Source organism: Artibeus jamaicensis, unplaced genomic scaffold, assembly GCF_021234435.1.
Source record: "Artibeus jamaicensis isolate MK-2021 breed Jamaican fruit bat unplaced genomic scaffold, CSHL_Jam_final contig_233, whole genome shotgun sequence".
NCBI lineage: Eukaryota > Metazoa > Chordata > Mammalia > Chiroptera > Phyllostomidae > Artibeus > Artibeus jamaicensis.
In genome coordinates this window covers 43328332-43472510 of record NW_026521486.1, presented here as the reverse complement: position 1 = coordinate 43472510, position 144179 = coordinate 43328332, and the positions used below count along the sequence as shown (strand labels likewise).

Genomic DNA, 144179 nt, shown 5'->3' with positions numbered 1-144179 from the left:
CGTTTATATATGGTCATTCAAATAAAAACAGGCTTTCTCCAACATGTTTTTAAAACCAGAGAAAGAATAAAATACTGTATTGGGGGTGGTAAATTTACACTATTTCAGCACTTGGCAAAACATCAGGTTTGGTCTCAATGTTTTTGTGAACATCGACAGTTAACCACTAACACCTCTGAGTGATCCAGAGCCGAGTACCAGAAAGTAAACACAGCAATGGGATTTCAATTCTTTTGAATCAACAATATGTGAAATGGGTCATAGCTGTACCGAGCCAGGAATAAAGTGTTAAATATACACTGGAGCGGTGTCAGACTGGAGAGTATTCCTATTACTTCAGTAGGCCCTGCTCCAGAGTCACTCGCTAATTAAGAAACAGTACCTTCGGGCACACAATCATAGGCAGCACTTTGGCAAAATGAAATCAATATTTCAAAGAGGGAAAGTGCAGTGTATTTAAAATGCAGAATAACTATGGTCTAACCAGGTTTCTGGAGACAGTGCTGTGACTGAACATTGGTAATGCTCATTGTCTGAGGACAATTAAAACTAGGTTTTAAAAATTCTTTTGAAGTTAGTCAACTTAAAAGAAGCACAATATTTCATTTTAAAAAGGAGAAAAGCCCTGACCAGTGTGGCTCAGTTGCTTGGGCATCATCCCAGGAAATGTAAGGTCACTAGTTCAATTCCCAGTCAGGGCACATGCAGGTTCATCTCCAGTCAGGTCAGGGTGTATGTGAGAGGCAACCAATTAATGCTTCTCTCTCACATCGATGCTTCTCTCCTCTCTATATAAATAAATAAATAAAATCTTTAAAAAGGGGAAAATTGTAAAATAACTGAAATAATTAAGGTAAGTTATTCCATCTACCCATGGCTTAAAATTCAGAAAGACATTTAATGCTAACATCACACAGGATTGAAGGTTTGAGTAAGAACAATATTTTGAACTCACTAGGCAATATTTTTTTTAATTTGACTTATTTTCAAAGACAGTAACTATGACATTCAAATATTTAGCTATGGAATTCCCATTTTTCACACAGTTTTAGAATCATGTATTATCGAAGCTGTAAGGGAGTCTCTGTATTATCAGAAGACTTTCATTCATAAATTATAGAAACCTAATGTGGCTTAAGCAGTTTCTTATCTGTCTAAAATAGCAAATGTGTACATGACATTAAGAATCTTTTCTCTCTGAACGGCTCAGCTAGGCTGTCCTTTTTGTTGGCACACTCTCCCCAAAGGACCGAAATGGCCCTTTGGCTACTTTAGAATTGTATTTGACTGCCATGGCAACAAAGTAAAAAGCAAAAGGCCCTTTCCCAGTAGTTTCGGTGGTGTGATGTAAAGTTTTAACAACTGCCTTTCCAGAAAAAAATTCCAGTTTGTAGCATTGGCCAACTTCCATGATATAAATATTTCTGCCATGGCCAATGTCAACCTGCCAACTCATCATCACCAAACATGGACTTGAGAAGAGATGTGCAGTAGTTCACTATATAGTGTTTTTACCATGAAGATGCAATACACATGAATAACCTCAAGAGCATGGGTAATGATAAAATATAGTACAATATTTAAAAAGCTATGAGTTTTGAGTACTCACTACGTTTAATATAACTCAATTGTAAGTTCATATAATCTAGTGTTTAACAATGGCTGTGTTTAACACCGGATTTGCAAAATTCCTAGAAATGAACATTGGCCCTTGCAGGCCAGTACAAGCCAGCATACCAGGAGTCCCATCAGAAACACAGAAGGGAAGTTCAGAGGAGCCTGACTTGGGTCAAATGCCCATTTGTAGAGCCATCTGTGAACCCAGGGGAAAGTTGGTGTCCTGACTGACCAAGGCTGGTTGTGTGCCAGGGGATGGATTTATACTACAAGTGTGTAGGCTAGGGAAAGAGTCCACGGTGGTGGGAAAGAGTGGTTCTTTAATAGAGAATGAGCAAAATAGGCTGGGCCAGTCAAACAACAGACGTCCATTTTAATAGATGAAATACTGCACATACAGATAACTAGCATAAGCATAGAATTTATGACACACTTTGAGAGTAAATAAGATACTATGAATTACGCTGAAACTATAAATAAGGAATCTAAGGCCCAGGTAGGAAAACAGGCTGGATGAGAGTCACACACTCCGTGAGTGACCAGAGCCTCAGCCAGCACAACCCGCGGACCCCCACTGCAGCGGTGTTCCTCCCTCCCCAGCCCCCGATGGACCCCCACTGCAGCGGTGTTCCTCCCTCCCCAGCCCCCGACGGACCCCCACTGCAGCGGTGTTCCTCCCTCCCCAGCCCCCGACGGACCCCCGCGGTGTTCCTCCCCCCGGGGACCCCCACTGCAGCGGTGTTCCTCCCTCCCCAGCCCCCGACGGACCCCCACTGCAGGTCCTCCCCCCAGCCCCGGGACCCCCACTGCAGCGGTGTTCCTCCCTCCCCAGCCCCCGACGGACCCCCACTGCAGCGGTGTTCCTCCCTCCCCAGCCCCCGACGGACCCCCACTGCAGCGGTGTTCCTCCCTCCCCAGCCCCGACGGACCCCCACTGCAGCGGTGTTCCTCCCTCCCCAGCCCCGACGGACCCCCACTGCAGCGGTGTTCCTCCCTCCCCAGCCCCCGACGGACCCCCACTGCAGCGGTGTTCCTCCCTCCCCAGCCCCGATGGACCCCCACTGCAGCGGTGTTCCTCCCTCCCCAGCCCCCGACTTTGGGATGGTTGTCAAATAGAAATTCCCAAGAAATGAAGGATCAGAATATACTTAGTAATCAAAACTATCAAATTATGTAGAGTTCTTCATACATTTCAAAGTTCCTTATCCAGTGTTTCAACTCACTACATATTACTGGTGGGAATATAGAATATTGAGAATAACGTAACAAAAGCCTTAAAATCTGATACACCCTTTGCCCCCCAAATTTAACTTCTACAAACTAGAAGTGCTCCTGTTTCCCATATAAAGGATAAATTCAAGCAGCCACGGGCTTTTAAGAATCCTGCAAAAGCTTCACTGAGGTTTGAGAGACTCTTCTAATACGGTTAATAAAAGAGTCAAAGAATCTAATTTTGAAATTCATTTAACCAGAGGAAATGGAAGGAATAAAATTAACTAAAGGATATGAAATAGGGAGAATATTATGGTATATGAATTTCATGAACATCAGTTAAAGTTTATGAATACAATTTTTTAAAACACACACACACATTTCTTTTGCAAGTTAAAATGAATTTTTTAGGTTATCTAGACTCGTCTAATTGAAGATAAAATATTGCTCCAGCAACACACAGAGCAAGCCCCAAAGGTACAAATTCACTTCCCCCAAAAAATGTATTTATTTTGCAGTTAAATAGTAAGTGAAGGAGTAAAAGAAGACACAAGGATGCTTCTGCAGAAATGTCTGCTTCGGGGCCCAAATTTTAAAGTTACATCCATTGCATCAGAAAGAGGGTCATGCTCGACCACCAAAAAAGGGGTTTGGGCTTGGGCCCTGGCTCTGCACCTACTGGCTCTATTACCTTGGGAAAATAACTTTACCTCTCAAAATATCGAGTTTTTATCTTAAAATAGGGACAAAGTTGTAACAACTATCCAGTTGCAAGCACAATGGTTGGTACAAATTGGATGTTCAATAAATATTTGTTAAGTCAGTTCAAGGAGTTTGTGAGATTACTTTGCAAACTGCACAGATAATAGTACTTCCTGCTACTAAAGTAACAGCTGCTGGCTCGATAGCATATATAGCTCATTTTTTGTGTGTTTTTCCCCACAGGCAGGCACACACACAGAAGCAAGCACCATGAAAGCAGGAACTTTTGTGCTTTCTGGTTTTGTTTCTCAATTGTTTTCCTCTTTTGGGGTTTAAAACAAGGACCTCAGGGCAAAGAAATGAAAATGACTACGGAAAGTTTTATGATTCAGGCTATTTCTTCTCCTATCATCTTGATAACCAGACTAATTTATCTATGGCGGAAAAAGCTCTTGGCTCTGAATTACCAATGCCTTAATGTGGTAAATTCCATTTTTTCTTAATAGGAATTCTGTCCCGATCTCAGTAGGATGTGTTCGATCTGCACCTGTGCATGTCTTGGGAAGAGAAAGTGAGGGAAGGTTTATGGTAGACAGACTCATTATATGTTACGGTAAGAAGCTGATCTCCCCTCTCCTTGAGCGTAAGACCCATGAGGGCAGGGAGTTTTCTCCAGCACCTACTGAGGAGCCTGTAACAGACTCTCCTTCAATAAACAGTTGTGAAAAAGTAACACTTTGCAATGAACTTTCCCTCTGATTAGAATTCAGAATCCAAAGCTGTTCCCGAACAGTAGGAAGGCAAGTCTACCAGACAGGCCTGGAGGCCAGAGACAGTTACAATCTTTACGGAGCAGGACAGGGCCAGATGCACACTGAGGGCAAGGGCACGGGCACACTGGTGTGTGACTGAAGGGAGGAAAACACATTTCATGGACTGACCATTCCTTAGAAATAAAAGCCTGAAGACAATGGAGTCACATACATTTAAGCAGGCCGTCGCTCCTAACCTAAGGTGAACACACAGAAAAAATAATGTCAGCCAATAAAAAGGATTTTTGTTTCATATTTTGAAAAGGCAGCTACTAAAACAACATTAACCTCTCTTAAAATAATTTGCTCTTAGTCACCTAGAATAATTACAAGACAGAGAACAAAAGGCTAAAATCAAATTTCCCCACTTTAATGCCTGAAAGCAGCTTCAGTTTTACCTATTTCAGAGGCATTTGCTAGAAAATGAATTCTTTTTTTTTTTTCTCCCTTGGACAAGTTCAGCTGTCTCAAGGCTTTCTCATGTGCTTTCTAACTTTGACAGATAATTAAACTGCACTTGGGAAACGGCACTTCTGAAGTGACAAGGTACCTTTTAAAATACCGTATAGTTACCTACCTGCAAAGCCTCTCTCATCTCAGAAGTTGTGACTTCCTCAGTTTCCCTAATTGTTGACACCTCGAGGAGGTGATTAAAGTTAGTTCTGCTCTGCGCAGCGCTCTTAAAAAACAATGTTCCTTTCAGGCTTCCGAGTGTGAAAACAACATAAAGTTGCATTTCCTTTCAAGCCTGGTGCAACAGACTCCTAGTAAAGGCTCCGTGGAGATTTCCCGTAAAGCGTGGAGCTATGAAAGGCCCAGAGTTTCCTGCCACACGGCAGTGACACGGATGAAAATGAAGACCGAAATGATACACCTTGTTAACGTGTGTGCTGTGATTCTTTATCAACACTGTGGAAATTGGATCGTTCTTTTATCCTTCCGAACTTTCGTGATGTGACTACCCAAATTCCCTTAATACACAGACAGGAATGCACTTGGCAAGCTCTCTAGAGAGCAAAGGGGGGAAAAAAAGTTCAGCTTTGAAATTACTTGACATGATTTAATGTGAGTTTTAGACAGAGAAAATGGAAGCTGTTGGGCCAAACCTCAGGCTGCATTATTGCACTGTAGAATGGGATACCATTGGGGACATCATTTCTAGCCATCACTGGTAGAAGGAAACAAGTTAGCGAAATGTGTAAATAACAAGTACATATGGTGATGACTGCAAGAACAGAGCCAGGGGGATGAGCCAGGATCTCGCTCAACAAACCTCCCCATTGAGGCTCTCTACGGCCAGCTGCATGGTCGAGGCCAAAGCCCCGCTCTCCCAGGTACAAGCTGCTTCCTGATGTTCGACAAAACTCAGACACTGGTCTCGATGAGCTGAGCCAAAAATGTTCTCACCCAATAAAACACAGGACTTTATCTGCAAGATTGTTTCATAAATGTAAAATGTTCTACTAGAAACTACTTTTAACAATTAGACATTCTATGGAAACATACTGCACACTGATGGTATGTGATCTCTGGTGGAGAAAAAAGACTATAATTATTGAAATAGCCCTGTGTTTCGACAGGAGTCATGGCGACAGAAAAAAGCGACAGTGTTGGCTGTGACTGTCGGTGACCGGGACTCTACAAACAAACATACACCTGCGCATGGAACTGCGATCAGCTCGTTCACATTTTAATTTCACGGAGGTTTCACTGTAAAAAGTATAAAACCAAGCAGTTGGCATAAAACCCAACAGTGTTTATTTTCATGGTGTTTTTATTTATTCTTTCTGCAGACTGACTATTCTTTCACAACTAGAGTGACTAGGAACTGACTTCATGGCCTGCCACAAGTCTCTGATGAATCATCAATCAATTGATTCAGTGACCTTATTTTGCAATATACATTTTAATTTTTTAAAGAAGGGAGAGGAAATTCTTCCAAGAAGTTTTTTTTTAAATGAGCCTTACTTAAATGATGTTTAAAATAAAACACAAAAGCACTAAAATAATTCAAAGTCACATCTTCTACTCCACTTTCACTCATGACATTTCAATGACAGGGACAAGGGTAAATGTGACATGAAAAGTAATATGAAAAAACAAAGAAGCAAGAACTTGATAAAATAGGTTATTCCTATATTTGGATGTAGTCAGTTCACCTGATTGATATTCTGACCTGAGGGTTTATACAAATATTCTCTTAGAGACAATTGAAACATACTGGGGGGGCGGGGGGAACCTCTGAAACTGTAAACAGAAATCCTATTTCTAAAAAGTGTGAATTTGGCCATTGATTACAACTGTATGAGTAAGTCACAACCTGCCTAAGCCTCATGTATGACATGGAGTTATCAGACTTCACAATGTTATGTTGAGAACTCAGGAAAATAACGCATGTGAAAATGCTTGGTAAAGTCCAACCAACTGTGCTGGCTGTTAAATTTTCAATGAGAGTCCCATCCAGTTGAGAGAAGCTGAGAGCATAGAGGCTAATGCCCCACTTCCTGCAGCCTAGAGGGTCTGGGGAGACTCCAAGCCTCTGAGGAAAGTTGGAGGTCTCTGTGGGCAGCAGGGCACATGATCCTCGGCACGAGCAAGGGGCAAAAGAAGGGCAGTGTCCTCGAGCTGTCTTACAAAGCAAAACATATCTGGTATTTACCATGTATCATGCACTTTCAAAAGCATTCTGTATATGTTAACCTATATGTACCTGGCCAGAAACGTAAGGTAGAGGCACTGTCAGGATAATTCCCATTTAACAGGACAGACAACTAAGACAAAGAAGAGAAGATGGAAAACACAAAGAGCTTCAAGACCATTAGGCTCCACAGAACCAGAACACAGGCTCAAGCTCTGATGCTCAAGAATCTGGGATCTTAATGCCTCTCGCCCTCACACCAGCACAGAACAAGAAAAGCCCCCAGGAGCCTAATGTCCAAGCAGTGCTGAGAGGACCAAGGAAACCTGGGGTTCGCCTGAATAGCAGCTGCATTTTGAGAAAGAAGAACAAAGTAGGAGGGATCACAATACCCAATACCAAACTGTATTACAAGGCCACTGTAATCAAAACAGCCTGGTACTGGCATTAAAAGAGGCACATAGACCAATGGAACAGAATGGAGAGCCCAGAAATAAACCGAAGTTTCTATTGGCAACTAATATTCAACAAAGGGGGCAGTAACATAAAATGCAGTAAAAATAGCCTCTTCAACAAATGATGTTGGGAAAACTGGACAGCTATGTGCAAAAAAAATTAAACTTGAGCACCAACTTACACCATACACCAAAATAAATTCAAGGTGGATAAAAGACTTAAATATATGCTGTGACACCATTAAAATCCTAGAGGAGAACATTGGCAAGAAAATCTCAGATATTTCATGCAGCAACATTTTTACCGATATGTCCCCTAGAGAAAGGGACATAAAGGAAAGAATAAACAAATGGGATCTCATCAAAATTAAAAGCTTCTGCATGGCTAAAGAAAACCATATTAAGATAAAAAGAGAACCAACTATATGGGAAAGTATATTTGCCAATGATACCTCAGACAAAGGTTTAATCTCCAAAATATACAAAGAACTTACACGACTCCATTCTAAGAAGACAACTAACCCAATTAAAAAATGAGAAAAGGACTTGAACAGACACTTCCCCAAGGAGGACATGCAGAGGATCCAGAGACACATGAAAAGATGCTCAGTATCGCTAGCTATCAGAGAGATGCAAATTAAAACCACAATGAGATACCACTTTATATCAATCAGAATGGCCATCATAAACAAAGCAACAAACAACAAATGTTGAAGAGGTTGTGGGGACAAGGGGACCTTAGTTCACTGTTGGTGGGATTACAGACTGGTAAACCACTATGGAAAACAGTATGGAATTTTGTAAGAAAACTAAAAATGAATATGCCTTTAGACCCAGCAATTCCACTGTTAGGAGTATATCCTAAGAACCCTGAAACACCAATCAGAAAGAACCTATGCACACCAATGTTCATAACAGCACAATTTATAATAGCCAAGAGTTGGAAGCAACCTAGGTGCCCATCAGTAAATGAATGGGTCCAAAAACTATGGTACATTTACACAATGAAATTCTATGCAGCAAAAAGAAATAAGGAGCTACTACCCTTTGCAACAGCATGGATGGAACTGGAAAGCATTATGCTGAGTGAAATAAGCCAGGTGGTAAAAGACAAATACCATATGATCTCACCTTTAACAGGAACCTAAACAACAAAACAAAGAAGCAAGCAAAATATCACCAAAGACAATAAAATACAGAACAGGCTGACAGAGACCAGGGGAGAGGGGAGAGAATTTCAGGGGAAAAGGGGAAGGATTCACAGGAACAAGCATAAAGGACACATGGACAAAAACTAAGGTGGGGGGGAATGGGTGGGAGGTGGGGAGCACTGGGGGGGGTGGGCTGGGATGAGAATGAAAGACAGAAAACTGTACTTGAACAATAATTAAATAAAGTTTTAAAAAATAAATAAAAAGCTACTCAGGAGCAAAAAAATAAACCCGGGGTTCAAACAGAGAGCCCTAGGCTGCCAGGGGTGGAGTCCTGGGGGCCAGAGGCAGTAGTGAGGCCCATGCTCATCAGTAGTGATGAAACAACAGTATCTGGGCAGGTTGCATCCACCTAAGCAGACACATGAGGACAGGGGCTGATACCCAGGGTCAGGGCACGACAAGACGTTTTACCAGGACCGGATACTCATCTGCGGCCAGTCAGCACCATGCTCTGAATGTGATGTGGGAGGAGCCCCTTGAGTAGGGGGAGGAGGAACCAATAATACAAGGCATTTCTTAAAGCAGGAGAGACTGCACTCTCTTGCATGGGCAAAATCAAGTGTTTTCTTCCTTGAAAGAGCCTGGAGCCTGGAGACAGAAATTACTTCATGTGGGAGAAATAAGTTGTATGCTCCTATCTAGCTGCTCAAGCCAGCTCTTTCCTTCACTGTTCCCTCAGCCTGGAGGCTCTTGCCCAGGTTTCTGCAGTCCTTCTCTTGCTCCATTTGGGTGTCCATCCAAATGTCCATTCCAGGGAGACCCTCATTGCTGTCTCCCCTCTTACCCTGCTTTAACACACAAATCACCAACTTTAACCCTTTGCTTATCTTTCCTTCAACCAGCATGTAAACTCCGAGCATGAGGACTCTGTCTCCTTTACTGCTTTAATCTCAAAGCCTAAAACTGTGCCTAGTGCAGAGCAGATGCTCAGTAATAGTTCCTGACTGCCTGAATGCATCAGAATGTGTGTGTGTGTCAACTCTAGTGCACACACATTTAGGATATCAGACCTAGAAGGGAACTTACGGTTCAGTCTTGGGGATCCCAAACATTTTCCCTTTCAATAATTAGAATTCATTCTTCAAAGACTAAAATATAAGTGGGGAAAGTCCTATGAGCGTGGCTAGAACATGGAGTGAGTGGGGAGGCACTTTCTAGGAAGGATTGTGGAGGACTCTTTGGAGACCACTTATCTAGGCCAACTGCTTTACTTCCCAGTTGAGGACACTGAAGACCAGAGAGGTTACATAATTTGCTGATAGTCACTAAGTCCAACAGCTAGTTCTGATAAACTCCAGTTTAAATGGATGGCAGAGTTGCAGATGACCTGTTTTGTACCAGGCAGAGTTAAGTTTCTGATTTCAGAAGCAAGCCCGCTGTTTAGGTGGCATGTGATGGCTGCTTTGCCTGGAGACGCTGGATGGAAGTCATGGGATTTCTCGAATATTACAAATCCAGGCCCTGGGCAAAGAGTTCCATTTCTTATTTTTCTGTTCTAATATCTAACTTTGGCAAGCACAGCTGCTGGCCTAATGTGGGTTTTCCCTACCCTCTTTATACCGTTTCCCTCACCAAACCCCCATTTGCACACCCGGGATCTTAGCCTCCTCTCTTTCTGCAGTTCAGCGATGTTCCGCTCTTCCCCCCACCCCAGTCCTCCCTTCCTCCGCACCAAATTGTGCCGCACATGTTCCACATCTGTCAAAATGCCCTCCAGCTATACACTCCAAAGTACTCACACACACGCAGTTCCTCCTGAGTATGTACATGTGGCTCAGTTGCTCCCTCTCTCTCTCTCTCTCTCTCACACACACACACACACACACACACACACACACACACATAGGTACCTCACTCAGCTCTTGCTTAATAGGTTTTGCCTTCAAGTCTTTAGCAACCCTGGCCTCCCCCACACCGTGTATCTTTCCTTCTCCCCCTCCTCTCCCTTCTCCTCCTCTTCATGCAGGTTCTGCCAGGCCTGACTCATTTGCCACTTTACTCCATTCCATGGTTCCTGCAGATGGCAGGGGGTGTGGCACCATTGGCCACGAGTACCAAGCGATATGTTATTATGGAAAATTCTTCTGTAAATGAAAGTCAGCCATCTGGCAAAATGTGTAACAAGGGGGAAACCAAATTGAGAAGGAAAAATCCATGATACATTTGCTCATTTCAGGTTGCAAAGGAAGATAAAAACAGAAGATGATTGATTACTAAAACCCACCTATTCACCACAGAACAGTCTAGATTAATGAAGAAACACCTGTTTCCCGTCTTCTGTACCTAATAGTTAAGTTGTAGATCTTAAATTAAGTTTTGCCTAGAGAAAAACTTGTGGGAGGCAAAATTTTTAAAGGAGTTACTTGGGGAGAAAATTTGCACCTTTGCCTGGGATGTGAATAACATTTCTTTGTCTTGATCTCCCAAAAGTAAAAACTATCTGGCCCTGGCTGTGTGGCTCCATTGGTTAGAGCACTGTCCCAAGGTGCCAAGATTGTGGGGTCAATCCCCAGTCAAGGCACATACAAGAATCAAGCAATGAATGCACAAATAAGTAGAACAACAAATAGATGTGTCTCTCTTGAATGCTCTTTCTCCCTTTTTCTCTCCATAAAATTGATCAATAAATTAAAATTTTAAAGAAGTAAAGGCAAAAAACTATCCTATAAAAATTTGTGTCTAAGGCCCTTGTTAAGTTTTTAAAAATATTTAATGTAAAAATTTAAAAATCATTGCCCTGGTTGGTGTGGCTCAGTTAGTTGGAGAATCCTCCTTGAAACCGAAAGGTCACAGGTTCTATTTCCCATGGGGGTACATGCCCAGGTGGCAGGTTCAGTGCCCAGTCAGCTCCCAGTCAGGGCATATACAAGAGGCGACCAGCTGATGTTTCTTTCTCCCATAAATGTTTCTTTCTCACATAGATGTTTCTCTCCCTCTCTCTCTCCCTCTTCCTTTATTTTTATTAAAAAATATTAAAAAATTTTAAATTATCTAACATTTCTTCTTTAAGACCATATTTCAAATACTGTGACTTTTAGATATTCTACTCATGTAACCTTAAATCAGAACATAAGGTCAAAGGACAGAGTTAGAATCATAATATATTTCTTCTCATACATCAACTGCAATGAAGATTTTTCCACTTTATTTTCAACTGAGACAGAATTTTGGCACAAAGACGAGAAAGAATGTGCTTTATGAAAAACAGACAATGCTGACTTTTCCATAACTTGGCTCTATCAAGTAGAAAGTTATTTTCTAGTAATGAAAAGACAACACTATTTATGTTTGAATAATAATCATATTTGAATTGGTCACATCACTGTCGTGATACGAATTATCCATGTCGAAAGTGGGAAAGGCAGACAGTAATTATCAAAGCAACTTTCAAGGATTTCTTAGTTCCCCTGGAATGCAAATGAGATGACAATATGCAAATTCCAAAACATCCTAATCAGTCCTTCAAGAGCAAATCATTTCTGGCTCCTACCAATGGCATGCGTCCTAAGAAGAGATCCAACATCCAACATTTAATCTTCCGGGAAAGGACCGGGATCTTTCTGTTGGGCTCACATTCCACAGCTGTGATACTTCAAACTCAGACTCTGCCTTTCAAAACCTTATTTCTTTCTGGATTGTAGCTACATCTTGCACTCTTTGCTGTTTGTTTTCATGAGCTCTGGTCTCCAACGTCTTGCACACACCACAAAGTTCCCCTCAAGAAGAGAATCTACAACTGTGAATGAAACATGGAAGAAAACCTCCCATTGCCCAGCTCGCTGATGAGCGCTTTGTTTACGTGTTTCTCCCACCCGCTCTTTGTCTCTATCGCGCCTTGGAGTAGTGGCAGTGCCAAACGAAATGCTGACTCAGTAAATGCGGATGAGTCAAGATTCTTTTGATTAGAAGCAACAGAGGAAAACCTCACACATGCTCAGGAAAAAAAAAAAAAACCTGGTTGGGGATGGAGCTTTATCATAGAGATGCAGAGGCGACTCACGTAACCTAGGACAGGAAGGTGGGCAGGCTTCAAGAATGGAGACTGGAACAGGAATGGAAAAGAGGTCAAGAATTTCTTCTCCTCTCCTCAAGACCCTTCCACATCCTCCTTTTTAACACAGTGCTATTTTGTACACCCAGTGGATGTAAAATGGACACCCATAGCCCCTAAGTTCAAACGTTAAAGGTTCAGTCTCCGAGAAAGACAGAATCTTCCTCCAAACCCACAGAAAGAGTTCTGGTTGGCCCAGCTGCACACCCTTGACCGAATCAGTGGTGGCCCCAGGAGGGTAGAACGATATTTCCATAGAGTTGCTTGGTCCATTCAGAAGGGGTGGGAGAGTGGTGACGTGCTTGACGCACACAAGATTGTAACTAGCTGGTGTCTGAACCAGGAAAACTAACCAGGAAATGGAGTCAGGGTAATAGGCAAGAGAAATCAATGTTAGCACAGCCACCAGAAACATATATTTGTAACAGACAGGGCTTAAATGAGTGTAAACCACATGGAATCCCAATGTAAGAGAAAGATTAAATGTGTGACCTATGAGAAAACACTCTCATCTCTTCTCAGAAAGCCCCAGGAAAATGATCCCACTGAATTACAGTTTACATAGAGTAATGGCTTCTTAAACTCTCTGATAACTCCCTTTTTAAACATAGTGGGAGAGTTGAGGTCTGCGAGCAAGGAGGAGGAGTGTGGGAGGCAGGGGGACAGTCTGAGAAGCAAACAGCTGAGGTGTAGAAAGCAGCTCCACTCTGCCGTGCCCTGGAGACCCAAGGATGGAGCTTCTCCTTCAGCATCAGAAAGCCTGTGTCATCAGCAGAGTGGGCTCCACCTCAATCTGCTTTTTTGGCTGTAGTCCCTTCAGCCTAAAGCTGAAGGTTAGAAAACCAGGCTCTCAGTAAAGACAGCTCCCACCACGTAATATCTCCCAGACCCAGAATCCAGCACCGTGGGTGTTGTAAGTTCCTGTGTGTCTGTTAGATATCACCTCACCAATGGTGTCTCCTAAGTATAAACGGGATGGTGAGAAAATGGAGTGCCTCTGCAAAGGTGAAAGTCACACAGTGTACAACACAAGGCTAACGCTTCATAGTAATGTTAACTGAGGGACTGTCTCAGGCTTAAACCCAAAGGCAAGAACCCAGTTATGAAAAAGGGTAGGATCTTGTGGGTAGGACTATGGTTTTTAAAGGAATGAATGGCCTTAGAATGCCTCTGGGAATAAATACATGATCTAAAGAGGTACATTTCATGTCTATTAAACATAGTTCTATCCTGAAATGCTTGCATCTAAAATTAGAGCAATTGAACGAGAAGTCAGCCATCAGCAACAGTATTAAGAACTCATCTCTGGGCTCAGATCTCCCACGCAAACTGCAGCCCACTCCCAGGACTCAGAAACATTCATGTGCCACCTTGTTCCCATCTGTCCCAGCAGAGGCTCACTGTCCATGAGAAAGGTGGCAGTGGCCATTTGAGAGGGCAGGAGGAGAGGAACGAGGACTTGGGAGAACAGGACAAGCATGAGCCCATCTTAAAATAAAATAAAATACTGATGTTACTGACTTTTGAATCCAAAGCAAGAATCTACAAATGATATAACTAGTCACCCTGGTAATGAAAAACGGCTTTAAGAGTTTGTAAATTTCCTGTGAAGAAAGATGAACATCATGGACTTGACTTGACTTCTTGCCAAAGAGTTTTTTTACCAAGACCCTAGGACTGTTTATCTCCAAAGGTATTACTGGCTACAAAACCCTGTTAAAACCAGCTACATTTTAGCTTCTGTCATCCTCACCCTTCTAGGGAATACCAACGTCACTGAAAGCCAAATGAGGTCTTTATCTGAGAAACCTCATGCCTTCCATCCATCTGTCACTCGGTCTTTCATTAATTCATCAAATACTTTTCCCCCAGAATCTACTATGTTCTAGGCACTATACTAGGTGCTGGCAATGAGACAATGAATAACATAGACACTCTCAGGGCTTTCAGGGGGTGAAGGAAAAACAGTGATAGAAACAATACACACTATTTCCACCTGGAATCCCTGTGAAACCTGCAGTCTTGCTGATAGTCCCGTCCTGTTTGAGCAGCCTGTGGCCCAACATTGTCCACCACCCTCCACAGTCAAATAGTTGTAGTGTTGGAAAAGATGACATTTTCTGATCATGGAAGTACCAAATATCAGTGTAAAGTATCAAATACCAAGATAAAGTAGCTGAAAGATCTAGTGGGAAAAAAATCAGATTACAATCTTTGGACAGAAGGGCCTGGCTACAGAAACACCAAACAATGATACCAAGTTTCTTCAAGTGAAATGTGTACTATACAACAGGAAGAGTAAGTTATCAGGCACATGCCTAGGAGCCTAAGATGCTGGGACTAGGGTAGGGCCGAGTACAGTCAACACGTACTCCTAAAACCATGAACTGGTTCCTGCCATTCCCTTACTTAAACATCTCCCTTGGATGGTGGTGATCATTTTGTAGTATATAAATGAATCAAACCAACATTGCACACCTTATAATTACACACATTATATGTCAATAATAACTCTGTAAAGCTGGAGAAAAAAGTAGAAATCTCTTTTGGCTCCTTTTAGCTCACATAACAAAATCTAAGTATTCACATATTCACACAATGGTTCGGAATAAGGGGGAGCAGGAGGAGAGGAAACTACAACATGCTACATAACAGTTGTAGACGATGGGAATACAAGGCCACAATTACTGCATTAAAGAATCTCAGTTCAAAGGAGAACACAGATTTAAAAAGCAACCGAAATACATCTCCAGAGCCATATCATATTAGGCACAAGAATGGAAGCACAATGAACAGACAGCTGAATTTCTGCCCAGGATGGAACGGACATAAGAAAAGGCTGTAGACAGAATAGAGGTTCAAGTGAAGATGAAGGATAAAGGAGAATTCTTTAAGACAGGGATGTCAAACTAATTTTCACCAGGGGCCACAGCAGCCTCGTGGTTGCCTTCAAAGGGCCGAATGTAATTTTAGGACCGTATAAATGTAACTACTCCTTAACTAAAGGCAAGGAGTTCGGCGCTGCTGCCAGGTAAAAACAAGGTGCAGGGCTGGATAAAACAAGGTGGAGGGCTGGATTTGGCCCACGGGCCTTGTGTTTGCCACTTGTGTTTTAACAGATAGATAAAGAAGAGGCAATACAGCAAACTTGCCAATAACAAAGGAACTGAAGCATGGTTTTACTCGTTCTTTCCTACAGAATTATACATTTTTTCTAGATGGATCCTTCAGCCAACTCAGTCAAGAAGATTATACTTATATGCACAGCCTATACTAGCAAGTATAACTCTGGGCTTTAAGAAATGAGAATGTTTCTAGGAGCCCTGGCTGGTGTAGCTCAGTGGATTGAGCGCAGACCTGCAAACCAGAGTATCGCAGTTCAATTCCCAGTCAGGGCATATGTCTAGGTTGCAGGCCAGTTTCCAACAGGGAACACACGAGAGGCAACCATACATTGTTTCTGTCCCTCTCTCCTTCCCTTCCCCTCTAAAGATGGATGAATAAATCTTATTTTAAAATTCTTTTTAAAAAGAGTGTTTCTAGGAATGTTTCTATATTTGAACCTTTTACCTGTTTGGAAAAAGTTCTCAAAAATATATGTATTGTACATGAGAGCAGAAGACTTGACATTTACCACTGACAATCACAAGTTTTATATACCTATGCATCTTAAGATCTATCAATGTATTTGTTGTTCAGTTGACTTTTTAATCTAAAAAATTCAAGGGTGCCTTTAGTAAAAAGTGAAAGAAAAGCTAGCAATTATCCATATAATTTTATACATAGAAAGAATTTTATTGCATATGCAAAAGGAGATAATTCAGCAATAACCTGGTAATAAAGGCTATGTGCATAACTGGATGATAAGATTTATTCATTCTCAAGTCTTACAGGTGCTGGGCTTGGTGCTAAATCATTGAAAAGGAGCAGCCCTCCCTCAGAGAGCATCCACTCCAGTGGGAAGGACTGACCATAAGTAGAGATGTCCATTGAAGAGATAAGGAGAGTGGTGACAAGTGCCAGGAGGGAAACCCAGAGTGCCATGACAGACAGCTCCTCTTCCCTGGGGCAGCAGAGACCCAAAGTGAGGATAAAAATTTTTAACTCCAGAGCTGTATGCTTCATTTGGGTTCCTCCATGGATTAAATATAACTGTAGTATAAATGGGGAAAGGATGCATTTTAGAACTGGGCACACAGAATCCAAATTTGGCCACTTCAGGCAAGTTACTTCTTGTGCCTGGACACTTGCTTCCTTTGGTCATAACAGTATCCCCCTAACAAAGCCACTGATGGAACCAGATGAGGATAATACGATAGTATTTTCATGTACATTCAGGTACAACGTTTCTAAGTCATCTATATGACCCATAAACCCTAGAACATCAGTACCATTATTAACCCATTTTACAGATGAGAAAACAGAGCGTGCACAGGTAGAACTGGGGTTTAAATGAGGGCAGTGTGATTGAGGATCCCAAGCTTTTTAAATACTATGTTATGTTGCCCCCAATATTAGTGCCACCAAACAGGGCTCAGTCTTTTACTTTGCCCCTTTACTCTGAACAAAAAGTTTTAGAAAACAGAAATACTTTTACAAATTCATCCTATGAAAATAATAGTTTAGCACAAAGAATTTCACTAAAGAATGCTCATCACTACTAAAGGACATTTATTAAAAGCTTTTTTAATGTTAATGTCCAACAAATATATTATATAGCCACAAAATAATGATTGCAAAACAGTATTACACACCATGGAGAAATATTCATTATATATTAACTGAAAAGCAACTTTCATTTGTCCACTGTGATCCATTTTTTGTAATATATGTATAACCCAGAAAAAAAAAGACCAAAGAATACATTTTCTTTGTGCTTTTCTAACTTTTTCAAAATTTTTATACTGAATATGTTCTTTCAGTATAAGAGAAGCAATAGAAATGGAAGTTATCAAAATACCACTTCTTTTAAAATGGCCTATTTATCCTTGCTTATTCGTATTGTGTTTTTTCTTGTGGAATAGTGCCTCTATTAACAAAGATAAAGCATTAGCTGTACAACGCATCCTCTGAAGTCTAATAACCAGGGCTGGACAAATACAGACTCCACTCAGACATTTGCACTGTCTCCCAGTTTTTTCCCCAAAAGGGCGCCTCCTCCAGGAAGTCCCTCTGACCAAGTTCATTGTTTTCCTCGCCAGGACCTTACCCACCTCTCCTCTCTGAGACAACAGGAGAGCAGGCAGAAAGTGTCCCTCTCTGATAGAGAGGCAGAGCATCTGGTTCCTTGCTGCATAAAATAATGAAACCGCTGATCTCTAGTGAGGAACACAGCTGAAGAACGGGTTACTGGAGTGGCGTTAATTCAATGGCCACCCTGCCGTGGTAAGGAAATCAGGCCTCATTTTATCTGAATTTACCTGGAAATCTCATCAGCATTCTTCTGACTACAACTACAAATGATACCTTTATGGTCACAGAGTGCACTAACTTATAAAACAGATAAACTAGAGGAAGCATTTCTGCATCACACACACACACACACACAAAGATGCTTTGCTTTACAAAAGATTCACCTCAGAGGTTTTTTAATAATGCACCCCATGTGAACAGCTGTTTCTTTCTCTATAGGTCATTAACTATTTGACTGAAAAATGAGTTGAGGCCAAGGTGGGCTCCAGACCCAGGGCCACTAGGAACTAGAGGCCAATTTAAACCTGGAAATGGAGCTTCCCTCCCTGAGTCTGCAAAGGAATTGCTAGCGAGCCCAGAAAAGACAGGCAGATTAGCAAGACAGTAATTTTAGTGCACCTCTGAGACAGCTACATTGGGTTTATATGTATCGAGGGAGAAGGAAAGGAAGTGGAGGAGCTGGGAAAGCGGGAGCCCCAGCAGACCTCAGTGGGGGACCTGTCTCTTAGACCAGGCAAGGTGCCTGGAGCTTTGTTGCTCCTGGCAGCACTGCAGTGGGAGGAACTGTGCATTACAGACCTCTGTCAATGGCGGCTCTGCCCTTGCAGCTTTGGGACAAGGGCTCCTGTTTTGCAGATCCTTAACTTGCCCTAAAACACATCTTCTCTGGAACCCTAACTAAGGAAGATCTTTCCTGAGGATGCTTTAACCTCTGTTGTAATAACAGGCCCTGGGTTTTTAGGAAATCTGTGCTTCCACTAACTGGCTGGACCCACAGAGCATTCAAAACAAAAATAAGATACAGCCAGTTTATCTCTTCTGATTCCCTCAGACAGAACTCCGCTTTCTCCTCAACAAACTACAGGACCTCACAGCCTAAGCAGCCCCCCTGAAAAGGGGGCTGGTTTTAGGTTTAACTGCTCGAGCGTTGCTTTCTGTTTTCTTTAATGAAATATTTAATTTTTCTGGCAATCATTGATCTGGTGTCAGTCCTTCATTCTACAGGCAATGATTTATGGCCAGACTGAACGATGTGCATTGATCCAAGGCTTTTAATACTCCTTTACAACATTTATTTTCTGCTAGTCTAACCACCACAGTCACGGGACCCGCTTCCTGACAACCATAGCATCATTTTCAGTGGCTCATTCAGGAATCAGCCATAACACTCTTCTGATTTTAACTTGTACCTGGACTACTTGGTACCGGCTTCAAACCCAAGGTGCCCACTTTGGCCAACAAAAGATAAGGATCCTTCTTCTACTGATTACAAGGCACCATGTTTACATTCCAGGAGTGGCCTCCAAAAGCAGTTGAACCTGTTGACCAATTACTGCCTAGAAAAACTGCTAAATACACAGTAATTATGTCCAACCAAACTCAGCTCCTTTGTCAGATGCACTGTCACATATGAATAGTTTCATCCTAAAGAGTTCCCCACTCAGTGATACAGGGATCCATTTGGGGGCTGCGTTATCTCAGAATCCAATCAGGTTACCATCCCATTCAAAATTACATGATTCAGGGTTTAAATTAAGATTTCTGTAGGATGTAAATAAATGGGCTTTTGGTAACCTCTTCCTTCAAAATACTCTGCTGTTTTAATGGAACAGAATTGGGACATTCAGCTCAGTATTTCTTTAAATTCTTAAACAATGAAGAGCTCAGAAATGAGAAGATCCTCTGCATTGTCCATAGATTTTACTGAGTTTATTGTCCATTATTTTACTCAAAGGACTTTGTGTAGGAATCCTTTTACCAAAGAGCTTATGATTCACCTCACTTTAAAACAAAACAAACGCCTCCCAGATGGCTTTCTTCTGTGATAAACCTTGGTTCTTGAAGGCTTTGCAAATTGGCATATTTCCTACCTTATTTTTGGCAGCTAAAAAAAAAAATACAGTGACTAGCAAGGAACATTGGGTGCCAGGAGAAAGGTTGAGAGGGAGATTTTTTCCATGATTTTTTTTCTGGGTTTTTTAATTTTTTTTAAGATTTTTTATTTACTTATAGACACAGAGGAAGGGAGGAAGAAAAAGAGGGAGAGAAACATCAACGTGTGGTTTCCTCTTGCACTCCCCCTACTAGGGACCTGGCCTGCAACCCAGGCATGTGCCCTGACTAGGAATCAAACCCATGACTCTTTGGTTTGGAGGGCAGCACTCAATCCACTAAGCCACACAAATCAGGGCTTTTAATTTATTTTTTATTGTGTTCTTTACCATTTATCCTCCTTATTACCCCTGCTCCTCACAAACACCACATTGTTGTCCAAGTCCATGAGTCCTTTTTCCTTGATCCCTCCACTTTCTAACCCACCCCCCCCAGAGCCATGAGACTGTCCTATCTATGAATCTGTTTCTATTTGCTTATTAGTTCAGTTAGTTCATTAGATTCTACATAGGAGTGAAATCATATGGTATTTGTTTTTTTTTTTTCTGACTGGCTTATTTCACTTAGCATAATGTTCACCAGGTCCATCCATGCTGTCCCAAAGGGTAAAATTTTCTTCTTTTTTACAGCCAAGTAGTATTACATTTGTAAATGTACCATAGTTGTTTTATCCATTCATCTACTGAAACACACTTGGGCTACTTCCATATCTTGGCAATTGTAAATAACACTGCAATGAAATTAGGGGTGCTTGTGTTCTTTCAAATTAGTGTTTCTCATTTCTTTGGATGAATTTCCAGAAATGGAATTACTGGGTTATAAGGCAGTTCTACTTTTAATTTTTTGAGGATGTCCATACTGCTTTCCATACTGGCTTCACCAATCTGCATTCCCACCAACGGTGCAAAAGTCTCCCCCTTTATTTCCAACCTCGCCAGCACTTCTTCTTTGTTGATTTATTGATAGCCATTCTGATCAGTGTAAGGTGATATCTCATTGTGGTTTTAATTTACATCTCTCTGATGATTAGTGACATTGAGCATCCTTTCATACTTCTATTGGCCATCTGTATGTCCTCTTTAGAGAAGTGTCTATTCAGGTCCTTTGCCCATTTTCAATTGGATTGCTGGTGTTGGATTTGATAAGTTCTTTATAAATTTTGGGTATTAACCCTTTATCAGATATATCGGCAAATATGTTCTCCCGTTTTAGTATGTTGTCTTTTCACTTTGCTGGTGTTTCTTTTGCTGTGCAAAAACTTTTAGTTTGATGTAGTCCCATTTGTTAATTTTTTTCTTTTGTTTCCCTTGCCTGAGGAGATATATCAGATAAAATATTGCTATAAGAAATGTCTGAGATCTTATTCCTTATATTTTCTTCTAGGATTTTTATGGTTTGGGGTCCAACATTTAAGTCTTTAATTCACTTTGGAAATGCCTAAAAACATACAATCTTCCGAAACTAAATCAGGAGAAAATCAGAGAATCTCAATAGGCATATCACATCTAGTGAAACCGAAGCAGTAATCAAAAAAACTCACCACAAACAAAAGCCCTGGACTGAATGGCTTCACAGGTGAATTTTATGAAACATTCTGAGAAGAACTAACACCCCTACCTACTTCTCAATCTATTTCAAAAAATTCAAGAGGAGGGAAGACTCCCAAGCTTATTTTACAAGGCCAGCAGTATCCTAATTCTAAAACCAGATAAAAACATTACAAAAAAAGAGAAAATTATAGGCCAATATCCCTGATGAACATAGGGGCTAAAATCCTTAACAAAATATTAGCAAACCAAGTACAGCAGTGCATCATAAAGATCATACACCATGATCAAGTGGGATTTATTCTGGGAATGCAAGGTTGGTACAGCATTTACAAATCAGCAAATGAAGGATAAAAGCCACATAAGCATATTAGTGGATGCAGAAAAAGCATTTGATAAAATCCAGCACCCATTTATGATCAAAACTCTCAGCAAAGTGGGAATAGAGGGAACGTACCTAAACATGATAAAGGCCACATATGACAGACACACCTACAGCATCATACTCAAAGGGCAAAACCAAGTGTTCCCTTTAAGATTGGGAATAAGACAGGGATGCCTGCTATCACCTCTCTTATTCGACATAATACTAGCAGGTTTTTCCACAGCAATCAGACAGGAAGAATAAATAAAAGGCATCCAAATTGGAAAGGAGGAAGTAAAACTGTTTTTATTTGCAGATGACATGATACTGTACATAGAGAAGCCTGAAGAGTCCACCAAGAAACAACTAGAACTGATCAATGAATTCTGTAAAGTAGCAGGATACAAAATTAATATCCAGAAATCAGTTGCATTTTTATATACCAATAATGAACTATCAGAAAGGGAAATTAAGAAAACAATCTCATTCAGAATTGCTTCAAACAGAATAAAATACCTAAAAATAAATCTAACCAAGGGTGAAAAAGATCTGTCTGATAATTGGAAAACTATCAGACACTAAAGAAAGACACTGAACAAGATACAAAAGAGGGGAAACACATACCGTGTTCATGGATAGGAAGAATTAATATCATTAAAATGTCCATACTATCCAAAGTAATCTATAGATTCAATGCAATTCCTATCACTATATTAATGACATATTTCACAGAACTAAATAAAATTTTTTAATTTATATGGAGCCACAAAAGGCCCTGAATAGCAACAGCAATCTTGAGAAAGAACAAAGTTGGAGGACTCATGCTACCTAATATGAAACTATATTATAAGGCCATAGTATGCAAAACAACATGGTATTGCCATAAAAACAGACATGTAGATCAATGGAACAGAACAGAGAGACCAGAATATAAACCCATGCCTTTATAGTAAATTAATATTTGACAGAGGAAACAAGCACATACAATACGCTAAAGATAGATTATTCAATAAACGGCATTAGAAAAATTGAACAGATACATGCAGAAAAATGAAACTAGACCACCTTCTTATACCACATGCAAGAGAGGGAGACTTTTTATTGTATGCATTTTGTAACCTTTGAATTTTGAAACTTATGTATGTATTACCTATCCAAAAATGTATAAAATTTAAGTAAGATGGCACAATGGCAACTTAGAACACTGCTCTTTATTCTACTATTATTTCCTTCCTTGTTTGTGGTGAGAATCCCAAGGTTGTTTGGCTTTGTTTATTTTTATAATATCCTCATTTGGCAAAATTAAAAGTTAGCAACTCTACGCCATCCTTCTTTACTCTATACTTTGTACTTTTTTCTTCTAATCTAGATTTAAGGTTTTGACTCTTATTGATTCAGTGCCTTGTATTATCAAGTGCCTCAGATTCTTATTGGAATTAGGCTAGGTATAAACATGTAAATACAAACACATAGCACATATGTATACAAAGTCACGCCAATCCTAGTGCTGAAGATCCCTGAAGAACTGTTCCCAAACCCTGACCTGATGAATGAAGGAGACAGGCCTGGGGTATTCCTACCAACCCCTGTTCATGATGGACCTGGACCAGACTCAGGGTGTCCACAATTCCCAGTCCATTGTCCTCTCTATTAACACTGAAAATACATTTTAAAGCAACACTTTACAAAAGGACTGTTGCACTGGTTCCGAACAAGATGAAGGCATAAATAGAAACACTTTGCTTCCTCGCACAAGCGAAAGGGTAACAACCAATTTAAAAAACAATAAACAGGACTTCCCGCCAAGATAAAAATGTAGGTGGAAACACGGTACCTCCTCACATAACCAAATTTAAAGACAACAAAGAATTAGAAACAAAAACACAACCAAAACAGATAGAAAATTGAACTGTACCTAAGTCCGACAACCATTCATCCAGACCGGTAAGAGGGGCGGAGCTGGCCGGCGGGCAGGAAGAGGCGGCGGTTGGCAGACCGGATGACAGAGGAAACCAGCAAACCCAGTGAGGCGGGAAAGGCGGTTGGCTGACCGCGGACACAATTTCACGTGCAAATAAACCAGGCAAAAAATGGGCAGTGAGACAGAGCCCACAACCAGGACCCCAGTGATGGGAAATAAAGACTAAAAGCACCAATTGAAAACACCTGTGGGGGTTGAGGTGCCGGGAGAGGCTCCCAGCTTCACAGGACAGTTCATTGGAGAGACCCACAGGGTCCTAGAATGTATACAATCCCACCCACCTGGGAACCAGCACCAGAAGGGGCCAACTTGCTTGTGGGAAGCCTCAGAGGGGACCAAAATCCGAGAGAGAGTGGAACAAGTGCCATTGCTTCCTCTCTCACCCCACCCCCACATACAGTGGGTTGTTCCGCCCTGGTGAACACCTAAGGCTCCGCCCCTCATACGTAACAGGTGCGAACAGACCAAAACATTATGGCTCAAGCAGAAAAACAGCTCAAAGCCTCAGAGCCAATACTTCTAAGTGACAAAGGGATAGCCAACCTATCAGATGCACAGTTCAAAATACTGGTGATCAGGATGCTCAGAGAACTGGTTGATTTTAGTCACAAACTAGATGAACATATGAATGCTAAACTAAGTGAAATGAAGAGAAATGTACAGGGAACCAATAGTGATGGGAAGGAAACTGGGACTCAAATCAGTGGAGTGGACCAGAAGGAGGAAAAAAATGACCAAACAGAAAAGAAAGAAGAAACAAGAATTCAAAAAAATGAGGGGAGGCTTAGGAACCTCCAGGACATCTTTAAACATTCCAACATCCGAATTATAGGGGTACCAGAAGGGGAAGAGGAATAGCCACAAGTGGAACACTTATTTGAACAAATAATAAAGGAGAACTTCCCCAATCTGGCAAAGGAAATAGACTTCCAGGAAGTCCAGGAAACTCAGAGAGTCCCAAAGAAGTTGGACCCAAGGAGGAACACACCAAGGCACATCATAATTATATTAGCCAAGATTACAATGAGAGAATTCTAGAAGCAGCAAGGGATAAGAGGACAGTCACCTACAAAGGAGTTCCCATCAGACTGTCAGCTGATTTCTCAAAAGAGACCTTACAGGCGAGAAGGGGCTGGAAAGAAGTATTCCAACTCATGAGAGGCAAGGACCTACATCCAAGATTGCTCTATCCTGTAAAGCTTTCATTTACAATGGAAGGGCAGATAAAATGGTTCTCAGATAAGTTCAAATTCAAGGAGTTCATCATCACCAAGCCCTTATTTTATGAAATGTTAAAGGGACTTACCTAAGAAAAAAAGTTAAAAAATATAAATAGTGAAAGGAGAGCAAACTCACAGTTATTAACAACCACACCCAAAACAAAAGCAAACAGCTAGAACAGAAACAGAACCACAGAGGTGGAGATCACATGGAGGGTTAGCAACAGGGGAGTGGGAGGAGGAGAGAGGGAGAAAAGGTACAGAGAATAAGTAGCATAGATGGTAGGTATAAAATAGACAGGGGGAGGGAGAGAATAGTATGGGAAATGTAAAAGCTAAAGAACTTAAGACACATGGACATGAACTAAAGGGGGAGATGTGAGAGGGAGATGGTGTGCAGGGTGGAGGGGCATGAAGGGGGAAATGGGACAACTGTAATGGCATAATCAATAAAATATATTTTAAAAATAAAATAAAATAAAATAAAAACAACCAGAACTGCCAGAAAATCAAACCGCATGGAACTCCAACAATCAAGGAGTTAAAGAAACATTCATCTAGACCTTAGGAGGGACAGAGATGGGCAGCCAGGTGGAGAGGACCCATGGCAAGGCAGCGGACTGCGGGTGAGGCGGAGCTGGCTGACCAGGAAACTAAAGACTCAAAACCTCTAGATCTAAAATTCTGTGGGGACTGGGAAGGTTGGAGAAACTCCCAGCCTCACAGGAGAATTCACTGGAGAGGCCCACAGGGTCCTAGAGTGTACACAAACCACCCACCAAGAATCAGCACCTGAAAGGGCATGATCAGCTTGTGGGTAGTGGGAGAAATGACAGAATAGGTGGGGCTAGAGCAGAGCCAGCAGGCTGCACTGTTCCCTCTCTGGCCCCTCCCCCACAGACAGCATTGCAGCGCAGCAAAGGGGGCTCCCCTGCCCTGGCGACTACCTAAGGTCCCACCCTCTTACAACTTAGCAGGTGCCCCGAGACAAAGAAATAGGGTCCAAATGAAACCACAGAGAAAAACTCCAGAAAGAGAGCTAAGTGATGAGGAGATAGCTAACCTATCTGATGCAGAATTCAAAACATAGGTAATCAGGATGCTCACAGAACTAACTGACCTCGGTCACAAAATGAAGGAAGAAATAAAGGCTACACAAAGTGAAATAAAGGAAAATACACAGGGAACCAACAGTGAAGGAAAGGAAACTGGGACTCAAATCAACAATTTGGAGCAGCAGGAAGAAATAAACATCCAACCTGAACAGAATGAAGAAACAAGAATTCAAAAAATGAGAAGAGTCTTAAGAACCTCTGAGACAATTTTAAGCACTCCAACATCTGAATCATAGGGGTTCCAGAAGGAGAAAATAAAGAGCAAGAAATTGAAAACTTACTTGAACAAATAATGAAGGAAAACTTCCCCAATGTGGTGAAAAAAACAGACTTTCAAGAAGTCCAGGAAGCTCAGAGAATCCCAAAGAAATTGGACCCAAGGAAGAACACACCAAGGCACATCATCATTTAGTTACCCAAGATTAAAGATAAAGAGAGAATCCTAAGAGAAAAAGAGACAGTTACCTACAAAGGAGTGCCCATTAGACCATCAGTTGATTTCTCAAAAGAAACTTTACAGGCGAGAAGGGGCTGGAAAGCAGTATTTGAAGTCAAGAAAGACAAGGGCCTACATCCAAGATTACTCTATCCAGCAAAGTTGTCATTTAGATTGTAAGGGCAAATAAAGAGCTTCCCAGATAAGGTCAAGTTAAAGGAGTTCATCATTACCAAGTCCTTATTATATGAAATGTCAAAGGGACTTATCTAAGAAATAAAAGAAGATAAAAAACTATGAACAGTAAAATGACAACAAACTCACAACTATCAACAACTGAATCTAAAAAACAAAAACATAAACTAAGCAAACAACTAGAACAGAAACAAAATCACAGAAATGGTGATTAAATGGAGGATTAGTGGTGGGGAGGAGGAGAGTGGGGGAAAGGTACAGGGATTAAGAAGCATAATTTGGTAGGCATAAAATAGAGAGGGGGAGGTTAAGATTAGTAGGAAAGAAAACAGAGAAGCCAAAGAACTAAGATGTACAACCCATGGACATGATCGAGGTGGGGGGTGGAGGGGAATGCTGGAGGGTAGAGGGTGCAGGGCGAAGGAGAGAGAAAAGGGAGAAAAAATTGAGACAACTGTAGCAGCATAATCAATAAAACATACTTTTAAAAAAAGGACTATTATACCCCTTGGAATAACCTAATAACTGCAAAAGGTATCTCTAAGAACTAATATTCAACTTTATAGAAAAATGAAATGAGCCCAGATATATGTATTTTATTCTTTAGCAGTACTTTTTATAGTCAACAACTTGTGTTACTTTGAGGAAAAGGCATTAGTGTAGTCAGTTTCTGCTCTGCTGTTTCCTCCCTCCCCACCATCATAAGCTAAACTATGCACTGCTTAGCACAGCCTCTGGGGGCCTTTAGTTTCCACTCTCCAGCCTCAGCTTTCAGCTCCCTGCTTCCCAGGATACTCCTGGGTCCCTGAGCACGCCACTTCTTCTTGTGTTTTCATGCATCTGCGTATGCTGCCCCATTCGCTGGGGACCTTTGTCTTCCACTGAAACCACACCTCCCCTCCATTACTCTTTGGTAAAGAGTCAATGTCACTTCTGGAAAACATTCACCTAGCCCCACAGATATCACTAGTTGTCCCCTCCTTTGATGTCCCATTAACACTTTCAAAATACCTCTTTCAGCATTTATCTCACTGTTTTAGGAATATGTATGACATTCGTCTCCCTTATAAAATTGTGTGTTCCAGAGCGAGCCAGCTCTTTTTCATAATTCTCTCCCCCTTTTTTACCTGGCATTTTGTTCAGCATATGGTAGGTGATCAATAAGTATTCCCAGAAGGAAAGAAGGAGAGGGGAAAAGAGAGGCCATCATTTGGGATACAGAAAGAAAAAAGCCATCCTGCATGTTCCTCTTTGGATTGTGGTCTAAGTAAAGAATGTTTGCCCCGTGGCTAGTGGCCCAGAAATAGCTGCTTAAAAAGAAACTTCACAGAAAACGGTGCATTCTTGGCCTTGCGTAAGAAAGAGAGCAGACACACACACTCTTTGCTGCCTGGTTCTCTTCTTCACATCTAAGCACATGCCTGAGAGCTCCTGCTTAGTGGATCATTTGCCTCGCCCTGCATTGGGCTCCTATTAGCCTTCAGCACTGAGCGATATGCAGAACCACTGGTGCTATGCTTACATAATGGTTATTCTACACAAAAGCAAGAGAACAGTGAGTGACTTTCCAGCCCATGCATGATGTAGGCCACCGGTGCATTTTACTGCCGGGGCCCCTAGTGGCTTGAACTTTACTTATTGACAGTAGTTTCTCCAACTGGGAAAGAACAAAGGAAAAAAGTCAAGTCTGACAGCTGAGTTCTAATCCCCACTGGGCCATGTGACTGTGAGCCCATTTTTCCCTCTTTCTTCTCATTTCCTCCTCTGTGAAACTAGATGTTCGCACTAATGGCCTCCCACAGCTCTTCTTGATCTAAAAACTATGATGTTGTGTCACAGCATTTTGAGGATGTGGAACTCCACATTTAATCAACCAATATTTAATTGCATTCGGATGATGTACAGGCACAGTACCAAGCACAGAGGTGTATGTGAAAGACATAAAAAAGTCTCAGAAGTGGCCCCTGCCCTCAAATGGCCAGCAATCTAATCAGAGCATTAAAATACAAAAGGTATACCAAATATTATAAGAGCAGATGTACAAAGTGCCAGCTGAGGGGACAGATGATGAAAAATTTTCTGATACATTAGCAAACCTCACTCATAACAGAAGAGGAAGAGAAGAAACCACTGGAACACTGACAATAATGCACCTAGCTTCCCCATCCTTATGACGTTCATAAACCAGGGAATAATCCATCGTTTTCTGCTAGACATTTTAAATCAATTTTGGCATCAAATTTGAAAAGTGAGAAGATTCCTGGCCACTGTGGCTCAGCATCATCCCACGCGCCAGAACCTTTTGGGTTCAATCGCTGGTCAGGGTGCTCATGGGAGGCAACCAACCAATGTTTCTCTCTCACCCTGATGTTTCTCTTTTTTCTCTTTCCCTTCCTCTCTCTCTAAAATCAATAAATATACATTTTTATGTTAATAAATAAAAACTAATTGTATCTATTAATAAAAAGAAAACAATCCTCCAGTATTAACCCTCAAGGCCCCAAGAAAAATGTCAGTAACAGTAACGACAGCTTTCCAAGGGCCAGTCACCCAGCCATTGAGAAGCATGTGCACCACGAAAAACTGGGAGACTTAGATCTGTCTTCAATGACTTTCTCCCGTGGAGCGTGCTTCCCTGACAGATGCATCTACCTCAGTTTGGGGCTGGGGGGATACATTAGTTTTGACATATCCTGCCTTGGTCGTGACAAGAGCTTCTTCATTTTACTTTGGCTGTGTTTTGAGAGTTATCCCTCCTTTCTCTTCCTTTTCCTCCTCATGCTTGTCACCCACATACCTGGCATTTCTCCCACATCTTGCTGGAAGGACTGCCTGCCTCCTCTAACCTATTTAATGAGATAGTATGAGAACCAGAGCAACTCCGATTTCACATTAGACAAGTTTTCGTACCACTTGCAGAGTTGTACTCTGCAGAAGCCTGGGCTGAATCTCGACATGTTGAGGTCACACCACTCACTTGGAAAAAAATGTACTCCTGATTCTTTGACTTCATTTTCGGCTCTTTATCTCTGAGGTAGGTTGTCTTTTGGTTGTTTTTTCCCCCTTTCTCATATGAATTATACTGCTTTGGTGGCTGAAATAGTACTTTTTCGCAAGTGTAGGTTGTAACTCTGAAACGCTATAAAAAGAATTAAGTGTGTTGGTTTGCATGGCTCCCTAATTTCTTCTGTTTGTAAAGCTACTTATACCTCATTATTTCACAATGTAGAAAGCAAAGTGAAATGAGAAATTCCCTGTCAGATAACTAACCCTGAAAATTAAAATATTACCATCCGATTATTGTGTCCGTCTCCCATTTGCCTTTTAACTTAATGGAGTCAGTAAACTAATTTCCTTTATGCATTTTGTCCAGCCACATCGTGAGTGACCTATTATTTTGCTAATGCATTAGGATAGTAATGCAGAGAAGAGCCTGCCTAGTCACATGGTCAGCACTCCCACATAAAAAGGCCGATTTCGAGGCCCCTCAGTGGCTGTCCCTCAGCAGAAAACCACATCCTGGCGGAGGGTGCCTGCCTGGGCCCCAGTTCCCAGGGGGTCAGGAAGGCCGCTCCAAGCTGCTCTCACCCCCTCCCTACCACGTGAGTGCCTGTCTGAATTTTCAGAGTTGGTGAGCAAAATTCAGGTTTTCTTTTTCCTTTCACTGCTCGCAAAAGGACACACAGCCACCATTTCACTATGTCCCCCTCCCATCTGAAACTCTGGAAGAAAATGGACTATAAACCTGGCAATCTCTGCGTGAAAGTTGTTCCTTTTTTCTACATATAGCCCATAACCACACTATTGAGCATGTAATTTTTCTTCATACGCTTGCTTGAGCTTCGTTTTATTTTAATGCCTCACAAATCCTGGGCTCAGGGTGGCAGTTGGGTCATGAGGTGGGAGCATGACTCGGAGTCGTGGAATTATTTAAACTCCGACATCTGGGAACTTCTGCCCTAACTAAAGCATTAGTGGCCGGGGTGTGGGGGGCCGGGAGCTAATTTAGACATTGCAGGTCATAGTGGGAGGTATTTGTGGAACTCCATGTGCTATCTATAGGAGATCTCCAAGCCTAGGGCCAAAAGAATAAGCAACATTCTGAAGCAGGAATTGCTACTTTTTATTAAAAGGAGAGAAAGTGTAGTAAAATCTAAGAGCTAGAGTTTCAGAAGCAGAGGACTGATTTTAGTTTTCCTTCAGTGATGCCGCCACAAGTCCCACAATTCCTCTCAGATGAAAAAGAAGAAAACAAAGCGCCATTTAACCAGGATATTTCCAGAAAGGGTATCAGAAGCCATCATGTCACTCTCTTAAGCTGTCAAAGTGAATACCTTAGTCTTGGGTGTCTGCACGCTGCACCAAAAAAGATGTGAGATAAAGTAGACAGGATTAACGGCAATGAGCAAAAATTCCCTCTTTTTCTCAGACTCACAGGTATGTGAAATCGGTAGTGTCTGGTTTGAAGTATAAATGGGGAAGTCAGAATGAGAGAAGCAAGATAAATAAAGCACCAACCTGTTCCCTAGTGCGGCCCCTCCGTTTTGGCGATGGAATTAACCTGGCTCCCCAGTGCTGGCTGTGTCCTTGGGGCTCCTGAGCACAGCAGCTCCGCTCCTCTAACACGCACACTCTGTTGGACTCCACCCTGCTTTCTCCTGCACTCCCTGGGACTGCACTCCGTGCCTGAACCGCAGCTACTGCGGTTAAACGCCGACAACCTGACGCTCCCTATTCTTGAGAGGATAGACGTTGCCCCTAAACCCTAACTGCTGCCTCGAAACCTTAATCTTTCTTTAGGGGTTTCATAGAACTTTTAGGGTTCCAAGGAACACAGTTTGCTCTACCAGGGGTGACCAACCTTTTGGCATCTCTGGGCCACGCTGGAAGAAGGGTTGTCTTGGGCCACACATTAAATACAAAACAGCAACAAAAACTGATGGGCAAAAAAAAAAAAAAAAGGTTTTAAGTAAAGTTATGATTTTGTGTCGGGTCACATTCACAGCCATCCTGGGCTGCATGTGGCCCACTGGCCACAGGGTGGACACTCCTGCAATAGTCTAAACTTTCCTGGAAGAGCGTAGGTACTGCTCTTTCTGGAAGCACCTTCTTCGGAATTCTTTCACACCACACTTTTCCCCTAACGCCTTTTAAAATATCTCTTTGGTTACTTGTTACTCCATTTTGAAGGTTACTTATTTTTCTCACCCCAAACTGAACTCACCATCTTCCCACGACAAATTTGGCCCTGCTTTTAAGCTCATTCCTGCCTTGGCCTCTGCCAATCCCTCCAGGCTCATCCCAGCCCCCACCCACACTCTGCGCTTGCTGCTCAGGCGCAGCCGGACTGCACTCTGAGATACGCCATATGCGCACTCCCCTCCTTACACATGTGGGTGCACACAAGCACACGCATGTATCTTTGCCCGGGTTAGCTCATCTTTCGTGTGCCTCTTCTCACAGGAAGCCTTCCCTGCCTGACCCCTCCTCCTCTGTCCCCTCCAACTATGTGTCTTGCCCCTGCTGTGCATTACCAGAGCACTCTGGGTGACTCGCTTTCTTGTAATTGTCATGCACACTGTGAAGTGACTGTCACAAAGGGAAGTGAATTAAATTGCTCCTTCTGCAAAATGAATTTTCTGAAAAGTGAATTGAGGGATGATCTCAGAAACAGCCCCAAGAAACACACTGTTGTGTGCCCTTTAAGGATGTTTTTGAGGATGTTGTTCATCATGTTTCTTTATGATGACCTGGGGTGGGGTGCTTCTTTCTGCTCTCTGATTCAGCAAACAGTTGTACTTCTCCAAATAGGATCGCTTTTTATCTTGGACACATTTTCAGATGTGTGAGAATTATGTAACCCTTGCTATATCCTCTGCTAGAAACATGGAAGCTAATTGTGGCTCAGTCTGTACAGGATGAATTTTATGAATTTGTCTAGTTGCTGTTTCACATTTCATACCTACTTTCAAATCATAGTTTCAAGTTAACTTGCTATATGTTCTTGTTGCAGAATTACAAATGGACCTAACCTTTTTTTGGAATATGTTCTAGTATAATCCATCAAGTAAACAAATGAAGTGATAAAAGAGTAGAAAGTCAAACAGTGAAAAGCAGCTTCTAAAGGGATGTACCAGTTAGTATTCTTCCATTTGAAAGTCACTGAAACCCTAAATGGGTTTAAAAGGCAACAAAAAATATTAATTTAACCTGAAATGTTCGGTGGCAGGGTGTTTTTGGATAGTGTTTAATACAGGGACTCAAATAAGATCCAAAAGCCTAGAGACTTTGGTTTACTGTTGAATTTCCAGCAAAGAGATACATAAGTGCTCAATAAATATTAGTTGAAATTATCCTTGTGAGATTTCCAAAAGTTCCTGCAAAATCCCAGGACCTGACCTGGGTCACATGCTAATCCCTGAACCAATCTTCTGATCAAGGGGCTCCAGTGCTCTAATTTCCCAGGACGGGGTCACATGATCCTAATTGCAAAACCAGGAACGGGTCGCCAAGGAAACCGCTGACAGTGGGGGAAGGTGGTTCCCCAAAGGAAATCTGGGGCATTACAAAAGAGAAACAGATGCTGGACTGACAAAACAACAAATAAGCACATCAGTGGAGGATGGAGAAGGCAATGCTTGGTTTGAATTATAAGGGATAAGCAGGAGCTAGCTAACAGGGCAGTTTTTGGTAGGTAACATTCTAGGTGTATTCAAAGCATGCAGGGATAGACTAGCTTGATGCTTTTGAAGAACTGTAAATAACTTTTGTGGTTAGAGCAAACAAGAGTGGGGAGTGGTAGGACAATAAACTAGAGAGAAAAGGAGAATGCAAAAATGAGGCACCTCTTTAAAAAGATTTTATTTATTTATTTTTAGAGCAAAGAAGGGAGGGAGAAGGAGGGAGAGGAACATTGATCAGTTGCCTCTGGTATGGGCCCCTACCTGCAACCTAGGCATGTGTCCTGACCAGGAATCGAACCTGGGGGCTTTCTGCTCAACCAACTGAGCCACACTGGTCAGGGCTATGAGGCAATTTTGAGGTTAATCCAAGGAGGGTGCACTGGATCCAGAAAGCCCTGGAAAGACTGTGTAGGATTTAGAGCAAGGGAACATAACCGTATAGCTAAGCCTAAGCGGGTCATAACAAGGTCAAGACTGATTCACCCTGGAAACACTCAGTGGAGCTGAGTCTGCAGTCTGGGAAAGGAGTCCCAGATGTGGACAAACTAAAGAAATAGGGACAAAGCAAAAACTAGGAGTCAAACGGACTTGGGAATCAAACAGACTGCCGCACCATCAAGTTCTTCTTTAAGTCCCGGTCTTATGGCCCAAACTGTTGTGAATTCATCTTCACAGGAGAGCACACTTCAGTGAGCCAAGGTGCATTCATAGCATGACTTGATTGGATGTTGAATTTATTTGCTAGGGTTGCCTTGACAAAGAGCCACAGACTGAGAGCCTTAAGGACAGAAATGTATCGTCTTCACAGTTCTGGAAGCTGGAAGTCGAAATGAAGGTGTCCGGAGGGTTGGCTCGTTTTGAGGGCTTTAAGGGATAATCTGTTCCATGTCTCTCCCCCTTGGGGAGATGCTTCCTTGCCTTGTAGACACATCACCCTGACCTTTACCTTCATCTTCACATGGTGTTCTTCCTGTGTCTGTGTCTGCTTCCAAACATTCCCTTTTTACAAGGATTCTGGACACGCTGGGTTAGGGCTTACCCTAGTGACCTAATTTTATCCTGATTTCTTCTCGGAGGGCCCTATCTCCAAATAAGGTTAAATTATGAGGTATTAGAGGACAATATTTCAACATCTGAATCTTCGGAGGACACGATTCTTTTTTTTTAAGATATATTTGTTATAAAGGTTTTAAGAGAAAAGCAGATGTTCCCTAAGTGGATTGATTTATTTATAACAGGTATGGTGGTAACACTTTGGTTCATAAAGACAAAGAAAATAATACCATTAATATCAAAGGCCCAGAAGCAACTCTGCAGTCCACCATGAAGATTTTTTTTCAGATTAAATTTTAAAACGGTTCTTTTCTAACTTGCAGGGTTTCACATGGAGGATAGTGTAAAGAGGGATGGTTGTGAGAAGATGTCTGTAAACTGGCATTGCATGAACTTTCCATCCACTGAGTCTTTTCTGAGCACCTAGCACTCAATCTTCCCAACAGTTCCCTGAGGTGGATATTACTATCATTCTTACTTATAAACAAAGACACTAAGCAGCTCCTCAAGGTTAACTACATTATTCTAGGCTACATTGGATAAGCAGTGGGCTGAGATTTGATTCAGACAGCTCTGGTGGCAAACTATCACAGGTAGCACCCAAACTAACTTTACGAGAGTCCAGGTTGAAGACCAGGAGTGTCACATTGCGTTGACTATGGAAGATGTTGCCCAGTACACACTTGTCCAAAGAGGCAATGAGTCTCTTAGGGGAACAATTGTTGGCCCTAAAGTGCCCAACATGTTTGCTCGGTGTGATAAAATCTTTGTGATGTCACCACACAGCTATTTCCTCTGGTATCGGTATTATCATAAGAAAGGAGCATTGTCCAAAATTAATAGAGAGACCCAAAAGCAAGCTCTATGAATAGTCTCCTCAGGAGCTTCTCCATACCTAACCCCTGCCTGCTACTAATGCTTACTGGTCCAGGGAAGAGGACTTTCCCATGGAGATGTGGCTGTAGAAACTGAGTGATGTCATCCTCCACCCCATCTTCCACTGGTTCTATTCCACTGCCAGTGCAGTTTGTTTGGGAAACTGCTTTCATTCGAAGGTCCTGATTGAGACACTGAAACAGTTAGGCACCCAAAAATGCTAACATGGAGACTGGACTCTTCGCTCTCGAAAATACTGCTTGTCACTGCCTCCGTGAGTGAAATAAATTATTTTGTCAGTCTTCTTAGGCGGTTTTGCAGTTTAGATAGAAGCTAAAAATGTATCGCTTGATAGAAGCATCTGTAACCGCGGCAAGATAAACAGACACAACTTAGAAAGCAAACTCCAATAAAATGCTGAGAAGCAAGACCGCGGAGGTTGTTTTGCCCGTCAGTCACCAACGCCACTGAGCAAGTAGAGTCACTTCAAAAGCAACATCTTGGTTTCCTGAGTAATCTGTGCTCGGTGGTTCAGGAACGCAGCCCCAGTATCTGGAGGGGAGGGAGTTTCTACGGTGCAGGGGAGATCTGAGTCACAGCACAAACATTTCCCTGGATCTGCAGCGTCTTCTCCTCCTCTTGTCTTTAGATGTTATTTCCTTACATCTTTTTCAATTTGCTCAGTTTTGGCTGAGAACTCCCTGTTTCACTCCCAATGAAAATCAATGAGATTTGGAACGCTGAAGAAAAAAATCTTAAATTGGCAGTTTTGATTTTTCTTAAAGGCATAAAAATTGCATAAGTCCACACCCTCCACATTACCCCACCCAGCCACCCCCCACCTCCCACGCTACCGCGGGCGCGCGCGCACTCACACAAACACACATACACCCTCCTCTTCGTGGAAGATAAAAACAGTATCTTAAAGGATTGTGGAAGCGGCTGAGTGGTCAAGAAGCCCCAGCTTTTCAGAGACACCTGTCAAGTTGGGGTTAGTAGCTGCTGTCGTGGGGTCTGCTCTCTGCCTCGGGGGGTTGGGGGTGAGGGGGAAGTACCGACACAACGTGAGACTCCACTGATCAGGAACTGGAAAGAGATTTTTTAGGATGACACAAACGTCAAGGCAAAACTTTCAAACTGGCTGAGTTTTAGTTCATTCTGGGCGACTGTGCCTGAGAACCCAGCCCTGGGAATTGGACAGACTGAAAACATGGAGAACAGTTTGACCAGTGAGAAATAATCATCGTGATCAAATTAATACTTTGGACACCACTCGCTGTGCGCCATGCTAACTTAGGTCCGCCTCTGAACATTTGGGTGGGTTGAGGTTTTCGCGTGCACTCCCCACACTTGAAGGTTTTCTTAGAGATGAACAGAACCGTTGAGGAGGGAAGGGAACGGACTAGAAGCTTAATCGCTTCTTGCCAGGATGCAGTGCCTGTGGGATTACACAGATAGGATCGAGTCCGGGTGGGTCCCCAGTGCAGCAAGGCGCGCCGGAAGGAATCTAAGAGTTTAATTAACTATCCACCCACCCACCCACCCACACGCTTACACAAACCAAAGGAAAAGAAACCCAGAGAGGCAACCCTCAAACCGTTTGATCTGAGGAAATTGGCTTTACTTATTTCCCCTTCCAGTCTTTCAATCCATCAGGATTGTAAATTTAAAAAAAAAAAAAAAAAGAAAAGAAAAGGCATAAAATTGGGGGCGGGGCAGAGAAGCGACGCCAGAACTGCACTTGAGAACCTAAGGCTGCGCCTGGGTGAACTTCTAACGGATAACCCGCCCGCAGCTCACTAGGGCCGGCCGCGCACGGAGGCTGTGCAGCCCGGCTGGCCGCGCGCTCGCCCGCCTGCCTCGAGGCGCGGAGCCGAGCGCCCACCTCGCTTTTCCGGGCCAAGCGGGGTGCGCGTGGGCGCGCCGGGCGGCCCGGATCCCGCGGCGGCGTCCGCGCTCCGCGTTTTCGCTCTCGCCCGGCCGCGGCGGCCGGGGGCGGGGTGAGCGGCGGCGCGGCGGCGCGGGGCTCGAGTCCGAGGGCACTCCGCTCGCAGCCCGGTGCCAGCGCCGGGTCCCTCCAGCGGCCGCAGCCGCCCGACAGCGCGCCCCGGGACGTGCCCGCCTCGCGCCGTCTGCGCTAACTTCCCCGAGGGGCGCTGCGGCTTGCACCGCGACTTTCTGGGCTCTGGATGGTTCGCGAGCTGCCCACCCTCGCCCACCCCTGACGCCACGAACCGCAGCTCCGCAGAGTCGGCGCGGCGCCGCGGACCGTCCAGCCGAGTTCCGTCCTTCGCGCGGGGTGAGTGGCGGCGCGGCTCCGGGTGGGCTCTGCAGAGGGCTGCGGCGCGGCGGGGGGAGCGAGTCCCGCAGGGGAAGGGCCCGGGACCCTGGGTGTCACTGCGGGAGGGTCCGTGACACTGAGGCTGGATCGGCGTGACAGGAAATAAGGGAGAAGGTCACGTTCGATCTGCTGGGCTGTGTCGACAGTGAACGCAGGTATTAGGCTGCAGCGCCGGGAGGGCTGCAGAGAGGCTGCCCGCACGGCTCTTGTTTGCGGCATTACAGCCAACTCTTCCCTTGATTCTCTCCTGCGCGGAAGCCCACTCAGTGGCCCCAGAGTTGGGGAGATGCTGGCGCAGGAAGGCGAGGGTGCGTTGGCATGCCCGCCGCTTAGGATCGCCTGTCACCTACTGGCGTGGGGAGGGAGGGTGCCGACCCTGGGAGGGAGCCTTCCAAAGGCTCTGGGGACAGGGCCGGTCGCTGCTCGTCCCGGGTGCGTCAGCTCACCGACCCCCACCCCCCGCCCGGGCAAAGATGTTTTTCTCACTGTAGGACGTTTATGGGAAAGAATGGGAGCGTCCTCCTCCCGTTAGACAGAAAAAGTTAAAGAAACTGGGCATGTTAATGATTAGCAGGACCGGGACTCAGGATGCAGCAGAAAGCTGTTAAATTTTCATTGCCCTCTAAGAAAAACAAACGGCATCGCCAGTGCCTATTGGCAGTGCCGTGTTATTTTGGGACTTTGGGGAAATTGTCCACAGATTGTCTTCCGGAGGCTGAAGAACGAGGTGGGGAAGGGGAAGGTCGGATGGCAGCGCACTGGGTCCCGGATTGCCCAAGGAGGGCTCAGGACCACACGCCAAACGCGTTTGCTTGCTGATTTTAAAACGCGGACGGGAGGCAGAACTGCAGCCATGAACACGGGCAAGAGCACGCCATGGGGACCTGCATAAAGAAACGAACACCTTGCCTCTCGGGAGGAGTTCAGATGCATTTGTGCTGTAAAAAGCAGGCGTGTATACGTGGCTTTTCGGATGAACTTTATGAAGGACAAATTATACTTAATGAAATTGTCTCTCTGCACGCCAGACAGTTTTGCCTACCTGCTCATTTTAATCAGTACCTCGGAAGGTGGTGTCTGCAGTTGATATTATATAATTGATGGGGTTCACCATCAGATATTTTTAATGCACTTTGGGAGTAAAAGGAACTTCCATCTGTCCCTTCAGACAGGCCCAAGGTTTAAACGGGTGAGGGTGGCTGAATGTTTGCCCTGATCCAGCTCCAGATGTGTGAGCTCAGCTGTTGCCTGTCACTTAGGTGACAACTGGCCTTTTCCCACTAAGCCTTTGCTGTCTCCATTATCCTCAGTGAAGTGTCAATGTTCAGCCTCCTTCTATTATCGAGAGTGGGCTCCAGGCCCCTTGGGAGGCGGCAGCCTTGTTTGACCATCCCCAACGATATGTCTGTTTTCAGACTCTAGGAAGGAAAAAACAATCCCATGACAGCAAGATAGATACATTTTGAATTAAGCACCAACTTAATCCAAAGATTCTACTTTAATCAAGACAGCTCTGGAAGGATGATGCAATATTTGTCAAGCCTTTTTCTCTGGAACAATATTTACTCCCACCAGGGGATTTTAAACTTAAACAGCGGCCATTTATCTTGCTGTCTGGTGGGGCCCTGTTCAGTTTTCCTCCAATGTGGTCCTAGCCTAGGTGGCTGGGCTTGGCCTGGGACAGAAATCTGTCATTGTAGCTCAGCTGGAGCCTGAAGAAAGCAAAATACAGCACCTGCTGGTACCAGAGGGTTCCTAAATGCCATCAACTGGTGAGTTAGGAAACACAGAAGGAGATATTTTACAAGCTCTTCCAGAAATGTTTATACAAAGGATTTAAAGGTTAACAATGCATGTGCTCTACATATGAAAACTAAAAAGGTGCTAGAAATCAATGGACGTTACCCACAGTTAAGAGTCAGCACACTTGCTGATGAACTTGAAAAATCTCTGCTTTAATACAGCATGGCTAACAATAGTGACTCATTCTTGTGAATAAGCCCAGGGAGGAAGGGAGGGAGGAGGGGAGGAAGGAGAGGGAGGGAGGGAAGAGGGGAGGAGAAACTGGGTGCCACATAGAGGTAGCCATATTGATGTGAACGAATGCTTTTCCATTCTTAATTTGGTACTAGTTGGTGATTCTCACTCTGTGAGCCTGTTGATTCATAGGTTTTTAAAAGAAATGTGATATATTTTCCTAAAGTGACAGATTTAATCAGTCCTGCCAGCAAAACCAATGAACTTTAAAAGTTTATCATGTTTTTATAATCAAGGTCCATGGAACCATGATTTGTTTCTATAATAAAGTAGGTTGTAATGAGTGAGCTTGGGCTGCCCAAATAAAATCTAATAGCAACTGGGGAGAAAAATTTCTTACAAGGTTAATAGCTGAACTATTAAGAGTCAGATGTGGGTAAAGTCTGGTTGTTCATAATATCCTCTCCTATCAATAACTCTGAAAAGACAAAAGAAAAAAGGTTAAATTTTGAAGTTTTTTTTAATGAAAGATTTTTAAAAGTAAGCTTAAATCTAAGTTTTAAAAAATGACATTTTAGGATAATTTCTCTAAAATCTCTTATAATGACAACACAGAATTGAGTATTATGAGTGACTGTTCATAATACTCATGAGATGGAACAAGAGTTTAAAAAATTATTTTCTAGCCCTGGCTGGTGTGGCTCAGTGGATTGAGCACCAGCCTGTGAACAAAAGGGTCATGGGTTCGATTCCCAGTCAGGGCACATGACTGGGTTTTGGGCCAGGTTCCCAGTAGGGGGCGCTAGAGGCAACCACACCTTGATGTTTCTCTCCCTCTCTTTCTCCCTACCTTCCCCTCTGCCTAAAAATAAATAAATAAATCTTTTTAAAAATAAAATGAAAAATTGTTTTCTAGAAATTAAGTAACTTTTAGTGGCCTATCCATGTACTTTGGGTTGTCCAATATGGGAAACTATTTTCAGGAAAGATTATCATTTCCAGTATCCTAGTTTTTGCAGTTAATTTCCTGGTTAAAGTCATTTATGAAGAATAAATTTTTCCTTTTAAAGAAGGAAAGCAATTTTAAAAATCAAAGTGAGTCTCACTGGGGATAGAAATGTTGAAGATGTCACTTGACCAGGCTACGGTGGCCTGACTCTTAGAAAAATAGCTCTCTCTCTTATTTCCTTTTCATTTCACATAAAATAATATCAGTTATCTAACTCTTATTAGTGTGAGAATATTCAATTTGCTTAAATCCAGGTGTAATTATTCCACAATAAGTAAGAGTTGAGAAAGTGAATGAGCTGTTATTTGGTTGGTTGGTTGGTCGGTTGGTTGGTGTTTTATGGGATCATTCCTGCTTTTTCTTGTGGTCACAGAATAGAACATTACCCTATTTCACACTAATATCTTTAGAGGGTTGGCGTGAGCAAACGAGTTGGGAGAGGAAAATAAAATAATCCAGGTGCCAAGTCGTGCACTGATTGGTGCAGTGACTCAAAACCTCAAGCAGCACGTGCAGACCGCGCTCCCAGCCAGCGCGCCAGGGACCGAGGTTCCGTCAGGGAAGTTGCAGCAGCCCCAGCCTCTGAACCACTCCATCCTAGACACACATTCAGTGTTGCAACCTCCACGCCCCCAGTAAACCGTGTTCACATCCTCTTGTTTACGGCTGTGCTGGACTGAAGTCAAGGACGTTAACTACATGTCTGTTAGTGAAGCAACATTTTGGAGCAGTGGAAAAGGCCTGGCCTGACGTAAGGATCCACCTACACCTTCCTTTCCCCCCGCTCCCCTCTCCGCTGAAGGAGAGATGGTGGGAAGAGACGTGCTTTACAAGTTGGAGCACGCTGATGTCATGACACTTCTGGCGCAGAGATACGAAAGAATAATCAGATCCCTTACCTGTGTGCCAGAATGACACAGTTTTTCCAAGAACCGTTCCTGAACCAGGGGTCCACTGGCACTGACTGTTCACGTTACTGGGGGGATCAGACCTCTCAACGAGAATGTAATAATTCTCCCCGAGTCTCGGTTTTGTGCACATGTTTAGACTAAACTCAATGCATCTTGGTCACTTTGGAAGGGACCTCTCTCTAGGAACAAGAATGATTGCCCAGCCTGAACTGATTAGACCCTTCCAGGTTCATTTCCGTATAAAGGGAGATTTTAAATTTAAAATAAAAAATAAAAACATCAGCAAGGCAGAAGCAAATGTAAACATTTTAGAACTGAGAGCTGTAAACTAGCAAGCAGCTGTCATTTACCTTTACTGAACTTTTTCCACCCCTATCCATCAGCAGTTCGGTCCTGAGCAATCCTAAAAAGCAACCGACTAATTAAACTGAAGTTGCATTTTTCTCACTGGTGGATTTGGGGTAAACTCTTGGGAAAGATGCCTTTCGTTTCCAGTGGATTAAACTTCAGGAGAAGGGGAAAAAAAAAAACTGAGTTGTGTTATTTCAGTTGTTCTAGTGCTGAAGTGTTGTAACTCCTTTCTAAGAGTTTTGTCCCAATTGCTGATGTATAGCACCCACCAGCTTTCTTTTGTGTATGCTTCTCTCTGTTTCCTTCTTTCCTCTCTGGGCCTCTGGAAAGAAAGAATTGTCAATAATACGGTGAAAATATTGCAGTCAGATGCAGACCCGTAAGCAGAATCCACCATGCAGCATGCTCTCACTCAGCTGCCCTTCTTTTATCTGAGGCTCAGATCCCACAGCTCGCAATTATGGTCTTTGACTTCGGTAACAATTCTGTTTGAAATGTTTCCAATTACACACAATATTGGCGGCATGCAGCAGCTGCATGCCAAAAAGCATTTCGAAGTGTGTTCCAAGAATCAGGCTGTGATTGCTTTTAATTTAAATAAAGGCTATTTGGTTTCCTGTGAAGTTTTTTATAACCACCTTCACAGCACCCCCCCCACCATTGTTACCTTTTTAAGAAGTGATATAAAGTAGCCATCACTTAATGTGATACAGTATTGGCCCTGGTTTTCTCAGATGGCCCTTTGCTTTGAGCAGCCATAACTGAACTGTTCAATAAAGGGAATTTGAAAGTAAACACTGTACAGCAGTTTAGATTTCCTAAAAGAAGAAAAGGAAAAAAGGGTTATCTGATAGCATATTATAAGTAGCTAATGTTTTCAAGGTCCGTCCCCCCCACTGTTTTTAAAAGTCTGTCATCATAATTATCTTTTTAGGTCAAGAGATTATTTGGTATACTGTCTTTCCTTCAAATTCCTCTATGTTTCTTTTTGTGAGCCCATGAACATGTGTTAGAAATGCATTGAAAGGGTAGAGAGAGGTCAATAAGGATATTTTTTAAATGGGAGATGGGGCGAACCAAACCCTCTAGATTTGCCCCTCTGTGGGCTTGAAATCTCAGAACAGTGAAACCTTTAAAGCAGAAGTGGTTTAAATCTTTTAATAGCTACGAGATATACTTGACTTATTAAATCTGAAAATAAGAAAATACACACTCTCAGGCCTTGTGGAGTGAAGGGATTGGTTACAGGATGGGGTGGGGGGGTGGAGAGTGGGGCGGGAGTTCTGTTTCCAGCTTGTTGGCCCATTTGAAACATAACACCTTGAGCTAGAGGCTATCCAATAGCAAGGTGCTAAGATGGTCCTAATTAAGGTGTTTTCATATAGGCTTTTTCAATCCTGGCAAAAACATGCTATAGAATATAGTGCTTCTTTGGATTGAACAGTAGTTGACTTGCATAAATGCCAACGTCTCTTCTGGCATTTTTGGAACTCTTCCATCGTGTAATAAATAGTGCTGTATAATCCAAATTTGTAAATGCCATGTTTCATGTAGCCCCTGTAGAGACAGCTGAAATTAACCCAGGCTGCAGGATCATTGAGATCCTGGAGGTTAGGTTACTGCCTAGCTCCTAAGAACCACCACTAATGAACCATAGTGGCCGCCTTTGATCAGCTCTAGGAGAAGGTGTGAGGTTAGCGTTAGGACAGCAGTGTACTGTGAAGCAGTGCCCACCAACTGCTGCTTGGACATTTCCTTTATCCTTGGAAGCTGTCATTCAGTTAAGCAAAGCTTGTTGCAGGAAATTTGCTCAGCTCAAGGTAAAATGAGGTTTATGTTGCCTTACCTGCTTAGCCCCCCAGCCTGCCTGACGGGCACCCCACACAGGCCCATTGCTATAGTGACAAAACCCACAGTAACTATCATTGAAATAGAACATCTGTTAAAGCCCTTTTCTATATTGGCCAGCTCCCCTGCCCTCACTAAAATGCTGTCCTCTGGAAACAGACCTGTGGGCATGCCTGCAGCACACACACACACACACACACACCACTCTTTTAGTCAAATAATAGGAAACTGATTTGAAACTTGTTACAGTTTTACCAAGACGTGTATACTTCTTTTTTCACGTAGCTCACTGATAAGCAAATAATACAGTAATCTACTGAATAAACTCATAACTCATTAACTGTAATTGATATTTCCAACTGTTATTTACATACTTGAATAATCTAAGTTCCTGAGTTAGGAACTTAGAGGACGAGAGGGTATGGCATTCGTTTTTATTTAAAACATGTCTTCTAAACAATTTAGGGAATGGTTAAATTTTAAGAAGACTGCTTAGGGCTCTGGTGTTGAAATACTTGTTAGAATGTGTGTTAAAAAGAGACGGCATTTTAAATTTAGAATGTGTGTTAAAAAGAGACTAGGTAATTAATAAGTATGTTCAGTGCTTAAAGTGTATGCATATTACATAATTTTTAGCAAGAGATAAAGTTAGGCCTGAAGTGCATTAGAGAATCACAGATGTTTCTTGTAAGGAAATACATATGCTCCAGAGGAATTTTGAACTGCTTGCGGGTGCTTAGCTCTGCTCATTGCAAAGATCATATGAATAATTTCATTGAGTTGCCTTAGTTCTTATTTACACAAGCCTTGAGAAAGGAGCTGAAGTGATAAATAACTGGCCCCCCTCACTTAGTTCTGTAGTGCTTTTACCCTTTTATGTTTCTGTGAATGTGGAGGGAGGGAATAAAATATACAGAAAAGACATTTGTGTTTAACTAACTTAATCATATATGTTCCCTTTGTGGGCCTTCTATAAGCTTAAACGTCTTGGCAGACTAATGGCCAAAAACACGTCCTCAAATACTGCCAAACGTGTTAAAAGCATACCAGGCTTTCTGCATATTGAGGTATTGGAAATGGATTTTTTTAACCACCTGAAATTTAAGGAATAAGCCAGGGGAAAAATCGCACTCTTTTTTCCTTCCTTACCCGCAGAAACCAAAACTATTATTCGTTGCAGTGCTGAAATGAGACATTGATAGGAATAACGCTGTTCGTGTGGGAGTGTTTTACACTGGTTTGATTTGTCTGGTTAAACAGGAAGCAGCCAGGTTACTGTGGTGTATGATGGGTCTCTTCTTGTTTTGTGTATGTTTTTGTTGCCTGTAGACACTGGCTTTTTAGCTTTGGGCCAAGTAATTGTCATTGATCCCATTTCTTCTTTGCGTAGAGATTCAATAGTAGACTGTAGGGATGTGGTGTAACAGCACCAAAAAAGACTGGTTCCACAGGCTGTTTCTGAAAACCAGAAAACTCAAACTGCAGCACGAAAGCTGTGTGATCTCGGGTCAGCCTCTGCGTGTCTCTGAGCCTTGGTTTCCTCCGAGGGAAATGTGAGGGAACTAAGCTACATCAGTGCGTTTCAATCAAAGCTATGAATTGTAAACAACTGTAGAGGTTTTTAAAAATGCAAGTATACAGAAATTTATAAGGCAGTAAGTAGGTTAGGGGTTGGGTCTTGTACACGTAAGTTGAAAAAGCTCCTCAGCTAATTCGATGCATTAAAGAGCTGCTAAAGTAGATGAACTTCAAGGTTGCCTTCCAGTTCTAAAGTGTTATATTTCTAATTCTACTAGGCTACAGCTCGCCTGCCTCTGCCTTCCTCCCTCCCTCCCTCCCTCCCTCCCTCCCTCCCTCCTTCCCCTTCTTTCCTTACATTCTCTTTTGTTCATTTGTTCATTTACTCATTCATCCATTCATCTGTTCATTCATTCATTTTCTTTCATTCATTCATTCTTAACAGCTATATAGTCATTCCTAATGTTGCTGTCAAAATATTACAGATATCAATGGGGGAAAGAAGGGGAAAGGGCAAACCAAGGAACAGGCATACAAGACTCATGGGCATGAATGGGGTGGGGGTGGGGGGGATTGACTGTGGGAGCTGAGGGGCTGGAGGGCAGTGGATGAGGCAGGGGAGAGCAATGCAGGAAAAGGTGGGACAACTGTAACTGAATAACAGTTTTTAAAAAAGGAAGTGGGAAGCCCTGGCTGGTGTAGCTCAGTGGATTGAGAATGGGCTTACAAACCAGAGGATCGAGGTTCAATTCCCAGTCAGGGCACATGCCTGGGTTGCAGGCCAGTTCACAGCAGGGGACACATGAGAGGCAACCATACATTGATATTTCTCTCCCTCTCTCCTTCCCTTCCCCTCTAAAGACAAATAAATAAAATCTTTTAAAAAATTAAAATAGGAAGTAGGGATATTCAAGATCCCTGCTAAAATAAATAAAAGGTATTTGCTCATAACAGCATAAAAAATATGACAGATATGACTTTAACCCAGCTGCAGGAAAATCTTTGTCCTGCTCCTGTGAGTAGGTGGTAATTAATGTGAGGGAGAAACCGTGTTTGCTCACCATTGTGTACCTGTGGCCTCACACAGTGCCAGGCTCATAGTAGACACTTAACGTCTATAGAGAGCCCCAAAAGTCAGGAAACTTTTTGAAAATGTTAGTTAAAGTTAGTTATGTTTTCAAATAATATGCTCAGTACGTTCCTTTTTTCCAATCTCCAGATATCTTTCAGGTAAAGTGCCTCTAAATTTAAAACAAAAGGCATAATTGTTCATCTGGATATATATTATTTTCCTTATGTTCCTAGACTTTTGGGATATTCTGTAGTGTACTGATTCTGTTATTTTCAGATTAACAATTGCTTTAAATGTGGAGGTACCATACTTTATCTGAAAAGATAGCTGATAGCTGGAGGTTGACCAAAAAAAAATTACACAAATTTATTTTATTTTATTTACTGATTTTGAGCCCTGACTGGTGTGACCCAGTGGATTGGGCATGGTCCTGCAAAATGAAAGGTTACTGGTTTTATTCCTGATCAGGGTATGTGCCTCGGTTGTGGGGCCAGGCCCCCAGTTGGGGGCATTCAAGAGGCAACCAATCGATATTTCATTCTCTTTCTCCCTCCCTTCGTCTCTTTCTAAAAATAAATAAATAAAATCTTTACATTTACTGATTTTGAGAGAGACAGAGAGACATCAATAAATAAGATGTTCCACTTATTTATGCATTCATTGGTTGATTTTTTCGCGTGCCCTGACCGAGGATTAAACCTGCAATCTTGGCATATTGGGACAGTACTCTAAGTAACTGAACTACTTGGCCAGGGCAAGTGTATGAAGCATATCACTTGAAAGTACAATTAATGTGCTGGGGAATAATAGTTCATCCTATATGCACTTACTTTTCAGACTCCTGCATTTGTTGAATAAATGAGTGTTCAGTTTTCTGTTATCATCTCAAAGTGTGGCCATTTAAGAAATAGATCCACCCTTATCATCAGTAAGGTTTCAAAGCTTATCTGACAAATTTACAACTTTATTACAATTTTAAGTCTTATTTTTAAATATTTTGAATTACGTAGATAATTTAAATATATCTTTATAAGGTGGGGAAAAGTAGGTTTACAGTTGTTCATATGGAAATTAATAAGCAGTAATACAAGAATAAACTCTGTGTTTCATGTGCTCATAACTGTAAACCTATTTTTGCTCCACCCTGTATTAATGAAAGTTTTTCAATAAAATGTGTGAGTATGTGTGTATATTTATGTGTGTAATGAAGCCCATTGTCCTTCTCAACAACAGAAATGCCGATTTCCATTTCTTTGGATTAGTGAGGCAATCTTAAACTAGCTAATCATAAGTTATTTTTATAGTTAGCAATTATTTCTATCTTTCTCCAGTCATGATTCAATAGCATATCTGCAATACCATATAAAGAGCTTGAAAACTGTTCGTATCAGAGGTTCATTTCCACAATGTATGCATATTTTTGTTCTAGGTAAGGTAAATCATAGAGTCTCGATAAAATGTTCAGCACACCCAGTTTTTCTCATAATAACTATGATGTGTCTGAAAGTTTTATTATCAAGCATTGGAAAATTATGTTGCATAATTGTTTTGTCCAAATTGATTGAAATGTTTTGTTGCCCATTATGTTTCTTTGCTTTTCCTTCCTCAGTCTTTGAAGTTTGGGGTTATTTCCTATCATTATCTGTTATTACCATTACTGTAGAGCATAGATAGACAAAATAAAAAGAACTTAAACCAGCCAATACTACCACTGGCTATAACCTGCACATTACAAAGGAAAGGAGAAATCTGATACCTAGTTTGCTTGATGTTGTTGATGTATGTGCCATTCTTGGTAGGGGCAGGGATTGTTTTAAATTAAAAGAAGAACTTTAAAAACTCACCATTCTAAAACCCAAGTTACAACCCAGTTTCCTTGGAGCTTCTTTGCTGTGTAGGCATGGCCAGTTGCAAAGTCAGCAGTTTCAGCATCTTTCATCCTGTATGCCCATTATCAAATCAAGTCATCAGGCCCTCGTAGTGGACATTTCTACCTGAATTATCTACGTAGGTTGTTTACACAATGTAACTGGAAAACTCTTTCTTTTAGTTATGTGAGGAAGTACTGTGAGGAATTTTAGTCAGGAGAGAAGATTAACTTGTATGTACAGGGTGTAAAGATCATGGGACATAAACGGAGAGCTGGTTCAAGTATGTGTAAAGCCTTCTTATTTGTATGTTTCACTTCTCTGAAATTTACAGCTAATCTTCTTATCTGTGCTAAGCTTCAAGCTAACACAAAAGGACTTGTGTCGGTATCTTCAGGTGGGCTGATCACCCACTCCATCCTCTCAGGTCTCTGCTCAAGAGTCATCTGATATGAGGTAGGCCTCCCTGATCACCTTGTATAAATAGCACCCTTGCCTTCCCTCAGACACCACGCAGCATTCCTGAAACCCTTTAACCAGCTTCTCCATAGCACTTATTATGTGACAGGTATTTACTTATATAGCTGTCAATTCATGAGGAAGTCTTTATGCCGTCTAGTCTACTGCTTTATTCCCAGTCTCAGAATATGCCTGACACGTAGTAGGTGCTTAGTAAGTATCTGCAGAATGAAGTACTACAGATATATAGGAAGCTAGCTGTGCTTCTAACTGGAGCACCCCTTCCCCAACCTAATCATATGTAAGCAAGTTGGAGAGTTTTAAGTTTATGGGCTCACTGTTATAGTAGGACTGTGAAGTTAGCAAATGGCCACTCATTTTACAGAGTGATCATTTGTAGACTGTCTTAATGTTATTTTTTTAATAAAGACAAACAGGAGGCAGTATTCTGTCTTTACCTGAGCACAAATTTCTAGAACAGAGATCTTTGTTGCTGTTTTATGGGGGCAGGGGGTGTTTGGGATTTTTTTGTAGCTAATGTTTCTGAGCTGCCTTCCCCTTTATCTGAATAAAACCAGAGAAATGTACCAGAATATGAGGAAAGAGACTGATCACATAAATACCCACCTCCCTTCTCTCCTCCACAAAGCAATCAATGAAATGTAATCACATAGCAAATGGATGCCATATTAATAGAAGTAAGATGGATTATTTGCAACAAGGAAGCTATGTGACTTCTCTCTTCCTAAAGCACCCACGCTACTCAGTAACCTTTAAAAAAAGAGGCATTAACATCAGACAATCTTGTGATACTGCCCTGGATGTTAAGACAGAGTTGAGTCTTCCACTCAAGAAACCCTGACTTAAATTCCAAAGGTGAAAAGCTGATCCTCCAAGTGATTTCAACCAGCCTGGCAAAGGCTGGTTGCTTGAAATTATTATTTCAGTGCCTCAGTTTCCAGGGTTAAATTGGCAATGCATCAGCTTTTTCTATTAAGGGGCAAAGCCAACTTATTGGCCAGAAATTGTCATGTTTTAACTCTGGGGTTCTTTAGTAAAAATAAAACTAATACCTCTGAAGTCCACAAAGCACTTTCAGATTCCTCTCATTTGCCCCCACTGCGTTTCATGTGGAAGTCTAACCAAGGTTATCCCCACTTTACTGACGAGGAGGCTGCCTGTCAGTTCAAGTCACAGCTCCTCAAGGAGCTTCGGTTTGGCAGTTCCCATATAAATTAACATTTGCTGTTCAGTTTTTAGAAAGAAAAAAAAAGCAATAGAGAGTGAAAATAAGCAATCATTTATGACTGACATAAAAATGTTTAATGATGTTTATTATTTTTAAAATATTGTACATGTTTGTTCTAAATTGAATGCTTTTAGATAACCTCTCCTACTACTAACTTGAATGTGATCTTGGATAAGTCACTAATTTTCTGGACTTCCTACCCACTCTGTGCCTCAGTTTCCTCAATGATAAGGTGAGGAGGGACTCGATGAATTTTTTAGGCTCAAAATTTCCTCAGGCTAAAATACTGGATGTGGAGACTGTAACTTCAGGGGGCATCTGGATTTGGAGCTGATACTATTTTTTTATTATTATCACTACATAAGTGTCTGACTAGAACTGTTTAACGACCTACTCAAAATTATTCATATTACCCAGGTGCAACTTTAAAAAATGGTCTCTTTATTCATGATTCAGTGTGGCCAATTCAAAATTCAACAATAGCTGTGTTTTAAAGACTTAAGAGAATATGTACTTTCCCTTACCAAAATCTGGCTTCATAGGTTACATTATAGTTGAATATGCAGAGTTTAAAAAATATAGTAATATTAAAGAGCAAATTACTAATCTGATGAATTACTAATCAGTTACAACAATGACATACTCATGTTCAGACTAAAAATTACAAATGTCAGTATCGTGTTTATGAAAAGGAAATGTGGAAAGTTTTAAAAGTAGGACTCAAGACAGTATATTCACTTACTCATGTAATCAATAGTAATTATAACTTTAAAATGTGTGTGTTCGTTGACCAAACTGGAATTAATTTGGGAAGGTTTAGAGAGACTTTGCTGGCAAAGAAAAATAACATCCATTTTAGCGACATTCCTAATATTTTTTAAAACCATAATAATATTCTTATCTCTCCCACTCTCCAAATAAAAGCTGGTGTAAATATGCAATAAATGGTGAAGCTCTTTCTTTATTAACCTTAAATACTACATTTTGGCATATGCCACCATACCTACTGGCCTGGGTGTTCCATTTTTGGAAGCACTGGAATTCATTAAATCACCAGTTTTTTAGTAAATTCTCAGGACCTTGGGTCTCACTCACATTCTAATGAGGCCGAGCCTGACGTCACAAATGGCCCACCAGGAAGTAACACAGCATCTGTGTTATATCCGAGAACCGCCCCTCGTACTTAACGGGCGCGAACAGAACAAAAATGGCTCGAGAAGATCTCAAAGCCCCAGAGCCTGTAAGTCTAAGCGATGAAGAAATAGCAAAGCTCTCAGACGCACAGTTTAAAACACTGGTGATCAGGATCCTCACAGAACTGGTTGATTTTAGCCACAAATTAGAGAAACATACGAAGGCGAAACTAATTGAAACAAATGGAATTGCACAGGAAACCAATAGGGATGAAAAGGAAACTGGGACTCAAATCAATGGAGTGGACCAGAAGAAAGCAAATAATGGCCAAACAGAAAAGAGTGAAGAAGCAAGAATTCAAAAAAATGAGGAGAGACTTAGGAACCTCCAGGACATCTTTAAACACTCCAACATCCAAATTATAGGGGTAACAGAAGGGGGAAAGGAACAGTCACCAGTGGAAAACTTATTTGAACAAATAATAAAGGAAAACTTCCCCAATCTGGCAAAGGCAATAGACTTCCAGGAAATCCAGGAAGCTCAGAGAGTCCCAAAGAAGTTGGACCCAAGAAGAAACACACCAAGGCACATCATCATTACATTAGCCAAGATTAAAATGAAGGAAAGAATCCTAGAAGCAGCAAGAGCTAAGGGGACAGTCACCTACAAAGGAGTCCCCATCAGACTGTCGGTGGATTTCTCCAAAGAGACCTTACAGGCAAGAAGGGGCTGGAAAGAGGTATTCCAAGTCATGAAATCCAAAGACCTACACCCAAGATTGCTCTATCCAGCAAAACTTTTATTTAGAATGGAAGGACAGATAAAGTGCTTCTCAGATAAGATCAAATTCAAGGAGTTCATCATCACCAAGCCCTTATTATATGAAATGTTAAAGGAACTTATCTAAGAAAAAGAAGTTAAAAAAACATGAACAGTGAAAGGACAGCAAACTCACAGTTATTAAGAACCACACCTAAAACAAAAGCAAACTAAAAGGACAGCTAGATCAGGAGTGAACCATAAAAATGAAGATCACATGGAAGGTTAGCAACAGGGGAGTGGGAAGAGGAGGAGAAGGGGGGAGAAGGTACAGAAAATAAGTAGCATAGATGGTAGGTAGAAAATAGATGGAGGGGGCAAGAATAGTATGGGAAATATAGAATCTAAAGAACTTGAGACACATGGTCATAAACTAAAGGGGGGGTAGGGTGGAGGGGAATGAAAGGGGGGAATAGAACCACTGTAATGGCATAATCAATTAAAAAAATAATTTAAAATAAAAAAAGAAGAAGACTTTCAGAGGGACACAGCAGGGAGCCGGGGCGCATCCCCCTGCGGGTTTGTGAGTGACTGTGAAGTGCTGTTCCAGTAGGAAGGACTGTGTAAGTGTGACATTAATAATCACCAGTTTGAATCTGGGTCACTTCAGTCATGACTCCAAGATCAAACGCTATCAGATGGTAATGAGTGTGTGAAAGTACTGAGGAAAGACGTCCCATTTCTTAATGACACCTTTGTGGGCCTTCTCAGTGACTGTTAGAGGGTGGAATCGAAATAAAGCCACACATTTCCCTTGGTCTGGAGGCCAGCCCTCCCAGTCACAGCTGGCGCACTTTTGCAGGTGTGTTTCAGGCACCGTTCACACTGGTTTCTGCTGGTGCGGTTCCTTGGGTTGGATACACAGAGCCTTTCACCTTCTGCCTCTTCTCCTGACCATGTTTTCACTTCAAAGTGATGGCAGCTCTTTTGCACATTCTCTGTCATCTTTTCTTGAAAAGTAATGAGGAATTACACTTACAAGGAAATGGGTGTCAACCATTTAATGTTAAATTTTCTTAGTTTTACTTCAGTGTGGGGACATCATTTTCATTTTGACATACCTTTATGGAGTCCCTGTGGTGTACCAGGCATTATGTTAGGCTCTGGGAATACAAACATGAAATAAAAAGAGGTTCCTGTCTTTTGAGACAGGTAGTTTTGCAGGGAGGAAGGCATTTAAGCACTTACTTGCAAAATACTGTGGCAGGGGCAGGAATAGAGACAGGTACCAGATAAAACAGTATCACAAAGGCAGAAGTCGCCTGTTCCAAAAGGAGGAGGTGGTTGAGCGGGTATTAATGACTGAATAGGAGATACCTGAGCCATTGAACTGGAGAATGACCCAGGTTAGGCAGAGAGTAGGAGCAAAGGCAGGAAACAGAACACAAGGGTGATGCTCAGTGACCTGCAATTCTTTATACTTCACTCTGAGATTAATTATGCTCTTGGCTGTGGACTTACTGCCACCGTTATAAAACTTCAGTTTCTATCAGAAAGTAGATGTGAAGTTTGACAACTTTTACTGTGACTCTGTCTTTTTTATGTGGTTGACTTTAAACTTCTGAATTAGTATTCTTTACCCTTAAATGTCACTTCTATCTGGCCAGCCTACCAAGTATTTGCACTTGTGTCTTTTCATTGTCATGTTGGTACAATCGAAATTTATTTATTCTTCAGTTTCGCTGTCAGGTTTCAATTTCAGCTTCAAGTGTTCAGACAGCATTCTGTAATGAGTATTTTATGACATTTGCTTTAGTATTGTAAGAGCTTTCCATGAAGGCTAATGGTTGGGAAAAAGAAGTGTGAATGTCACCAAGTGGCTTCCATGTGTGTTTTATTGTGTTGGAATCGCAGTTTTTAAGCTAAAAACAAAACAAAAACCACCTTACCAAGCAGGAATAGCAGACAATAGGGATGAGCTATTTTCTTCATTTCCTGGTTGTTATTTCTTGAACTCCTGTTTAGAAAAATATGATTCAGCTGAAAAAAAGAAGCCATAACAATGTAATTTAAAATACTGTACTTTGAAAAGCAAATTGTATATGTATGTTTTTCAAAGATACACTCAGTTCTTAAGTTGGAAGGTCCCCCTGTGTTTTCATCTGGAGTTCTTCAACGTGGTGATATTAAAATTGTGATTTAACATCTTTTGGAATTCCTGCCATCTATTGTTTGTTGAGCAATCAGTACGGTTTCAGCCAGTCTGGTGTGTGATAAATATTTTGCAGCATATGTGGCTGAACATGCCAATTTCAAAGGGCTTTACAAGCCATAATTAATTTTCGCAACAGCCAGATGCCCTCTGCTTTATTAATGAAAGCCCACAGACAGTAGAGTTCAGATGTTGCTCAGAGTCTTCTAGCAAAGTGGCTTTTAAACTTTTGGGGGCCACCTGAACACGTTTCTCAGACACAGCATTATCTGGAAGGCCCGCGTGGAAAGTAGGAAGGGCTCTCATCAGGAGGTGGAAAAGGGGTTCGTTCTATAAGGGCTGTCAGATTATGAGAACAACACACACGAGATGCAAAATGTGAATTTCAGCTAAACAATACTTCTTTAGTATAAATATGCTCCAAATATTGCAAGTCTTTACAAAAATTATGGTCTGTCTGAAATTCCATTTTAACTGGGCATCCTGTATCTCAAAGCTCCTGGCAACTCAAAGCCCCTAGCGGTAGCTCCGCAACTACTTGGGATCCTGGTTCTTCCAAGACAGTTTGAAAACCACAGACAGAAGATATCTAAACAGATGCTGAGAGAGAACTAATGATATAGATCAGTATCATTCCTTGGTTACGTTAGAGAATTGCCATGATCATGCGTCCGTTGTTTTGCATGAAAATTTTAAAGAATTGCTGCCTTTCTTTTCCTTAGGGCAAAATATTTTACTGTCCCAGTCTTTGGGAGCAATGTGTGTTAAGTCACCTGTTCATAAAAGTCAACATTTTAATTCCTGCCAATAAGGAGAACTGATGGTATAATCAGAATCACAGGTTGGCCAGAGTTGACTAACACACAGAGAAAATGAATGGGAGCTTCGAGGATGATTCTAAAGCAGCCCAGGGGAAAGATGTCTCCCACGAGCTGCTTCTCGTCGTTTGGTCTAGTTGGTATGTACATGTTTTAGTGGCCCTGGCTGGATGACAACACCCATTAAAATAATGGGGTCATTTTGCTCCAGTATTTTAAAGCGGTCCTTGGATAGCACTCTCATTTCTCAAACTGACTCGTCCATGGACTATTACTTATTTGGCCATTATGGTTCTCATTGTAACTGAGTACAGTCTGATTAGGGATCATAAGCCATTAAGTTTGTTCAGGGTGAGACAATGCTCCAGTACTTAAGGGACTCCCTGTATTAACTGGTAAAAAATATTTTTTTAAATAGAGAAGAAACCAAGGACCCTCTTCTGGCTTCATGGAAACCCAGGTGCCCTCGGTTTTTCCAAAATTTTCCAATTTTTTCAAAATTTGTTCTATAATGTGTTACTTTTAAATTCATAAAAACAATAGTGATATACAGGGTGGGAAGAAAAGTAGAGTTATAGTTGTTTGTATGGAAGGTAATACAATAATAAGTAATAATACAAGAATAAACTCTGTGTTTCATTTACCCACAACTGTAAACTTATTTTTGCCCCACCCTGTATTTTAAACATTTCTCAGAGGGGGGAAAAAAGCTCATAAACAGTGTTATCATTTTTAAATATTTCAAAGCATAGATCATCTGGGATTTATATATTTTTTTATTTGCCAATGCTCATATATCTTGGAAGGTTAATTGTAATGAAATCTACCCAAATTGTGTACACTTAAATTTTATCTCTCATTCATTCATTTATTTGTTTATCCATTCAGTAATACTTACTGAAGATACAAGTGTAAACGTATTTCTGTATATCACAAGAAAGGGGGTGGTAGATGGGAAGAAAAGGGAGATCCAAAGGTAGGACCCCCTGATCGCCATCCTTTAGGACTTGACTAGTTTCAGGCTGGGCCAGGGATGTAGACAGACAAGTATATCTGAAATAGAAGGGATGGGCCTGTTAGCAAATGAGCTCTCTGACGTTCAAGAGGCTGTGTGTCACCATCAGAACACGAAGATCTCCCAAGTCCTATTCATACTCTTGCACCATAAAAACAAGTGTGAGCTCCCATCCCAGGAGCTGGACCAGAAGAGCCATCAGTCAGAATCCCTGGTTGTTTCCACACCCAAGGCCTGGGCCGCGTCGTCTGCCCCTCGCTGCTGGCTTCAGGTACAGGCTGCATTTGTGCTGCAGTTTCATCCTCCCCTAGGCAGGTTTCAGGGATTTTGCTTTTAATGAACTGTATAATATAAGCTACAGGGACATTTTCTTTTTTCTATTGGCGTCTTTTTAAATTCTCATGGAGCAAGAAATAGCCTGTAATTTTATTCTTAGAATGCCTCTTCATAAAATCCCTTTTACTGGTCTTTTTATGACTCTGAAACTCATATGAATCTGTAATATGGAAAAGCAAAAAATATTTGTATTTTTTCCTTTTAAAATATTAACATGTGCAAAAAATTACCCATTGATTAGGTTTACCTCCTTTTCACGGTTCAAATAGGCTACATTTACTCTGCATTTCTCAGTGACCTGATGAAGGTGGAATTTAACAGGCAATTTGAGGGGATTTGCATGATAAAGCCTAGGAAATTAAAGGTTTTGTATTTGCTAAGAGAACCTTTGGGTTAAAGTTCAATTCACATGAACTCTTGCATATTAAATTAAACTGAGCTGTTGTTGACATTAACATGTAAATGTTTGTGAAAATAATCACCAAATAAACAAAATAGTTGCATTGACATAAAGCTAAGTATTTCTTCTTTAACTATATGCATAAAAATTTATATAATAATTTTAAAGAAATTTATAAACACGATGTTTTACTTGTTAAAATACACATTTGGATTTAATCCACAGAAATAAAAATACCAAAGAACTTTTTAAAACTTGTATTTTTCTTATGAATAAATTAGGTATTTTCTAGAAACAAAAATTTGAGTGTCATTTGGAATTGCCTAATCATAACTCTGGGAGCTGTGGAAATCAAATAAATGTCTCGATCAGTTGAGCTTCCAGATGGAATTTTATCTCAAACCAGTACAGCGTCTTTCATACTTTAAGCCTCCCGTGATTTTTATCACAACATCATGTCATACCCTATTTGAAAGGCAGCCACTTAAGTGTGGACTATGACAGTTGTTTAACAGAGCATAGTAAAACTTAAATCATTTATGACTCATGGAAGGGAACAGTATCCAGCTGAAATTTCCAGGGTAATTCAGGTAGGTGGACCTAACCACCCAGGTGTTTTGGAGCTACTCCAGTTTGAATTGGCTGATGAGCTCTTCAGGTTGACCGAGGCCTCCTTCAGTTGCTGGTTTACTTGTCCATTAGCTCAGGGCCACCTAACGTCACGCTGGGACACTGATTTCACATTGATTCACAAAGGAATGCCTTGGGCAACACTGTGACTATCTAGTCCATAGCAGGTGCCCTCTGCCGGATTCTAATTTCAGAATCCGATGACCCAGCCTTTCAGCCCTACTATCCAGAGCAGACTGCCCAGTGGCACACTGCTCATCTTAAACGGGAACCTTGGCGGAGTGATATGGGTCCATTACCAACTCGTCTGTTCCAGGGGTTACATGCGTGACCACAAAGGAGTTCACTGGCCCTGTTTTGAGCATCATGATTAATTGCATAGGTCAGCAGAGTATGACAAGTGACTGCGTTTTACTTTTCTTGGAGTCTAAGTCTCATTTTTTCTCTAAGACTGCTGAACTGCTGAACAATACAGTCGGTTTCCTTAATCGGCATAGCTGGTACCATAAGAGTGACGTACAAGCAGAAAAAGGTTACTGCTACCTGGAATCTGAGTTAACCCGGACCCTGAAAGTGAAATTAGTCATGTACTTAAACTGACTAGCTCACAGAACGCCTCCCGAATCCAACAGAAAGGAAGCACTAGATGGCAGTCTTAAACTTGAGATGACCTTCCTCTCTCAAAACAAATGCTTTGTCTAGGAGCAGTCCTGTTGCAGAGGAACTTGGAGTTGAACTCCATAAAAACTGCAAACTTAGGGGCACTTACGAATTTGAGGCCACAAATTTTGTTTTAATTAAAAACGATTCCAAATACACTTTGAAGCCCCATTGCTGAACTGATTTATTATTTACAGAGGTATTTTAATGCATATTTTATCTTTACACTTAAAATGTTATCAGAAAACTTATTTTAGACTTTAAAAAGTAGGGGGAAAATGATGGTACATTCATAAGGTAGAAATTATGCAGCTGTTAAAAATAAAGACACAGGCAAATCATATGAAAAGATGTGCAGGATGCATGTAAGTAGGAAAGGTAGATTATAAAATAGGAGGTAGGGCTTGATCGGCGGGGGTGGGGTGGGGGAGAGAGCCGTGAATGGTCATCTGTGCTAGTGTTTGTATGTGTGTGTTGGTCACCGGGAGGTGAGATTATGGAGTTTTTACTTTCTGCTTATTATTTTTCAACCAAAACCATAGTTTTTTCAGTACAATAGATTTCTTAAATGCACAGAATTGAGTTAAATTGTCTTCGTGATTTAAGATGAGCTGCTTGAAAATACTGTCATTTTGTTTTTTCTATCAGGTCTATTTGCCGCCCTACCTTGTATGCTTCTACATATTGCATGTTATTTACACTGGGGGATTTTTTCATTTAAAATAATGCTCAAAGTGTTCTTCAAGTTCGGAGGTACAGTGAAAAGGGGTACTATACATGTTAGCAAATTCTATACAGATCTCAAGGATGAGTTATCTGTTTGACTTGTTTTTTGAGTTTCATCTCCAGGTGGGTGCTTTTTGGACCAGATGCCTTTCACAATGAACATCTTTTAAACACCAAAGATAAGCAAATCACAAACTGTAATTATTGGGTTTTAAGGTTGGAGTTGAAGTTTTGTAGGGGTATAATCAGTTTCTCTTTCTGCTATTTCTCATCTGTGTGTGTGTGCTTGTATGTGTGTGTGTTTAAAGATGAATGCAGCCCTGGCTGGTGTAGCTTAGTGAGTGGGTTGAGTGTTGTCCTGCAAACTGAAAGGTAACTGGTTCAATTCCCAGTCAGGGCACGTGCCTGGGTTGCAGGCCAGGTCCCCAGTTGAGGGGCATGTGAGAGGCAGCTGATCAATATTTCTCTCACACATTGATGTTTCTCTCTCTCTTTTTCTCCTTCTCTTCCCCTCTATCTCAAAAATAAATAAATAATTTTTTTAAGATTAAAAAGATGAATGCTTATACTTCCTACTTGCCTTCTACATGTCATCTGGAGTTAATGTTTCATTATAAAATGGGGAGAATTGTGATTAACAGCAATTGGAGTATTTTTTAATTTTTTATTGATTTAGAGAGAGAGAAACATTGATTTGTTGTTCCACTTATTAATGCATTCATTGGTTGCTTCTTGTATTGTGCCCTGACCAGGGAATCGAACCTTGAACCTTGACATGTCGGGACAATGTTCTAATACAATAAGGCTGGGCCTGAAATGTTCTTTTAAATCAACAACAACAATACACCAGAAGTTTAATTCCATTTGGGAAATACTCTGAAACCGTGTGGCAAGACTAAAAACTTCTCTAGCAGACTGTATCCTAGTAACTTTTATAAAGAAAGCTCGTAAAAGGCAGTTCCATTTAAAAGGGGCCAGTGCTGACTTTGGGCGACATTAGAAATCACGCACATAAAGAGAGTATCCTACCCTTAATAGAATGCTCAGCACAGAATATATACTCAATAGACAGGGTCCGGCACAAATAATGCCCCTTTTTATGATAAAATCTTCTATTACAAAATCATAAACATGTAATTCTATAACATAACAATGTCACACTCAAGCACACTGTATGACATTTTCGGTGAAATGCTCGAATTGCTGTCCATCTCGTGTGAGTCATTCACATACCCCACCGACCGTGCTCGAGCAGGCCCTACTTCTGCCAGACCCTGGGTGTTGTTCACCGGTTGTGTCCGTCAGGAGCATGTGGATTGACAGACTGTATATATTTGATTAAAAAGGCTTTAGAGAAGGGTTTTAGTAAGTTGAAATCTGCTCCACATTTCATTATGTTGATTCCCCCACGAGGCCAGTTAGTTCCATTGCAAATAATTATTTTAAATAGTAATAATCTCTTCGCTCCTCATATATGGAAATTAGAATAGTAAGGAGATTATCTAACTCTTTTGCAAGGAGGATGGTGTGCATATTCATCAAATTCACTCAACCTCATATCTCTGTTACCCTTCTTAAGACATAATCTATATCATCTTTTCATATTGTACCTTCTGCACCCTGAACTTTGAGTTTCTTGAGAATAACTAACTATGGGCTACTCTTTTCGATTTTTATTTTATTTTTGTAACATTTAGGGAGAGGTGGAAGGGAGGGAGGAAGAGAGGGAGAAACACATCTATGTGTGAGAAAAACACTGATTGGTTGCCTCTCACAGACTCCCAATCAATGGGGGACCTGACTGCAACCCAGGCATGTGCCCTGAGCAGGGATCAAACTGGCCGCCTTTTGTTTTGTGGCCAGAGCTCAATCCACTGAGCCACCCCAGCCACGGCTTGTTTCTATTTTTAAAATCAAGCGTATAATATAGACTTTAAATTTTTTTTTACTTGAGGGTGGGTGGGCTGGGATGGGAGCAAAAGACAGAAAACTGTACTTGAACAACAATTTACAAAAATAAATAAATAAAAATAAAGACTGAACCCTCCCCCCCAATTTTTTTCCTTGTTGAGTAAGTAAATGTGAAGGGCAAAGTTGGGACACCAGGTCGTGATGAGTGCGTCAACCCCTGTGAGAGCCCCTGTTCGTTTCTTATCTCCGGTGGCTGGCTGGAAACCGCACCAGGTTTGATGAGCAGAGAGGAAGAGGTGGATTGGGGGGGGGGGGGTCCTTCCATTTAATTAAATGTGTGGAGAGTTGAAGGTTGCTTTTACAAACATGTTCCCATTGGATCCTGGGTCAGTTGCATCATGTTGTAAATGGAGATGCAGAATCCAAGTGGCTGCAAGAATCACTGTGGGTGACACTGACTAAATGGTAGCACCATTGGAATCTAAGTCTTCACACACAAGTCCAGTCCACTGTCTCTGTTTGCTTAGACCAACTCTTAGCGGATCCAAACTGAGACACCAGTCACACAGCCACCTCCCCCTCTAGCCACTCAGTTTGCCCTTGATTGTCCTCAGACCTTCTGCACCATCTACATCTGTCCTTCTGGGTTAGTAGCTTCAAAAACAGCCTAGTTATCCATGCTGGGCACATGGACATTACCCTCAACTCTTCTTTTTTTTTTTTCCCAACATTTGTTCTGCCAGAAGTCCCATCTAATTTACCTCCTAGGCATTTCTGGAACCAGCCATCCTCTTCTCTCCACGGTTCTACCTTTTATCTTCATTCACTAATTGACCACCCAGGTTTCTGGTCTGCGGTCTTGCCCCCTTCACACTCAGAGTGATCTGTCTGAAATGAAAAGTTGACTGCCATTTCTTTGTGCAGATTGTCTTTCCCCTGTGAGGACTCCATGGCCTGGCTCTCTGCTCCTTTCAAGCATCTTCTAACACCTCCCCCCCTTGCCTTTAACCGTCTTAGCAACACAGTCTAGATCAGAGTGTCCTATATAGCTTGCTTAAATTGTTACTCTCCAGGTCAGAGACACATTGCCCCCGCACCCCCACCCCATTCCCAGGCTGTTATTCTGGCTCCTTGTAGGTGAATATAGTAGCCACACAATCTGACTGGAAAGCAAGAGACTTGAGTTAAAACTTTCCAGAGAGTAGCTGTAGTTCTTTCTTCAGTTCCTTTAGCTGTGTCCTTTTCCAGCTTCCTGTCCTCACTAGCCTCTGGGATCCTGAGGTCACAGCTGGTTTAAAAAGAAAAAAAAAAAGGAGAAGCTGCTAAGGAAACTGGCTATGGGTGAAAGCAATGAGAAAAATTGTAAATAAATTTACTTGTAAATAAATGCAACAGCAAATGAGTAAAACCACAGTGCTGGCCAAGCTCACCAGCTGAGGGGGATTTGCTACTTTGTTAGGATTGAACCCCTAACTAAGGCTTCTCTTTCCTTTACCTCTTCCCTGTCCCTGTGCCCTCTGAGGATCCCGTCATAATTCCATGCCGCTTTCTTTAAGTTCATCGGGGTCTTTATGATCTTTGAAAGAGTACCACTTGGGGGATGGGAGGGGCAGTTTTGAGGTGGGTCACTTGCTCCCATGTCCTTGCTCATCTCCCCTGTCCCCAAAACACTTCCCCTTTCAGGCAGCACTTCCTGAAGTCTCTTGGTTCTCATGGTGACCCCAGAGCATCCCTTCCACCCAGCCTGCTGTCCCCTCTCCCACTTGCTGCCTGGTTAGAGTTCGGAGGACCCCTGTGAGACCTGCAGAGCTGATGGCCATCCTCAGGTGTCTCCCTTGGTCCTGCCCCGCTGGCCACTGCTCGCTCAGCACAGGGAGCGATGCTGATCTCAGAAGGCTGCTGATACCAACGGCAGCTCAGATTTCACCAAATCTGGGCACCCCACTAAGATATTAATGTAATATTTGTATTTGTTCTTGACTGTACTGACTCTGGTATTTATGACTAATATTTTTAAACACATGGATATCTATGTTAACTTTTTAAGATTCTTTGTTTACTTTTATGTTTGCTAGTGCTAATGTTCTTGCCCCAAACACAATGTATTTAAATAAATGCAAATTGAATGCAGGTTAATCCTTTTAGCAGTAATTGAATTATTGTTCTTTATTACCCAGTGCCATTGAGCTCTAAATGTGGATACATCACAGTAAATGGATCCTTTTGTTTTGTTTACATTTCATTAGGACTTCGTAATCCAAATGATTCTGCAATTGGCAAAAAAAATTTTTTAATTAAATTAAATTTTCTTACAACTAACTCTTTCAAGGATATTTCTTTGAATACTTCAGTGCAGTTTAGGAAATGTTTGTATTGATAGATTTTTAAATGTGACCTGAAGAAAGAGTTCAATAGCATTTTGAAAGGGACACTTTTCATCGTGTGAGAAGGGTGGCGTGACAAGTCGTTTTCTTGATGTGATTTCACTTTAGAGCTGCTCCCTGTTTGTGGCGTTTGTACATCCTGGTTTATGCCCATAGTCCTAACATGATTAATTGCACTATAAAAGTGTCCTGTTTATACAAATTTCTTCTTTGAAATTACGAAGAAGTATCCTGTTTTGCATGATAAACTATAGATTCTTCCAATTTACATTCTATTTATTTATCAAACACTTGATCAGGATTTTTGCCTTTAGTTAAGTCTTGCAAAAAAATGAAAAAGATTACTGGCCTTTTAAAAACTCTGATATTTATGTAATTTGAGAAAAAAGCCGTCAGTATGCTTAACTCATCCTGCTTGACCTTGGCTTACCACAGGCAAGTTCCTTTTTGTGACAGTAACTTAGCTCTTGATCTTCCAGAGCCATGAAATTGTCCCAAAAAGCAATTTAACATTTTTAATAAAGTCTGCTAACAATTTGAATGCAGGCTGTGTCTTTTTTTGGGGACCTAATGTTTCTGGCAATAACCCCCATCAACTGTCTTAGCTGTAAAGTTTCTTCCACCTTTATATAACGTGTGTAATTTATTGTTTCTCATTTCCTTCTGTGATTTAGGGAGCTGAAGCCATTCTTTGCATGAGAATGTTTACATCTCTTCTCCACATGATGGACCTGACTTACATTTAAATTTTACCTTTGTTGTCTGCCTGCAGATCTTTTTTCTTGCTTTGGTTCTTTCTCCCAGTTATTGAATTCTTACATCTTTGGCTTTTCTTAGATTTATTCATTTCTCATTTCTAGTTTTAATTTTTTTATTTCTTATTTATCTTTTGGATTTCTTTCAGAGGTGCTTTATTTCAGAATTTACTGTAGTTGATACTTTATCAGCTGATTTCAAGTACATTGTAGTACATTAGCCACTTTCCTTAGCTTCCTTTAGCTGTAGTATGTAAACAATGTAATTTGAGCCTGCCTTTTAAAAAAGGTTATCCATATCTTGTACATCCTCAAATTGAATTTCAGGGCCTTTTACACACTCTATTGAGGCTTAGCTCCTCCTCCTAATCTTTCCCTTTGTAGTATTACTATGTCAGCCAATATACTTTAATTTTCTAATACAATAAATGAGATAAGATATCTTTGCCTTTTAATTGATTTGAAAAATAGGTGAGACATTACATTTGCATCTGTTTATCTTGGAGCAGCCGTGTGATGGTCACTTGGTGACCATGCCAGATTGCCAGACTGTGGTATTGAGTTAGCGACAGACCCTGGCCCTTCTTAGAGATGAGTTGTCATCGTTACTGTGCATAAGCATTGAATCATTATCATTAGAAATGGGCATCTAAAATGGAAAAATGAGGTAAATTTCATTTTCCACTCCAATAAAGTCTTTATCGGAGGAAGTGCAGTATACAGACTAGCCTGCAATTCAGAAGTATTTGGGGCTTCTAAAAACATGACCTTTAAATTAAAACCACACGAGTTCATTCTTAGACAGAATGGAGTTAACTTTCTACTGTAAATAACTTACTTGAAAACACATATCCATCAGTAAGCTATTCTGTAACTGAGTGTTACAAAATCTGTGAGTTCAATGGTGTAGAAAAACAATAGAATTCAGGGGAACAATTTGGGTGGAGTAACAGGAAAGCTTAGCGGCAGAAAGAAGGTTGCAGAAGTGACGGGAGTGGTTGGATAGTGCTTTCTTAACGTAAAGTGCCTTTGTCTGCCTGAGCCTTTTCTATTGTGTTATTATTTTTTTTTACTGGATCTTTCCCCTCACAAACACACGCAAAAGGAAAACAGACTAAAGGTTATTACTAAATATACAGTCCCATTGTTTTCCCAGTGCCCACCATTTTGCTAGAGCAGACAGCAGCTTATTTTTAGAGGTAGGTATGTGAAGGATGTTGGTTTGATAAAGTATAATCCCTGAGCCGCTTCCCTAACATGATCTTCCCAATATCTTCAAAACGTTTCTGAGGCTTATCTCGTTCTAATCTTGTCTGGCATTGTGACAAATGCCTCAGGGAAATGGGAAGGATATAACCTGTCTTCAGAGATTTATAGCATTTCAGGCACCACAAATCCTGTAAGACATTTTTGTTCTTTGGGGGGGGATAGGACCGCATTAATATTTTTTATATTAATAACATGAATTAGCAGTATGATCACTGGTTATCAGTAATCGTGCATGTATTTTTTGCACAAAGATGGTGCTTTCCACCTGCCAAGACTGAGGGATATCTTTTTGCAGAATCAGCTGCGCATCCGTTCTTGCCTTACCTTCCTTGTGAACAGCGGTGGCCACATGTGATATGACTGTCCAGGGCTGGCATGCTGGCTGAAGCCGTGACAAAGCACAGGTGTGACAAACAACTGCCTAGTCCAGAATAAAATATTGAAATAATGCTGTATTAATGGAAAATTGGGTCACATGTTCTCTCTCTCACTCTTTGCCTCTGACATTATTCCCCTACTATCCAACAAACAGTCCCAGACAATAGAAATGGTATATAAATAAGTTTGAACACTGAGTTCAAAGACAAAGACTAGCTAACTATATGTTGAAAGACTTCCCATTTTATCTGCAGTATCTAACAATTCAACTCTCTGCTTAAGTTTGAGGAATTGGTTCCTGTTTACTTCTCATCCAATGTATGTAGAACTATGGGTTAGCACATTAATTTTGTGAAGTAATGTTTACGGAGCATGGATATAATTGTTTTATGTGCCCGCTATTTGAAGACTGTAGAAAATCCATAACTTCACACCTGGAATGTAGCTTCCCTGCTGTAGGAACTTGATAAAGACCTGCACAATTATGGTCAGTCAAATCAGGTGGAATCAATACCAGAGCCAAAGGCAGGTCAGTTATGTCTAGCTAAGGAAAGAGAGAGGTTTCCTTTCATATAGAAAGTCTTACATAGGTTTTATTTTGGTACATTTTAATCATGAAGGTGCATTTAATCTTCACATCAAAACAACTCTTCCAAATACCAGGGTTCCGACAGCTCAGGCCCATTACAGTTTGAAATGGGATATGATAGCAATGACAGAGAAGAAAGATATTTTTCTGTAGTTTTTTTTTTAACCCTCACCCAAGGATGTTCATTGATTTTTGGAGACAGAGGACCGGAGAGAGAGGGAGAAACATCAATGTGAGAAACTGATCGGTTGCTTCCCTTACACGCACCCCTGCCCCTCCCCCCAGGACTGAACCCACAGCCTTTTGCTGGACTGGAGGCCCTCCGACCAGTGCGGCCAGGGCTCTGTAGGAGATTCCCTGCATGTTCAGCGCTTCACAGAGCTCTGAACTCGCTGTCCTTTGATTTTCTTTAGGAAGTAGAAGTGCTTCTTTTTCAAAAGGCTTACTAGTCCCAATTTCTTAATTTTCTACAGAAATGCGACCTCTACACTACAACCTAAAACCTGAGACTTCTGTAGCAACTCTAGTCAATAATCCTGTAATAACTCCGTGTGGTATCAGATGGGTAGTAGGCTTATCAGGGTGACCACTGCTTAATTGATATGTGATGTCTAATCACTGTGTTGTGCATCTAACATTCATATAATATGGTATGTCAGCTGCAACTGAAAAATATTTTTAAAAATAATTTATCTTTAAAAAGCTAGGACTTCTCACAAATGCAAAATACATATAATCAATCATGCAGTTTAGCATACACAGTTCAGTGTTGGTTGGTTTTTGGTTTTTTTTTAATTTCCTGCCTGTTTGCTAGCTATTTGACTAAGAAAATGAACTAATTCAATATACTTGCACTTCCAACAGTGGCTTCTGCCTCCCCTATATAGCTCCCTTGGCTGTGGTTCACACCGTATCAACCATACATATCAACTCTGGCTCCTCCATGGGAGAATGAAGTTCTTTAAAAGAAAATAAGGTCGTAAAAGCCAAGCAATAGCACTTTACTACTTTGTATAAGAAGACTTCAACAACAGACTGTTTCTTTGTAGCTGAGTGACCCAGAGGCAAGAGCAATGCTCGTCCCCATGGGCTGTGGTCCAGCGCCGTCTCCTGGCCAGCATCTGTGGGTGAAGCCCAGGGTGCAGCCGGCTGGGGTCCCAGACAGGCAGCGTCCTGTTGGAGACCTTCACTGCATTTTCCACAGCAGCATCGGAATTTTCCTAAGGCAATCTCACATCTGGAATTTTTAAAAAAGTTTGCCCTTCAATAAAATGGTAGTAAATCTTAGGAAACATTGTGCAATTTCTTTTTTGTTTTAATTAACCTGGCATTTCTCTACTAAACCATTAACAAATTATTGGTGGTTCCCTCCCTCCCTTTTTTTTTAACCCTGACTGGTAATAATAGACAAAGAGAAGAATTATGAAATGCCCTTTTGTGTGTTACTTTTGAATTAAGGCGGCATAAATATTTCATAGACTGTCTTTTCCGTTTCTTACCTAAGAATATGTAGGCACTGATCTAAGGCATGAATATTACATTTTATTTATGCAAAATGGCATCATGCTATTATGAAGATGTAGATTTTGTGTGATTGGACAATACTGAAACACACTTCTAATGGGCAGCCTGTGTGTGACATGTCCTTTATTCAGGCTGCAGAGAAACTGTCTTCCCGAGAAGCCTGATTTGGAGGCTGCCGTCACGACACTATGCCAATTACTGCGTACTTGGAGTCTCTGTCTAAGAGTCGATTTTAATGACTCCAGCCTGCTATTAGAATGGCGTAATCACATGCTGAAAGCGACAGTTTATTATCTGAAAATGTCAAAGCTGTTCACTTTTTGATTGAAAAAATTATGATGGTTTTGGAATGAATATCTTGGCATGTGTTGGAGGGAACCTTTCTTATAGATAAAGAAACACTTTGCACGGTGACATAAACCAGTCATGAAACCTAGAATTTTGGTTTGCCCGTTTTATCAAAACAAGATGACTCCCACAGAAATCTCAGAATTGGAATAACTCGAGTGTTCCATGAATTGTGCGTAGCTGATAACATAGGGGTAGATTCAGCCCTTCCAACTCCTAAAGCAACTTTTAAACAGACAAACCTGGACATCTTTAAAAATACAGCCTTTGCAGAAAGGGAGAGAGGGTGGCGTGTGAGTAGGTGACCTAAAATCTAGAGTCCTGTTCACTGTTTTCATTATTGATTTGCCTCTCACTTTTGAGGGAAGCGTGTATGTGTGTGTGGGGGTGGGAGGAGCAGTGTGCAAAGGAGAGCTTGCACATCTCTTCGTCTAGTGCACAGAAAGACCCGAACTACTTGACTTCACCCGTTATCTAGAATTTGAAATGTATTTTCCCAAACAGTGTGACCAGTTACGGTTCACTTCTTCCTTCATCCGTTCAAGAAACGCTTCCTGAGTTGCGCCACAGTCCAGGCACAGTCCCCAGGCTTGTCCACAAAAAGTTAAAGCAGAATGCACGTGTGTTGGATGAACTGACTTTACTGAAAATGTATTCAACCGCTGCCTCCAACCCTCTTGAAGGCTTAGCTTGGTGCAGCTAGGACAAGGTTCCTGTCACCGACTAGTACCCAGCAGTCACCACAACAGTAGACACCAATGGCCTGTTCTCAGTCTGTGTCCAACACTGAGCTGGGAGCCCTTCGAAGACAGGGCATTGTCTCCTTCTGGCCAGGGTGCCTGGCACAGTGCAGGCGTTGCTGGATGATGCCTTGTCCTTACTGGGTAATTTCCACCTTATCCATTTGGATCCCTCTTTGGAGCCCACAATGAAGTTATGTGTTGTTGAAAATTAAGAAGTCAGGATTGACTATATAGACTCTTTGACTAGTTGTGGAACTCGTTTGTTCAGTCATTGAATAAAGATTTATTGAGGCTGAACCCTGTGCCAGACTCTAGTCATGAATAAGGGTCAAGCGGCAAAAGCACAAGGCCAGTGTCAGACCGCGCATGTTTGAACCCTGGCTCCAACACTTGCTTGCTGGAGGACCTCAGCCAGGTCATGTAACTTCTGTAAAGGGGGGGTAATCATACTCCCTCTTTTTAAGCATTGTTGCAAGGAGTCAATTAATTGCTCTCTATACAGTTCTTAGGCCCTGTGCAGGATAAGGTGTTACTGTAGTGGCTGTGGTGTTGGTGGCTGTTAGAAAGAACAAAGGCAGCATGCTGGGAGATGAACGAAGCTGGACAGGCAGGAATGATGAGGTCTCCCAGTCTGGGGCTTCATCCTCTGCCCTGGAAAGCCACTGAAACCTGCTTGCTGGGGACAGGGGTGACAAAGTCTGTCTGTAGCTTTTTGCCTCTGCCAAAGCCAGAGAACCTCATTCAGTGAATTAGCAAGTTTAAGGCACCCTTTTAAGTGGCCACTTGAACATAATCAATAGGGCTTTAAGTCTGAATCACAGAAAAGAATATGGATTGTATTCAGGCACTGAGTAGGGTGGTAAATATTTGCTTGCCCTCGGTAATATTATAGACCTATCTTTAGGCTATTTGTAAAGAAAATCAAATGTGGTGATTAAATACTAAAAGGTGTAATTCCTTTTTTCATTCTGGGCTGTTTAGTATAGTGGAAGGTTTAAGTGCACTGGGAATAGGAATAAGGTCATTGCCGATTCTGAATAATCAAGCAGCATATAAAGAAAATGTGTATAGAACTAATGGTCATTCTAGGACCCTAAAGGGAAGATTTTACAAACCGTTCTTTAATAAGTAACCTTTATTTTTATTGTTAAAATATTTAGAATGTATTGTAACTGACAAATACCTATTTGTTATATTTCAAAATTGTGTGTTAAACCCAAAAAACCACAATGAAAAAAAATTTCAATCCTGAGCTCTTGTATCATCTAAAATGTGACAGACAAAACATTGGAAATAATTATTTTTGTATTTCCTTGTTTTTTAAATTAATTATATATATATATAGTACTCAAGTAAATATACATTGTGAAAGATTTAAAATTTTAGAGGTGGGGATAAGAAAAGAAAAGCAAAGAAACAGTGCTAAACAGATTTTATACTCCCACATAAAGATTATTGTTTTCCACACATTTGAATACAGTAACACTATTTAATCTAAAAACTATTTAGGGCGGGCCAAGGGGGAAAAATAAAAATAAAAATAAAAATTATTTGGGCTATGTTTTTTCTATTTTCCTCTGTATGCTAACAGAAAATATGCATCCTAAAAGAGTTTGAAGATCCCCCTTTTCAGAGTCACACCCAAAGAGATACTGTTCAGTGGACTCTTCCATTTAAAAGTGTCGGTATTGGACTACCTAGTAAGGTATTCTGGATAAGGAAATAAAGTCCATTCTGTTGGATTCAAACTGGGGGAATTTTCATATTAATAGCCATTATTGCCAAGTGCCTCAGGGAAAGAACGGATGAAGGAACTTGAACCTAGGTGTAGGAGGAAAGGTCTGTGTTTTAAAACCTCCACCACAAATAGAACTTGGATTGTTGGCCTTAACAAATTTACCTTCTTGGCCCTTTACCCTCTTGGCTTTGGCTAAAAGTCTCTTTTAAACTTGACACTAACCTTTTCATAGGAATTTACCTTGTTTCATGTCACACTCTTGCCATTTTGTAGGTTTCTAGTTCCTCCATTGAATAACTGTGAACTGTTAACAAGTCTAAAAGATAAATATAGAAGTCATCTCTACCTTCGGAATACATCAGTGTCCTATTCCAGACTTTTTACAAAGGAATATTAGCAAAATTTCCATAGTATTCTTGGAAATGGCGTCTTTCTTCCGTTGCAGTTTTGGTCATTTTTGCAGGTTTTGTTTAATTCTAAAAGTTTCCATCTAAAAACAAGGAGTTCTTTCACTTTTTTGTTTTCATTTGTATTTTCTAATCTCTTTATAATAAGAATGATAGGTACTATGTAATGAGTACTTACTATAACACATGCAAGACTTTGTGTATTTTTTCTCTTGACAGTCATAATGATAAGCAAAAGGAATTCAGTTCTAAGACCTTACATAATATTGGCTCATTTAATGTGTATCACAGCTTGATGGGTATTTTTATTATCCCCATTTTCAAAGGAGGAAACTGAGGCAGATGTCCAGTGATTTGTGCCGGGCCACCTGAGGCTAAGTGGCAGGACCAAGCTTAAACCCAGGTGGTCTAACTACAACCCACTCTTGTAATGGTTGTGCTGTGGAATCTTTCACTCCGTCATCCCAGTCCGACCACCTGCTAGTGTCCGCATTGTACAGATGAGGAAACAGGAGCTGAGAGAGGTTAGGTCACTTGCCCAAGGTGACATGGCTGGGAAGCAGTGGATCTGGGGAGACACTCAGGTCCCTCTGACTCCGGTGCCCAAATACTTTTTGATAACATAGTCCAATGGACATATCTGTCTGGAAACGCAGTTTTGAAGAAAGAAACTGAGAGTGGCGTATAACTATTCCTAGTCTAAGATACCACTTCCCTGTTGGCCAGAAAATTTGTTGGGTTTTCTCAATTTTAAAACAGGGTCTTCATGCACATTTCTGATAGAACTCCTGCTTGTTGGTGCGGCTCACAGCTGCTCAAACCCAGCTCTTCACGCCCTCCCCCCATTCCTTTTTAGAAGACAGGGGATGCCCTCTTCCTGGCCTTGGAGCCCCGGCAGTGGCGACCCCTCAGATGATGCTGAGATAGATGGTCCTGCCTGTTCCTACGGTGCTGCGGCCGTGATGATAATGAGAATAAGAGGAATAAATATAACACATCTGTGGGGCACTGTCTCTGTTCCAGGCCCTGGATTAAGCACTCTTTGTATGTTGTCTTGTTCAATTTTCACAGCCCTTTATGTCAGACACTATCATTTTCTCTATTTTACATAACTAGAAAATAAGGTGTCATGACATTAAGTAACGTTCTTGAATGTGTATTGGTAATAAATGGCTGCTAGGGATTTCTATCACTATCTGTCATACTTGATAAAACCCATGTTCCTAACCCCATACCATTCTGTAGGCGAAGGACCATGGTGATCCCCAGTTAACATTACAGAATGAGACTGGGGTTATCTGATGGGCTTGGGGGGGTGCGGACCACCTGCTTCTTACCAACTGGTTTTAAAAATTCGAAACCCTTCATGACACTGATTCTGTCTCTGCCTGTGAAGTGAATTGGGCTCTCACATTGCAACCATCCAAAAGCAGACCATCTACTACTGGCTTCTTTTCAAAAGGGAGGATGTCCAAATAAACATCTTCTCCGTTAGGCCACACACGGAGAGAAGGACCCACTCAGAGCTATTGGCCCAATGTCTGTGTTCTCTTTCCTCTGCTCGCCCCCTCCCCTTTATTTGCCACCGTACCGAGATGGCACCCTTATTCTTTACAGGTGGATCAATATTGACTGCCAGTCAGGGGAGGCATTCATTCTTCCCAGTTCGTAGGCTGCTGTGTAACAAAAGTTGCCTGTTTTTCTGGGGCCATTCACATCTGCCAGCAGACCTGCATTCGGAATTACCAGGAGCTTTGAGAGATGGCCAGTTCAAAGGGGTTTTGTTTGGAGCGCTCCCAGCTGTCTTCCTGTTTGCTAGGAAAGGAAAATAGGCCTCCTTCTCACAGGTATGAGACCCAGAAGGCGAGATGTGGTTCTGGGAGACGTTTATTTCTCCATCTTTATTTTTTCTCATGATTCCTCAACATTCTGATGTGTGATCACAACCATCTGTACAATTATAGTTATTTAACCTACTGTAAGTTTCAAATTGAAGGTTGCAGAGGTGCATATTAACAGGGGTGGTGCTGATAAATAAAAAATAGAAGCAGTTGATCACAACAGCATTTTTAAATTAATGAATGCAATTGGCTTTAATTATTAAAAAATACATATGTCTAGCAGGCTTCCTCAATAAGACTCTTTTATGCTGACTGCAGCACATTTTTCCTCAAATAATTGCAGAGCTCAGCTTTATCATTAAGCAGATGGTTTCTATTAATTCCCAAGGAAAGTAAATGATTGCAATTAACCAAATACTCAAAACTTGAGGATTTTAGAGTTCAGTCCTATGACTTCAGTTGTGAATCTGTGTCACCCTTTTTTCAAGGGAGGCAAAGAAGAGGAACACTGTTGACAATTTCATTATATTTCCCACTTTATACAGGATCTTTGAAAGTAATTTTGAGAGTCCTCAAAGCCAAGTTAGTGCTAAATCTTTGTCTCCTGGCTGGTTCTCAATTTTTGTGGGTTCTGTCTCTTTATTTCTTGTTGTTTGGGTAGTGAAGTGGGGTTTGAAGACATTCTAGATTATCTGAGTTCCAGCTGAAAGAGTTCAAACACTCTGTAAATTCAGGTAGCACCAGACAAGTATTTCTTTTAAACAAATGCCGCTTTGCCTCTTCGCCCTGCTGTACAACATGTGTGAGACTCTCCCGTGGCGTTTCCAAAGAAAAGATAAACTGACGGGGAATATCCCCATTCGAGTCCACCCCTCCAATTAAATAGACTGAGGTTGGCGATGGATTTCTTCAGACTTGCTGTTTTTAACCAGATGATATTAATCTTCACGTTAAAGTTCCATCATTTGCTCAACAAATTTTTGTTTGGGTGGGCTACTGTTTGTGAGACACTAGAGCTGAAAAAATAAAAGATTTTTTTTCTAATTTCAAGGAGCTCACGAAGCAGGTGCAAAGACAGACATTGGAAACAGTTCTGTGAGCTTCACGGATGAATACCCCTGTACATGGCCAGGTCTCAATAGCCGGAGCTGAGATAGTTCTTGAGCTAAGGCTGGAAGGATGAATAGAAGTTTCCCAGGTGGTGGGGTTGGGAGGGGAGGGTGTACAAAGCAGGGAGGCCCCAAAGCAGGCTAGGCTGTGGGACCTCTCAGGTAATTAGATGTTGCCAGAATGCAAATTTCAAGGGAAGAGCGTTGGAAGCTCAGGTGAGACTGGCTGGCTGGGGCCAGGTAATGATGCCCTTTTATGCCTTGCTGAAGAATTGAGATTTTATCCAGTATGTGATACTCTTTGTGGCAGCAGTCCGGAGAATATTTAGGTTAGGGAAGGTGAGACCAGACTGGGGAGATAAGTGAACAGTCTATTGCAAAATCCAGGGTGGAGAGAGAAGTCCACAGTGACTTTCAGGTTTCTGGTTTAGGCAGCTGTCAGAGAGAGTCAAGTGCGTTTTATGAGACAGGGTATGTGGAGGGAGAAGGCAAAGGATGCCTTGGAGCCATCCAAGTGGAGATTGTCAGTGCTCGGGGTGGGTGGTAGGGGTGGAGGGTGTGGGTGTCACACGGTCCAGAGCAGAAAGGAGACAGGTGGCTTTGAGTCACAATAGGCTCTACCCTGAGAACTGGGCATCTGATTCGTGAAACTATGTCAAGACAAGCTTAACAACAGATATGTTAACCGTTGTTTCCCCCGTATCTCTTAAACTTTTAACTTGTTTAAACACTGGCCACCTTTGTTGTGGATCCTGCTGTAGCTTGCTGGACGTACGTTCTTGCCCCCGACCAAGCTTCAGCGGCACCAGCCGCCACCACACGTGCCTAAGGACACTGGGAAATGAGGAGCTCTGGGCTGGCTGCAAATTGTTAACCAATGTTATTCCCAATACTTTTACCCTAGCTTCCTGTGGTGAGTGGCGACTTTTCTCTAGAAAGCTGGAAGCCACACAAGTTCTCTCTCTTCTTCTCATACCAAATCACAGAACCTTCTGAGACTCAGGTTCGCATCTTTATCACTAGTGTCAGTTGGAGGTGAGGTTGGACAGGACGGCGTGTTCTGTGCAACCCAAAGAACAAAATAACGACTCCACCTCCTGCTCTTTCTCACCTCCTCTCTGAAAACCGACTGTGAAGGCCCAGCTCACATTTGACCTCCACACCTCCTGAAAGTGAGCCCTTGCTTCTTGGAACTTACTGGTAGTATTTTGTGCCCCTTAATTGCCACTGAGCTCCTGTGCCTTGCGTGGTTGGTTATTCCGGTGTGCATGGGTGCCGGGCACTCCTCGATCCGGCTCCCTCATGGGAGTGCCCGCCTCTGCCTTCTGTGTTGTGCTTGGGAAGCACACAATAAATATGTCGGTGTCAACATATTAGGGGAATTTAAAGATATAGGGTATGTTTTTTTCTACTACATTTCCCGTGGATGTTGAACCTTGATTTTCCTCCCTTACCAATTAAAATGGTCAGTTACTGACAGAGCTGCCCTTATTAGATACATAATATTATTAATCTGAGAACCTTGGGAGTGGGTTTATGCAGTACCTAACTTTTAATAATAATAACTCATGTTATATGAGCATCGTGATGTTATCCCATTCGGTCTTTAAAAGTAGCATCACAGATTAGGTGTATCATTTTCTCCATTTGACTGATGGGAAAACTGGAGAAGATAAGTCACCTGTCCAGAGACACGCAGCCGTGAGGCAGCAGAGCTGGGACGTGGGCCCGGCTGGCTTCAGCTCCAGCTCCAAATCCCGGGGTTTGACCTACTGCATTTTGCTTTTGTGCATTTATTACGTCACATCATCTGCCCAAGGACCTTCTGGATACCTGTTGTTAGTCTCAGTTACAGATGATTAAATCTGTCTCCCAACTCTTGCTGTTTACACCAACCACTTCCTCTTATTAGCACTTGCTGGGAAGATGCCTCAGGTGGAGGTTTGAAGTAGCTCATTTCCAAGAGCCTTCTTCTTCTAAGATTCTGTGTAATAAAAGATAAATGTATATGGGAAATAACATTACATGGAAAGAAATTAGTTACAGAAAGTAACTTCAGATCTGCTCTAGATTGCTTCTATTTGTGAGAATACACGAATTCTCAGAGCCTGCAGCTAATGACAAAAAGCAAAAACAGAACTCCTGGTATGTTTTGTCAGAGCTATTAACAGATAATCCAAATGGCTGGTTTGAATTTCTCTCCTTTTCTCTTCTTGCAAAATAGTTGAAATGCAATGAAGTGAAAGGCCTGGAGACCAACAACCACCGCCACCAAACAAAGAGGTAGAGTCCTTGGAAAACTCACAAAACTACGTAATTCATCCAATAAATGGAAGAGTTTTATTTCCTTGTTAGAAAAGTTGATGCTCACCAAAGTTCGCTTGAGAAATTCTTGAGTACTGAGTGGAAGATCCACTGCTTTAAAGGGTTCTGAGTGAAGGAGAGTGTTTAATCCTTGAATGAATTTGCCTCAGATATTCCTGAAAGCTGGATAGTATGGAGTCAGCAGCAAGTCAGGTGAAAAGTTCCTTTCATTATGAATCTGTTTTCATTTAACTTTTACTAATGTCCACTACTCCCATTTTGTCTCTATATAACATAATTTTGTCTGTGATTGATTACCCGTCCATTTCAAATTTATGTGTACTGTGATTTAATTAACTTTACCCTTAAGCAGTGTGTTTTGAGACATATTAATGAGGTGGGAGTCTTTTCAGAGTATTCATAATTTATACTATTTTTTTTTTTGGCTAGGCATCAAACTTTGAAATTCTACAAGGCAAAGGGCTGAATTCTGAGCCTACATGACTCCAGGGAAGGTCTCACATATATTTTGGGGCATGTTGTTCATCATTGTTTAGAAAAGATTACTTTCTTACTTTGAAATTCTTCTTTTCTTTGCAGCCAATTAAGCATTTACTTGGGAAAAAATCTTTGAGCTGCAGATTTCTTTACTGAGTCATTCAAATTAGTCTCATGGCAATCCTCTTAGAAAATATCTTAGTGTGTTGAATTTTAATGTCTTTCAAGAACACAGTAGAACAGGTTACAAATAAGTGATTTAACGTATGTGGCTTTGAGAGATCACGTATTTCTCCTACCCTCTGCGGCAGTGCACACTTGCTCTGCGAAACTGCAGAATCGGCCTGGCTTTTCTGTGTTGCCTACCCAACACATGTTTCTAAGGCCCACCATGTACTAGTTGCTCTCAGAATTCAGTGTGGTCAGCCTACGAGTTCATACCCATTTGTGCCCCATACCAAGACATGGGCAAAGCAGCTAATCCTCATCTACCACAGCAGGAAGTCAGAGGCGATGACTAAAGTCTTAAAGTCAAGTATAATAGTTGTACATATTTAGAAACATGGAGATAAGTGTCAGAAGAAATAACTGTAAGAGTTACCAGTGGTTGGCTGGTGGCCAAACAACCCCTGTTGCAGTTGTAAGCCTTTTAGCAGTGTTTTTTCTCTTAAACTAATTGCACATATATTACTTTGATAAAAGAAAAATAACCGATTTTACCAGATGGTTGTTCTTAAGAGTTGTGGGTGGAAATTGAGTCCTGTCCTTACTCTGATGACTTCTGTCCTGCAAAGGGTGAGGCCGGGCTGTGGAGGAGGAGGCCCTGGATCTGGAGGTAACTCCATGAACTGGGGGGTGGGAAACAGCATAAAAATTAGCTACAGAATTGGAGACATTGTTGAGGAATAGGATATCAACACAGTACCAAAAAATAACATACCAGCCATTAGCAAAGAATAAAATAATACCTTATAATTGAGAAATCTGGTGCTCACCAGCTTCACCAAGTGCTCACTCCTAAACTCAGTAATAGTTGGGCGATGATATTTCTTGGCTGTGAAGCGATAATGAAGTACACAACTTCACCAGTGAAATCTTATCTCTGAGAATGCTTAACCTGAGTCCAGTCGAGCCTTACACAGTTTACAGGACATGGGGGAGGCAGGATGGGGTGGAGTGGGATTAGCAGCATATGCTAAAAGACTGTGTAAGGAAGCAACCAAATCCAGAATCTGGGCCCTTCTACAAGACAACCATCCTGACTCTTCAAAAAGTCAACGTCATTTGAAATTTTTTAAAAAGTGGGAACACTATTCTAGGCTAAAAGAATAAAGAGTCCTACTGACCAAATGCAATACCCAACCTTGATTGGATCCTGGTTAGGAAGGGGGGAAAAGCTGCTATTAAACACCTATTAAGCAAATTGAAAATTTGCATATAGATGAAATATTTGATATTATGGAAAAAATTCTGTAAAACCCCAGTTTTGTAATCTTACTCACTTTGACAGCATAGAAAAACAAACCAAAGGCCACCAGAGTCCTGTCTTGGTGAAATCTCACGCTGGTCACAGCCTGTCATGGTGCTTCCTTCTGCGTAACTCCGTCCTCACACCCTGCCCACTGAATGGTGCAGATATAGCTTCCAGCTCTGACACTTCCCAGTTTGCTGATATTTTCTGGGCAGACCATCTTCCTCTCAGAGCTTCATTTTCTTGGTAGGATAAAAACAACTGTACCAACCACATGAGGACTGTGTCCAAGTGAGCTCCAGGCTGACTTTGGAAAGGGAAAGTGCTCTGTGAATGTGAAGTCTCAGCCTGTTTTTCCCCCAGGCCCCCCACACCCCGTGGAGGGGTGTGTTGATTCCGTTACTGAGGAGCACTGTCTTGGACGTCCGCAGTGTGAACATAGCCTCTGCTCTCCCTTCAGAGCAAGGTCAGCCGGGTGCAGGGAGTGTGCACATCGGCTCCTGTCTCGCCTGGTCGTGCTGCCACAAGCCCTTTGGCTGATGGTGGGTGTCGCAGTAGCATTTGCCGTGGCCGCTGGGTCCACTGTCTGTTGTGCCTGAGCAGGAAAGCGGTTCAGTTTCTACTTCAGTCAGTTTTGAGCGCAATAGGAGAGGAGTTGGTACGTTGCTGGTATACACAACAACCAAACTAGATAAGTAAGAACAAAAATAATCCTCCTTTGAACCTGAGTAAGAAATTTCCTCTATATAAGATAAAGTGTACAGTTAGTTGCCAACTTCTATTTTGTTCTGAGCTATCTGGGCTGCACTTCTGCAACTCGATGACTTCAAGCTTTCTTCCAGAAGAGTGCATCTTAGGTTGTTGACTGTACCTCGATATCACTGTATTTCTTGAAATCATACTTCACTGCCTTTGAATCATTTTATCTCTGAATGGGGTTTGTAGAGCAGTTCCCAGTGAACAGATAACATACTTGTTTTTAAAAAATAAATCTCCAAATACCTTTTTTATTTCTCTTTTAAATAGATTATTTTATATATCTTAAGGGAAGATTTCTAAATACAAAGCTCATGGCTCCTGAGCTATAAATTTCTTTCAGCTCTAACAAAAATAATCAACTTCCATTCAAAGTTTCCTGTGCACTAAGTCTGTGTCCATTGTGGTAGGTGCTATATCATGAGTGGCATTTAGTGCTGTGGTCAGCCTTATGCTCAGTCCCACTTTATAGATGAAGATATGGAGTCTTTGTTTAATATATTTTATTGATTATGCCATTACAGTTGTTCTATTCCCCCCCTTCATTCCCCTCCACCCTGCACACCCCCTCCTCCACCATCCCCCCTTTAGTTTATACCATGTATCTCAAGTTCTTTAGATTCTACATTTCCCCTACTATTCTTGCCCTCCCCCCATCTATTTTCTACCTACTGTCTATGCCACTTATTTTCCGTACCTTCTGAAGAGCTAATTTCCCTCCAGCCAACCTGATGAGGACACTGAGGGGGGATTTGTATGGAGGCAGTGGCCCCAGACTCAAGCTCTCTATCATCATCCTCTGCCATCTTGCTGTCCCAGCATTTTACTCACCTCCTGTGGCAGGGTGGGGCGGAGGCTGTCATTTAGTTACCCCTGCGCCTCCCCCCTCCAGGTAGAGTGGGAGTTGGAGCAATTTCAGTGCAAACTTCTGTTGGCTTAGGTTATGTAGCATAAATAAAACTCTTGATTTCACTCTGGAAACATTTCTGTTTTTTAATGTGTCCAACAAGATCTTTTGTGGCAAATAAAACCAGGGAAGTGCATGATGCACGCACAGGGTAACTCCCGATGAACTTGACTAGGTGTGGTAGTGCTGTGTCCTACCACCTTCTCACGCCGGCTAGAGCGCCCACTGGAGGGGAGGTCAACTGTTCTTCTCTAGGACATTGGATCATAATTAAAGGGCTCTGTTCCACTGCTTTTTTAACTTTCTCTGAAGTCCAAAATCAAAACCAGAACTCTAGCATACTTGACATTTCTTTCAGTCTTGTGCATTAATAAAACTTTTTTTTTTTGGTTCTCTGTAAGAGATACATTTAGGAAGGGACAAAGGGCTCTTATGTCTTTAAAAACTTAACGCATAAATATGTGACTTTTAAATACAAAAATAACTGACCTTTTCAACTTAACTGCAGAGTTCTTAATAACTGATTAAAAAGAGTAATCACTGAAGTTTCTATAAAAATGAGAATTACTGATAGAAAGCTATGATAAGAATTACAGAGGTGTCTGCTCATACTAAGGCAACATCAACTGTCCCAATAAAAAAGGTTGCTTACTATTTTCAGGGTGGGATGTAAGGTCTCAGTAATATAAAGATACAGATAAAATTTCTGAGTGCATTATTTTTGTGAATATTTTTATCATTTTCTAATTTTAAGACAGCTTGGATATCCCATTTGTTTGTACTTTCAGGAGACTATTTAGCATTCCTTCAGCTACCAAATAAACATTATATATTTTTCTCAATTACTTATTAAATTATTTTAAGTATGTATGCTCTAGTGAAACATATAATTCCTTTTAAAGCCATTAAATAGAATTAATTCCTATGTGTTTTCATGAAGTTGATAGTGCAGCTACCAGCATCTCACTTTGGGGACATCAAAGGCAATAAATGGTTGTATTACAGTTCTGATGTCTTTTAAAATGAAAAAAAATGCATTTATGTGTAACATTGCAACAGTTAGCCCAAGTGTAATGTACTTGTAGGTAGGAAAACTCACTACCCCTCTGCCCCCACACTGCAGTCCATATGAGGGCCATGATGATGACAATTAATAAGAAGTGGCGCTCTCTTAAGCAGCTTCATATCTAATTGGGAAGACAACAATCATACCCATTAAACCATGAGGGCCGTGAACCTCACAATATTAACTGCGGTACTGAGCTAGAATCTTGGTTCTCCCAATGTGGCCGTCGGACCAGGAGCAGTTCTGTTGCTTGGAGCGCATTAGGACTGCAGAATCTCAGGCCCCCTCCTCTGACCTGCTGTGTCAGAATCAGCATTTCAAGGAGATCCCCAGTGAACACCCCACATGTTAAAGTTTGAGAAACGTTGAGCTAGAATAATGCAGGTAGTGTGTTTTAGGCCCCAAGCACTGTCCCAGTAGCCTGTTTTATTTACTGTGTCATATGATTTCCACTAGTTCCTGTGGCCGTTGAGCACTTGAAATGTAGGTAGTGCAGTTGAGGAGCTGAATTTTTTATTGTAAATCTAAATTTAAATAGCCAGATGGGGCTCATGGCTACCATATGGGACAGTGCAGGAAAAGACACAGCACTGGATCAAGAATCAGGAGATTTAATACTCTTTCAGCACAGACACTAACTCCGTGGACCATCTCAGGAAAGCATTTTTAACCTCTGTGTGCCTTCCTTTTCTCCTCTGTGGATGGTGGGATGAATTACACCATCTTATAGTTGTCTCTCAGTAAGACTGTTACAAGACTGCTTCTGCTGAAAGAATGCATCTGTGAACAACTGGATCTTGCACGCCATTTAAAGAGTACGTTCTGGGCAGAGTCTCCAAGGTAGGAAGGAACCCAAGGTAGGTTCACCAGGTGGGGGTTCCACAAAGGAGAAGGGCGTCGCGTGGTAATCAGTACGTACAAAACGTTCAGAGAATGTCTCGTTCCACACTCTGTCCCCAAGGCCTAGATCACTGCCTGGTACAGACTAAACACACGCTATATACTTATTGTATGAATGGATCAATGAGATGGTTAAATGAATATTCAACTAACCAGAGTTGGTATTCAGGTTCCTTTGATTTAGTCTGTATTACGGGCTTTGTTTTATTCTGTTTTGTTTTTTGTTCCTTGGTAGGTTTGTTCAAGAATAGTCTCACCTCAGTCCCCAGTTAAAACAAAACTGAAATAATTCAACAGGCTTGTCTGTATAGAGTGAGGTGTTTTAATTTAACCACACTGAAATAGAAGCTTCGTATTGAAATTTGTAAATGTAAGAACTGAGAAGAACCAAACAAGCCTTACAGGTAGATTGCATATAGTTTTACTTATTAACCATTTAATTGAATATCATTGTTAATGATATCTACACTTACCATTACCCCCACCCCCACTAAAGATGGATTAAGTTTTCCATGATTCGGATATGAAATTTAATGAGTCTTTGAAGCAAATAGGGTGAAAAACCTATTCACACGCACTCCAAGTGAGGAAGAGGCCTGTGACATCAAAGGGTGGGCAAGAGAAGTGGGAAGAGGTAGAAGAAGAAGACAGTGATATGTGACAATCTCAGTTCAGGCCGCCTAAGCATCAGGTGTCCCAAAGAAGGAGGTGGTTGACAGTACCCACCCCAAAGGGCTGCTGAAAGGAATTAATCCATTATTATGTGGAAAGCTCTTAGCATGTGCCTGGCTTATCCAATATGCTGAACACATTTTATCTCCTGCTGTTGTAGTTAATAATAACAATAAAAGCCATGGCTTACACACTGTTTCTAGGCTCTGTGCTAGATACCCCTGTGCTAACATGCTTCCCTCCCTTTCTGTAGTAGCCAACACTGGACTCATGAATTCCCCTGAGACCCCTGGGGTGCCTCTGCAGGAAGGCGCTTTTTCCCTCTTGCTGCCTCTCACCCATCAGGTCTCATCATCTGGGTGCTTTTCCATTGTCAATGATAAGGTCTGTCCTGACCAACCCTCCACCCCAGGTCCTCATCTATTATTTTCTCTCATAGCACCTTACTCTTTTCCTTTATTACCCTTACCACTCTCTGTCATCATCTGTGTGTTTTTGTGGCTTTGTGTAGTTCTCCTACTAACTATAAGCTACTACCTAAATGCAATTCATAAAATCTCAGTACAATATTTCTCAATAAAATAATGTCAGATGCGTTCTAGACCTACGGATATGGTCAGTCACAGGGACTTTGCAGAGGATGCAATGAGGAAGGCCGTCCTAGCCAGACAGTGCGGAGCCAGTGATGGGGGCCTGTTGAGAGAGGTGGTTGAAGAGGAAAAGTGGGTGAATTTTGTCCTAATAGCCTTTTGAGGGATGAGTAAAAAGGGTCAGCAGATTAAGCTTTCTGCCACGTGGAGGGGAGGCCAGGGGTACAGCAGTCATTTCAGTTTAGTCTTACTTTTTTCAAGTGGATTTTGTCTGTATTTAGCATCATTGCCAATTTTATGTGTTTTCTCTTGTTTGCGTGTGGTTTGGGGGTACAAGGAGGTGTTGTGGTCACATTGCCTATTATACAGTTCCCCAAGTACTTTGAATGGAAACTTTATAAATAATGGCTATTTATAATTGTTGTCTAGACTTAAAAAGCAGTTATTTCACAGGCAATGAAATAATTTACTTGCAGTTCTTGTACTATAATTGCACCACGTTTAAGGGGCCAGTGTTAGGGCTCCTGCGGAAAATGGAAGTCTTGTTCACAGTGGTGAATTATATTCTGCAGACAGTGAAACTTGTGCTTACTGCTATGAAATACAGAACAAGGACAACTATGGTCACTTTTCAGGGGTCAGGTTGTTAGGGATGAATGTCTAAGGTCACTGTAAATCTGATCGGTGCTGAGGGGAGAATATTAACATTCGCTTATTACATTCAAAGTAATACAAGTTTATTGTCAAACATTTAGAAAATACAAAAAAGAAAATAACTATAATCCTGCTTCCCAAAATAACACTGGAAACATTTTGGTTTGCACTGTTCTATGCTTTCTTTCTCTTGTTCATGGATTTTTAAAGCATATAATTAGAATCATACTGTACATGTCATAGAGTCTTTTTAAATTTTAATATAATGATTTTCTATGTCTAAACATTGTCTGTAGCTGCTCTGTTCGATGCTGTAACCATTAGCAACGTGCGCTCTTGAGCACTAGGATGGCGGCCAGTTGGAACTGCGATGTGCTGTAAATGCGAAGAGCATACCAAATCAGAAGGCAGTGCAAAAAAAGTAAAATATCTCATTATTAATTTTTATAGTGACTACATGTTGAAGCACTTCAAGTATATTGGGTTAAATAAAATATGTTCAAATTAATTTCACTCTTCCTTTTTTCAATGTGTCTACTGGAAAGTGTAAAATTAGAAACATCACATTCTGTTTGTGTTGGACAGCGCTGGTTCTAGAGCCTCATTTTGTAGCTGCATAATTTATTACATGAATATAACTATTTAACCAATCCTTACCCAATCCCATCTTGTTAAATATTCAAGATACTTCTTAGCTTTCACTATTAAAAATTACTCACTGGCCCTGACCAGGTAGCTTAGTTGGCTAGTGTCATCCTGATACGCCAAGGTTGTGGGTTCAATCCCCAGTCAGAGCACATAGAAGAGTCAACCAATGAATACATAGATATGTGGAACAACAAATCTCTCTCTCTCTCAATCAATAAATTAAAAAAATTAAATATTACACTCTGGGCACTGTACATTAATCTTTTTGCACACCTTTGACAGTTTCCTCAGGATTTACTGCTAGATGTAGAATTGCTGGGAAAATGGAAAATTTTAAGTGAGGAGTAATGTCATAAGTAAAGAAATGAAAAATAACGTTTTTTCTTTTCTTTATTCAGTTATGTTCTCCTCGTAGAGTAAGACATGTTCCCATCATAAGTAATTACTCATTTTATACTGACTCCAAAACACCATGTCAGCTATATTTAAATAAATTAAAATTAGCTATGACTAAGTTGTATTTGAAAAGCCTGCTCTGAATGCTCATGTTTTACATGACTTGAAAAGGATTAAGGGTTAGAACTCAGCATTATTCTTCCTCCTGAATTAAAACACATAAACTTTAGTCCTGACCAGTGTAGCTCTGTTGGTTGGACATCATCCCTAAAGCAAAAGGTTACTGGTTCATTTCCGGTCAGGGTTGCGTGTTCAGTCCCTGGTTGGGGCGTGTATGGGAGGCAGCCAATTGGGAGCAGGTGGGCCTAGAGGCAGCCAATCGATGTTTCCCTCCCTCTCTTTATCTTCCATCCCCTCTCTCTAAATAAAGAAATACAATATTAAAAAAAACAACTCATATACTTTAGGTTGTTGATTGTGGATATTCATGAAATGGGAAAGAACAACAATATATAAATTTTTAAACCTTTCTGATTTATCTTTTTAATACTGCATGATGGGCAGGGGAAGGGGTTATGAGTTTCAAAGTTCATTTATCAGAGTTCCAGTGTACTTTATGTATTATTTGTATAAAGATAAAACCTAGCACTATTTAAACACTATTTATCATTATGCAATAAAAACAAAGCCTTTGGATATTTAGCAATCAGGCATATATTTAATGAATAGGGTTGTATTTCTCGTATTATTGATTGGATAAAATACACTGAATTTTTTTGTATCCATGGCCAGTGTAAAAATCTTCCTTCCCTACTTGGGATTTTTGCATTTTGTACTTTCCTGTAGTGTTTTGGGGATCATTAGGGTGAATGCCTGGAACCTTTAGGAGTTGCTGAAACTCTCTTTCTGGTTCCCTGGATAATATTAAAGAAAATGCTGACTCAAGAAATAGAGCTTATTATGTTCGACCAGGCAATTCAGTGTTATTCAGAATTTATTGGACTAAACAGTGACTTCAACATAATTTAAGGGGAATGATTCATGGCATTTTCAACATATAAAGTAAAGAATGTCTGCTCCTCTGTCAGTATTTTATTTAAAATAATGAATTACATTGTCTACCAATGGAATAAGAAGACATAAAATCCATAAGTTAATCCAATTTGGCAAATTCTTCCTTTTTCCTAACTTTGGGTCTAAAGAATTTGAAGAATCAACCCTACCCCCACAAGGCAGAACACTGCATGCTGGATTTTTCTCTTTATAGGTGAGGGGAGAAAAGTAGACTAATTTTTTATGGAATAACACTTAGAACTACAAAGAAAAGATATTTTACTTCCTAAAGGTAATGTTATATGAGACTCTACCATCTAGACATTTTGGAGTATTTAGTTGCTTTTGTTTTATCTTCCCTTTGTAGTAGTTCATCGTTCTAAATAAAAATATTTACAGTGCTCTTATATTTATAACTTGCAGTAAATCTTTCCCATCTTTGCCATCTGTTTGCAAAAGAAGAGTTTCTCCGTTAATTTAAAAGTGTGACTTCAATGAACAGCATCTCTCATGTTCTCACTGCCTGCCTTTCAGATAATGTGCGTGAGAGTGTGCCATGTCCCACTAGCATGTGGTCGTTCTCAATTTTAGATCACACACACTGGCAATGGGCGTGGGATGCTCTGACTTACATAAGAGTCACATTTTTATCCTATGGTGGCATTTTAAGTAAAAGCCCAATGTTTTATTTCATGGAAGCAAGTAGCAAAGTTAGAAACGCTTCATTCTTATTCTTTTTAAAGAGTTTATTTATTTTTTAGAAAGATGAGAAGGGAAGGAGGAAGAGAGGGAGAGAAATGTCAATGTGCTAGAGATACACTGAATGGTTGCCTCTTAATGTGTCCCCAGCTGGTGACCTGGCCCACAACCCAGGCATGTGCCCCGACCGGGAATGGAACCAGCAACCTTCCGGCTTGCAGGCCGGTACTCAATCCAGTGAGCCACAACAGCCAGGGCTCTTATTCTGATTCCAGTTTAACTGTTGTATCTCCTAGGTGTGCAGACAGGCAGCTGCCACTTTGCCTATTAGAAATCTGAAAAAAAAAATTTTTAGAGGTCCTTTATTCACATTTCTTTCAGCTTCTGTATACAATTCATAGCATAGTTTAATTCCATATTATTTTTTAAAACAACAGAAAGTGCTTCCAGAGAAATATCTTGATAACAAATAAAATCAAACTAAACTAGTATTGAAGTACTAGTATTTTTCCTAAATCACACACACAAAAAAAACCCTGTCATTTGTTTTAATGTAATTTGTAAGATTTTCATGTGTACTACCACAGCAAAAAAATCTTAAATCTCTGATACATCTATTTATTTTAAAAAAGAGTAGAGGAAGAAAGGCTGTTTTCAAAAGATGTACTTTAGAGGCAAAGAGTCATCTACATGAAGGTCATTGGAGAGGTGACAAGGGCTGTTTTCCAACTGTGATGATGGAGAAGAAGCTGTGCAGTCTCATGAAACTCTAAGTAGCACAGCTCACTCACCAGTCCATTGGAGAGCTCACACATACACATTGGGTATATGGTTATTATTTCTTGATTTCCATCACACGTTCAATGGGTTTTTTAGAAGGACTTTTTTTTTGGAGCAGTTTCAGGTTCATAACAAAATTTGAGTGTAAGGTATAGAGATCTCCCACAGACTCCCTGTCTCCACACATACATAATCTTCCCCGTCGTGAATGCCCCCCCGAAGTGCTGTGTTTATACAACTGATGAGCGATGAGCATGCAGAGACACATGATAATCACCCAAAGTCCATAGTTTATAATTGGGTTCACTCTTGCTGTTGAGCATTCTGAGTGTAGGCAAATGTGTAATGACATATCCATCATTATGGTAGCATACAGAACAGTTTCACTGCCCTAAAAATCCTGTCCTCTGTCTGTTCGTCCCAACCCTCCGCCCCTACCCCGGCAACCACCGATCCTTTACTGTCTCTGTAGTTTTCCCTTTTTTGGAAAGTTGTATATTTGGAATTATGTAACATGTAGCCATTTCAGTCTTCTTGCACTTAGTAATATGCATTTGGGTTTCTTCTGCATCTTTTCATGGCTTCATAGCTTCTTCCATTTAGAGCTGAATAGTACTCCATTGTCTGGAGGTACCATAGTTTGTTTATCCATTCATCTACTGAAGGGCGTCTTGGTTGCCTCTAAGTTTGGCAGTTATGAATAAAGCTGCTGTAAACATGTGTGTGCAGGTTTTTATTTAGGCACAAGTTTTTAACTGCTTTGGTTAAATACCAGGGACACTATTGCTGGATCATATGGTAAGAGTATGTGTAGATAAGTAAGAAGGTACCAAACTGTCACCTGAAGAGGCGGTGCCGTTCTGCATCCCTAGCAGCAGTGACTGAGAGTCCCCGTGGGGTGACACTGTCACCATGGTGGTGGTGTCAGTGCTGCTCATTGGGGCCAGTCTGGTAGGTGTGTCGGTAACTGTTTTCTGAGCAAGGACTAGGGAGTCCAATGGAATCTGACAGACTATTATATTCCAAATATTTCTGATTGCACCAATTTTCTCCCTGACTAGTAAAATATAAACATTTCTGGCAATTCATTTAAAAGCAAATGTAAAACCAGGCTATAAGTATTATGTTATTTTCTTTTTAAATATGAAGACTTCTTGCAAATGTTCAGTTTATCTCAAAATGGAAGAGCCCTCCTTCAATAAAAATTTTCCCTTGCCACAGTAGGTCTTTTGTATAAATTTAGCCTTCCCGTGTAAAGTTGACAAAGCTTGCACTTTATTTTATTTGTTTAATTGCTTTATGGCAAAAGGGTAGATGTCAATACTTCAGACTGACGTGAAACAGTCAGAATATATACAAAATATTGAACAGATTACTTATCATTAAAGAACTTATATTATCCATTCTTTCCAACATCAATACTTCTTGGTCATGTCATAGTTAAGAATTTTCTTCCTTTATTTCCTATCATTTTTTTATCTTTATTTCATAAATGAAGAAATCGAGGCACAGAGGGGTTCAGAAGATTCAGGGAACCTTGAGACCCAGCCCACTGTTTCATTCACTTGCTGCCTAGCAGGTTCAGGGGACAAATGTTCATGGGGTGCCCTCCACATGCCAGGTGCAGGCCCTGTCTCCATGGGCTCCGGCGAGGTCTGAACAGTTGTCGCTGTCATAAGGTGGGGCTTCTGTAGTGCCGTACTCATCTTGTTGCCTGCTAAATAACACTTGAGCTGCATCTTTTTTTTTTTCAATTTATTTAGTTTTAGAGGGAAACGGAGGGTGAAAGAGAGGGAGAGAGACATCCATTGGTTGCCTTTCACACACCTCTGATTGGGGAGACCTGGCCTGCAACCCAGGCATGTGCCCTGATGGGGAATCGAACCAGCAAGCAACCTTTTGGGTCGCAGGCCCATGCTCAGCTGCTGAGCCCCACCAGCCTGGGCAGAACCTGCGCTCCTAACCACAACGCGTTACCGTCTTCCAAACAAACATCTGCTCTAAAAACAATCAGAGCAGATGAAGAAGAACTTTAGGAGAAATGGATGGAGGTTGAGGACATTATGTTAAGTGAAGTAAGTTAGTGAAAAACAAAAACTGTATGATCTCGCTTACATACGGAAATCAAAAAACAAGAACAATAAAACTTCCAACCAAACTCAGAGACACAGAACAAACAGATTAGTGGTCACCACAAACAGCGAATGCAGGGCAGGTGAAATGGATGAAGGCTGTCTAAAGGGTACAAACTCCCAGTTATAAAATAGGTCGTGGAATGGAGTGTACAGTGTGGAGATTGTAGCCAACACCACTGCACTGCACATTTGCAAGCAGCGAAGAGGGTAGATCTCAAAAGTTCTCATGTCATTGTAAGCAAAAGCATGGTTATGAATGTTAACTGGGTTTATTGTGGTGTTTAGTTCACAATGTATACAAATGTTGACTCATTGTGTTGTACACCTGACATGAATATAACGTTACATGTCAATTATATCTTGAGAAAAAAAGATTGTCAACAAAAAAGAAAAATCTACAAATGTAAACAATGATTATTACCAACAAGTTCTACTCCATGGTTTAACTTTCATCCTTCTTTTTTTATTTCGGGAAAACTTTAAATCTACTATTGGATTAATGAAAAAAATATTTTAAAAATTAAGGCTATGTAGCACTTTCAGGTGCTTGCACTTTCTGGTTCTTTGTTTCCCTGTCCCACGCAGTGCTTCAGAATGGCCTTGCTTTTCATAATCCGACATTCTATACAAGACATTTGGCAGGGCTGCTGTATTGTAGATGCACTTGCTGTTTCAAATTACCCATGTTGCACAGGCCATTTTAATGAAAATAAAATTAGCTTAAAGATAGGAAGTGCCTTTGATTAACTCAGTGAGGCCATGGTCAATTCAATTAAAGTGTTAAAATATATTTCAGAGGAAAGAATGCTTAGGGTCATAAATTAATTCAACACAGTTGTTTCTGAACCCTTACTACTTACCTGGAAATGGATCCTGTGTTTGGTACTTTGAAGATAAATGTTACTTACAAAATGCCTAGGTAATAAAAAGTCACTTCAGAATGCTGTGTTTGACATGAAAGATCTTTATTCTGAACTTTGTGGTTGACAAGGTTTAATTTCATTTAAGTGTGGGATAGGAGAGTCTTACTGGATAAGTTTCCATGTGTGTAAGAGTGGCAGTTTTATCCAGGTCACCCGCTTTGACTGTTTTTATCGATGTGTTTCCACCTGTACTACATACTGGGACCTCAGATTTTCATGCTGTAACACACGCAGAGGGTGCACGATTATAGCTGGGCATCCCTTGAATGATCTGCAGCACTGAACATGTGAAAGACATGCATGTGGAAGCCCACTGCTTCTTCCAGTTTGTTGCGTGCAGACACCGTAGGGCCGGTTAATACCAACCTATTGTTTCAGACAACATTGAGAACAAATGCACTGGTGTGAAAAACAGTTCGTTGAAGTATTTACCAGGTGACCTCTCTGTAATGTAGCCATGAAAACACTTAGTTCCCTGTGTCTTGTTCAAAATTCAAGAGTTGCCCCTGTATAAATTGGGCTAGTGGGAAATAAAGAAAATGGGCATCTCAGTTAACCTTTAAATACCTATTCCAGGTTTAAAGGGGATGTAAAAAACAAAACAAAACAAAAAACTGGTGTTGCCTGGTATGGCTCTGTGGATTGAGTGCTGGCCTGAGAACCAAAGGGTCACAGGTTCAATTACCAATCAGGGTACATGGCTAGGTTGCGGGCCAGGTCCCCAGTGTGGGGTGTATGAGAGGCAACCACACTCGACGTTTCCCTCTCTCTCTTTTTCCCTCCCTTTCCCTCTCTCTAGAAATGAATAAAATCTTTTAAACAACACCCAACTTCTATTAGAATCATCTTTCAACCAACACGGACTGCTTCAGGACATGGCAGTCTTTAAATGTTAAGTGGCTATGGATAAAGTGGATGGAGCAGTGTGAAACTTGCTTCCTTCACTTGAGCTCACTTAAAGTTCCTAAATCTCTTAAGATCAAGTTTATGTAACGTATTAACTTTAAAATAACCTTGCCAATTTCTTGTTTTAAAGAGAAATTTTACTCGCTAATGGAAAAATACAAAACCTTATCCAGCCACCAAAGTAATAAAACTCACTGAACACAGTGGCGGGTTTCCCGTGGCACGGCGCCACCACGGGTGCCAAGGAAAGCGTGCTAATGTGACCACGGCCCCCATCCCGCCACGTGGGCGGGGCTCTCGTTTTCACCTTTTTTAGGGTATTTTTTGACCACATGTTACACTTATTAAAACATGATACATTTTTTTCAGAGAAATATACTTTCTCTTGGCATGTTAGGCGATAATTCTGCAGACAGTGCTGTGATATAATTTAGAGACCGAAATTACAATACCACACTTGCAAATATCAAGGCCAAGAGAGCCTGCCTTAGCTGAGGGAAAAAATTCAGTAAAACTTGGCTGGGCTTTGATCTGGTTCTGTTGCGAATGGACTGTAGTCACTTAATTCCACATTATTCTAGTTTTATAAGCAAAGTAGAAAATAGCAGTCCATCCTGGCTGGGGAGCTCAGTTGGTTGCAGTGCCATCCCCATATACCAGGGTTGCGGGTTCCATCCTGGTCAGGGCGCTTGCAGGAATCAACCAATGGGTGCATGGATGGGTGAGGCAGCGAATCAATGTCTGTCTCTTTCTCAAGTCAATTAATGAGAAATTTTAAAAACAGAGAAAGAAAATGGCATTCTACAAACCCCTGATTTCACTTGAAATAGTTAGACGAATAAAACCAGATTAGGTTATTCTGCGGGTAATTGTCTTAGTCTTCGTTGTCGTTATATTGATATAGGTTTTACAGGAGGCATTCCCAGTGCTAGGAGAAATGGCACAGGTTGCAAGACCATTTCTTTTGAATTTGAGCTGGTTGGTTAGTTCTGTATCACTTTTAACTATATTCTGCTCATAGCCATTTTGAAATTGAATTTCATTTTAATTTTAAAAGTATTTCCCTTCATCCATTAACTATATAATTAATAAAGAAATATAATGTTCCTCAAAATGAGGTTTAAGCATTTTTGCCATCATTTTTGACTCTCAATTACATAATCCATATTTCTGTTAATCCAATATAAATTGCTCAGATAGATTGTAAGTTATATGTTCAATGCATTTACCCTCCCGTCAATAGATGCAAGAACACGCTACCACATTATGATGGTGACATATCTGACTCGAATTGTGCCCATACTGAAATTTCTTTGACTGTTATCTTTAGATTTGTAACACCCCACTACTGTTAACCAACCAAATTCAATCAGCAGTTTTTTTTTTTTTTAAAGATTTTATTTATTTATCTTTAGAGGGGAAGGGAAGGAGAGAGGGAGAGGGTTGGGAGGGCTAGAGTTGATGCTCTGCCTAAATAAAAGTACTTTTTAAAATTGAAAACCTTTTGACTTGGAAGTGTATTGATAGGTTAATTGATAGGCTAATATACTCTATCAAGTGTATTGATAGAGAACATGTAAGTTAAAATGAAGCCTTGATCAATTAAGACAACCTGAAGGACTATTTGGCATTGTCCTATTCACTGTGCTAAGCACTTTTCATGCATCATCTCTTTTAATCCTTATCACAGCCTGATGAAGGAAGTTTTCCATTGCTGTTGTGTAGCGAAGTAAGACGAGGCTAAGAGAGAACGAAATGACTTTGCCCGCATCCTGAAGTTGGTTAACAGAAGAGTGAGCCTTCTAACTCAGGGCTGGCCTGCTGCACAGTTCACTGCCTGTTGATACTCGTCCACGTACATTGTCCACCAAGGCCCTACCCGCTTCCTTTCCACCCGAACAGCACGGCGAGGGCTCAGGTGCCTATGGGTCTGGATGGCCTCGTCCGTTCCCCTGGGGAGATCCCTGGACCTCTAGCTTCCCTGACTCCAGGCCCACCACAGAGCTGGTGTCTCATAGATACAGGGGGTCTTATCATTTATCGTCTAAACCCAGACACTTGAGAGGGTGAAAGAGGGTGCTATCCATATTTTTATGTCAAAAAGAGGCACAAACTAAGATATTCCAGAGCAAAGTAGGATCTGTGGTGACCCTCTACAAAGCAGTGGTGGCGGGAAAGTGCATGCCCTTGAGCATTGGGGGAGGGGTGCTGCGAGCTGAATTCCACTGTACTGGGGGAGGGGTGTTGCTGGGAGGGAGAGGAAGACTGAGAAATTTTTCGGGTTTAGATCAGGGTCACTGAATTTCTTTAAAGCATACGCCTGTGTTACTAAACACATAGGCCTTGCTTTAATGTTATTTGAATGCTAAATAAATATCAGATTAAAACAAAGCCAACAGTCAGAGCTCCGCCTTATTTTCACGGTGCCCACCTTCCGCCTGCCCCTTTCAGTCACTTCCTGGAGGTGTTTCGTCACCTGCCCCACCACTGGGGTAGAACTGCGGAGGGCAGTCTTGTGTGAATGTTCAGCCGGCTGTGGACTAACCAAAAGAAGAGGCCACATCTCTTAAGTGTAGGGAAGGATGCAGCTTTGTTACCTTCATTGCCACTGATCAACGTGCACTCAGAGAAGGGCTCAGGGTTGATCAGGTTTGTTAAGCCACGTAGGTCCAGGGTATATCTCTTCTAGTTGGTAAAAAGTCCAAAGCTAATGCTAAAAATTCAGTAAGTGCCTGTTACCAAACAGTAGAAACAACCGTTTGGTTCCCTAAGTGATGCTATTTCAGAATCAGTCATGTTGAAGGTATTTTTCCATATTAAAGGTGGTAGTGATTACTGAGGGTTATGTACCCCACGTGAGAAGTCATGTAACTTTTTCAACATTAAAGGTTTGACTCTCCTAACTAAAGCAGAGGGTTATCGATTGTGAAACCCTGTGCATTTGCTGGCATGCATGGTGCCCACATCAACAGCTTTGGGATGTAGGTGCTGTTGTTGCCCCAGTTCAGAGAATGAGAAGGAGAGGCAGAGGGAGGAGGTACCACCGCCAGCGAGTGGCAAAGCTGAGTAGGAATCGAGGCTCCAAGACTGTCATGGAAGGAAGTACCACGTACAGTTTTTCAGAAGGCTGGACGGGTAGCATTGTAAAGGTTTTGAGAAACAAAAGATGTATTCGTCCTGCCTCAATAGTACACAGATGCCACCAAAGAAACTTCAAGATCATTTCACTGGACACTAATATTGAATACAGTTCAGTTTTAGTAAAAATTGGCATTAAAATTTATCTTATAAGTTTAATACAAGTGAATTCAATAGTGTTGTAGTTTTAAAATTGGAAGACAGATGCAAGGACAAATATAGAAACATCAAGGACCACTGAACTATTTTCATCACATTCGAATAAAGTTGGCAGCTGTCGTTAGTATCAGAACTTAAATAACTTTGTTTTGTTCAAAAAAATAAATCCACAACATATGGATTTCAACATGTTGTATGTTTTTTGTTTGTACTTCCTAGGGAAAGATACTTCAGTTTAAACGATGAGAAATTTCTCCAGGGTGTAAAAAACCATTCTTGTTAGCAGGCAGGCAATCATAGTGTTATTAAGATGTCTGTCCTCAAATATGTTTGATGCTATTAATTTAGCTGCCTTCTACAGTGAAGCCAGTGCTCTTGCTAGTAGAATAAAGGTATTGTATTGGGCTATGTTTTAAATTCTCTTGTTTTTAGAATTACAAACTCAAGTCCAGGAGAGGCATCCTGCGACCTTTTAATTCTCCCATCAAATTCCAGAAACTTGGGTCTGTCTGGTGTCTATTATGGTTGGAGCGCTGACCCGTACAGCAGACGGTTGCCAATTTGGTCATCCATCAGGGCACATACCTAGGTTGCAGGTTTGATTTCCAGTCAGGGCTCATACAGGAGGCAGGTGATCTATGTTTCTCTCTCACGTCATCAAAGTTCCACTCTCCTTCTCTCTCTAAAATCAACAAATATAGCCTCAAGTGAGAATAAAAAGAAAAGAAAGTATCCCACTCTTCTGGTTAAGTGCCCAGTTGAGTACTTAAGGATACACTTGCTTTTTATTCGTTGAAGTTCCTGTTCTCTTCCTTCAGACTGCAAAGTGTCCTTGAGTTGGGGGGAGGCAAGAGACTGGTATTTTGTGATGGCCTTAAAAAAAAAAAAACAGTCCGTGGCAAAAATGAAATTGGGGGCTCTGGTTAAAGATGGCAGATTAAATACACCCAATTTAGCACTGTCCTCTTTCAAATTTTCACTAAAATGACAGTAAATAAGTTATTTCTTTAAAAGATAAAGAGAATGGGAAAGAAAAAATAAATTTTGGAGGCTGGAAACTGGGTATCTGGTAACTGACTTATAAGACCCAAGGAGGCAGATCCTAATCTAGAAGTAGAGGAAGTTGAGAAGCAACCTGAGTTATAGCTTAGAACTCCCAAAAGGCTCAAGAAGGTTTATCCTGTGTGATGGCAGAGCAGAGGCGCTCCAGACAGTGAGACACCAGGTACGGCCACGGGAGGGGCACCCGACCCAAACCAGAGGTATCGGGTGACACCCCTCAGCTTGGCTTCCCTGTGTCGTCCCTCAGCTTCTCTGGAAAGTCTTCTCTGGCTAACCAAAAGTGGACAAAAGATGAAACACAGATAATGATACTGACTTTGGGGGTTCCCCAAGGAAACAGCCCAACCTATAGTATCTTAGTCTGGAGGGATAACTAAATCAAAAAGCTCCCTTCCCCTACTTGCCCTCCCCTGCCCCCATTCTCCCAAATACAGAGAGCTTCCAATCAGCTTTGTGGTGTCTTGCTCTGAATTAGGAACCAATAGTCAAGGGCCATCTGATTTTGGATGAAATATCTAATATGAAATGAACACACATACACACACAGAGAACCTCTACTACAAATACTACCCAAGGAGAAGAACACTTAAAAAGTATCATTAATATTATCTGAGAAATGAGAAGATACTGTACCCAGTAAACAACAGAATGCTACAAAAAAAAAGGAATGTTCACCTACAGATAAAAAAGCCTCTGGAAATTACAGATAAAAGAAGAAATGGAAAACTACTCACTACAACTCTTGGAAGTATAAGAAATCTGCTAGAAAGTAAACCAGAAACACCAATAAATGCAAAATAGAAAAAAGAAGAGGAAATTGGAAGTCCAGTCTAGGGAACCAACGTCTAAATAGGAGGAGAAAAATGGAGGGAAGAAAACTACCAAAGTAATAATATCATAAATTTTCTGAATGAAAGGACTTGAATTTCTGGATCAAAAGTTCCACCAGATGTCCTGTATAGTGTTTGATAATAAACTCATACATGATCAGGCAATTTTAGAATGCTAGGAACATAAAGGGTGCTACAACCTTTCAGAGAGGGAAGAAAAAACTGAGACTCGTGTAAAGAAAGAAAAACCAGAATGATAACGCGGAAAGCTAAAAAACAGCAGAGCAGTGCCCAGTTCGCGTAGCTCATTTGGTTCGAGGCCCCTCCCCAAACGCCAAGGTTGTGGGTTCAACCCCCAGTCTGGGCACATGTAAGAATCAACCAGTGAATGCATAAACAAGTAGAACAACAAATCGATCTCTTTCTCTCTGCCTCTCTCCTCACTTCCTCTCTTTCTCTCACTCTCTATTTCTCTCTCTACCCCCTTTACTCCCCGACACACCCCACAGCCTTCCTCTCTTTCAAATCAACTGTAAAAAAATGTAAAAGACAGCAGAGCAGCGCCTTCAGAATCCTAAGGAGAAATCAGTTTGGCTTCAAAGTCAGTAGTCCACCTAAGCACCATATGAAGTTCAGTGTAGATCCAGGTAACATCAGGCATGCAAAGTTTCAACAAGCTTCCCCGCGGGAAAACGTGCACAGGACAGAGTGAGGGTAGAAGTGCACAGAGAATGCCTCAAAAAGGAGACAAATCAAAGGGGTAACATCTCTCTGCTACCTAGAAAAGTGGGGATAGATGTTAAAAGAATCAGTAAAAAGAGAGGTTGAACATGGTTGTACTTGGGAAACAGAAAAGGGGAAAGAAGCAGGGGCCAAGTCTTTTGTATGATGTTTCAACTGTCATTTCAGTGAAATTAAACTTTACAAAGACATGTTTTCAGTGGCGTAGGCCAGCACGGGCGCAGAAACTTGGTTCTCAGGTTAGTTCACCCGTACTGTGGATCTTTGAATTTGACAGGCCACTTGACGACGTAAAATAAACTGCTAGGTTAATTTTAGCTCATCTGCCCTCGAGTTTCCCAAGGTGTTTCTGGTGGTCTGCCTGCATCAGTGGGATTGTTCTTCGTAACAGTAATTAAGCTGCGCTTGTATAACTATTTCTTATGGGAACACTGACAAGAGATTCAGGAAAAAATATGATTATCTTTCTTCTGAAGAACTAGGAGATAAGAGAACTATCTGGTAGGCGGTTTATTGGTTTCCCGGCACATGCAGAGGAAAATATAAAATGCAGAAAATGAAAGGTTCTTAAATCCCAGAATAGAAGATGTAGTTTCAGTTGCTGCAACCTGAAACTAATTGCTTTTATTAGATCGTTAATGTTTCATGATTTGGGGATATATTTGTGTGCCGTACAACTGTTGGACTGTTTTACCACAACAATGATGCCTCAAAGGATTTTAAAAAGCAACAAATGTATTTTGGAATGGTTATAGTCTTGGGGATGCTGTGTGTGCTAAATCGGATAGCTTCCTAATATACAACGAGATGCTATTCATGTTTTATTGCATAATAACTTTTAAAAAGAGATACACTAAAGCTTTGAGAGGAGATGATAAAAATGAGGAAAGCATTGAAGATATATAAATATGGGGAGTGGACAGAGAATTGCTTCAAAGCAGCTGTTACGCATCCTTACACTCCATTGTCCAGCACAGTTTCTTATATCCATTTATGTGACAAATATTAACTGAGTACCCATTATGCACCAGGTTCTAGAGCTGCAGGAGTGAATCAAACCGAGAGAAATCCTTGCCTTCATGGAGCTTACATTCCAGTCATGGGGGGGGTAAGGACAGAGACAGAGGCTAAACGAAGTGATTATGTAGAATATGTAGCCTGTCAGATGGGGGCAGATGCTGTGAAGATAAAGGACTCAGGAATAAAGACCTGGCTGGTGTAGAGCTCAGTGGACTGAGTGAAGACCTGCAAACCGAAGAACTGCAGTTCGATTCCCAGTCAGGGCACATGCCTGGGTTGCAGGCCAGTTCCCAGCAGGGGATGCACAAGAAGCAACCATACATTGATATTTCTCTCCCTCTCTCCTTCCCTTCCCCTCTAAAGATAAGTAAGTAAGTAAATAAGTAAATAAATAAATAAATAAATCTTTTAAAAAAAAAGAACTCAGGAACAAGAGACAGAGGGAGGAAAGGAGATGCGGTTTTAACTAGGGCGGACACACAGTAGGCACACTAAAACGCTTGTGGAAGTTATTTCTGGATGAAACCACGCTGTCCACCTATCTCTCTGGGAACTTTAAACTCTCTCTGGTTTAGTGGTAGGCTCATCCTGTTGGGCATTCAGGCACATCACTGGGGTGGAAGTAAGTAGAGGAAGCTGAGAAAAGCAAGGTTGCTTGAACGGCACAGCCCCCGTGGGAGTGGAGGGTGGTCTAAGGGAGAATCAGATACAGATGCCGGCCTTCCAGACCTCGCGGTCTCGTTGGTCCTTAGCAAGGCCACCAAGCTCTTTGCAAAGTACAAAGGATTCCCTGTAATAATGGAAGGCTGTTTGCTTGTTTTAAAGCACCCTTGGCATCCTGGAATGTACAAAGCACAGGCTTTGAGAAATAAAGAAAACCTTACAACTTAACCTTTGATCCAAAAGGGATCAAGCTGTTCCTCATCGGGCCTCCTGCTTCCAGTATCTGAGGCCTGCATTTCTTTTGAAATAATGTTATTTTTACATGTATCTAATACAGATCTCCAAGACAGGGCTGGGGAACCTCAAAGGTAAGCTTTTCAGTCATTTTCGCAGATATTGGATTTCTGTACCCCTTCTCCTGTGGAACCTGCTTTGGGAAAGTCAGTCTTTGTTTTTGATTTTCAGGGAAGTTAAATGAGCAAGGCAGACAGATCAGAGCCCTCACCACGGGGCCAGACCCTCAGAGGGCATTCAGTAAATTCTTTTCTGTTGCCCTCCTCCCTGTAGCTTTCTCTTGGCATCCTGCAAGCCAGTATAGCCTTTTATTCTTATTTTTATCCACATCTGCAAAATTCATGTGGACACCTGCAGATTGTTCTGGGTTCTGCGCAGACATACTCCTCTCTCTCTCTCTCTCTCTCTCTCTCTCTCTCTCTCTCTCTCTCTCTCTCTCTCTCTCTCATTATGTGCTGAGGATGCAGCCCCGAAGCTCAACTTCCATCCCTGGCAGCTTCCTCGCCCCAGTAGAATAATGAGACCCTGTCTTTTGAGAACACGGTGTTTAGAGTAAATGGCGTTTAAACTGAAGTTTCCCCCTGGCTTTATTGGTAAAGACTGAGAGTGCTTGGCTACTCGGCGGGTGCAGTGCCCTTGACTGTCCCGCTGGCCTTTGTTGTCAGATGCGCTGTGTGTACACATCTCAGGAGGGGCAGCCTCGGGGCACCCTCTGTGGGCGCTTGCTCCTTTTGAAGTGCCTGGGGGTCAGACCATTGTCACGCCAGCGGGAAGAGCCCTTTGTTTTACTACTGCAGAGCTCTGAAGGGCCTGCTGATAACACTTGGGACCCTGGTGTGAAACTGACCCTTTGAACTAGGAAGAATGCTTTAAGATAAGCCAGCCTTGGCATTTTTATCACACAAATTTTTATTGGAGCAGGTGAGTGTGGAGCAGGTTACTGCCTTAGGTAAGTGGTGTTGTTAGGCATGCAAATAAGATTTTTTTTGTATAAACATTAAAATGTTCCAGTTGTCCATCTCAATAAAGATTTGAGGGAAAGTAGTATCAATCTGGGGGAATCATTTATTTACTTATAAAAAGAGATTAAGAGAGATTAATTATACCAGGAATAAAATCCAAACGGAACGCAAAGGCTTTTTCAAGAAAATGTGAGGATTTTTGACTGAAAACGACCTCGATTATCTTTCAGAAGAAATGGCATCAGTCATTTCTTAGGAAAGGTCACTGGCAGAAAAGGAAGTAGAAAAATAGAATAAGTAGTGGTCATGTTAGATTGACATGTTAATATTCCGAGTGATCCACATCTTGGATAGTCTCACGATATTAACCGCAGTCCTGCAGTCCTTGCAGGGCTTACTAAATGACGGTGTAAGCCCAGTTCTCGGGTGCAGCGCCGAGCAAGGCGGCCTTGTTCTCCACCCTCACAATCTTCCAGCCCAGCAGAGACCACGGGCATGAAGCAGATGATTAACAGGTGAACAGAATACGGGAGGGAAGTGACAGGTGTTATCAGAACATTCTTTTTAAGTCCTTTAGAAGTTTTTTTTAAAGGACTGTGCTTTAAAGGAAGAATTTCATTCTCCTTTTCCAACAGTTCTTTAAGAGTTTCCATGTTTTATGTTTGAGTTTCCTTTCCAACTTTTCGTTCATGCTAGCCTAAATGTATCTCTAGATGGTTTCCCGAAATAGAATTTTCCACTTCAGAATAAGGAGCTGCAGATGAGGTGGGGGAGTCTCGGGTACGTGCCTGGGAAATTTCATTTGACGTTTTATACTGTCTAAAGACCAAAGCCACGAGGTTCGTGGGAGCGCTCAGGCCTTCGGGCCCAGAGTGGAGCTTGGTCCTCTGGTGTGAGCAGGGCCTGGGCCCCGCTGGCAGTCCAGTCCGCCGCTGCTCTCGAAGGGAGTAGATGCACTTACTTTGTGCTCCACTGCTCCGTGGTGCAGCAACAAGTGCTAAAATAGCCTTTGGTTTGAAGTGGCCCCTGTTTGTAGGTGTTCTGGACTGAAGAAATCAGCGTTATAGGACTTCACAGCCAAAAGACCTTACTGGTCATCTCCCATTTTGTGGGTGAAAATCTGAGGCCCAAAGGGGTCAAGGTCCCCCAGCAGCTAAGCAGCTGAACTACAGTGGCCAGCCCTGCCCTCCCCCTCCACCCGAGACTTGGCCCACTGGGGACCCAGGGAGGGTACCCCCCTCCAGCTCTGCATCACCCCCTTCCCTTCAAGTTGGGTGCCTCTCTGCCCATCTGTGTTTGACGCCAGACAATTCAGAGATATTTCCTATGTGTGTGACCCAAAGCAGATTTCTCTCCCTATTGTTTTTCCTTTAACAAACATATAAACAAATAAAGCCATTTAGAATACCTCTCTAAATAATAAATAAACAAAGCTCTAAAGAATAAAATTCTTTACGCGACAGTTCTTTCAATGAATTCCGTTGATGGATTGTAACACTTCTAATTTGGTATATGTTGTATACCTCTGTCTACAACTGTTGAGCCCAGACCAATAAAGGTTATACTGAAAACTGCAGCAGAGATTTACAGATTTATTACCATTTGCCTTTTTTTTCTTTTTCCAAACAGTAGCTCATTTGTGGGAGTTACATTACACATAATGTTCAGGCATACTTTAATTTTCAGCCAAAAACCGTTCAAGGTAATGGTACAGGATATTCTAACAGGAAAGTATGTTGTGCTAAGATTATTGCCATATAATGAAGTTCATAGTGCCCTTAAGCAGTAGAGCATGGAGGATCCTTTATACACACACAGTCCAGGGCCAGCCTTCCACACCCTGTCCTTTTCCTGTTCCCTCCCTCCTCCTCAGAGCCACGGTCTCCATACTTTCCATTTCTCCTATCACCATTATTTTTTTTAAAAGATTATCTTTTTCATGCCTTTTTAAAAATGCAAAAGTGGCCCTGACTGGTGTGCCTCAGTGGGGTAGGCATCATCCCACAAACCGAAAGGTCGCTGGTTCAATTGCCAGAGGGGCACGTGCCTGGGTTGCGAGCCAGGTCCCCGATTAGGGGCATGTGAGAAGCAACCATTCCACATTTCTCACACCGAGGTTTCTCTCCTTCTCTCCCTCCCTTCCCCCTTCTCTGAAAATAAGTAAAATCTTTGTTTAAAAACGTGAAAGTGGTGCATTCAATTATCAAAACATATTTTCACTTTTGTTTATTTATACAATTAACTTTTGTAAATCCCCCAAGTGACAAATTGGTGGATTCATTCAAATGAGACGAACATAATTGCATTTCTCGTCCTGATAAAAGTCAGCAGAAACAGGAGTCTTCGGTGCATCTGACTGAGTGTCCTCAGCTGTGCATGTACCTGAGGAAAGTCCACACTGCCGATGCTGTGATTCGAAGTTCATGCATCGTCGTTGCTGCGACCGGTCACAGCCATCTTCTCCTTCTCCGCACTCAGTCAGCACAGATGTGCGGGCTTTGGAAACATCCATCAACCTCTTGCAGGCTCTGCTGCCCGCTCTGACGCAGCCTTCACTGATGGTGTGATGGGGATTAGAGGTTCGTTCCACCAGAAGGATTCTTCCTTATACTGAAACGAAAATAGCTCAAGAAAAGTTCTTCCATGCCATAAAACAAATCAGAAGTCTGAGCCAGAGAAAAGCAATAGAGCTGGTGCAGGAAGAAAGGAAAAACACTGTAGCAGAGAAGAGCAAGCGATACGACTGTGAACTGATTATCAGTTATCAGTTGTCACTCTTTGAGGCAAAGAGCAAGTTGTGGGATAGGGGAAACTTTTTCTTTCCTCTGCCAAGGCATTACCATCCTGGTAAATTAGAGTCTGTTTAGTTCAAAAGGGTTCCAACACCTTCCCAGCTTATGTCTGTAAGGGCCACATGATCTGTCGTTTTCTTACGTTGTCTACACAACTTGCCCTGCTTTTGTATTTCAGTAAATACCACTGGTCCTCCAAAGTGACCTGTGATCCGCCTGCTCTGTGCCCACATGCCGGGATGCTAACGAACACACAAAACTCAGGACAGGACAGCTGCCCAGCAGCCTTCAGGTGGCGGCGGAGGGGCAGCGGCTCACTGACACCTGTGGGGGCATCCCGGCCTCCGTCTTCACGGACGCATGGCGGTGCACAGGAGAGGCGTAACTGAGTCAGCCGCTGCATGCCTCCAAGACAATGGGCTTAAATATTACATGTGAATTGACTTTAATTTCTAAATTTCTCATTTCATGTTTTTTTAATCCATGCTATAAACATGTGTCAGAAACCATAGTTTTCAAAAGTGTTGTGGATTAAAACCAGCACCACAAGCCACACCAAAAGAATAGTTTCACCTAACATAATAAAAAAAAGTTAGCTTTCACTTGAGAAAGACATCTTTACTAAGGTGAGTTAGATCTCTAAAATGACGTATTCTCTCAGGACTTTTCATGAAAGAGATCTGAAATTCATTCATCAGCATGCCTGCTTCCTGAGCAATTTTGGAGACTTGGAGTATGCAGGTAGAATTTTACATTGACTTAACTACTCAGTAAAACTTTATCTCCACTTTCCTGCTCCAGAAATGTACCAGTGTCTTAGGAAAACTAGTTACTGCAGTGAATGGTGTCTGTATATCAGGGGTTCCTAGATCCAGTTACAAATGACAGTTTTCTAGGGAGATGGCGTGGAATGCAAATTTCTGGATCTGAACTGAATCAAACCCTATAGGGCTACGCTGCAGGCATCTATTTGTTTTAAGGCTTTCTAGGTGATTGCAGTCAGCTCAGCAGTAATTGCTTTTTAAAATTTTTTAAAAACATTTTCCTGTAATAATCCTTGATAGAATTTATTAGTATATTAATATCAAGTTATTTTATTTATTTTTAAGATTTTGTTTATTTTTAGAGAGACGGGAAGGGAGAGAGAAAGAGAGGGAGAGAAACATCAGTGTGTGGTTGCCTCTCATGCGCCCCCTACTGGGAACCTGGCCCACAACCTAGGCATGAGCCCTGACTGGGAATTGAACCAGCAACAACCCCTTGGTTTGCAGGCTGGTGCGCAATCCACTGAGCTGCACCAGCCAGGGCAGCAGTAATTGCTTTTGATTACCATTAATATAGAAAACCTAATTTCCATCTACATCTAATAGCAAATACTCTTGCCCCATTCTAGAAACTGAATTTTGAAAATCTATTCAAAAGACATTTTTGGAGTATCTGTGAAGGACAGAACAATTCCATCTTCCCTGGGAATTACTGGCCTGCAGCCCATGAAACACACACAGCCCAACTCCAAATCCATCTATCTTCACAGAAACATGGTGAAGGGGTGGCCCACCGGCAGTCCTGTTAGGTTCTAACCACCAGACTGGGAGAGAGGTGGCTGTTTTTGCAATGTCACGGACTGAGGAGCTACAAAGTCCTGTCTGCAAGGAGACAAGTGTTGAGTGTTAGCCAGAAGGAAGCTGAAACGGAAGCAGAGGGGAATGCTGCCTGGACTTCTGAGGGCTTCCTGGTCTGAATCGAAGTCACTTTCCGAAGCTCAGCTACATTCCTGCCCTGCGTTGCCTGAGACGGCTCTCATTTTTCCAGTACATTATCCCTCCCCACCCTTTGTCTCCTTAAACTAGTTTGGCTTCTCTTACTGACTTCTCTTGGTCCTAATACAGACCCCTTTCGGTATTTTCAATACAGCCAGGTGTGCATCAGAAAGCTCCCTCATGTCCCTGCCACACTTGGGTGCCTCCAAAAGAGAGAAGCAACCCATCTGTGGAGCCCGTTTCTGAGTGAGTCTCATTCCATTCAGATTCTCTGCCCACTAAGTGTGCTCTTTTTGGAGGCAGGTGCCCCTTTGTCGCCCACCAGAATATCCTCCTTCAAGACACTAGAATTCTAACTGAGCAGCGGCCCTGTGCTGCGCTCGCCAGCGTTCCCTGGACAAGGACTCCTCGCCTGGCGCCACTGCCCAGGGTGCCTGCCCAGGAGGGGCGCCTCTGAGCTGACTCGGGCTCCTTGGCAGAATCTGCCTCCGACTGTTCCCATCCCCTACTTTTGAAATACCCTCCTACTTCCGTGGGACCCCACTTGCCTTCACATCTCATTTCCCTTTTCAATGAACAGTCAGGAGAATTGACACTTTAGTGTGATTGTTACGTAGAACTTTTAAGATCCGTGTATGATTTTCGTGAAGAAGTGTGTTTTTGTTTTTGCAACAGACTCAAAGTTAAAATAGATGTTTGTCTAAGCTTCTTTTTGCCAAGATCCCTTTTGTCACGTGATTAAATATTGGAACCGCCTTTTGAATGATACTCAGATTGATGCTGGAAGGGTCAAATTTGTGGACATTGTAGAAATCTCACATTTGACCTCGTCTTCACCCATTTATTGAGTTGAATTAAGGTGTGAGGATAAATCAGAGATTCCCACAGCCGAGAATTACCCCAGCAGCTGGGGATACTCTGATGTGTCTTGATTTTTTAAAAAATTTTAAAGATTGATTTCAGAGAGAGAGAGAGACAGAGGAAGGGAGAAAAACATCACTTTGTTGTTTCACTTATTTATGAATTTATTGGTTGCTTTTTTAAAAAAAGATTTTATTTATTTATTTTTAGACAGAGGGGGAGGGAGGGAGGGAGAAAGAGTGGGAGAGAAATATCAATGTGTGGCTGCCTCCCACGTGCCCCCAATGGCGACCTGGTCTGCAACCCAGGCACGTGCCCCAACTAGGATTCAAACTGGTGACCCTTTGGTTCACAGGCCAGTACTCAATCTACTGAGCCACACCAGCCAGGACTATTGGTTGCTTTAAAAAAAAAAAAAAGATTTTATGTTTTAGAGAGACAGGAAGAGGGGAGAAAGAGATGGAGGGACATGTTAATTGACCAGTTGCCTCTCGCATGTCCCTGTTCCCAGCCCAGGAGCTGGCCTGCAACCCAGACATATGCCCTGACTGGGGATCAAACCAGCAACCCTTTGGTTCATAGGCTGACACTCAGTCCACTGAGCCACACCGCCAGGGCTGGTTACTTGGAGTCTGTGCCCTGACTGGAAATCAAACCTGCAGCCTTGGTGTATCTGGACGGTGCTCTAATCAACTGAGCTACCCAGCCAGGGCTGATGTATGTGGATTTGGGGTGAAGAAAACAGTAATAATACAACAATAAAATGGAGTTCCTATCGCCCTCATTCCCATTGCCTATGACTACAAGACCCAGAAGAAAAGTAGCTTGCATAATTTCTGTTACTTTTTAAATTTTTTGGTTGTATAGCGCTTTCCTTAGAACATATGTTGAAGCCAGAGGCTCTTAATTGTTCTGTGTGTATGGGTTACACTGAAGAGCTCGAAATAGAACATCTCTAGTGATGGTTCTGTAAGATCTGCGTTGTGATCGTCTATTTTGGGAAAATTCCAGGGATTTTAGTGTGTCTTAATTTCTTTATTACCCAGCACTCCAAAGAATCTATCCCCTGGTGTAAAATGAGTGTGAGGGAAGTCTGGACATGCTCATCCCCGGTGGGGGTCACTAAGCCCCAGACTTTACTGGATAAGGAACAGGTGTGAAGCATTGTCTAAAGACTCTTCTCTTTGACAGCTGAATTGAGCCATAAAATTTTTGAATAATTTATGCAAGTCTGTGGGAGCCCAGATACAGGTTGTTAATCCAGGGTTCACAATGCACTATTGTCGATTCCACAACAAAATCCTTAAAGTTAATTTTTGATTGTGTTTCTTATCTTTGGCCTAGGTGAAAATATTCAGATTGCCTTGTAAGTCAAAATGAATTATGTAAATGATTATCCATGGTCTTAACCTCTTCTCTTTTAAGTTAAATCAGCGTCTATCATATATGTTTCTGTTCATATTTTAGAATATTACAAGATAACCGTAAGAAACCTTTACAACATCTTTAATTCCATTTAATGGCTAAGTTTGCATACTCCTTGTAAGCTGGAATTTTTCCTTGTCCTTAAAAAAAAAAGGGGGGGCAAAGCAAAGCAACATGTGGTTTGTTACATTCATTGCTCTTCGTAGCCTGTTTTGCATTAGGAGGCTTGGAAACCTAAGACTGAAAGCGCCATAGAGAAAGCCTTACGGCAAAGGAAAGAAATAGAGAAAAGAGACATCTGAAACTTGGCCCTCTTTCCCCATCTGCCCTCAGAATACATTCCAGTCTAAAATGTGGGTCCCTGGTAGCTAGAAGTGCAAAAGAGCAAAAAAAAAGAAAGAAATAACTTTTAAAAATCATACCTATGGAGTACCTTGGTTTAAGTAGCCCCTGTATGGGGATTCGTTTCCCCTTTAAGAATATGTAAAATGTGAAACCATCTGGAAGAAAACAGAACTGTAAATGCCCATTCATTCCCCAGCTGTTCTGTCAATTTACTGTCCATTCCTCACCCACTGCAAAGGAGAATCACCACCAGGAGCCCAGCCAGGGAGGGTCCAGCTGCCGTACCTGCTGGCGGGCTTCTTGGAGTAACAGGGCAGGGACGCCAGCTCGTTTTCTCCTAATTTCTCCTCATAATGGCACCAGTGATGGTGGCAGAAATATTTTCCTCACCATGCACAGAAGGTGAGCAGTCATCTGGAATTGTTTTTTCCCCTTATAATTCTGCTACAAATTAAATTTATTGTCACATAGCATCAGCATAATAATGCCTAGGTGTTCCTACCATAGGTGTTCAAGGTTCCCACATATTTATGTATGTGATCGTGATGTTTATTCTCCCTAAGAACAATTTTAATTAGGCATAAGAAACAGAGTGACTAGCATTTTATTTTGTAGATTTTAATTGGGGTGGGGGAGAAGGCTGCACTTCATGAAAAGTATTCTTAGGGATTTAGACTCTTGAATGTTTGAGAAAGTCATTTCGAAGAGGTTTGGAAAGACAAGATGGTCATAACTGTTGCTTGTGTAGGAATTTGCCCTCCTCTTTCATCTTTTGGGTGGTGGCTCCATTTGAAGATGTTGTCTAACCATATCTATCTTTGGATTCTTTCAAAAACTTTTTACTCTTCAGAACCTGAAAATACGGTATGTCCTAAAACTGTTTTCTAATGATATTTTTAGTCTTTGTGAAATTGCTCCCCCATCCCAAACCTACTTTTCCAAAAGGTAGAGAAAACATTTCAGAGCTTTCTGGACTCTTGTCAGAATCTATTGACAGAGAAACTAAAAATGTCAGAAGTGGTTAATAATGGAAATGTGGTTTGGGTCTATTATGTAATCAACAACACAGTTGGCAGTCTTAGATTTGAACTAGGGTGTGTGTTACATAAAAATGTTTCCCCTTCAGTAGGAAGCAGATTGTCTGCATGAGCCTATATGACATACCGTGAGCCTACTGTTGCTTGAGCTCATCTGCAAGAAATTTTTGTTAGGGGACATAGTGACCATTAAAATTGCTCACAAATGCTGCCAGACAGATTATTAATTCTATTCTCTTCGTTTTTCATTTGCTGCAACTGCACTGAAGGACCACAGTAAAAAAAGAAAAAGAAATCATAATGTATTATGGTTCAGGGAGTTGAACTGTAATCCATTTTGTCTGACAAGTTTATTAATGGCTGCATTACTTCGGTGCCTCTTGCCTTCAGGACGTCATGTGAGGTGAGCTCGGTAGAGTGGGTTGCTCACAAACTGTAAACGGAACCGTTCTCATGATTGGCCCTTTGTCCAGCATAATACGCCTTTAAGTTGAGGGGGTGATGGTTGGGCTGCTAAACCCTCCCTAGAGTGATGCCCATGTTGGAGTAGGAGCTGAGTACACCCCGACACTGGTAATGACTTAGTGGACGACAGAGCAACTGTTGTATACAGATGATCCTCACATACAGGCTGGTTTTGTTGTGTTGAACAAGAAAATGTTTTTGTATCTATAGAAATTGAAGTGGTTCAATGAGCTTCTTTAAAATTCAGGATCTCATCTGTCTGAGGGTCCCCAGGGGTGGGGGTGGGGGGGACCCAGCTCGTTCCAGCTGTACCACTCTGTTGTCCCAGAGAACAAAATACATACAGGATTTAGCACAATGCCTAGAATACAAGTACTTCATAAATTTATATCTGCTATAATAATAATAATAAGGGAGGTTCATCTGGTGTTATTGTGTTCTTAATATAACACCGAAGCACACTATATGTCCAGAAAGACACACAATTCTAATACATACTTGACTCATCATTCTGTGCTGATTGCACCATTGCCATTAAGTCACTGAATGTGCCTTGACATTCGAAAGGCCCTTCACCAGGTGCTCAATGGAATGGCCTGCAACACTGCTTTCTTTCCCCGAAGGGTGCAAAGAATGTTCTCCAGATCCACTCAGACAAAGAACTTCACCATGACCATTGTCAGAGAAAGCACACCCAGGTGTTCCTTGGAAAACCCTCGCTTTCCTCCCTCTCTATACCAGCCACTTCCCTCAACTGCCTAGAGATTCTGTTTTGTCTCTGACTAACCTAACTTCCAATGTCACTCTCCCACATACTCTGTGGCTGATGTTATACATCTCCTATCACTTTACATTAATGTTTGCCTTGAAAATCAGTCTTCAGTGTGGTCTACAACGGGCTTAAGGACTTGGTTGTGCCTCAAAGGTTTGGATTATAGTGGTTAAACAGGTGTTGGATCAGACAGTCTTGCATATGAAACTGTTACAGCCACTTCAGAGTGTGGAACGTATGTAACTGACCAGGAAAGAGTCCACTCCTGTGGTCTTGGCCTCTGCACCTTATCAAAATTAACCGTAGTTTGCCAGAGCCTGCTTCATCAAGTCATCTGTATTATGCACAGGACTGTGACTAAGAGAAGGGGGCGGTTACTGCTCTCAAGAAGCAGCCAGTCTGGAGAAGCGGTGAATGTACCAAAATCAGGAGCTGAGTGCTCAGGAAGGGGTGTCGTGTTGGTTGTGGGCTGTCAGCCCGCCACCCCGCGGCACGGTTTTTGCCCAGAAGAGCTGGGGACTGAACTCTTCAGGACGGCTTTGCAGAAGGACAGCGGGGTCCTCCGGGAAAGCTCCCTGAACGAGCTAGAAACACAAGAAGGTCCATTTCTTGAAAACGTATCTCTTCTATACACTTGCATTAACCGAAATAGATGAGTGTAGCCCATCCTTCTTGGTACAGCTGCTGAGTTTAAGGGTCGAGCCCTTGGGTTATCCCAAAGTTATGTGCACATGGGAAGAGAATCCCATTCACTCCAGTTAGTAGCCTTTCTGGTTGAAAAAGAAACTAAGCAGTCATTTCTGTGGAAGGACCAGCCTGAGTGAGATGCGAGTCCCGGATGGAGGGCCCTGGCACAGCGCAAGTGCAGCGGAGAAGCCCTTCTTCTAGGGCTTCAGGAGACATGTCCTGGACCCACCTGAAGCAAGTTCTTTTTTTAAGATTTTATTTATTTATCTTTAGAGGGGAAGGGAAGCAGAGAAGAAGTATCAATGCATGGTTGCCTCTCGTGGGTCCCCTGGTGAGAACTGGCCTGCAACCCAGGCATGTGCCCTGACTGGGAATTGAACAGTGATCCTCTGGTTCGCAGGCCCGCGCTCAATCCACTGAGCTACACCAGCCAGGGCCTGAAGTAAGTTTTGAAGTAGGAGTTAGCCAGGCAAATTAAAGTGAGTGGCTAGACAGCTTCAAGTAGATGAAACAACTGAATAAGGCCAAGTGGTCATGGAACAGCATAGTATGGTAGGAAACCACCCATTCCAGAGCCAAAAGTGAGGTATGACAAGTGACGGAGATGAAGATGAGAGATGGATAGGGGCCTTCACTGCAAAGAACCTTAGTTTTATCCTGCAGAGGTGATGGGAGATTGCATGTTCAGACCGGTGGGGGTCAAGTGAAGGAGAAAGAACGTAGAGATACGGAGACCGGAGGAGGAGATGCATTAGGCTTCCCAGGGTGGGGAAGCGGGCGGTTGCAGTCACCGGGGTAGGGAGCAGGGATTCTGCATCAACAGCGAAAAGTTGAAGGGCGCAAAGATCTGATAGGTGACTGAACGAGGGTGGACAAGAAAGAGGGTTCCTCTCGTGAAAGAAACATCTGTGATGGTCAGTTTCTGACTGACCAGGACTAGAGGAGGAAGGAAGATACTGGTGTGGAGGTGGGTCGAGAACATAATTTAGAAATGTGAGCTTTCTAAAGAGAGTTCAAGTTAACCAATTAATTCGAGTTCGTATCAGATCTTATCAGCCAAAAATGACAAGTGACCTAAATGACAAATCTGTTGAGATTGTTTTAATTAAAACTGGAACATCGAATATCAAATTAGTTGACTCACTTTTTTAAAGATCCAAATAAAAATGAAGAAAAAACCCAGAATCGATGGACTGGTAATTATGACGTAAATAAGAGTGCTTGGTTTCTGCAAGGTCTGAGCCAGGTTCTGTGGCAGATCGAGTGGGAACAGAGCAGTGCTCACCACCCGACAGATGTTTACCCAGAATCCACTGTGTACCAGGCCAAGTGCCTAATGCACCAGGCCTGCGTGTCTCCTCCGCACCTGGGATGTAGCACAGAACAGAACAGACAGGATCCCACCTCTGAGCCCTTCTATAATTCAGTGCAAACAAACACAATGTGGAAGAGACTAAAGCTGCAAGCATAAAGGAATAAGGAAATATTAAGACTAGTATCAGAAGACTGTTACTTATCTAGAAGTAGGTGACTCAAGACCAAAAGAACAATTTGAATTCCAAATCCTGGCCCTGACACAATCTAATTAAAGCTTTTAAACCAGTCTCCACAACAAAATCACCTCTTTTACATTGCTTCGGTTGCAGGGATCTCAGATAAGATAAAGAAATGTCATGGAAAGCTTTGCTGACCTTTTCCTTTTGGGCAAGAGGCTTTTGGCTGCCTGAAATAATTCTTCGCTGACACCTCTCAAAGAACACCTTGATTAGTTACAGCCCAGAAACAGTGTTAAAAGCTGGCATGCCTTTGTTGGCTCAGATTTTCCCTTGTGGAGAATTTAAGAAGCATAAGCAAATACCCAGGTGAGCAAAATAGCTCTGAGCACTTAGCTCATGAAGTAAAGCAGCAAGTATTGCATGATTTAAAAATGGAAGACAGAGCAATATTTGTTATTTAATGTTTTATATAAAACACTAATGGCTAGACTGTAGACTCCTACTTAACACACTCACTTTCCCATACCATTTCCATTTCCCTGTGGTAGTTATTCTACGAAGATTATCTTCCAACCTGAAAATCATGCACCTGTTTCTTTTAACACTAGAGGATGTAAAAACTGTGTTTTAAGTACTGATTTTAAATATCAACCAGAAGATAAACTTTGGTAAGTCCTTCAGGTTACCTTGAGTTTGTCTTCCGAAGGTGGTGGAGAAACAAGGTTTCTAGTGAACGCTCCCCTTAGGGCGGAACTGCTGGTCGTCTTTCAGGGACACTGTGGGAATGCTGACTCATTCAGGGATGTGGGCGCCCCGTTGGCCAACCCCTCCACCCCCGGCCGGTTCACACGGGCTTCCGCAAGTCCGGTTTACTCGCCCTCTGACACACGTCTTGTCTTTTCTGCCCTTGACAATGGAAGCAGCTTCTGGGCTCTTCCCACCTGCTGCTCTGCACTGTTCCGCCCACCCTCCCAGGCAGAGCTGTAAGGGCATCACTTTTCTTTGCCTAAACTTCTCTGGCTCCTCACAGCCCCTGGAATAGCTTAGAGGTCCTGGCCTGTGCAGCATTCACAGCCCGGTGCAGCCTGCCGTTGGGCCCCTTCCTCCTACCTCCTTGTCCTCCCATCTCTTTACCGTGGGTTCACTAGGAGCTGCTCACTCTTTTGGTCATCAAACTTTTATTGGCTCTCCCTGGCTGGTGTGGCTCAATGGATTGAGCTCAGGCCTGGGAACCACGCAACCATGGTTTGATTCCCAGTCAGGGCACATGCCTGGGTTGCAGACCAGTTCCCAGCAGGGAACACACAAAAGGCAACCATACATTGATATTTCTCTCCCTCTCTTCTTCCCTTCCCCTCTAAAGATAAATTAATAATTTTTTTTAAAAAGAGACCTAAAAAAAAAAACAACTTTTATTGGCTCGGCTGGGACTAGACCCTGTTCCCTATCCCAACTCCGTTAATTACCCTGATCACCTACTTTTGATCCCTAAGGGTTCCAGCTTAAATGACACACACACCCCCGTCCCCACCCTTTCCTTGAGCCTCATCTCCTAACCAGAATCTTTTGATTGACACGTCCCATTATTCCTATATTAGAATTTTAGCCACACCTCAACTGTAGGATAATCACAGTATTTCATGATTTGTTAGGTATTTGGGAAAATAAATAGAGTATGAAATTTAGAATAGGAAGTCCCTAAGTTAAGGGGAGGGTCTAGGTCTAATAATGCTGTCCTCCAACAAATGCCTTTCGACTCCACCCAACGATCTCTTAATGAATCAGCGGGTGGGTGGGTACGTGAGGATCAGCTGGGATAGCCCCTGCTTTGTTAGGTCCCACTCCATGGAGACTCGAGACTGGTGACACCCCCTTCTCAAGTGCTGTAAATAAAGGTGGCAGAGGTTTCACTCTTGACGTTTGAAACAGGGAGGAAGAGCGCAGGCAGAGGAATTATGTGTGTATGTATCTTCTCATATTAACTAATACTTAAGTCAGGAACGTCACTTTCTGCTTCCAAATTTTTCTTCCTTGTAATAATAAAATATATTGCAGTATATTATTTATTGTTTCTTAACCTATTTACAAGTGTCTTTTTTTATAAAGATTTTATTTATTTATTTTTAGAGAGGGAAAAGAAGGGAGAAAGAGAGGGAGAGAAGCATCAATGGGTAGTTGCCTCTCTTGTGCCCTCTACTGGGGACCTGGCCTGCAACCCAGGCGTGTGCCCTAGAATGGTAATCGAACCGGCCACCTTGTGGTACGCAGGCGGGCACTCAGTTCATAGAACCACACCAGCCAGGGCTCTTTACAAAAGTCTTCTATGGTCATTATGAAAAGAAAAAGGTTATACATGATGTGAAAATACATTTAAAAATAAAAAGTAATGGTTTCCTGTAATCTACCTGCCCCTAGAAAGCATACTAATACTTTACTATATATTCCTCTAAATAGTTTTTCTGCGTATAGTAGACTATACATTATTATAACAACATAATCATACTATATATTTTATATCTTAATAACTCTTGGATATCTTTTTATGTGTAGATCTGTCAATGTTTATTGGAAGATTTATTCTTCATTTCTTACCATTTTGACAGTTTTTCAGTACTATAGTCTTAGAATGTTTATGTTAAGCCACAGATCTCTACAGGAGTTGAAAGTGTTGAAGAACTCAAGGTCAAGATGCTTGAAGGCTAGTTTAAGTATCCATCCATGAAAAGTAACAAACCTCTCCCGGGCTGGGAAGGGTTATATCACAATAGTTGGGGCAGAGGAGTGGGGCAGGCAAAGACGGTTGCCAATTGTTACTGGAAGTTGTAACCCCGAACGCGAGTCAAAGGAAGAGACCTGCTCCCTCTTCTCCCACCGGCTTGGGCTGCAGCCTCCGCTTAGCACAGCTGTGAACACCATCTGATATTAGTGTCATAACCAGCTGCTGAGTGTTCAGAGACTCAGAAAATAATAGAACAGGCAGAGCCTCTGGCAGCGTCTGGTTTCAGGTGGAAGAGCCTGGGGGCCAGCTTGCAGGAATGGCAGGTGGGTGGAGGAGGTAGCTGTGGGCGTGTCTGGGAGAAACCGACCCAGAGCTTCCACAGAGCAGTTTCACTTTCATGTTTCTGTGTTAAGATTACTATTTTAGTTGAGATACGGGTTGTGTTTCCTCCTCATGTACTAACTATTGAGCTGGCCTGTTTCATTTTTTGGAAATGAAAAGCAAAACAACACAACCCTAATACCTTTTGAGAAGTAATTTATCCAGGTGTCACAGAGCTAGTAATTGACAGAAAATAGACATTTAGGTCTCCTACCTCCAAAACCAATGCATCCGGGTACTTTGAAGGGAAGGTTTGCCTCCCTCACAAAGGAGGTTGGAGTCAGGGGGAGGGGACATTGACTGGGAGGACTGAGGTAGTAAATCTAAAGAGGATTGCGTGAAAGAACCAGTACTCTCTAATCACATTGCTTTAAATATAATCAAAGGGGAAAGAAAGTAATTGGAGACCTAGAGAAACTGCAACCTATTATAAAACACCGTAATGCCTGTTAACTCCTGGAAGAGCTGATACCTGTTTGTGGCCCTTCCCTGGGGGTGGGACAGACGCAGATAATGGCAGCTAGAGTTTGCAAATGGTTGGTGACCCACAGGGCAGAGGGCCCAACCTGAAATACAAGAGAAATGTTTAAAATTAACCAGAAAGAAAAAGCATTTTACATAAACTGTCAGTGGTAACAAATTTGGAAACAAGCATGAAGAATTTTTATGATTATTCCTCTGGATTTCATTTCTTTATCTGGACAAGAGGTAGGTGGTGGGCAACTCTAAAAATGTATGATTTTGTGATTTTTAAACAAAATTTAAAAGCCATTTAATTAGAAATTACATCCTACGTACAGGTGTTATTTGCACTTCTTGGTTACCTATCTTTTACATGGTCAGAACCACTAATGTTCAGAACAGCCAGACTGCTGTCTTAGACTGTGCCCTTACCGAAGATGGAAACTGTCGCCCTACTTAACATCATATGTGCCGACTGCCCCCAAACTCAGCAAGATGTCATTCAGCGAACATTAGAGCCCTTTATCTCTCTTTCCTATTAAGAAACTTAATGGCATCCAATCATTCCAATAGATTCTTCCTAGATTGCTGGCCATTAGTTATAAATCCTTCCAAATGCCTGAGACCAAGGGCAACTCTGACTCTTAACACTAGAAACTGGGTCTGCTTTGCACATGAAAAGAACAAGCATGGAGTAGAAAAGACCTCAAGGTCACTGTATACAGATCCCAGGAGAATCAGGGAATAAGCACCAACATTTGCTTTATATTTTGTAGTGCATCTCGTTCTTCCAGACCCAATAGAGCTGGCTGGCATTTGACAAACAGATGCCCTTGGCATTTTTCTGTTTTTCTATCATAGTTACCTCTCACAGAACATTGCAGTTCAGTCTGGATTTAGATTAGAAATGGAGTTCCTTGTATAGGTATGGTGGAGCCGTGAGGGCCTGAGAAGGATGTCCAAAAATCATCCCTTCGTGGAACTCATGTTCATTGAACTTGTATGCTACATGCCTGGCATGATTTTGGGTGCTGAGAATACAGGAGTGAATCTTCAAAGTTCCCACCTTCTAGCAGAGGGGAGAGACGGCAAACATGAACGACAGACATCAAGCAAAGCTAAGGGCTTCGAAGATATTAATACATAGCAACAAGAGGAGGGGGTGATACTTGGGATTGCCTCTCTAAGGAGACGACGGTGGAGCTAGACCAGGATGGGGCGTGGGAAAAGAAGTCCTGTGAATTTGTGGGCTTCCTTTCCCAACCTCCCTTCAAGTGTGATCTGCAAGCAATGAATATTCCACAAAAAGGCTGAAACAAAAAGGTGCTCACAGGGGTCCTTGCTCTCCATCCTGTCAGTTCACCCCTGACAATAACAATGCCCTTCAGAGCAGACGACATAGGCTGTTGCATTCAGATTGAACATTAGTTGGAAGCTTTTAACGGCTTCACCACTAAAAAAGTTACAATAGCAATAAAGGACAGTATCTGTTGAAAATGTAACAGTGTTTATAAGTGACTGGGTTATAGGAAGCACTCTTACAATGGCTGGCATTTAATACTGGGAAGTGTTGCTATGGTTTGTAGTCGGGAGGATTCTGTGGCCTTGGCTACTGCTGTTTCAAAAAGGACCCCACCTGGCTAACAGCATCAGCTGCTGCTCCTTCTTTATCATAATGGCATGATAGTTTCGGGTTTCATTTAAATCAGTAATTGACTGCACATTTGTCCATTAAAGACTGTCAGTTGATGACTTCCCTGAGGAAGCCCAAACAGAATGAAATAGGAAAACGGAAATCTAACCTAGGTATTCATGGTTAATTTCACAGCTTTACAGAGGTCCTTTGAAGTCCCCTCTCCTCCCTCCCACAAATCCCCCCACAACCGGAAGGCTAGAGGAGCTCTATCTTAGAGCTGTTTGGGACCTGTCTTCAAAACTAGAATCTCTATTGGCCAACAGCGAGTCAATTTGAATTTTAAATCCTGTTGTTTAACTCAGTGTTTCCAAACTAGCCTACCAGCAAAGTCACAACTTTTTTTTTGCCTCTGCCACTTTAAAAGAGTAACTAAAAAAAAAAATAAGCGCAGCAACTTCTCAGCTGCCTTGCTTTGCAGCAGAGATAATAGAAATTGGCCAGAGTTATTTACTTGACTGCTATTTATGGCAACCTGTTTGTGTATTTTTAAATCGCATTTACAATGGGCTATTGTTCAGTTCTATACTGCAGAAACATATATGTGGCAAACCACTCCCAAGGAATCCTGATGGTACAAGGATTTCTTTTAACAACAACAAAAAAAAAATTTAAAGTAGGATACTGAAAGAAATTGGCCATTTTAAGCTGCTTTTATTTGCTAGCCTTTTATAAAATGGCAAAACTCTAAAAATATTGCCTCCTTTTTCTCTCCATGCCTTTGGCATTTTATCACCGTGTGATAAGGCGACTATTGCAGAAATTAAAATTTGTAGTTCAAAAGAGATTCAGACCTCTGCTGCAGATATTAATCTATCGTTTCTTTCTGGGCTTGCTTTGAGGTTTTTGCTTTTTCCTTTTCTTGGCCCTTTATGTGGACATCCAATGCCAAGCCTCACTTTCTCTTAGTGTACCTAGACACCGCTCAGAAACAACGTTAGACCTAAGTATGGGGCGCATTCTTGTGTTTGATAATAATATTCACTTAACCTACTTACAAAAACTCTTATGTACTTAGTTAAGTGCATCCTGTGACCTGGCCCCTTTTCTTTTGTTGTTATTTACTGATAAAAATAAATCTCCTGCGCTAAGCAGTAGGAATCACGTGGGAATGCAAGAAGAGTCCTACAGGGCGGGGCGGGGGGATTCATATGTTAATGAGCCCTTGAGAGGGACAACTTGGTTATAAACGTGCCATTTGCTGACATCATTGTTACGGGCAGAGTGAAGATGATGTCTTTAAGAGGTGGCTTTGCATATTCTCCCAGCGTTTTGTGGTCCGTGCGTGCACCTGCGGGAGGGGCGAAGTTTACATAAGCGTCCTTGAGGATTTGCCTCTCGGCTGCTCCACTCTCTAGGGCTCCGGGCAATGGGGCGGTTGGACCGAGGTAGGTGCTGGAGGCGCAAGGCTGGCCGAGTGGGTGAGAGTAGCTTTTCGAGAAACAACGTGCTAGCGGGACCTCGTGGAGACCTGGCAGGTCAGCAGTGACAGTTCCTGGAAAGAGGGCGGCGGCGAGATCAGGTTCGGCTGGCGCCTCCTGCGGACTGGAGCGGGGAACCGAGCTGGGCTGGCATCGCGAGCCGAGCAGCCGGTCCCCTGCGCTTCGCCGAGGGTAGGACTGGCAGGAAGCGAAATGGTTACTTTTTTTTTTTTAAAGCGGGCTCTGGTTACTTTTGAAGATCTCCGGTCCCGGGCGGGCTCCCGAAGCAGAGTGGAGACTATTTCTCTCTCTCTCCGCGGTGGAGGACCCTGGGGTGATGCAGAGCCGGGGTGTGGGGGATGCGGTGGCCTGGACGAGGTGAATCCAACTAGGGGAACAGAGTCAGCGACGCCGGCGGGGACTGAGGGTCTCTGGGGAGCCGGAGGACCCTTTTGCTGGACCCCCCCCACGGTTGGGTGGGGGCTGCAGGGGTGAGGGTCGCTGCGTTGCACCGCAAGTGGGCGAGAGGAAAACTCGCCGGGGTAGAGTGCGTCACGGCGGGGCGGGGGCGACCCCCTCGCCCACCGGGTGGGGCCGGCGCGGTGCCCGGACGGGGGGCGCGGCCCGTGGTGGTTTGGTGGGGCCCTGCGCTCGGTGCTCCCGCCCCACCGTCGCCCCCCTGCTAGGGTCTCCTCCGGAAATGGGTGGGCGAGGCTGACCTGGAGGGCACCCAGCCCTGTTTTCCTTCGGGAGGTATAGCGCGCGGGCCGGCAGCTTCGGCCGGTAGCGGAGCGGGTGGGCGGCGAGTGCGCGCCGAGGTGCTCAGGGATCTGAGGGGCTGCAGGCCGCGCTCGGCCCGGCTGCCCGCGGTCGCAGGTGGGGGCCACAGGGTGGGTGCCGGGGCTGGATGGCAGTCGGGCAGCGGGGACTGAACACCCGGGACTGCAGGGGTGCGCGCCCATGGGGAGGGGGCTTCTCGTTGGAAGTTGGGTTATAGACGTGTGGCCACTCCGTCCCGTCGTCCCGCCGCGGGGCTCGTCTTTTTGGAGGTGACGCTACGTGGAGAGGCGGCGCGAGGCTTTCTTCTGGAGGTTGGTGAGAGGGGTCCGAAAAGGACCCTATCCCGGGGAGTGGGGAACGCTTCTCGGTGAGTCTCGCTTACAACCGCTGGGTCTGGAGCTCGCCCTCTGGGTGCGGGAGGCCAGGGAAACTGAGGGATTGGGGGACAGATGCGCCCCGCGGCCCGGGGGCGCCCCCTGGCGGCTCGAGCAGCTACCGCCACGCGGAGGGCAGGGACTGCGGGGCGCAGGGGGCGCTGACGGCCGCTCCGAGGTGTCTCTTCCAGTTACGGGCGTGGGTCGGCCCAGCGGATCGCCGAATTGTCCCGAAGAAGGGTGACATCCTTTCCCTCCGGCTCCCCTCCCGATCCCCTTTTCAAAAGCTCGGGTTTTCACATTAATCTATGTCAGTATAAACCAGGCTATGTGTGGAATTTGTTTTTACAACTCTAGTCTTGTGACTTCTCAAACACTTTCTTGAAGTGTTTTCTCTGGAAACTCGTTTCAAATGAGTGCTGTAAGTTTCACAAAGAGGAGTGTTGTTCGCGAGCCAACAGGTGACAGGGTGAAACCTGAGTCTCTGTGTACATTGGAGTCAAGTCTAGCTGCCGTTTCCTTGGGCCGCGGTTGAAAATAGAAATCCTGAAAATCAATAAGAGACTGGCTGGAACACGATTTTGAGAAAAGACCTGCGTCCCCCATTATGGAAAATAATGAATTCATTGGAACAGTGCCTTGCGCGGTCCACCGCGCAGCATAGCATGCGTTTTGTATTTTGTCTTTATATACCGCTTTGCAGCCAAATAACCTGACCCCCAAAAGCGTCGCTTTGGCAAAGGACCACGCTTTGTCATCACGTTTCCTCCTTTTGTTCAGCAGTCTGTGGTGCTGTCGTGGAATGTATTTGTGCATGAAACCGGAGTGCTCGGCGGCCCCGCAGAGCCCATATTTCCTCCTGGAAAAATGGATCGCTTCTTGGCAATTGCATGGGACATGATGGGCCACTCAGTTGTTGGAAAATGTACAATTTGGATGGGGCTTTACCTGGAAAATACTGACAATGGCAAAGGGCACGAGGCCTCATGCTGCTAATATGAAGTAGTTTCGTTCAAGGACTGTTTCGGAAGCAGTGTCTTCAGACACCTTCATTATGTTTTTAGTTTTTAGATAAAATATATTTACTTTTTATTACCGTTATCTTCAGAGTTCATGTCAATATAAATCAAACTGGGTTGTGCTCTGGTGGCAGTGACTTTTGTCTTTAGCAGACCACAGACATTGACTGACTGCTCTTTGGGTGTGTGAAGGCTTTAAAGAGATAGCAGTTCAGCATCTCTTTGCTATGAAATTTAAATCTTGATTATAATAATTTCTGCTAACCTACGGCTTTTATAGGTGTCAGAATTACTGGGTTCTTCTATTTTTTAATTTTAAGTTAAGGGCATCATAAACCAGGAAATACTTATATTCATAAGGGTTATATTTTGTGTGTCGAGAAAAATGGAAGTGTTCCCGGTTTCTGTACAACCAAATTAGTCTGCAGTTAAATTTAACTCACCTGCACATTTAGCCAGCAAGAATTAGAGTAACTTGGCTGCATATGTGTGTTCATCCTCTTGTTAACGAGCAGGTGAATAAGTTGTTACGCAGGCTGTGGCCTGCTGGATGGCACTTGGCAGCAGGGGACACCTCGGGAATGTCAGCCCCACTGACGTCCCAAATCAGTATCTGTTCTGGTTTTGGGCGATCGAAGGATTTTCAAGTCCCCTGAGCATGTTCCCACGTGAAATACTGATTCACAGGGACGCGGCTGTGCCATGCTGGTTGGTCATCGCATAGGAACTAGACTGGAATTACATTGGGGAAAACATGAGTAAGTAGGGGTGTGACCTTAGACTTCATTTACAATGGCAGCCACTGAAAATTATTTTGTTTTCTCTTCACGTGATTTTGATTTGATTGGGTGACTTGGTCCAGGAAAATCATGAATACTATAGGAAGTATACCAGAACTGATGGACAGTTACCACCTCAATATGCATCTGATTGAATTGATTCTCCTCAACCCCCTCAAACCCTTACTCTGTCTGATTTGCCTGTGTCCTATTTCCACATTGGTACATAGTCTTTCAATTGCCTAAAACTCCAAACTATCTCTGATGGAGTTTCTCCCTTTCCTATTCCTTTACGTTCTCCCCCCAAGTTACCATGTTCAGGCTCTCTTAGAGACAATGCTAATAGGCCTGTCCTAGGTTTCCTTTCTCTGTCCTGACCGTCACTGTCCTATTAATTTTTCCTGTGACCTGGAGTGGCACCCTCCTACTCACATGCCTTTTGTCCTCTCCTATTGCCCGTAGGGTCAACGGCAAAGTCTTCTTCCTGGTAGCTACTATGCGAAAATGTTTTCCACTCCTACCATTGCCATCTGTTGTTGCTTCTTTGGAAGACTCTGTCTTCTGGTGAAACTGTCAGCTCTTTACTGCCTCTTGACATTCATACACTGTGCTGACTTACTAAGCATTTCAGGGAAAATTAGTTAAAGGCTCGACTTTATATGCATATATGTCAAGGTCAATAGAAATAATAAAATCCTTAGCTACCCTGGGTGCAGCACTCAGCTCATCAGAAAATAATTGGTCTCCAAATAACTAAAATAGCATTACAAAATAATAAAGCTGCTTTTTCATTTGAATAATACCTTCACATACTGTATGTTATCTTCTTTAACCAGTGATAACTGGGCTACGGGAGCAATGCCTGAGCCCTTGTCCACAACATAACCATTCTATGCATTACTTTTACACAAACTTTTTCAAAGAAAAGTTGCCTGATTTACAAAATATTGAAAGCAACAAATTTTAAAAGATTTGGAGGTTGTTGGCTGTGTGCAAAGTTAAAAGGTTACTTAAGAAGAGACTCAAGTAGCAGGATTCCAAACATCATGAGAGCAGGGAGAGAAGAAAAACGAGAAAAATTTGGTAACCGTCTTCAAGTGGTGGGTCATGCACTTCCGGATGTCAGCTACGTTGTGAGGGGGCCCTTGAGCCTCCTAAGTGTCCTAGTTGAGGTTCTCAGGCCACACCCAGCTGGACGGCTAGATTAGAACTCCTGCATCTTGAATCCTGCTGCCAGTGTTCTTTCTGTTCGTTTTTTACTCAGAGTGAAAACAAATGATCAGCCAACGGCTAAACCATACATAATTTATTTACACACATACCATTATTAAAGAAAGCAAGAGAATGTATGATAGAATTTGGAAACAATCTCCTCACAACGGATATATCTTTTTTTTTTAAAGTTCTGGCTTATAATCGGATAAATTCCATTGTTTTTTTTCTGATACCTCCCAGAACCATTCAGTGATGCTCTTTAAAGATGAGGATGAATGAATGAATGGAGCAAATGCACCTAGACAGTAAATTTCAGGAGAGACCACTCCTTACATCACTGTGTTGGATGAATGAAGCCATACTCTAATTTGGGTAACAAGGGCCACCTCACAGTGTATACTGGGTGATTACAGTTGTTGTTGTACCTAAGACAACCAGAAAGATGCTGCCTGCTCTGTAGACCATTATACATGATGGATGGGTGCATACACATGTGCGTGCTTGCACATGTGCAGTGTGTACTGGGGTCAGAAATTTTATGTAGGGATTGGTTGGAAGCTGACTCCAAGGGAGTTGGGAATTGTGGCCAAATAACTTAGCAAAATTGCTGGCTCCACAGGAAGGTAGGGCCCTCCCAAACTTAAAAAAATGATGAGACTCACATGTTCACATGTCAGCCTTTGGTCTTTTTTATATTACCATGTTGTCCCTACTCTAGATGTCACTGGTCTGCTTCAGGGAAGTCTGCATAGTCACAATGGAAGTAACAGTGCCAATTGCTGTACATTGATAGTAACTTTAATTCTTTATATTCACATCATTTTTTTCTTCTTTAAAACTCTTTCATATCCTTAAACCATATTTGGAAAGAACAGTTGCCATTGTTGAAGAACCAGGCCCCAGGATATTTGGTGGCTTGTCAAAGGCACCAGATTCTGTCCCTAAGCATCACCCTGCCCCTTGGGTCAGATGTTTCCTTGACAATTATGATGATGGAGAAGTCACACATCGAGAGCTGTTTGTCTTTGAGTCTTTTTAAATGGAAAGAAGTAGCTATTTGACCGTTGTGGAGGAAGAAGAGAGAGAAAGGACAAAGGAGGGACATGGAAGGCTTCCACTTTGTGTTGGGTGGCTGGCCTGGAGTTTCTCCCGCTACAGTCCTTGTCTTTCTGAGAATAGAGTATCTCATCTCTCCGTACCCAGCCTCGGGCTTCTTCTTCCCCTCGTTGTGTCCGTGCTCTGCTCTTCCGTTCACCGTTAACTTCTCTCCTCGATTCCTGTAGTTGGATTTTGCCTTCTCTTCAAAGCAGCATCTGCACATACCATAACCTGCTCGAATATAAGTCAGTACACGCCCTTTGTGCTTGACTCCAGTGCCTTTTTGATGGTGTTGTTCACTCTTAAAGGTGTTGCCTCCTCTCACATATCCTTGGTGGCCAGACTGGAATATGAACAAACCCAACTCTGAAAACTTGTACTTCTTTCCCCCGCGTTACGAGACTTTATTTACATCCAGAACTATAAAGAGATGGCGGAGAGGTGGGGCCCCTGCTGATCCATTTCCTTAACGAGGGCAGACCTAGTGCAGAACTGGGTAATTCATAATTGTCATTCATGTGTGATTTAAGTTCATTCAGCTTAGACAGCATTTCAGGACCAGGGTAATAAGCCTGATTTCCCATAATCACAGAACTATTTTGAGCTGTTTTGGCTTTTCATTCTATTTATTTCCAGCGTCTAACATGATGCCTTGTCGACTGTTTGGTTTTTCAATAAGCATTTTCTAAACAGATATGTTTAATTGATCTGTGGTTAGGTAAGAGAGTGTAAAAAAATACACACCGTGCAGTGGTTGCCACAAAAGTGTGTGGGTGTGTGTTCATGACCAAGTGGAGGAGAAAGAGGATGAAAAAGCAAATGGAGCAAAATGCAAACAGGTGATGAGTCCAGGTAAAGGCTACCTAGGAGCTGCATACTTTCCTCGCAACTTTTCTAAAGTTTTAAATTACATTAAAATAAAAATTACTTACCAAAAGCACAAAACAAATAAAGGGAGGGCAATCTAAGTGGCTCTGCAAACAAAACAAACAAAAAACAAATCCCCAACTGAAAAGAAGCGTTACCATATAGTATAACCCCGTCTGTAATCCTGATCTGTGTCCATCCCTCTTTCACGTGATTGACCTTAAGAGACAACACCTGGCAATGAGATTAATGGGTTTATTCTATTAGATTTAATTCACCCATGTGCTCACGTTTGGCCCAAAAGGAGGTATTTTGGCAGACATACGGTCATGTTTTTGTGTCGTTTGAAAGGCCCTTCCTCATGCCCCAGAGCGTAAGTAATGGCCAGGTTCCTCTTTTGTGTTGTCAAAGCAAATACTATATAGGAGTGTAAATGCCTATGTACGGGATATTTGTAAGATATTTTTATTAATCATTTTTATTATTCTAACCTTTTGCAAGAACCATGCTCAGCAGTCAGCTACTTTTGTATGATGCAGTATGAGACAATGATACACTTAAGAATGTGCTCTCTGGGTCTGCAGACAGGTACAAGTAATTTTTTTTTTTTTAAGTAAGAATCCAAATTCAAGGGTTTTTGTAATCACGTAGAGAGGAACAGTAACTAGTAGTAATGCAGCATCTCTTACTACCACCTGGCGAGTGGAGGTCATGCTATGTATAACTTGTATTTTTTTAATGTTTATTTTTTGGTCAGCCCTCAGAACTTTCTAGTAAAAATAATGTTTTGTCGTTTTATGTAATTAGCCTTTGGTATACAGGAAAAAGGCTTTCTCCAAAGAATAAACTCTGAAGCAACAACTCATGAGGCCACTGAATTTTTACATTCCTTTTAACTGTCGCCTCCTCTGGGCACAGCGGAGAATGCCCCACCCAGCTGTGTCCTTTCCCGGGCCTGCAGTGGGGTCTCATGCGAGGTCACCAGAGGAAAGGGGAGTGGCACATTCAGGTCCCACCTGCAGGAGGCAGTGTGGGGTGGGGGAGGGTTGAGGTCACAGGCCCCATTCTAAGGGTGCTGCTTGTTACCTTACTGACCTTGGACGGTTGACCCGTGGCAAATCACTCTGAGGCTGTATCCTCCTCTGTTCAACAAGATACACCCTGATCAGGTTGCTTGATGTGGTGATTAAATGCCTTAACACTAACAGGCCCAGAAGACCGTGTTAGTTGTCGGAGTGCCAACAAATGAAACTGAAAGCCGTGCCTATGAATAAAACAACTTTGTCACTCATGTTCCTTCAGTTGTTCTCTTCACACTGCTGAAGAGTGACAGCCCTGAGCGTAGGAAGACTGGAAGGAATGTGTGGGATTCGGAGGCTTGAGATGTGGCCAGCACATCCAGGAGGTGGGAGATTGTGGCATTCGATGCTCAAGTTGATTTACCTTGATTAGGGTGGTAACTGGCTGTACGTCTTGTGCAAAAGGCTAATCAAGGAATATGGCTGTATACGTAACTTAGATCTTTGGCAGTTGGCACCTTTGTGCTACTTTGGAAACCCCATGGTTTGTCTTCATTTGTGTTTCTTGTGTTTTAGGATCGTGACATTGAATTCTTAGGCTCTATTTACTATTTACGGTCTTTGTCAGAGTGTGCAGAGTAGGTACCTGAGTGTCTTCCTCCTCAGCCAGACCCCTCAAGAGACAGAGATGAGTCATGATGCGGGTTCAATTGCAGTGAAGACCGTCTTTCTCCTGGAAGGTTTGAGTTAAAGTCTTAACCTCTAGCTTTCTTCCTTTGACATATGGGAACTTGTTTGTTTGTCTGTTTGTTTTAAACAAAAAGGAAAGACTAAATCCAAGAAATGTTGTTACCAACACTCTTTTTTATTGAGGCGCAAGAGCAACTCGCCTGTGTTTAGAAAGCTCTTCCTAAGTCAAGACATGAACAAGTTGCACCTGTGTGAAGGGATGACGTGTTTAAAAGGTCACAACCTCCCAATGGTAGTGTAGGAAATGAGGTCATCTTTACTTTTTGTTCGGGGTGGGTGAGAGGTAAATTTCTCAGTTGGAACAGCCATACTACTGTGTGGTGTGGCTTCTACTGCTAGTAAAGATCGCAGCCATTGGGTGTGTGGCCTCCCATTTGCGAACTATAATTTTTTATGTCCTTTGAGTTGCAAAAGAAAAACTGTAAGCTTTAATAATCGTAGGTTTTAGCAGGTAAGCTTTTCTAACATGTATTTAGAGCTGCATGGAGACAGTCACTGGAAAATGAGTCTCAGGCTGGAAGTGTTTAGGTTTTCCCTGGTTGTTTAAGCAAACAAGGGAAATTTGTAAGGCACAAAGATTTTTGGAAATCTAATGTGTACATGGTGTGATTAGACCCTGGCTTTTATTTTAGCTGTGTGACCTTGGGTAAGTCACTTAACTTCCCTGAGCCTTGTTTTCTCTAAAATTGGGTTGGACTAACTATCTATAACTTTCTTTTTTGGTAGAGAAAAAGGGACAAGTATTAAAAGCTTCATCGGATTCTGAAAGTCTTGTATCTTTGTTTCCTCTTAGGGCCTTGGGATGAGGGATATTTTAAAAAATCAGAGAAAACTAACAAGGAACATAAATGGTAATGACAAAGTTCCTGGGTTGTAGGGCAGGGCCTGTTAACATCGACACCTGGATAGCCTTTCACCTGAGGAGACGTCCGTCAGACCTGGACTTGCATCCGCCTTTGTCCCAAAGCAGGCGGAAGGATGGCAAGGCACACATAGCAGGTGCTCCAGTGAGCGCCTGCTATTACTGCACCTCAACACTGAGAGTCACCAAGCTGGCTTTTCTTTTAAGCTCATGTTTGGCTTCAATTACTTTCTGTTGAAGGAACTCATCAGTGAATATCTGGCCGACTGTAGTTCATAGATAGTTAGGGCTTGCAGATTTAACGTGTTCTAGATTTAACTGTGCTACCTCTACTCAGTGAGCAAACTAAGTTTAGGGTCTCTCAAAACTTAATGAGAAACCTGAAACCTAAGCAGGTGGCCCAGTGCACCCACAGTGCAGGTAGCAGCGCCTTGATGGGGAAAACCGGTGGGAGACGTAAGGAGCCGGTGGGGCTCTGGAGCCACTTCTCCAGGCACACGGGGCCAGGCGGGAGGAAGCGCAGTCCCCAGTGCTTCTTTCTTCAACCCATGGGACTTCACTGGGATGTCATTCGTAGGAAATTTAACCTGATGTGTCAGGCAAAACAATTTCCTTGAACCTTTCCAAGGAATAATTGCGTAGAGAAGCACCTTTTGAAGGCAGCTGGAACTAATTTTGGTGGTCTTTTCTGGAATGCTGAGTGGGTAAGGAGGCTGCTTCTGAACTCTGGAGCCCTAGATTTTAGGTTGCAGCGGGCCAGAGGGGTTGGGATAATGACCCAGCACGTTGGGTACCTCCTGAGGGCCACAGCAGGTGTAAACAAGCATTCAGCAAAGGCTCTCCAAGGGTAAGAGCAGTGCATTCAGGTCCTTAATTGTTTTTTCTCCTGTTGTCCACAGCAGCCATTGTTTGATGTCCTGTGACTGAGAAAACCAGCTTCTGAGTTTTACTATGCCTTTGGAGATGGAGCCCAAAATGAGCAAACTCACCTTTGGGTGCCAGCGGAGTTCCACGTCGGACGATGACTCCGGCTGTGCGTTGGAGGAGTACGCCTGGGTCCCGCCGGGGCTCAGACCAGAGCAGGTGGGAACCTGGTCGTCCCGTGGTGTGTTTTCCAATGAGGTTTAAGGTTTTTCAAGTTGTAAAAAATTTAGACATCATCACAGCCACACTGACATGCTACCCCCCACGGTCCTCACTCTTCTTTGGATAGTTGTACATCTTTTGCGTGTTAAGGTGATACTTAGTTTCTCAATGAAAGTCTTCTATCCCTTTTGTACTCTTGGGTCCAGAAGACTGTAAGGATGAAATCCAGAGTACTACATGTTATGTGGATTTCTGATGGGGCCCTTTGGAGAGAATAGGAGGAATTAACCTTTTTCAAAACTTCCATAACCACAAAGAGGTAATAAAAGAGGAAAGTTTCCATGCCAGCTCTCAGCAATGTGTTTACTTTGGAAGAGAGGCAACACAGAGCTCTAAGAAACCATCTTTAGTGTCATTGCTTAGACATTTGACCTTTGATAACCTTGCACATAAAAGAATCTGTCACCACACAGTGTGGATTTGAAAATTAAAATTGAGGGGCTAACTTGGTGCCTTCTTTGTATTGTTATTTTAAGGAAGATAAGAACCTTCTATGTGTCCACTTTTTATTTTCCCAGTGATGATGAACTTGTTAAAAATTGTGGGTGACAAATCTTCTTGTAAGGGCCGAGGCATCATTTGAAATGAAAGGTACCAACTGGGTATGCAGTTGCTTGAGTTATGGTTGTTTCCCGTATGATGGGAATGCCTTTGAGAATAGGGGCTCCTTGTCCTTCTAGGGCCTAGCACAGCACCTGGCACCCGTGCATCTGGTAAGTGTGTGACTGAAAAGCCTCTACAGCTGACTCGAGGGGAGTGTGCTGGGCACCAGTGAGGACAGGGATATTTTGATGAACTATGCAACAATAGAGGGCCCTTCTAGCGGCTCAGGGTGGGCGGGTTTCGTGAGGTGCCAAGATAGTGAAGCAGAGCCCCAGCGCCCCAGTCTCCTGTCTCTATTTTTCCATCACTTTCATTCTCTCGCAGCCCCACAATACTCTGTAAGGGATGCTCCTTGAAATGTAACAGGGAGAAAACTGAGCTCTCCTTTCAGAATGAACCAAGTATAGCTCCACATGGCTCCCCTCCAGTTTCTTGGGGGAAACTGACTCCAGGTATTTGGAATATAACAGCCATGGAAGCAAAGAAAAGCTGACACTTGGAGAGAACCTGATAAGAGAGAGTTTATAGAGTTTAACAAAACAGCTTTTGTCTTTGCAACGTGTAAAATTCAGAGATCAAGTTCAGCGTGTTGGTGTACTGGCTGGGTTGTGGACAGTGGCACACAGCCTGCAAGGCCACTGGCGGCATTCACCCCGGTCTCCTCTTGGCTGAGGAAACTGGCTGGGAACTGTGGCATTACATGTGCATAGTTTGGTGTGTCATTTATGATGGCCCTAAATGTCACTATAAATGACATTCCTGAAGAGCGGCTTAGCAGCTGGAAGCCTGCTACTTGAAGGGTTGCAGTTCTGCTGAGTTGGCTTAGCTGTTCTTCCCATTAGCGACAAGAGGCCAAACCTTGTACCTACGGGGAAGGTGACTTTTTAAAATGTAATAAGCTAAGATGTGCACTTTCTGTATGCTGACGTCTTCTATCTCTTACTCAGATCCAGCTTTATTTTGCCTGCTTACCAGAGGAAAAGGTTCCATATGTAAACAGCCCTGGAGAGAAACATCGAATTAAACAGCTTTTGTACCAGTTGCCACCGCATGATAATGAGGTAAAACAAAAACAAAAAAATAATCCAGGGAGAAGACTAAAAAAAATAAACACTAAGCATTGAGATGTCCCCTATAAACCCCAGCTCCAGCTGTCTTTTGCTTTTCTTCAGTGAAAATTTGGCTGGAGAATACAGCTTTCCATTCTTTAAGAGAGAAAGGGTGTCAGTGCAATAAACTTAACACAAGTTGGTTTTTATAGTGTTTACAGCCACCCACTGATTCTCAGGAGCCTGCAGATTCCTGAGCTTGCCCTGCCCCTTCATCCAGACTCAGTGCTTTATGGTGGTTCAGGCCACAGTTGGTTGAGTGCCTGTAGAATGTGGAGCAGAAGTGGCAATTAACAAGTTTAAACCTTTTGTGGAAAGGTTAATGTCTTGCAATTTTTTTAGCATCTCTGCTGGTTAGAATTTAAATGAAACATTTTACATTTTTTAAAAAGTGTTCCTTTAAATTGCTTTTCCCTTTCGCTAAAGAGACTGTGAGGTTTGGTGTCAATTACAGGTATGGTGGTGTTTCTGAACTGGGGAATCCTTGGAGGAGCCTGTGTGGTGGCAGGCCGTCTAAACTTGCTGTTTTATTTCCTGAAACTCTTAAGTCTGGAAATAAAGAAGGGGCAAGGGAGGCTTTTGCTCCACTGTGGTGCTTCTGTTTTCCTGTTTGCAAAGGTGCGGTATTGCCAGTCTTTGAGCGAAGAGGAGAAAAAAGAATTGCAAGTGTTCAGTGCTCAGCGGAAGAAAGAAGCACTTGGAAGAGGGACAATTAAACTCCTGTCCAGAGCAGTCATGCATGCCGTGTGCGAGCAGGTAGTGCTTTCTAGAATGAGGAGCTCATGGTGGTGATGTGGATGGAGTGAGCTGGGTGGTAGGTGACCGCGCTAGCACACATCTGGGCCCTGAAAGCCTCCAACAACTAAGAAAAGGCAGGCTCACTTTTTATTAAATAATGAAAGTCACTGTTCATAATTGGCTACACTGCTGTGTGTGACAGAGCAGACTTGCCCTTGTGTAAACATCAGGTGAAATCCTGCTCTTCCGAGGACCCTGGTGTGTCAGGAGGTGCTAGGGTACACCTAGTATTCTCAAAAGGCAGAGACATAATGAAGACATTCAGATCCTTACTGGCTCTTCTTGGCATTGGAAATGCATCCAGCAGGAGGCTGGCTGAGGAAAACCACTGTTAATGTGAGTCAGATGAAACCATTTTTAGAAACAGTCTAGTGGGAAGTCTATCTGAGGCCTGCTCCTTGCAGTTGAGAATCACACATAATCCAGCATTAAGGAGCTACTTGACCACGAACAGGAGGGGAGAAAAATAAAAGCTTTCCAGGCAGATTTGGGCTTGAGTGTCAAGTGGCGAAGGCCGAGAACCCAGTCACTGGAGAAGGAGTTCTCTAACCTCAAGTCCTCTTGTTTTTAGTGTGGCTTGAAGATCAACGGAGGGGAAACTGCAGTGTTTGCCTCACGTGCGGGCCCTGGAGTGTGCTGGCACCCGTCCTGTTTTGTCTGCTTCACGTGTAACGAGCTGCTGGTCGACCTCATCTATTTTTATCAGGATGGAAAAATTCACTGTGGCAGGCACCATGCTGAACTGCTCAAACCACGGTGTTCAGCATGTGATGAGGTAAAAAAGTTCATCCCTTAACACTGGAAAAAATAAGCTTCCAGGGAGCCAACATTCCACTGTTCACAGCTAAGCAAAATATAAATATCTCCTGCTTTTGCTCTGCTTTGTTTTGTACATGTTAAGCTAACCCTGTACATTCATACAATGGAGTAAGATGTAGCTACTATAGAATAGGCAGCACATGTCTTTGTGCATTGATAAGTAGGAGGCTATTGATGGATGATGAGAAAATAAAAACAAGCTGCAGGAAAAGTATACAGCAGATGATCTTATTTGGTTAAATAAAGAGGAACAAACCAAGACTGTATACACACTTGTATACATCCAGAAACAGTATGGAGAGACAACACTAAGTTAATAGTGGTTACCCATGGGGCACGTGGGAAGGGGGATGGTGGCGTGAAAGGAAATTTTTTCTTAAGCTTTTTACTTTAAAGTAATTTTAGATTTCCAGAAGAGCTGGAGATGTTCCAGAGCTCCTGTATACTCTTTTCCCAGCTTTGCCCATTGTTAATGAACATCTTCCCCGTCCTGGGATGTGCACTGAAACTGAGAAGTTACCATTGGTGTCATGCCGTTAACTACACAGTTTATGTAGATTTTCAGTTTCTATACTGTACTAATGTGTCTTTTCTAGTCCAAGATCCAATCCAGGTACCTCAGTGCATTTATTCTTTTTTCCCCATCAATCAGTCTCCTTTGATCAGTGACGCTGAGCACTCAGTCTTTACTTATATACATTATTTTTTAAAGTTTTTTCATTGGTGTGGTATTTGAAGTTTTTTTTTTTTAAACCAAACCCCAAAGCTATGAGGTCTTTAATCTGGAGATGGCAACCAGGCCGAATGAAGCAGGAGCAATGCCGGTGTTGTCCGCACAGCCCAGCACCTCGGCGGCTATAGCTGTCAGGTGCACTGGCGTCTGTGTGAGTTTTCCATTGAGGCACAGACCATTGAATTATTCCAGTGTGAATGTACTCTTCGCCAGATCATGCCAATAAAATGTAATCAGGGAGCAAAAATAATGACCAGACTAATTGTCCCCAGTGAAGAAATTTGTTTAATTTTTTTTAACTTTTCAATTACACTTGACATTCAATATTCTATCAGTTTCAGGTACACAGCAGAATGGTTAGACATTTATAAAGTTTAAACAAGCACTTAGTTTCTCTTTCTTAACATTTTCAATTACTGCCCTTGTTTTATAGCTAAAGCAAGTTAGATGAAAGCTTGAGGCTATAAGAAACAAGCTTAGCTGTCTAAGTGACTTGGCCTTGAAAATAGCTCAGAATGATTTTCTGTCATCCTGTGGTTTCATATTCCTTTTAAAGATCATTTTTGCTGATGAGTGCACAGAAGCTGAGGGTCGCCACTGGCACATGAAACACTTTTGCTGCCTCGAGTGTGAAACGGTCCTCGGAGGGCAGAGGTACATCATGAAGGACGGCCGCCCTTTCTGCTGCGGCTGTTTTGAGTCTCTGTATGCTGAGTACTGTGAAACCTGTGGGGAGCATATTGGTGAGTCCCTGACCCAGCCCGTCTGCTCTGTCGTGTTCCCATCCGTCCCTTTATGATGGTCCAGGGTCTTTCTTTTTTTAATTGAGGTATGAATTACATACAGTGACATGTACAGATCTTCAATGTTTCAATTTGATGAGTCTTGACAAATAAATATATAATTAGTTCTTGTTATTTGAGGGATTTGTATTCTGTAAAGTCACCCAAATTATCGAACAGTGAGCCACTGCTCCTAGGGGAAATACAGGGGTAAGGTTCCGGCCAGCCCCCCGGTCACGTGTCCTGTTGATTCATTAACATTGAACTCACAGCCAGCAGCACTACAACTTGTGCCTGAATGAAGCTTATCTGACATACATTTTTTCTATAAGGCACATCACAGCCTTCTTGCACTGAGGAACACCAGATAGCACTGTAGCACTATGTGTGGGGCCCATTTAAACAGCAAAACCAACAAAAAGCACAAAAATCTGAAGAAAACATGGTACTAAATAGACCTCAAACATGCTACTTGTTGAAAGTAGGAGAGCTGAAAGAAAAGGCAGAGCATCACCTGGTTGGACCTCACCTGGGAACACGTATGTCAGTCCACAGAAGTGTTCCACCACTCTGCACAGGTCTACAAATGACTTTGAAAGCTCTGCAGGTATTGATTATGGGGTTAATAACTTTTAGCAGGTAGGCAAATTCACAAATATGGACTTTGTGTGACCCACAACCTTATCAAGAAACAGAACGTTTCCATTACCCCTTTTCCTATTTCTTTCTCCCTTTGTTTCAAGGTTGAACTATAGCCTGCTCTTCCATACTTTTTCAAAACAGGTGTCGACCATGCCCAGATGACCTACGACGGGCAGCACTGGCACGCCACAGAAGCCTGCTTCTCTTGTGCCCAGTGTAAAGCCTCTTTGCTGGGGTGTCCCTTCCTTCCCAAACAAGGTCAGATTTATTGCTCAAAAACATGCAGTCTCGGTGAAGACGTCCATGCCTCCGATTCCTCCGACTCTGCATTTCAATCTGCTCGGTCAAGAGACTCCAGAAGAAGTGTCCGGATGGGCAAGAGCAGTCGGTCGGCAGATCAGTGTAGACAGTCTCTCCTTTTGTCTCCTGCTCTAAACTACAAGTTTCCTGGACTCTCAGGCAATGCCGACGACACCCTTTCTCGGAAATTAGATGACCTGAGTCTCTCCAGGCAGGGAGCAAGTTTTGTCAATGAAGACTTTTGGAAAGGCAGAGTAGAGCACGAAACCCCAGAAGACCCCGAAGAATGGGCCGAGCATGAAGATTATATGACGCAGCTCCTCCTCAAGTTTGGTGATAAAAGCCTCTTTCAGCAGCAGCCCAATGAGATAGATATTCGAGCCAGTGAGCACTGGATATCTGATAACATGGTTAAAAATAAGACTGAGTTAAAGCAAAATAACCAGAGCCTTGCAAGTAAAAAATACCAATCTGATATGTATTGGGCACAGTCACAAGATGGACTGGGAGATTCTGCCTATGGCAGCCACCCAGGCCCGGCCAGCAGCAGAAGGCTCCAGGAGTTGGATTTGGACCACGGGGCTTCAGGATACAATCATGATCAAACGCAGTGGTATGAAGGTTCCCTGGAGTGTTTGTCAGACTTGAAACCAGAGCAGAGCGTCCGGGATTCTATGGATTCTTTGGCTTTGTCTAACATCACAGGTACGTAATCTAGGGATTATGCAGTGTTTGAAAAAAGAGTCACTAAAAAGTTTGTTCTGGAAATTACAGCTCAGCACCAGTAGGGGCTATGTTAATTTAAAATAGACCAAGGGAAGGAAGGAGTTTCTGTTAAATGCCAAACACTATATAGTAAAACAAATATACACGTGTGTCTGCATATGTATATAACCTTTCTGAATAGGTATTGATTTCGGTAATGGAGTCTGCATCTGTGTCTGAAAGATACTGTTCTCTTTGGTATCTCTCTGGATTGTGTTGCATGAATTTCAAGTTATTAAATCAGTCTGCACACTTTATATGCTGATAACATTTTTTGTATTTCTCTGAATCACCATGTGGCAGCAGATAGCTCAAAAATAGCTAAATATATTTTACCCGGATTATAAAATAATTTCACTTTAATGTTTTCAAAGCATTCATATTAGTTATCCACATTTCATCCTTAAAATGAACAGTATACAGTGGATATTATTGCATCTTAATATGGAAACTTGAATTACCAGAGGCTAAAATGCCTAACTTTACAGAGATTTTTAAAGGCAAGATCACACCTAGCACCTAGCCCTCCTGAATCTCACATTTGGAGTAAGTCTTCAGATACAAAAATACTGCTGTTACACAGCTAGTTTTATGGTCAAACTAAATGACATCCAATGCTTTCATAAAGCTGGTAATTACTGTAATGCAGACAGGACAGGCTTTAGTGGCTGCCCACTGCCAGAAGCGCGCCTGTGCCAGGAGCTGCACCCAGAAGAAAGGATGAGAGAGCTACCCTCCCAGTTTCTCTTGGGCTTGTCCAAGGAGAGTTGAGGAACAGTAGATGAGACCATATTATTTAAGCACCTCCTGTCTTCCGGGTCCTACGTTAGATGTTTAACACTGATCAGAAATCGACGTTATTTGGTACACATAAAGGGTTAGGGCCAGACCTTCCTTGACTACACAGGTAGAAAAACAGGGCTCCCTTTAGAAAGTAGGAAGTTCTGTAGTACCCACCTGACGAGTCCATACCAGTCCTCACTGTCACTTCCATTCTGCTGGGCCATATTCATTTATTTTCACTTGCTTGGGGCCTGATGAAAAGGAGAACAGTGTCAGTTTGAGGGAAAGTTTCAAAGTAAAATTAATCTGGAAGTGGCATGTTATTTTACAGGTTGCAGGGGAAGATGACAGCCTAGGTTAGGGGTTGGCAAACTTGTGTTAAGAGCTAGATAGGGCTTCCCGGGCCAAACACTCTCTGTTGCAAATACTCAATTCTGCCACTGTAGAAAGCAACCATAGAAAATACGTAAGCAAATCGGTGTGGCTGTGCTCCAATGAAATTTTATCCACAGATAGGCTATGGGTGGGAGGTGGTTCTTGGGCTGTGGCTTACTGACCACCACCTAAGTACAAAGGAAGGAAAACCAGTCTAGGAGGATCATAATGGTGGCTGTGTGGATGCAAAGGAAGGGATGGATTTGGCTTTAATAGATTGAGAGGCAGAAGCTTCCAACATGTCATGTGTATAAATTGATGATGAGACTTTTATGAAGGGCATTTACATTGCTGCTGCTCATGCCATGTGCTGTAACTAATATTTGGCTCCAAAACACTGGACTCCTAAGAGAGGCTATGCCTCTTGGATTGGTAAGAAAATCTGTATCGCCTTTCTATATGTCTGTGCATATTGTTTTTACCTCCTGGTTATTAATCATGATATTGGAATTTAGGAGAATTTTCTGAAATGCTTCCTTTCAATAGCTTGCTTGTAATAATTGTCAGAACATTAGAATTATAGAGACTCACATCTTGTTTTGGCTTTCCTTGCAGGGGCTTCGGTGGACGGAGAAAGTAAGCCGAGGCCATCATTATATTCTCTGCAGAACTTTGAGGAAATGGAGGCAGAAGATTGTGAGAAGATGAGCAATATGGGAACTCTGAACTCTTCCATGCTGCACAGGAGTGCGGAGTCCTTAAAGAGTCTAAGCTCAGAGCTGTGCCCAGAAAAAATCATGCCTGAGGAGAAACCAGTACACCTGCCAGTGCTCAGAAGGTCCAAGTCGCAGTCCAGACCGCAGCAGGTCAAGTTTTCCGATGACGTCATTGACAACGGGAGCTACGAGAACCTGGAGATCCGGCAGCCTCCCATGAGCGAGAGGACTCGGAGGCGCGTCTACCACTTTGAAGAGAGAGGATCCAGGCCTCACCACCGCCGCAGGCGGAGCAGGAAGTCGCGCTCCGACAACGCCCTGAACCTCGTCACGGAAAGAAAATACGCCGCCAAGGACCGCCTGCGGCTTTACGCGCCCGAGAACTACGAGAAATTCCTCCAGAACAAGAGCGCCCGGGAGATCCAGGCCTACGTCCAGAACGCGGACCTGTACGCGCGCTACGCCCACGCCGCGTCCGACTACGCGCTGCGCCACCCCGACGTGCCGCGCTTCCTGGGGCTCTGCGGCGAGGACGACGACTCCTGGTGTTCCTCCTCCTCGTCGTCCTCCTCCGACTCGGAGGAGGAAGGGTACTTTCTTGGACAGCCGATTCCTCAACCCCGGCCACAGAGGTATGCCTACTACACAGACGACCTTTCTAGTCCGGCGTCTGCACTGCCCACGCCTCAGTTTGGCCCGGGGACAACCAAATCCAAGAAGAAGAAGGGACACAAGGGCAAGAACTGTATTATTTCTTAACCTAGTAGCTGTGGAGACCATGTTTAAACTTTAAACTTAGCCATTAACCATCTTGAAGCATATCTTTTTTTTTCTTTCATAGGAAAGTTGCTAAAAATAGCTTAAAGTGCTTTGCCCATGTAAATGAGCCCCGACTGCTGTTTACAATGTCAGGTTAACTTAGAGGAGGTGTGATTTCTCCCGTTTACCCTCCCCGGATGGTGCCCGGTTGCCACAACCAGTCTGGTGCATTACAGTTTTACGTTGCTGCTTTGGTCTCCAGTCCGCAAGAGAATCCGACAGACACTGTCGTGAGCCGATTGGACGGGGGTGTTGATTTTAGGCAACGGAGAACTTTGGCCACCTTTGTAAAGCAATAGCGTTTGTCGTCCGTGTTCGCCAGGTTGGCGCAAGTCCGGATCGGTCTGTCTTGTGCGGCATGCACGTGGTCACACTGACCCAGCCAACATTGTGCGTCCCATCCCGTGAGGCCACCCCGTCCCCACTGCAGTCCTTTTTAGTCAGGTAAACATTGTATTGTATTAGCTCCAGCTACAGATTGGGGGGGGAAAGACAAAAAAACTTTGCTATTTATAATGTAGTATTTCATAGACTTAAGTGTATTCCTAATTTAACGGTGCAAATATTAATGTACATACTGTACAGTTCAGATTTTAAAGCTGATATTTTTATATCCCTGAATTGCAAGATGTTTGTTACACTGCAGTGCTAGATTCGTTAGGGAACCAGAAACAGCATTTATGGATGAAATGATTGCTTGTATTTTAGTCAGGGTTTATAAGTTTAGATGGTCAAATTTATATTGCCTAGTGATGGAAAGTTTCTTTTTTTTAAAATTTTTTTCAATATTAAAAAGGCTCTGTATGCATGGTGGGGCTATGTAAATACTCTTAAAACTATGGCCCTATTAATCTTACCAGTGTTATTTATGGGTCAAGCAATGTAAACTGTATAAATGTAAAAACAAACAAAAAACCCATATATACCCCTGGAATATATGGTAAAAACAAGTAGAAACTGTTTGGGTAGATTTTTTTCCCCCTTTGGGGGTGGTGTGTGTGTGGAGGGGGTGCCTTTCCCACTTTTAGCAAGGTGGTGATTATCTCTCGGGAAGAGACCAGAACTACAAGCATCTGCTTTTTTGTGGCAGAGGGCTTTGTAGATTTATTATTTGAAGAGAGGTTATTCCTTTTCATCCCTCCCTTCCAGCTAATTTGTTGGCTTTTAGCAGCAATTTTGAAAACTGGGCCTTCTGATTATGTTTTGCTTTTAAAAATCTGTAAATTAGAGGATGTTGTACCACTGACTACTTCAAGTTAATATGAGGTTCTATTTCAAGGGAAAATTATCTTGGATTTGAACTAATGAGCTGATATTTTGTCATGTGCCATTCTTGCACATACGTTTCAGTCCTAACTAAAGTCCTAGTGGTACTTTGGACCTTTCAGAAGGTATTTAATAAATGATAAATAATAAACTACCTACCTTTCTGAACACAGATGCTTGCAAATATACCCAGATAACTTGCACTTTACTCCTGTGTTCAGGCATGCTTTATCTTGCCGTCCTTCTGCTAAAAGACCACCATCTGATTCTTGCAGGAAGCCCTGCCTCTCTAGTAGTAAGTAGTAGGTGGGAAGTGGGACTTGTGGCACAGAGGCATAGTTGTATTCAGTGGGATGGGAAAGCTGCTACACCTTGGGAAGAGCAACATGAATCCAGCAGGTAAACCAGTGGTGGACAGTGTCCCCTCTACACATCGCCTGTGTATAGCAAGGCTTTGTATCTGGGCTAGACAGAGCCCCTGCAGAAAAACCACTGGTGCAAGCTCTTTACTCAGGAACTCGACCTTCAGTTCCATAGTCTGGCTCATTAAAAAACATGTAAGCAGCGAAGAGGAAATACATGCACATGGTAAAAAAGTTCAAACAAGAGTGGAGTTTTTCCTCTTTACCCTTCATCCCCAGTCCCTCCATTCCCCTCCCCAGAAGAAACCGCTTTTATCCATTGCTAGTGTATCCTTCAGCTGTTAAAGCATATGTCCATAAATGTGCCTCTTTTAAGAAGAGTAGCAAACTATACACAGCTGAGACTTGCTTTTTCACTTCGTATGTGGACATTTCACATTAGTGCATGTAGGACTACCTCATTTTTTCAAGGACTACATAATATTCCACTTCGGGATACACCATAATTCACCTAACCAGGGCCTGGCTGATGGACTTGAATTCCCTCAGACGCCTTATCCTGCACAGGCACATGCACATCAATTCTGAGCAGCATAATTACTGGGTCAAAGGTTACACATTAAAAATTTTTGATGGGTATCAACAGTTTTCCTCCAAAGAAATAATCTTAACTTACCCTAACAGTGTATGTGAGTCCTTATTCCAACACAATCTTACATCATCACATAGTGATAAATTTCTTGATTTTGAAAAACTTTTCAGAATCTAATGCTGCAAAGAGTGGGCATCCTTTTAGAAAAGACTGTTGCTTTAAGCTGCTTATAAAGGATGGGTAACAAATAATAAACAGGTATGCTTAGGCTGAGTATAAACTGAAGTCACTGTTCTCAGTGGTTTTCAGATCATCCTCAGAAGATTAATTTCTTTTGCTTCACACTCTATTTATCCTTTCCATTTCCTTAGATTGCCAAAGGCTTAAGGAAATGCAGAAATTATTTACAATAATAATGTAACTTTTAAAGCTTATCTACAAAGGAGGAAAGGGAAGTGACTGCCTTGCAGTTCTATAAAGAACTGGCAAGAAAATTAAGCATAGCTGCTAAAAGATGTGCATAGATTTAGTTATTAACAAGAATGCAATATATGTGGTCATTCACTAAGGGATCAGATGTTAAAACCCACTCTAATCTCTAGATAGGTGGAGCAGAATTCTAAGGGTTGCATTTTCCTCACTTCAGACTACATGGAAGAACATTCTCGTTTAAGACACATGGACAGACACACATAAAATGACAACAGGAACTCTGGTGTGTGTTAGTTGCCACTGAATTTGCCTCAACTCCCAGGGACCCTACGAATGAGTGATGACCACAGCAGCCCTGCTTAGCTCCGGTACACTCATATCTATGGCTGCGTCTGTGGAGTCACTCCATCTCACATTTGGTCTTCTTTTCCTGCTGCCTTCTATGTCTTCCAGAATTAATCTCTTTTCCAAAGAACCCTGCCTTCTCCTGACGTTCCCCAAGTAAAACAGCTTCAGTTTTGTTAGTTTTGCCATGTTTCACAATTTGCTGTAGGACCTGCTTGTCTTTCTGGCCGTTTAAGGCACCCGTAGACCTCTGACACTATCTTTGAAATGAATCAGTTGCTTTTTTCGTCAGCCTCCTTCACTGTCCAACTTCTACATCTGTATGTAGTAATTGGAACTATGAAGGTGTGGATGAGCTTAGGCGTGGTCTCTAATAGCGCATCTTTGTTCTCGTCTTTGATCGTCCCTAATTCTGCGGCTCTTCAGCCTCAGCCTTCTCTCGACTTCCTAGCTGCAGTCTCCATGTGAATGAGCCAAGATAAGCAAAATCCTTAACATTTCAACATCATCATTGTCTTGTTTCAAGGCTGTATATTTCTGTAGTCTTGATTTTTATCTTCTTGGTGTTCAAATGCAGTTCTGCTTTGTCGCTTTCTTTTATCATGTTCATCAGAATTTTCAAATTATTGCTACTTTCTGCCAGTAATATGCTTCCATCTGCATATATTATTGATATTTCTTCCACCAATTTTCATGACTCCTTCCTCTGAGTCTAGCCTAGTATTTTGTGTATGTTCTACACACAGATTAAACAGAAAGATGAAATGCACCCTTCCTTGATACTTTGGCCTATGGGAAACCCTTCTGTGTTTCCATATCCTGTCCTGACAGTGGCTTCCTGCCCACAGTTGAGTGCCGAGGCACACCCACTTCTTTCGGTGCAGTCCATATCCTTTCCTGACCCACACAGTCAAAAGCTTTACTGTCATCTATAAAATACACACTAACCTTCTAAAATTCTCTCAAGCACTCCTTTTTTAAGCTCTCGTTAAAAGAGAATGATTCATTTTGTGTGTGCTATTCTTGACATTCTGCTTTCTAGTTCCTGAGTTAAAGTTCCAGAAGTGAAAGAAGATATGCTATCATTTGCTGGGTAGAGCCACTGCAGTGGGCACCCATGGCTGCTAGACTTCCACGTGTGGCACACACTCCTTCCTAGCGTGATCCTTGGATGATGGGACATGGAGGTGTTGGTGTGGACATGTTTCAGGGAGCGCCCAGAACGCTTCAGCACAGGCGTTATGAACAGTGTGGGCACACTCTGGTTTATTGGGCTTCTTTTCTAACGGACACTTGACTGCTGCCATGGAAAGGAGAACCAGGTTATGCTAGACCTTCAGAGTTTTTACAGAGAAATTGGGAATTTGAACTTTTGTGAACTAATCCCAGCTTTAAAATCCTAGCAGCTAGTTCAAACATTTCTCAGACACTGAACAAAATGAGCCTGCCATCAGCAAATCTCCAAGGCCTGAGTTAGAAATGCAGAAGCCTGATGCTGATTCCCCGGAACCCTGGGGCCGTCTCGGGCAGGCACAACTGATGACTGCATGTAGACGTGCACACAACATTTTTTTGATACACAAAGAAGAAAAATTAATGGGGTCAAAAAATGTCACTACGAGCCTCATTATCAATTCAATGTTAGTAACATAATTATGATAAAAGTCTACTTTAATTATCAAAGGAGGAAATTGCTAATTGTCCAGTTAGATTCTCTAGCCATTCTTTGGACCTATTTAAAAGCAGAAAGCTTGTTCCTGTACAGTCCACATGGGTTTTCTGTAATCTTGCACCCTAGGAAGGCTTCCAGGTAAACTGGGCCAAGGAGAAATGAGCAGGAGCAAACTGAGTTTTATAACTCCGAGCTCACAGTTTGCCAAGGTCTTAGAATCCTGAACCTTTCTGGGGGAATAATGTTTAAGGGTGGCTTTCACAATGAAGTGCAGAGGAAAAGATACTTGATATATAGACTTGGTCACAGGATTAGAGCCAATTCTCTGTGAACAGACCTACTACAATTCCCATTTTAGGGATCAGTTTTAGCCTCAACTTTGTTTGTTGGTTTGTTTCATAAACTACTTTATTGTTCAATTACATAGCCTCAACTTTTTGCAGAGGGAATTCTGCACCTCTACTGCTGTACAGGTGCTGCTAGGCCAGCTTGAGATGTAACTTGCAGCCCATTCTTGCAAGCATGTGATTCCAGACAACATAGACAATACCATTATGAACCCAGTTCTCTTAAATGCTGACACTTGTTTCAGCATTTTTATTTAAATGAACCAAGCAGCTGACATTGGAAAAGACGATTACAAGGCTTACCTAAATCTACCACAAAGTCGACCTTGGAGTGGTACAAAGCATACTGCTCTCCAGGAGTCAGGAGACGTGGGTAAGGAGACTCACCTCTCTCATTGGCTCGAGCAGGTCAAGTGCTCTGACCCGGTTTCCACCTCTGTGAAACGAGAGTGCCAGACCATCTCAACGGCTTCCTTCCAGCTTCAGTATTCTTTGGAGACTGGACTTTTCAAGTCAGAAAAACCTTCCGAGTCAGGATGGTGCTGTTTCCCTTTTCTGACCTGCGGTTTACCAACATACCTGTCTGTCCAGGATCCCAGAAAGGACAATCCCTCCAAAGACCATGACTTCTGGGAGCTGGAAACTAGAGAGTTGGTGTTTCTTAATATCAATGACTGGATTCTGAATGGGCAAGAGGTTAAACTAAACCATGAAAAAGTTTGGAGATGATCTCCCCCGCAAAATGCATGTGCTTCAAATTGGCTTTAGCTTCATTTATTAGATGGTCTGAAGATGACAGCGTCATCTTCCTCCCTCATGTTATTTCTCCCTAGTTATCAGGATGAAAAGTAAGGTTTTTCTTCTACATCTCAGAGGGCTGCTAATGGCAGCAATCTTAGTCTGGAATCTCTGAACATGTTGTAAGCGAAGCTGAAGAGGTGTTAACTATATTTAATTAATGTTGGTTCCTAGAATAGTAGAGTTGAATTACCAGGTTCATTCCACTGAAATGGCTCTTCTCTAAATCGACCAGGGGTCCAGGTACAGCACCTAGAACCGTGTCCTGAGCTGCACTGTGGCCACAGGGGCTGTAACCCTACATGCCACTCGCCCCTTAACAACTACCTCTTATGAATGCATCTCAAAGGTGGTTTTTGAAATAGCTCCAAAGCAGAAGTCATAGGAACCAACAGGGAAGAGAGTAGCAATTGAGGATAAAGGGACCACCACACTTTCCTACTTTTTCAAAAACACTGAGTTTAGAGTTTAAAGATTTGAGTGAATCTCTGGCTCTGCCACTTCCAGCTATCTGACCTAGGCAAGTTATAACCTCTTGCCCTTAAATGTAAAAAGAATACAATCTCCGTTGGCTAATTACATGGGAAGATGTTTGTGACTCAGAAAACACTAGAATGTAGTTCTAACCTTGTTCAGACAGTGAAACAATTGAACATGGGGCTTCTCAGAATCCTACAAAATATTTAGTATAGTAAACCGGAAATACATTTTAAGCTACATCCAATATGGTACATTAGATTCTACTCTAAAGAAGTATACAAAGTTTTTAAAATGGGAAATTCCTGCCGAAGTGGGGCTGCTCCCACACCCCTATATCCCCAGCTTAGCGATTAAGGATGTCTTCCCACCTCAGGACAGGGCAGGGCAGGGTGGCCAGGGCCATCAAGCAGCCCCAGGGGATGAG

The 144179-nt window shown here is 42.3% G+C and overlaps 1 protein-coding gene across 5 annotated transcripts; it reads left to right on the top strand.

The window, feature by feature from the left end:
* Positions 1–37513: 37513 nt before the first annotated feature.
* Positions 37514–137952, top strand: PRICKLE1 (prickle planar cell polarity protein 1). Of its 5 annotated transcripts, none has more exons than XM_037126698.2 (8): positions 37514–37775; positions 127974–128154; positions 129768–129881; positions 130548–130685; positions 131299–131502; positions 132836–133022; positions 133845–134708; positions 136542–137952. In XM_037126698.2, the coding sequence occupies exons 2-8, from the start codon at positions 128023–128025 to the stop codon at positions 137399–137401; spliced, it is 2499 nt and encodes an 832-aa protein (XP_036982593.2). In that variant the 5' UTR covers positions 37514–37775; positions 127974–128022; the 3' UTR covers positions 137402–137952. The 5 variants fall into 5 exon arrangements, with proteins under 5 accessions (XP_036982593.2, XP_036982590.2, XP_036982591.2 ...); XM_037126695.2 differs by having other exon boundaries at positions 127971–128154; XM_037126696.2 differs by lacking the exon at positions 37514–37775 and adding an exon at positions 118172–118275 and having other exon boundaries at positions 127971–128154.
* The last annotated feature ends 6227 nt before the right edge of the window (positions 137953–144179 follow it).

Bases quoted from the DNA above. Each gene is read 5' to 3' on its own strand.
- PRICKLE1 (XM_037126698.2), top strand. From the start codon at position 128,023: ATGCCTTTGGAGATGGAGCCCAAAATGAGCAAACTCACCTTTGGGTGC. The intron at 128,155-129,767 runs GTGGGAACCTGG...TCTCTTACTCAG, and splicing joins CGGGGCTCAGACCAGAGCAG to ATCCAGCTTTATTTTGCCTG. The intron at 133,023-133,844 runs GTGAGTCCCTGA...TTTTCAAAACAG, and splicing joins AACCTGTGGGGAGCATATTG to GTGTCGACCATGCCCAGATG.